Here is a 141,587-nt window from a genome sequence, read left to right as displayed (position 1 = left end):
CCTCTCCGCATTTCCGTGTGTGGCCCCAGCCCCTTGGCCTCCGATGGCGTCAGGGTTCAGCCAGTGGGGGGTGTTTGGACCCTGCTGGGCCTGGGGATTCAGCGTCTGGGCCCTGGGCCATAGCTCTGGTGCATTAACTCCTGCTGCCCTTGTCTCTCCCCTGCAGCCGTGGTGGTGGCGGCCTACGCATGGCTGCCCATCCCCGCCACCTACCGCGGGGACACGGCCGAGCTGCTGTGCAACATCTCGGTGGAGTCGACCCAGGCCGTCCACGTGGCCGTCAGCTGGTGGGTGGAGGTGACGGTGGGGGAGGAGGAGCCCCAGGGCCGGATGGTGGCGTCTGTGAGCCGCGAGGGCGTGGCCGAGCTGGGCCGCCGGGCGTCAGGCGGGGACATGAGTCTGGACAAGGTGGGGCCGCAGTCCCACCGGCTGCGGCTCCATGGGGTGCAGCCGTCCGACGAGGGGAGGTACCACTGCGCCGTCACCTCCTGGGTGCGCTACCCCGACCGCAGCTGGTACAACGCCGGGGCCGTAAAGTCCAACTCCGTCGCCGTGTATCCCTACGCCCGGGGTGAGTCCTGCGTGCACCGCCTCCCCCTAAATCCCCGGGTATCCCTACGCCGTGGGGGAGTTCTGCGTGCACCGCCTCCCCCTAAATCCCCATGTATCCCTACGCCCTGGGTTAGTGCTGCTGTGACACACACACACACACACACACACACACACACACACACACACACACACACACACACACACACACACACACACACACGTTCTGTGTGCTCTGCCTGCCCCACCCCCATTCCGTTTATCCCTACACCACGGGCGAGTGCCGCTTGGCGCTGTCCATTCCCCATGTATCCCTACGCCCGGGGTGAGTGCCGCTGTTCTCCCCCACCCCCGTATGAGCATTGGTGCATGCTCCTCCTCCCCCCGGGTATCCTTGCTGAGTGCTGCCCCACAGTGCGCCATGGATCTGTCCAGCCTGCAATCAGCTCTGTGACAGCAGATGCTGCTGTGGTGCTGGGAGGTGGCTGTGGGCAGGATGGGGCTGGCTTTGTGCCCCGTGCCGGAGGGCGGCCTAGCTAATCCCCCTCCCGCCACCCGGCTTCTCTGCCAGCCCTCCGGCTGATGGCCCCCAGGCCCGGCTGCTTTACGCCCCCTCCAGCGCCAGGTCTGACAGGCCTCTCTGCTCTCCCCTCCAGCCATGGATACCCTGTTCATCCCCCTCATCGTGGGCATCGCCAGCGCCCTCTTCACGGGCATCGCCATCCTCGCCACCATCACCTGCTGCTTTATGAGGCGGCTCCGCAACAGGTGAAGCGCGTAGGAGACCGGCCCCAGGGCGCTGCAGGTGAGTCGGCCTCTGTGCAAGGGGCGTGGGTGGGGGAGGGAACTGTTTTACGCCCCTTCACCCGCCCTCTCCTGCTGGAGGGATGCCACAGAGCAAATCCGGGCTCCTCTCCCCCAAGGGCTTTGTTGTGTGCCCAGGTTTTTCTTGGGCAGCAGATTTACTTCCTCTGGGGCTGGGAGAACTGGCACTGCCATATGGATGAGACGCTGTGCACCCTCTGGAGGGACATGGGTAGTGATGATCCGATGGGAAGTGCTGCATCCGTGATCCTTCTTGGGGCAGCTCTGCTCCATATTGGTGGGGGTTCCTTGATGCCTGACACACAGAAAGACCCCCTTCTCCCCCCCCCAACTTCTGCCCAGCCCTGCCAAACACAGTGTGAAGTCCCAAGGGAGCTCCAATCCAAGCCCCCTTGAGCCAAGCTTTCAGGGGGTGTGAATCAAAAGCAAATAAATGATTTGCATCAAGTGCTGCCCCTGGGGCTGGTCTTGGGTCTGTTGTGTTAGTTTCAGATCACACCACAGGCAATGTTGGAGAAATCGGAGACTAAACAGATTTAGTCTGCGTGTGGATAGGAAGGTGGGTCTGAGTGTCAAAAGCTGGCCCTTAAATTTGTGTGTGTGTCTACCCTCTACTGGATGGATTCAGATCTACTCCACTGTGTGTCATAAGCCCTGTACTGCAAACAGCTAATGGAGATTCTCCTTTAGCTCCAGTGGCAGGGTTCTGGGTTCTGTTTAGAAATTTTCTATCAGAATGCCTTTTTGACGGAAAATGTACTTGCCACAAAACCAAATGTTTCTATGGAAAAACTTTGATTTTGCTGAAACTTTTGGGTTTTTTTCCCCATCATATAAATCTCAACAAAATACTTTGTTTTGGGTCCACTTCCACCTGAATGGAAACATCTTGGTTTGTTGAACTGAACCAAAATGTTTTGTTCTTTCTTCCAAATCAGTTCAACATCAAAGTGCATCTTCCTGTGCTGCCGCAATGCCTCATGGGAGTTGTAGTTCAGCTACAGAGCCCGCCCAGAGGGAAGAATGGGGACACAAGGCACCTGAACTACAACTCCCATGAGGCACCGCGGTGGCATAAGACGATGCCGTTGAATATTGAACTGATCTGAAACAAAATGTTTTGCCATTTCTTTGAACTTCTGTGAAAAACTTCAATATTTTGACGACCTTCTCCTGATTCAGGACCAAACACAGCTGAACTATTAGTATTTCCCAGGGGATGAAATCTTTTTCCCTGCCAGGTCTCATTCTAACCCAGCTGGCCTTGATTCTTTGGGGTTTCCTTGTCCAGCTGCCCCCTGATCCCACCCTCTCTCTCTCTCTCTCTCTGCAGGTGCCTGCTCCATCTTGCTCTCCCACCAGCCTTCACTCAGGCCACTGGGCTCCCTTTTCTCCCCCCGCTTGTGACTTTTGACCTCCCACCTCCCTGGACCGGCTTAGGGAGCATTTCAGCTCCTCGGACTGCACACTGGCTTCCTCCTTCATTTCAGTCATTCCATTTATTTTTTTCTACACTCAACCCAGATCCAGGCAAGCCCCTGGTGGGAGATGGGAGAGACCCTGGGTCCTGCATCAGGGCCAGATGTTGCCATGCCAAGAAGTCGATGCGTCCGTCTGAGACAGCCAGGCTGGAGAGGTCCCTCCCTGGAGGACATGAGGGACAGTGGCACTGCCTCATCTGCTCCTGGACTCGCTGCTTACCCTGTCTCTGTGTCCCAGGGTGGGCGCGTAGGGGCTGCATTTCCCTTGCTGCCAGCATCTCTACATCCTCCACCCCCTCTGTCCGTAACCCCTGTTCTCCCCTCCCCTCTCTCATGTGTTTTGGCTCGGTGAGGGCTGTCCTGTGGATCTAGATATGTGTGGACTCTGCCCCTGCAGTGTGCGCAGAGAAAGGGTGTATCGTTCCCTAGGGGAGGGGCCCAGAGGCATTGTGCTCTGGAGAATCTGAGACTTGATCTACTGGAGACCTCAGAGTCAGTAACGTGCTTGTAGCCTACAACGTGGACAACAGCCTGTTACAGCTGCCAGCTGAGGGAACTCCTCCTCTAGCCGGAGCAGTAGAGCCTTGTGCTTTGAAGATGAAGGTCCTGGGTGCAAAACCCTGCTGATGACCCATGCTGGGGTCATGGTTGGGTGACCTCAGGTGACCTGAGAGAGGGGAGTGGTCTGCCTTTGTGTAAGAGAAGAGGGACTCTAATGCCAAAGGATGGGGGCTCAGACCTTCCCTGGTCCCCCCTCCCCTTTGGGGTTTTAATTGCACCTCAGCTCTTCCTTCAGGAATAGCCGAGTACTCAGTACCAGTGGCTGGGCCTGCCCCCAGAGTGGTCCCTTTGCAGCCAACGGGCCCGATCCTGCCCTATCCCTCATGCTCACTGCACCTGTGCTCTCAGGCTGATCTGATGGCATTTTGCACTGACTGTGAGAAATCCTGGCCCCCCTGAAGTCAATGGAAAACCCCCCATGATCTGCAGTGGGGCCAGGATTCCAGCTGTGGTGGAATCCGACTCAGGTGTTTCTGTTAAAGGGACACACGTAGCAATGGCCACGGAGTCCGGGTTTCTTAAAAAGATCCTAAAACCTCATCGCGGTGGAGATGGGCTAATACAATTGGTGGCAGGTTTTTAATGGCACCTTCCCCCAGGTCCCTGCAAGAGGGAAAGTGCCCAGGCTGGCGAGAGACATGCCAAGCAGAGGCGCTGTGCGGAGGGGGAGAACCGCCGCTGGCGTTGCTTGTTCTCTATCCTCCCGGGTGCTGGGGAGGGGCCTAGAATGCCGGGCTTTAGAAAAAGAGCGATTGGGTTTGATGTTGTGGTTTTAATGTAACAGGCACACGACAGCCGGGATTTTCCAAAGCTGCCTGGAATGTCGCTGTTTAAAACCAGGGCAATCGGCCGTGCGCGTTCCTGACACGGTTTAGAAAAACCTCTGCCCACGTAATGGTCATTCCTGTGGCCGGTCTTGGCACAATGGGGGGTCCCCCCAAATTACCCTATCAGACGAGCACAGAATCGCGTGGGTTGGGGAAATAACACGTTTTTACAGATAAGCACTATATAGAGACAACCACTGTACATAGATGCACAAATTATTAGTCTCTTTTTAGAGAGATAGGATCAGATCCTTATCTGGTGTAAATCAACATAGCTTGGCAGGATCGAATCCTTGCTGTAAAGGGCCGAGCACTCTGGCCCTGGTGCAGCAAAGCCCTTAAGCATCTTCGTAACTTGAAATCGGCCACTTGTTCCATTGAAGTCAATGGGAGCGCTCCTGCGTTTAAAATTAAGCACCCGCTTTGCTCAGTGAGGGTCTCTAACCCCAGCAGAGGATCTGATCCTGTCTATGCACATCACTCTGCAGAGCTCTAGATATATTTAGTAATGACGGGGTGGTGTAAAATCCCTAGAGATCATCCCAAACCTTTATAACCATTTTATGTTGCAGATTCGAGAGGGAAACTGTTTTCCGAAGCTCAGGGTCGATGTGGAATGTTTCTAGAAAGTCTGTTTTATAATTGGATAGTAACCCAGCCTGTGGACAAACTTGGTGTTGCTGGGTGGCACAGGAGGGGTTAATGCCTGATTTTTTTTTCCAGCTGTGGAGAGCACAGTTCAGATTTGGTTTAAGTCACAAAGCCGCAATTCAGCTTGACCGATTGTTCGAGGGAGCTTGGGGAATGGAATGGGGGAGGGGTTAACGGGTCGGGGTTCACGTCTGCAAATCCCAGAGCCGTGCTAGGCCTCTTGCCTTCAGGTTTAGTTACTGATGATTCCTGCAGACCCCAGGTCTCTCCAGTGGATCTAATCCGTTGCCATGGAAATCCTGACTCATTTTTCATTAATGTGATGTGATGTCACAAGGAGGTTCCCGCCCCAGTAAAGAGCATTTCCTTGTATAGTTCCCCAGGGCCTCCCTGTAACTCCACACTGCTGCACAATGGCCTTTTATAGTCGTGGGCTGGACTTCTGGGCACAGGGCTGGACTAGACGGGGCAGTGGGGGGAACCCCCTGGGGGGAAGCCAGGGCCCCCATGGTAGGGTTGCCAACAGTCTAATCACACAAACCCAAACACCCATGTCCTACCTCTTCTCCAAGGCCCCGCCCCACTCACTCCATCCCCCCTCTCTCTGTCACTCGCACGCTCACTTTCACCGGGCTAGGGCACGGACTTGGGGTGCAGGCTTTGGACAGGGGCTGAGGGGTTCGGAGTGTGAGAGGGGGCTCCAGGCTGAGCCTGGGGCAGGGAGTTGGGGTGCACGAGGGGGTGTGGGGTACAAGCTCTGGGAGGGAGTTTGGGTGTTGGTGGGAGGTTGGGGTGCGGGAGGGGGTGTGTCTCAGGGCTGGGGCAGGGGATTGGAGTGCAGGAGCGGGTGAGGGGTACAGGCTCCAGACAGGTGGCACGTACCTTAGGTGGCTCCCGAGTGGCAGCATAGCAGGGCTAACGCAGGCTCCCTTCCTGCCCTGGCCCCACGCCGTTCCCAGACACGGCCGGCCTAAGCCCAGTGAAATGGATCCAACCCTGGCGGTTTCACTCGCGGCCCAAAGTCACTTGCAATTTCCTGGTTTAGTGAGGCTGCCTGTAATACCCTGGGATGCAGAATCCAAAGGAGGGCACTTTGTTGAGTGGTTAAAGCTGGAGACTCCTGGGTTTTATTTCATTTGCCACCACTGCCTCATGGAGTGGCCTGGGGTGAGTGTCAGAAAAGCCCCCTGTGTCTGTGTTTTCCCCCCATTGTCACTGTAAGCTGGGCTGATCAGAACCTGGAAGGGGGATGCTGTGAGGTGGGAGCCATCAGCATCTGTGTTCTGGGCTGCATCAGGCAGTTTTCAGGTGCCGTAGAAAGCCCATCTTGGTGAAGTTCCCTAGCACGTCTCCCCGGCCCCAGCCTCTTCAGGATCCTGGCAGGGCTCGTCCGAGTTGTTGCCCTGGGAAAGGTGCCCCCCTGCTTGCCCCCAACCACAGGCAGAGAGGGGTATCAGGACAGACCTTTAACCCCATCCCCCGTGGGTCTGAGGACTTTCTCCCCCTCTGGATTGAAACGTGACCTGGCATGATAGCGCAATCAGGGCCATCTGGGCTGTGACCCATGTGCCTGTGTGGAGTCCCATAGTGGCAGAGTTTGCCCATGTGGCTCTGACGGTAGGATTGGGGCCATGTTATAGAGGGTTTTGAATCTCCCTCCCCCTCCCTTCATTGTTTGCTTGGGAGGTAGGTTCAGCTTCAAGCCTGATCATGCAGCAGTTTGTAATTTTGTGTGTAGGCAAACAGTGAAACTTTTGTCTTTGAGGAGCAGCCCAGGGTCAAGCCAAAATCTGCCGGCAGAACTTCAGAGCAGGAAAACTTAAAAGGGAAATCCTGTATCGCAAACGGCTGGCTCTGCCGGGGCACTGGGTGAAGCCTCACATGGTAGAAATGGAAAGACTTCAACAATCCAAACAGCAATTCCACTGCGCAGGCAGATTGCGTCCTGCTTGATACATTTCCCTCCATCAGTGACGTTTACGCATGCCAGTTTCACATGTGGTGCTAATCAGTTTCACTTTCAGGTTGTCTCTGGTGCAGCTTTGGGTTGCCAGGGCACTCTGTGTGTGTGGGGGGGGGGGGGTAGGAGAATTGCTAATTGCAGAATTGCATTCCATTCCCCACAAATCAGAAGATTGGCTTAAAAATCATGTCAGTTTAAAAATAATAAAACAATACATTTAGGTCCTTTCTATTTGCATCCTGGTTTGAGCCTTTCAGAGTCACGTTTTCCAGTTTTTCTCCCCGCTTACGACGACTGGAAACAACTTTATTTTCAAAACCAGTCTCAGGTAGGATGGTATCTGCCTCAGGCAAGCTGGGGCTGTAAGCACTAGCTTTTGCAAGGGGGGAGGAGGGGACAGGAGGTTTGATTTGTTTTAAAGACATCTAGGCTTTATGCATAGATTCGAAGGCTGGAAGGGACCATTGTGCTCATCTCCTCTGGCCTCCTGGATAGCACAGGTGTAGAGCCGAGCTTTTAGAAAAACATCCAATCTTGATGTAAAAATTGCCGGTAATGGAGAATGCACCATGACCCTTGGCACATGCATCCGTTTCTTCTCTCGCACCTGTATAAACCTGGCGCCGCTCCAGTGGAGTCACGCCAGCATGAATGAGATTGGGACTGGGCCCCAAAGCAGTTCAGCTCCAGCTACACGGACTAGTTCACAGTGGGTAGGGAAACACTACCGCAGTGACTGGGAGTGTCTTACTCTGGTGCAAGCGACTACACAAGGTGCAAGGTAATGGAGACTGGATAGGATTCAGATCTCCAAATCTCATTTCAGTCCAGTGCTACTTAAACCCCTGGGCACTGCGCCCGCCGAGATCTTCAGGATCATGTTGACGCTGACAGGACTCTTCTACCGACAGATGCAACCTACTCCGAGTGGGAGCCCTGGGGTTGCATTGAATTGCTCCTATAGCAAATCGTATCCCTAAGCTCCTGACCTGTCCGTTCCCAGGACGCTGGCCAAACCCGCTCGGCCATGACGTCGTGCGCATGACTTTGTAACACTCTAGGTTTTCTAATCAGCAACTGACCCTGTCCCAGAGTGCGCAGAGAGATGCCAATGGGACTCGGTGATCCCTGGCTCCCAGCCTCTGCCTTTGGTGATATCACTGAGAGGCCCAGCTCCCTCTGTCTGGGGTCCCTCCCCATGCCTGCTCCCTCTGGTGCACTAGGGAGTGAGCAGCCAGGGTGGGGGCAGTTCGTTTTAGGCTTTTTATTTCTCCTTTGCATGGGGGGGGGGGATTTTATTCTTTTGCCTGGAGCGGGCGGGGTTGTTTCCCCTTGGTTGCCGCACTAACCTGTGTCTCAGCTGGCTTCAACCTCGCTCTGGGAAGCCAGTGAGTGTCGGGTGGGGGCTCGCTCCAAGGGCACTAACCGGCAGCTCCAAGGGGGGGCGATAAAGCGCAAAAGGGGCATGGAGCCCGAGCTACCTCCTCACACCTCTGGCCTAGGCCTGCTGTGGAGGGAGCTCGTATGTTTCTCTGCGGGGGGAGTGGGAGGGTGGGAACTTTCTCCGGCTGTGACTGCAGAGGAGGCTTGTCCCAGCCTGGGGGGGTGGTCTGACTGGGGAGGGTCCTCTGTAATTCCTTCCCTGCTAGCCATGGGGATCATGCCACCCTCTGGGATCATTAGCCCCCCACCCCCTCTGCTGGAAAAGGCCATTGCATCTTCAGAGCTACCAAGAGCATCCCAGGCCCCCACTTCTGATCCTGGAAGCTCTCTGCTCCCGGCTCATCCTGTTGAGCTCTGAGTTGCCCTGGCCCTGAGAAGCTGGAGTCACCCCCTGCAGGGCACTCAGCAAAGAGCAGTGGGGATGGTCGGGGGGTGGAGGATTGATGGGGGGTGGAAGGACCAAACCTGCCCACCCTTGAAAGGCCTAATGTCAAGAAGGGGTTTGGGGCAGCAGGATCTGTGTGCACCGGGTGGGGCAGGGCAGGGGCATGGGAAAAGACAAAGGTAGGGGGAGATGTGTCCCCGGAAAGTGGAGGGGGCCTGCCCTGGAGGAGGAAGAGGAGCTGAATATGGTGGGTAGGTCTGTCCCAGCTCTGTGCTTTCACCCAGTGTGCCAGCAATGGTGGGCAGCAGTAGGGGATGCCTACGTGGATTTGGATGCAGGGTGAAAGGTTGTGCAGGCAGGAGAGGATGGAAACTGGTGCCCACACAGCTGAGGCCTCCCAAGGCCAGCTTGGGGGAATCCCGGCCGGGGAGGGGGGTGATTTTTCCAGGCAGGGATGTGGGGAGGTCGGGATGCAACCTGGACTCTGCTGGTTTGTGTGCACTTTTCTGCAGGCAGGGATGCATTTTGTGCTGCCGCATTGAACAGGCGGCTCCAGGCCCCAGCACACCAAGCGCGTGCTTGGGGTGGCATGCTGCAGGGGGCGCTCTGCCGGTCGCCGGGAGGGCGGCAGACAGGGTGCCTTTGGCGGCATGCCTGCGGAGGGTCCGCTGGTCCCGCGGCTTCGTGGACCTCCTGCAGGCGTGCTGTTGCGGAGGGTCCCGCGGCTTCGGTGGAGTCGCGGGACTAGCGGACCCTCTGCAGGCACACCTGCGGGAGGTCCACTGGAGCCGCGGGACCGGCGACCGGCAAAGCACCCCCCCCCGGCATGCCGCCATGCTTGGGGTGGCGAAATGTCTAGAGCCGCCCCTGCCATTGAAGCTGGATTTTCAAGTCTGGGCCTTGGTGCATTTTAATCATTGGTCAGTTTCCTCCTTGTTATGCCCTGCCCAGCTTTGCTGTCCATACTGGAGAGGCAGCACAGAGAGGGGTGGCAGTGGGCCAGCACCCTGGGCTAGGAGTCACCATGCCCTGGGCTTCTAGGCCTGTCTCTGCCACTGCCTTGCTGTAGGGCCCTGGGTATGTCCCTCTCACAGATATGGACAATGCAGCCCCGAATCCCTCTAGCACAGAGTGCTGCAGCCCCACTCCTATTTCCATCCTGCCCTGCCATGGCCCCTGCAGCAGGGCTGGTGAGGCGGGCAGGGCTGCTGGCAGCAATTCTCAACCTTGGGGAGTGAGTGGTCCCTATGTGCCAACAGCACAGGGCCTGGGGTCCCTCTTAGAGGAAGGTTAGCCTGGCCACCAGTGCCCTGAACTGTGAGCCAGTATGTCTGGGCTTCAGCTCCCATCTCTGCCAGAGGCTTCCTGGGCAACCTCAGGCAGGGGCTGGGATTCCTGCCTCAGTTTCCCCATCTGTATATGGGAATAATAACTAACTCAGAGGCATGGCTGGAGGGTGAATTGGTGCCTGAGACAAAGGCGCTTAGCTGGTGTGGTGATATATGCCTCTAGATCAGAAGTTCTCAAACTGGTCCGCGGCCACCAGTGGCCCGTGAGCTCTATTCAGGTGGTCTGTGGATAGTTCCCTCTAAGGTGCATGTCTGGGTGGCCTCACACAAAAGAATGAAGGGCCACCCACCTAATTAGTGGTGGGCCCTGGTGTCACGGAGTGTCGGGGAGTCAGGGCCCTGCACCCCCCACTTCCTGCGATTCACAGTGACTCTCAGCCAGCCTGTAAAACAGGTTTATTAGACGACAGGAACACAGTCCCAAGCAGGGCTTGTAGATACAACCAGGACCCCTCAGCTAGGTCCCTCTGGGGGTTCCCTGCGTCTTCCCAGCCAGCCCAAAACTGAAACCAAAAGCCCCTCCAGCAGGGTCTCTCCCCCTCCTTCTCTCCACCTCTCCCTTTGTCCAGTTTCCCAGGTAAAGGTGTCAACTCGCCCCACCCCCCTTCCTCGCTCAGGTACCGTCCCTCACCTCAAGTCACCCCCAGCTCTCCCATCCGCCATGCAGACAGTCCCCGTAAAACTAAATGACATTCCCAGGTCAATCCACCCCACTCCCTCCTGCGCCACACCTGGACCCTGGACGTGGCACATATGTAAGGTGAGGTGGTGGCCTTGGGGGGAATAGGGGGTAGGTGGGAGGGAGCAGTGGGGTGAGAAGAGGGGGTGGGAGGAATTTGGGACGTGCAGGGCTGCAGCGGCCAGAGAAAGAGGCGACTTTCCCCACTCCAGGGCTGCCACTGCCGGGGAGAGACGGCCCTTCTTCCCAGCCCCAGCTCAGGGGTGCCGCAGTGGGGTAGAGACCCCTCTATTTCCCAGCCCCAGCTCGGGGGGGCTGCGGCGGGGGAGAGAGGGCACATCCATCGCATTAGAAAGGGAAGACTCCTGATATTAAAATATGAGTTGGGCGTTTTTATTTGTAGAACAAAAAACCATTAATTATTAGGTGTTTTTTTAATATAATGCTTTTATCCGAAGCGCTTTACAATCGTTAGCTCACAGTACAAACATTGGGAGAGATCATTCAGTGATCCGCCGAGACCCTCAGCAATTTTCAAGTGGTCCGCGAAAAAAAAAAGTTTGAGAACCACCTCTCTAGGTGGATGATTTCAGTGTCCCTCGCTGCCTTTGAACCACTCCGGGTGCCCCAGGGACGATCACGCCATGCAAACCGCAGCACCGGCTGGGCCGGAAACCCCTGGAGGTGGAGCGGAGCCTGTCGTCTACTTTGTGTTTCTTTGCATGGCAGCAATGAGTAATTCCACAGCCTGCCTCCATGGGATGCAAATGAAAGGGAATGTGATATTCTCCCTGCCTGGGGTGCGGGGGTAGGTAGGTTGCCCCGGCTGTTGTTACAAGTAAAACCCTAAGCACCAGGCTGGGGCATTGGCTCCTAGGGGGTGCTGTGCTGCAGGGATGGGGGCATTCCCCCCCAGTCGGGGCTGACCCCACTGCCCCAGTGAGGTGGTCGGGAGCTCTGTGCTGCAGGAAGCGGGGCTCAGCAGGGGATGCTCTCCCCTGGCCAGTGTGGTGTTCAGGAGCACTATACTGCAGGGAGCAGGATGTAGGGCCCTCTCCCCATGGACTCCAGGATGGCTGTGTACAGATGTGGTCTCCTCACCTCAAAAAAGATATTCTAGCACTAGAAAAGGTTCAGAAAAGGGCAACTAAAATGATTAGGGGTTTGGAGAGGGTCCCATATAAGGAAAGATTAAAGAGGCTAGGACTCTTCAGCTTGGAAAAGAGAAGACTAAGGGGGGACATGATAGAGGTATATAAAATCATGAGTGATGTTGAGAAAGTGGATAAGGAAAAGTTATTTACTTATTCCCATAATACAAGAACTAGGGGTCACCACATGAAATTAATAGGCAGCAGGTTTAAAACAAATAAAAGGAAGTTCTTCTTCAGTCAACTTGTGGAACTCCTTACCTGAGGAGGTTGTGAAGGCTAGGACTATAACAATGTTTAAAAGGGGACTGGATAAATTCATGGTGGCTAAGTCCATAAATGGCGATTAGCCAGGATGGGTAAGAATGGTGTCCCTAGCCTCTGTTCGTCAGAGGATGGAGATGGATGGCAGGAGAGAGATCACTTGATCATTGCCTGTTAGGTTCACTCCCTCTGGGGCACCTGGCATTGGCCACCGTCGGTAGACAGATACTGGGCTAGATGGACCTTTGGTCTGACCCGGTACGGCCGTTCTTACGTTCTTATGTTCTCCAATGCTCCCACTGCTGCCGGCGGGTGCTGCTCCGGGTTTTGCCTTTTGGCCCTGACGTGGTCCTGATTCACTCTAGGATCCCAGGCGTGGGCAGGGAGGCAGCGCTGGAGGGAGGAGAGCTTTATGGAGCTCGCCAGCAGTGCAGCTTGGCCACCGGCTTGTACGCCTGGGCCCCCACCCAACCAGGTCGCTCCTCTTTCCCCAGTTCCAGTTCTGCTTCCTACATGCCCTGGCATAAGTGACGGCACGAGGTGCCTGGAGCACTGGGCCCGGATGCATCTCCAAATGCCCCAGCGATCAGAGCACCGGCAGTCACACTCGCCTTCCAGTCCCATTCACTTGCCCCCGGCGCAATAGGGCTCCTATGGCCTAGCACTGGTGGGTGCGATGTGTAAGTATCAGCAGCTAGAGGGTTAACCCACTGCAAGCTCTGCCCCTAAGCCTATTGCTGCTGGGGATGGGGCTGGTGTGTCCTGTGCTCCTGCCTCAGCTCAGTGCCGTGGGGCAGTTCCAGTCTCCCTGCCTGTAAGGAGGTACCAGGATTCCTCTGCTGCCCCTGGGATGTTAGCTGCAGCATGGCCCAATTGCGTTGATTTTGGAGCCAGAGCACCATGGCTCCTGGGATCACGGTGTGGAGGGACGGAACTCGTGGCCAGAAGTTTTAGGAGTGGAGTGGGCTTTGCTGCGTCTGCTTTCTCTGTCTGACTGGACGTGGGCCCTAGCGGGCAATTCCCCTCCGAGAGCCGGAGCTGGGGTGCTGCCGGACCGCGGAGAATGAAATTGCAATAGGAGCTTTTGTTGCAGGGAGCGAGTCGTGCATCGAGGGGCGACTATAACGTAAAGAGAGGAGCAAGTGAGTTCTCAGGAGCAGGGCCTGCCTGTGTGTACAGCGCCAGGCACAGCAGGGCCCTGGCCCTTGGTTGGGGCTCCTGGGTGCTACTAATAAATAATAACATGAAGCTCCTCTCACCAGCCTGCTTCTGCCCGATGCTGCTGGACACTTCAGATTCTAACTGGCATTAGCCTCACTTGTCACCTAGGTGTCCCCATCCCGATGGCACCATCCAGCTAATTTTTTACATTAAAAAAACCAACCCAACACTTGAGCATTTTTTTTTCGTGAGCCAAACTGTCCATCTCAGCTCAGATGACTAATCCTACACTAACATCCCGGGGTCTTCATCTCACTAGTGACCCTACAATAATACTGCAATACTTGCCTATGAAACTCAAGGGAATTTTTGGAACACTGCAAGTAACAGCTCCAGCGCACGCAGGCCCTTGTTCCTTGCAGGGTTCCAATGAATCGTTTCATTTCTATAAGCAAGTATTAAAATATCCCAGGATCTTCAGCCCACTGCCCCCTAGCAGCCCTGCAATCGAATGGCAGAGAGTGCTGCCCCACCCCCACGGGCGACCCTACAATAACAAACCCGTGTGTATAACTTGTGCTTAAGCCCAACAATGACAAAGGAGTGTACACAGCTAACTCTCCAGGGTAACCCTTTGTTAACAGAACAGTGCATGGTGCCCGGTGTACAGAGCCCTACAATCACAAACCACTGTTTGCATTGGAAAAATATCTGTGAAGGAAACAGATTTCAGGGTGTGGCTCCCAGGAAGCTACTGTAAACAACACAGAGAGGAAAGGGTTGAACATTCTCAAATGCGGCAGGTGATAGTGCATCTCTCAGGACTCTGGGGTTCTCTGCCCATCTCCACCACTGGCCTTCGGTAGGCCCTTGGGTAAGTCACCTTCTCTCTGTGCTGCAGTCTTCCTGTCTCTAAAATGAAGCTGTGCTTTGAGATCCGTGGCTGGGCAGCCCCGTAGCGCTAAGCAGCGTGACGGAATCTTGGGCAGATGTTTGTTTCAAGTGCAGCGGAAGGGGAGCCACTGTAATGCTGCTCATTTTCTTACGCCTGTCACAGCTCGAGTTTCTGAGTTTGGGGCCGTGTGGTGCCAGGCGCTGGACGGACACAGAGCGAGAGCCAGGAGCTCATGATCTAAACAGATAAGACAGGTGGGAGGAACAGAGATGGGAAGGAACTTGGCCAAGGTCCCACAGCAGGTCACTGGGGTGCTCCAGCTCAGGGCCTGGCCCTATCCTGCCCCCAGCCGCCCTGCTGTCATGTCGCCTGTGCATTTCCTTCGTTAATTTGGCTGCCTCTCTGAGCACAGCTCTTTATTGGGGACTAGCCACCCCCAGGGGACACAGACTTCAAACACCAAAGGATTGTGGGTATGTGCTTTCCTGCCCGCCCCTGCGGCGATGTCTCCAAAGCTCTTCGGCTTCGTTCTCCCGTTTGCGTTCCCCACCCCCCGCCGCCAACTAGGTTTATTTCAAATGTGTTCACTTCCCCTCTTTTTTGGCAGTGAAACTGCAGCTTCTCGGCCAGCTCCCGGCTCTTCAGCTCCCAAGCATGTAAGGTACATTCAGTCCCTATGTGACCTCTCCTCCTTCTGCACCGCATGCGCATCGCAGTGCCAGCCAGAGCCAGCCAGCTGCAAATTGTGTGTAAATGGGACATGCTTGGAAAATGTGAGTCGAGCCTCCTTCCCCCACACCCTCTCCACTTACTGCTCCACAGAAGCGTATAACAGCCTACTACTGCTACCTTTAGTTCAAGTGGCTGTGCTAGTTCAAACCCTGTTGAATTTGTTATGTAAATGCCCCAATCCCTGTTGTGGAAAGGAGCACAGCTTCTCCTCACTTTACCTCCTTCATCAGCAGCCACCCTCCACCCCAGAGGTGGCTGCATTTCTGGGGCGGGGGACTCCATTTGAGGGGGGTAAACACCCAAGAAGAAGAATAATTTGGCACGAAGGGCCACATCTAGGAGTGACGGGGTGGAATGAAGCATGAGAGAATTTAAATTGACTGTTCCCCCCTGGGAAGAGGGGGAGCCCCCTGTTGTGGGACAAGGCCCAGGAGAACACACCAAAGGGTACAATCCTTCCTGCCTTTTCCAGTATGATCGCGCAACCCCTGCACACGGGACCAGCGTCTAATCTCATTGAGCCCCGGGTCAATGCAGACACAGGCCATGGACGTCACGGAAGTGACTGCAGTTTTACACTCCTCTCAGGAGCCACCTAGCGATCCCTGTGGTGCTTTGGAATCCTTCTGTCCGAAAGACGCCGCGGCAGAGTTGTGGAGGAAGGCTCAAGACACAGAATGTGCAAGTTTTGATGGTGTGCAAATGGAACACGCTGGGAAAGTGCGTGTCGAGCCCGCCAGTGACCTGGTCCACATAGATAACAGCCTATTACTGCTGCCAGCAAATGGAGTTCAGCAAATGGGCCCCCGAGTACTGCACTGTTTGAATCTGAGGGTTAGTTTGGGCCCTTTGTAAAAAGAGTATCCATGCGCAGCTCAGAATGGTTATTAGTATTTACTGTCTGTATTTCAGCGATGCCTGCAGGCCCCAGGCAGGATCAGGGCACCATGGCACTAGATGCTGTATGCGTACATACCAAACAGACAGCCTCTGCCTCCAGGAGCTCAGTTTAAGGCTGGAGGAGCTACAGCCATACACTGTACCGGCAAAGTGCTCACACCTTCCACCGGCTGTGACAGGCTGACAATTTCCTGCAGTCTCCGGAATGAACATAAGTTCAATCTTATTGAATTCGGTTAATATCTTTGGGATCCAGGGCCAGCTCCAGGCACCAGCAGAGGAAGCAGGTGCCTGGGGCGGCATATGCTAAGGGGCAGCATTCCGGCCATTCTTGGGGTGGCACAGGCCGGGTGGCTTTTTTGTTTTTTGCTTGGGGCGGCAAAAATGGTAGAGCCGGCCCTGTTGGGATCCATTGTATTAAAAATGCAGTTGTGTGTGTGTGTTATTGTGGAATTGTAGGTACAGTATTGTTTCCATAGGAAGGGTAAATAGATCAGCAGGGAGCGATTAGATGAATTCATGCAGGTTGTAACATCTCCAGAGAAGCCGCCCCCCTGGAGACGGGTCACATATACTCGTTCAAACTGGATTCTCTAGGGACCAACAGCCGGAGAAAGGGTTTTTGGATAAAGAGCCTTCTCCCTGATCCAGCAAACGGAGAGGACCCCAGGGCCACAGAGGGCCCCAGTCCTTTGGGAAGGGCTGGAAGGACAGGGCGTACCAAGGCGCCGTAAGACGGAGCAGTTATTCAGAGCTGAAGCTGCGATGAACTTGTGCCAACAAGAGATGGGTGTCCAAAGGACTCCCACTGCCAGAATCCATGAGGGGTGGGAGGAATCCTGGTGAGCTGATTAGCAGGGGTGGAGGTTCCTTAGTTGTTCTGCATGTTTAGTCTGTAATGCTTTTACCTTGAGACTAAAGCAGGAGTGTCTAGGAAGTGCTGCGGGGTACCTTATAACGGGGTACCAAGGACACCAGGTAATAGTACTGAACAGGCAGGCGGAGAGAGGCCATTTCTCCGAAGAGAAAGCCAGCAGGCACGGCAGGGGACAGTGCAGCTTGGAGGTTAGGGTGACCAGATGTCCCGATTTTATAGGGACAGTGCCAATATTTGGGTTTTTTCCTTATATAGGCTCCTATTACCCCCCCCCACCTTCTGTCCTGATTTTTCACCCTTGGTGTCTGGTCACCCTACTGGAGGTACCCCAGCCAGAAGGGCTCCACCCAGAAAAGCAGCGCCTGAGGAGCTGGCCTCCTGAGAGAGATCGCGGGGCCTTGCTGGGCCACCGAGGGGAAAGACGGGTGCAGTTGCCCTAAGCCAGCCTCCCTGAGTGAAACCAGCTGAACCCGCAAAAGCACGGATGTGCCAGTATAACGGCTTCTGTCGCAGATTGTCCCCATGCCCACAGGGCTGTGCGAACGGTTGCAGGACAGGCCTGGCCTGGGTAAACGCAGGTTGTGAGTCCAGTCTGTCCCTGCAGGTGGCCCGGCGCTATCCCTTGCTGCTGTTACAAGTATCATCACTGTGCACTTTTCATCCATTGATCTCCAAGCTGGTCAGTCTAGTCACCCCTGTTTTACAGATGGAGAAACCGAGGCATAAAGATTTACCCAAGGGCGAAGCTGGAACTAGACCCCAGGTCTCCTGCAGCTCAGCAGGCTCCACTGCCTGCTTTAACAGCACCTCCGTCAGCCAAAGAGGAAACCTGTGTTGCTTTCCAAACGCCACCTGGGCCAAGCGCCGCCGGACGGGCGGGCTGAATGCGGGCAGAGCCGTCGCTGGGGACTCAAACACTGACCTGGACAAATCTCCCGGCACTTGGTGCCTAATGAAAAACTAAATGTCCTATCGCCAAAGCTCAAAACCTCTATAACCCCCTCCCTCAATGTACTCCATTGCCTCCCCCCCAGCCCCCGTGCTGCAGGGATGGGAATTTGCCACTGATCCCTGGCGCTTTGTAATTATTACATTATAATAGCTTCCCAGCCCCTACCCCAGCTGGCCTCCTGCTGCAAGGGATGGATGGGAAATAGGTCAGGGATAATGTTTGTCTGGGGCGGGACACACAAAGCATTAGGGTGGGGGAAGGGAGGACACAAAGGGTCTCTTCTTCTCACTTGGGATTATGTTTATTCCCAGGGTCCTTTAACGACAGCACTTGGGCCCTGTGGGATGATCACTGAAAACAGAGGGAGCTCTTAGTAGTAGCATTAGGGTAGAACCCGGTGGCCCTGTCTGAAACCGGGTCCCCACTGTGCTGGGTGTGCATATAGGAAGAGACGGTCCCTGCCCCAGAGAGCTCACCATCGAAATAAACCAGCCAGACACGGTGTGTGGGGGGGAACTGAGGCACAGAGAAGGGACACGACTTGCCCAAAGTCACTCAGCAGATCAGAGCCTGGCCTAGAGCCCAGGTGGCCTGACTGGCTGTCTCATGTCACAGCTACAAACTGACGTCTATCATCTGTCCTGGCCCCAGCTGGGATCAGAGACGTGCAACGACAGCGACTGTTCCCAGGGCACCTCCAGCCTGCCTGGAAACTCCAGGAGTTGCTCACCAGGGCCCATTCTCTTGATGTTCACTCCCATGCGTGGAGGTGCTTAGAAGTGGGTAGTGGGCGGGCGTGGCGCAGCCAGAGTGGTGCTGGAGCAGCCAGCTGTGGGGATGGCCGGGCTGAGCACCCCACGCCCCAGACAGCTGAATCCCCAGGGAGTGTCCAGACCCAGGCAGCAGGGAAATCCATGTTAAGGGGCCAACCCACATGGGTCACTGAATGGAAGAAAGTGGAGGAAGATTTCAGTGGGCCTCATTCTCCTTTGCCCTGCTCCCCTGATCCTTGTGCCCAATCTTCCATGGCCCTGATCCTCCCTGGCCAGACTGGCACCTTGCACCATCATTTACAGCAGCACAAACCCAAACTGTCGTATTTCACATCCACTTTGCCCTGATGTAAGAGCCACATGGTGACTCCTGGCCAGGGAGTTTGTGGGGTTATCTCACAGCAGCAGGCTGCCGCCTTGCACAGACTGGGCTGTAATTAAGTCCCAACGAGCCATTGTTTGCTGCTGCAGACTGAAGGCCGGGCTCAAATCCCTGCTAGTCTCTGGAGCCAGGCCTCCCTGCGTGCAAATAGCAGAGACAACTCTGTGTGGAGAGGCTTTATTTGAAGCGGCCTGCACCAGCCTGAGCTCAGGAATGTGGTCCCTGTTCCTCGTCATCCCAGGAGATCTGGTTCGTGCAGAGCAAAATCCAGACCCAGGCTGAGGTGGGAAAGAATCCAGCATGGAAACAAAGGGGCTTGCTATTTAATGTGTGTATTTTTAGATCTGGCCACTGCAGACGCGCTACTCGAACTAGACATGTTTAGCCTGCACAGGAGGGGCACATTTTTAACAGGGAGGGGAATTAACCACTGGAGCAGCTCACCACGGGCTAATGGAGTCCCCATCACTTGGAGTCTTTGGTCAAGACTGGTGCTGTTGTGTATTTGGTTGTCATGGTTTTTGTTCCTATGGCAACTGAGTTAGATTATTAGGGGATAGCCCAGCCAGCGTCAGCTGGTCAGGTGCGCTCCGTGTCTGTAAATAAATGGTAGCTTTGTTAGCTGTCTGCTTTCTGGCCTCAAGTGATTTCTTCCTAAACCGGCTGCCCCCAAGGATATAACAAGTGGTAAGGAGGGTGGGATACCGGTGCTGCCCCAGCAACAGAAGGAAGTAGAAGTCAAGGTAAAGAACAAATAAACAAACAAACAAAAACTGCTTATTGGCACTGACTGTGAAAGTGAAACTAAAATCATGGCCACTCTGACCGGGCCACTGGAACCTTTTGATGAGAATATAATGCAGTGGCATGTGTATACTGAGCGTTTTGAACTTTTTGTTATTGCAAATGACATTACAGAAGCAAAGAAGGTGCCAATATTCTTAACTGTTGTAGGGGCTAAAACCTACTCCCTGCTACGCAGCTTACTACACCCTGTTAAGCCAGTGACTAAATCTTACAGTGACATTGTGGAAATCCTGGGGTCCCATTTTTCCCCAAAACCAATGGATTAGCTGAAAGATGTGTGCAGACAATGAAACACGCTTTGAAATCAGCAAGGGGACAACACTCCATTCAAAAGCGTCTGGATACCTTCTTACTTGCCTACAGAAACACACCTCATGCTATGGCCAAGGTATCCCCGGCCTTTCTAATGATGGGACGGCAGCTGCGCACTTGCTTTGATCTGCTGAAACCTTCTGAACCCCGACAAATTGTGCAACGTCAGCAGCAATATCAAGTCATCAGACAGGCACCCAGACCAAAAGACTGAACCTTTAGCTCGGGACAGCCAGTTCTGGCTCGGAATTATACTTCCGGAGCTAAATGGGACCCTGCCATGATCATCACTCAAACAGGACCTGTTTCCTACACAGTCCAGACTGCAGAGAATCTTACCTGGCGGCGACATGTAGATCAGCTGTTGCCAGGTCATGCCAGTCCTCAGGACACATCTGCAGTTGAGTGGTCTGACTTCACCTCTTCTGGTGAGACACCGAATCAAGAATCACCTGTTCCTGACTGTTCTCCTCCATTACTGCTGGCGGCTGAGATACCCCTTTGCCCGGCACGAGCTGATACCACCTCCTCACCTGTTCGTGTTGTGAACCCTGAGCCCATTGTCAGGCCTGAGCCCATGGTTCTTTCGGGTGCAACAACACCAGAAGTTCGCCATAATGCACCTAGAAACAGAAGATCTCCTCAATGGCTGGATCTTTAGCTAGAGCGAACCCACGGTTATGGGGCAAAATAATCCCCAGGGTTTAGCCAGGAATGGAGGCAGTCTACCCTCCTTCTCTAGTCTAGTGTGTGTTTTATTTAGGGGATGTTCTTATTAAGGGGGGAGGAATATGTTGTGTATTTGGTTGTCATGGTTTTTGTTCCTATGGCAACTGAGTTAGATTATGGGATAGCCCAGCCAGCTTTAGCTGGTCAGGTGAGCTCCGTGTCTGTAAATAAATGGTAGCTTTGTTAGCTGTCTGCTCTCTGGCCTCAAGTGATTTCTTCCTAAACCAGCTGCCCCCAAGGAATATAACAGGTGCTTTCCCAGAAGATACACTCTAGCTCATCCACCAGATATGGGCTGGATGCAGGAATCATTGAGTGAGGTTCTCTGGCCTGGGGTTATGCAAGAGGTCAGACTAGATCTCAATGGTCCCTTCTGGCCTGAGCTCTATGAATAATCCCTAGAGAATCATTGATCTGGCAGATTTCTCCTCTTTCTCGGCTTGCAAATTGTCTGTGATCAGTCCCTGATTTCCTACAATTCATTGGTTGTTCCCTGATGGCTCTCACGTCACTAATGGTTGGTTCATTGTTCTTTCAGCACAGTGGTTACAAACATTCCATCTCCAAAGTGCCAGCTGTGTCCATTTTATTTTGACTAGACACTCAGGTCACGTGGTATCATTTCCAAAATCCAATTTCCAGTGCTCTTATGGGACACTAATTAAGTGTGCGTCATGTATACCCCCATCTTCTGGGCCACATAAGAGGATAACAGCCTACCGTTGGTGCTAGTTGATGGAGTTGCTCCATTAGCTCAAGAGTTAGAGGCTCCTCTGGCGCTCTTTGTAATGAAGGTCACGGGATCAGTTCTCTGTGATGCCTCAAGGCGGAGTGGGGTCAGCTGTTGCTCAGCGAACAGTTCAGAACTGGCTCTCTGCAAATGCTCTCTGATGGTTGCTTAAAAACTGCTGGAATATTGATGGGTGGGACTGGAGCACCACTGGGCACTGACATTCCTGAGGACTCAGCACCTGCATCCAGAGCTAGATTGTCAGGAGAGTCATGCACCCAGTATGGTGAGTGCTTGGAAAAATTGGGCCCCTAATGGTCGTTGGCCTGGGCCATGCAGGAGGTAAGACTAGAGGCTGCTATGGTCCTTTCTGGCTTTAAAATCTATGAATCACAGGGAGGAGTGCGTGTGTGTTCAATTAGAGGGAACTGTGTTCTCCTCCCCAGGCACACTGATCCCCATGGGGTCCAGGCTGGAGGGTCTGACTGAAGGAGCAGGGTCGTGTTCAGGCCTGCCCAAAGTCTGTTCCATTGGTTGTTCCACTGCCAGCATCCCAGTGCCCACGTCCTTTAGAAACCAACATCTTTACCTCCCGGGTGACTGTATCCTTCCAGGTGCTGGCACCAGCCACCGGGCAGCTCCCCGCAGTGGGAGCATCAGCCCAGAGCAGGGACATAGGTGTCACAAAGCCACAGCCCTTCCTTTGGGGGGGGGGCAGGGGGCGGCTTGAGGAGTGGTGGGGCACAAGGAAAGCAGGGCAAAGGAACTTTACCTGCTGCCAGACGTAGAGAGTAATTTTGCTTGCTAATTAATTAACTGGCACACGGCACTTCCCCACTGATGGGAAAACAGCCCCTGAGACCAGAGCTGCCCTGGAAAGGTTCCTCTGCTCGCCCAGATCTTGCTCATACTCCACTAGCAGCGCTGCCCTGGGATGCAGAGGAGAGATGCAGTGGATGCTCTGAGGATGCAGGGCAGTGTGGGCCTGGGGGTGGGGTGGGGTGGGGGATGCCCTGTGGTATCAAGCTCAGCAGGACATGCTACTGCTGCCACCAAGAAATAGCCGGGTGCTCGAATCGTGCCTCCAGCAGCCCCAATGTGCAAGGAGTCTGTGGTCTGGCCACGCCCACATGCCAGCAGGCCACACCTCTTTGGAGATGTGAAGCATGATAGCTGGGGCTCTGCTAGCACTGAGCAGGGGTGCTGGGTGGGTATTCTGGCCTGCTCGTGAGTGGGTGTGTGGGAATGCCTGTGCACTGTCTCTCCTAAAACGCCTGCCAGCCTTGCTACAGATACAAACTGAACCCACCACTGAAATGCAGCCAACTCTGGGACAGAGCATGGCAGCAGTTCAGCAGCCACACGGCAGCAGGGTAGGGCCTGAGGGAGAATCCTGCATGCAGCTGAACCTGGAAGAAGGGGTTTAGTCTGACTTGTCCAGAGACCAGGGTTAATCTCTGTGCTCCAGCCACAAATACCCATGGGATTAGTAATGACAAGCGGTCCCAGTCTGTGCTTTCCCTTTTATTCGAGGGGCAGTGAGCACCTCATCAGTGCAACCTAATGAGCCCCCCTCGCCCCTCCCTGCAGTGATGCACCCCCAGCTGAGCCCCCCACACCTTTCCATGAAATGCAGCTCGTCACACCCTGCAGCTGGCAAATTGGAGCCATCAGTCATCATGGAGGAGAAGAGATCTTCACCGCTGGAGTCATAAGCTTCCTGCAACCCCTGAGTTTTCCTTGCAGGTCTCCCAGCCTGGCCCTAGCCAGCTTTGACCCAGCTTTGCTTTGGCGACTCAGGGAACTCCTGGCCCAAACAGGGCACAACTGATCCCTGACAGGAGAATCCTAAGGGCCAATCTTCCCTTGCAGCGCAGCACGATCCCAGCATTCTGGGGTTCTCACGGGGCTGGCCCTGCAGGCTCAGACTCTTGTCTGAAGCTGCAGAAGAGCCCAGCTGGAGCGAGCAGGCAGAGAACACGGCCCCTCGTTTAGCATCAGGCTGAGGGCAGCCTGAGCTGAGTCGCTGTGCTGAGCTCAGCTAGTGATTCCGGGGCCGGCAAGGCAGAATGAAATCCCGCACTGTGCCCATTGTGCCAGCGTTCCCTCTGGTGCAGGGACATCTAGTGGCAGGGCCAGGCAGTGGCTAACGTTCGAGGAAGAAGGGATTTGGGGTGAAAATTGGAACTGGTTGACTTTACTTTTTTTGGTCTGAACAAAGCCATATTCTGAAAGTTTTCCGTAGCCTACAGCAGTTGGGTAGCATCCCTTTACAGAGGCTGGGAATTCTCTAGCGAGCAGCCTGCCTGGCTGCTATTGCAGAAGCCACTGAGCAGCAGTGTATCCATATGCTAGGCCTTGTGTGTTTATATACGGCTAGTAAACACGGTTATTCGGAAGCCAGCTGTGTTCATGTCATCTGAATTCTTATTATTGTGTAAAGAGCAAAGACACAGCGTTTGCAATAGACATTCCCCTCCACTCCACCCCACCCCCAATTTTTCATTTTTTGTTCCACTTTCAGTTTCTGAGCTGATTTTTTTCATCAGCAATGTTCACTATTTGGTCTAATCACCTGGGGGGAGGTTTCCACCCTGCTCTACTCAAACGACATTGGATTCTGAAAATAGAAAGTGTTTCTGGAGTGAAAAGCACCAACTCGGGGAACAAAAACAACCACCAAGAATTTGATTTTTAAAAATCCATCGGAAATTTGAAAGAGGCAAAATTGGTTCAGGTCAGTTCCAAAACCAAGAGGAGGAAAACGCAGTCATGATTTTTTAAATGTCTACAACCTTTTAAGGCTGTTTTGAGCAGCTCAGTCTATTTATTGTTATTATTAAGGACACCACAGTGCTAGGCAATGTAAAAAGCCCGCCCCTGCCCCAAAGCGCTTACAAGCTGATGGTATGGATGCCCGTCCAGATACTCACAGATATTTAGGTGCCTAACTCCCATTGGTCTCAATGGGGGGTAGGCACCTAAATACCTGTGCCTTTGTCAGCAGCCTTTTAATAATCCTTTTGGTGGACAAACTGCTGCTGGAGTAGAATCCTTCCTTTTATATTGAGAATTTGTATAGACGCCTCAATCCAGAGCAGACCACCGCTATGCTAGGATCTGTACGCACACAGAACCAAAAGACAGTCTCTGCCCCTGATGTGTCATAGTGCAGTGGCTGTATCATAGGTATTAAAGCTGGGATCTGCTTCTCTTTCTTCTTCTTCTTCCTTTCTGTCACTTTTCCGGTGGGGGTCACAGTGACAGCATGGAAAGTAGGGAGGACCAGATCTCCTTTTCCTTTGTAACATGTTCCAGCTCCTCCTGGGGGATTCACCAGCATTCCCAGGCCAGCTGGGCGATATCATCCCTCCAGCGTGAACTGCATTGGCCTTGAGGCCTCCGCCCAGTGGGACGTGCCCGGTAGAGTTCCAGTGGAAGCCTCCTAGGGAGGTATCCTTATCAGGTGCCCAAACCACCTCAATTGGTTCCTCTTGATCTGGAGGAGTAGCGGTTCTATTCCGAGGCCCTCCTGAATAGCCGATCTCCTCACCCTATCTCAGCGAGTAAGCCCAGCCACCCTGCAGAGAAACCTCATTTCCGCTGCTTGTACCCGCAATCTTGTCCTTTCTGTCATTACCCAAAGTTCATGACCATAGGTGAGGATGGGGACGTAAAGCGACCTGCAAACTGAGAGTTTTGTCCGAGAACTCAGCTTCCGCTTCACCACCACAGATAGATACAGCACCCACATCACCGCCACACCAATCCGCCGATAGAAGGGGGTGGAGTCAAGTCAGGCCACCTATGTAACCTGGCTTTGCCCAGCCTGAAAATGAGATGGGGACCCATCTTGTGGGCTCACTATCCATGAGGCAAAGGGTAGGGGTTGGGTGCGATGCCAGAATGACCGCAGGAGGGACAGACCATGACAGACTGGCCCTCCACAATGGAAACTAAAGCTGGGATCATTAGTAAAATATTGCAGAGCCTGGGGGGAGTTGGACAAATTTCTGCCACATTTGTCCTGCATGTGAAAAACCCCCACTAAGATTTGTGACATTTTTTCATAGTTTTTCACTGAAATCATCCCCCCTCCAAAATTGTTGTTTTGTTAGTTTCCATCATAAACCTTTTTTGTTTGATTTGTTGTCATGCCGATGCCTTTCTGGAAGACACGCTTTAGCCAAACACAGTTTATAGGGCTCTAATCAGGGGAATCTGGGTGAAATATAATGGCCTGTGATATACAGAAGGTCAGACCAGATGGTCTAATGGCCTCTTCTGGTCTTAAAACTCAGTGTATGGATTATTTCTAATTGTCTCCAAATACATTTATGATTGGCCACTTGGCATCACATGGTATTTTCTAAAAAAAAGCTGGACTGCTCCAGAAATGGAGGGTGTATCTGGAGAAATCACAGTTTTGGATCATGCATGTTATTGGCTTTGGGCAGAAGCAGGGGTTTATCCTAGCATGCTGCACAGAGCAAATTATACCCTACATTGTGCAATATCTGGTCTAACGTTATCCCCACCATATAGATATTCATGACCAAAGTGGCTAGCCAGTACAGATGCAGGGGAACCCAGATCTGATGGTTAAATACACGGACTGCATTGTGAAAAACGATTACTGTCCTTCACCCAGACTGACCCAGAGAGTCCCCATTTTTGGATGGTTTTTTCCCACTTGGCTCACACAGAACAAATCCATTCCAGCAGTGACTCCATTGCTGGATGCTGAGGAAATGGAATTTGGAAGCTTTTTCCAGGGCGTCTCTCTGTCTCATCCCTTCTAATCACTCTTCCAGGCGTGAAGTGTTAAAAGCCAGGTTCCTAGAACCGAGGACTGGAGTGCCTGATGCGAGATCTATGCAGCCTCCCCGCTATCTCTCAAGCACTCTCGGCATCCGAGTGCCTGTAGCTACAGTGCAGATGCTACCGCAGTTCAGTGCCACGTATCTCTCTTGCTCAGATTAAAAGCTCTTCTCTGTGGTGTTACTGGGAACGCTGCACTTAGCCACGCAGGCCCCAAGTCAGTAAAACATTTAAGTGCAGGTTTAAGTGGTTTGCAGAATAGGAGGCTGAGATGTTCCTCTTTTTTTCTCTGGCCATTTTACCAGGAAGATGTTAATTTCTCACTGGTTTGAGGTGCATCCATTTTTGGGTACCCCCCATGGCTCCGGTTTCCATGAGTGCAGCTCGGCAGCCAAGACGACAGCTGGAGCAGGTGTCAGCAGCATCATTGGAATTCAGACCCTGGGTATCTCAAACTGGAGGCGCTCATAACTAGGGACCATTTTTTGACAAAATGAGTCCCATTGCGATGAGACACCTGTTCCCCAAGGCATAGTCTGCTCCTTTGCCTCGCATTGACCCTGGCTCTTGAAATCCGGCATCCCCTTGATTTAATTCCCTTTGTTTTTCAGTACACAGACCAAAAGCCCAGATCCTCAGCTGGGGTGAAGCTCTGTTGAAGTCAGTGGACTCTGGGCTGGGAATTGGCAGAGCTGGTTTCTATTCCTGGCCTTGATGAGTTGTTTCCCCACTTGCTCTTTGTCTTGTCTATTGTGAGCTCTTGTGGGACTGCCTGTCACTAGGAGTGTATGTGTGCAGCACCTTGCACCATGGGTACCTGAGCTCAGGAGTGGTCCTCCAGCACTGCTGTAATATAGCAGATAATGGCGCACCTCTATTTACACCAGTTGAGGATCTGGCCCAAAGCCCTGGAAGGCAGAGGGGAGACGGCATGTCCATTTCAAAACCTTTTTTATTAAAAGAAAGCAAGAGAGACAGCAAGCTCGGGAGCTTTGGGGGTGCTAGTGTGTGTGAGTGCGGGGGAGGGCAGGGCACTGGGGACGCTCTGCAGGTCACCCGACATCATGCTGCCCATAGCCGGTCCTGGTCTTTGCTGCAATTCTCCCTGATTTTCTTTTTATCCGTCTACCCCTCCCATCCACGAGTTTAATCTTTGCATAAATCTCTCAACCTGCTGAGTTACCCGTCACAAAGCCATGTTGACCACAGAGCTTGTCCTCATGGGTCATTTCTCCAGCTCATCTACCTACGTATTCAACTCCTTGACATTCTCCATCTATCTCTCCAGCTATGCAGATACACCAGTGCATAGCCCCCGTCCATCCACCCCATGGTCCGTGCACCCAGACCCTCGCTCCTCCATACACTTATCAAGCTGCTCCGCACTCTTCTGCTTCCATAGTCATCTTTCTGCAAGGCCATTCGTCCAACGCTTCATACCGCACACCTGTAAGCTGAGGACAGCTACTCCTCTTCTGTTGTCCCGTTCACTCATCCGTCTTGTTCTTTGCTCCATCCTTCCATCCCACCCGTTTGCTCCAAAATGACACGCCATCCCATGCTTCTCTACAATTGATGTCACTGCTATAAAAACCCTCCTCCTGCTCCTTCGTGGAGCGGGCCTCGTTCATTTATCTGTACAGCTATAAAATAGACATATGTTTATAAATATCTGATTTATTACCTGCATATTCACCCCTTGCACACAACTCCGCCATAGCTGCAGAGTTGCTACCACTACCCATTTTACCCTGTTTTATAGACCCAAATAACAGGGTACATCTGCCATCCATTTGTCTCCCCATTCACTCTTCTCTCTACCTCCTTCGCCAGCTATCACTCCTTCTTCCGTCCAGCCCTCCTTCCCAAACACCTGTCGCTTCATGAGTCTCCTTCCTCGCATCCTTCTACCATCCCCCAGTCTTCCGTTCTGCGCCCGAACACTTTGTCCTTGGCTGGCTCTGTCTCCCCACCTCTGCACCATCCCATTACACCTTGGACTCACTCTCCGGGTTGGCCAGGCTACCGTTCCTCTCCTTATCCCCTGCTTCTTTCTCTGTCCCTTCCTCCACCTTCTCGTCCAGCCGGCTGGGGATGGACCAGTAGAGGTGGGCGTCCATGCGGGCCGTGGCCTCGGCCATTTCCTTGGCGCTGCAGCTGGGCGTGGGCACCTCAAAGGTCTGGTGAAAGCTGTTGTAGTCCACCTCGTAGAAGCCATCCTCCAAGCTCAGCACTGACATGAAGCGATGTCCCCACAGCACCTCGTCCATCAGGTAGGAGCTCCGGGCCTGGCAGGTCATCCCTAGGGAAACAAGGGCAGCACTGATAAGGCAAAAGGCCCAGTCGGGAGGGCACTTGACTAGGATCCAGAAAACCAGGCTTCTGTTCCCAATACTGAGCTGCTGGACAACCCTGGGCAAGGCACTTCCCCATTCTGTGCCTCAATTTCCCCTACTAACCAGTGTCCATTAGACCGGAAGGGTCCATCTACACTGCAACTAAACACCCATGACTGGCCCATGCCAGATGACTCTGGCTGCAGGGCATTCAGGCTCAGGGACAGTGTGAACAACTACACTGCAATGAATCAGCCCCACAGCCTGAGCCCAAGTCAGCTGGCAGGGGCCAGCCGCAGGTTTTTCATTGTAGCGTAGACATATCCTAAGATGCAGTTAGGCACCTCAATCCCTTTGAAAATCTAGCCCCAAGTTCTTCAGGGCAGGGATCATCTCTCATTGTGTGTCTGTGCAGCCCCTGGCACAAGGGGGCTCTGATCTCATCTGGGGCAGGCACTATCTTATACCCCCTGTCCGCAGCACTCCGCACAACAGGGGCCTGATCTCAGTTGAGGCCTCCACATGTTACCAGAAGATTAATAACAGTCATGCTGGCCATGTTCTCATTGCCTAGGCACTGAGGTTTAAACTGTAGCCCGACTGCTGCCCTGCAAAGGGAAATCACCCAGCAGTGCTGTGTAAGCCGGGTTAATGGATCAGACGAGAAAGGGAGCCAGCCTTGTTGCTGGGTAGACAAGAGATGGGGAAAACAGCAGTGTGCTCACCTCGTCCAGGGTGCTGAGCCTGGTGACTGGCCAAACCCAGGGGGAAGGAAGGCTGACTAAGCCGATCAAAGGGGTGATGAGAGGAGGAGAGCTCTGCCTGAGAGAATGCAGGTGATCCCCTGACTATCTCCCCCAGCCTGAGAGAATGCGGGCGATCCCCTGCCTGTCTCCCCCTGCCTGAGGGGAGCGCGGGTGATCCCCTGCCTGTCTCCCCCTGCCTGAGGGGAGCGCGGGCGACCCCCTGCCTGTCTCCCCCTGCCTGAGGGGAGAACAGGCGACCCCCTGCCAGTCTCCCCCTGCCTGAGGGGAGTGTGGGTGACCCCCTGCCTGTCTCCCTCTGCCTGAGGGGAGCACGGGCGATACTCTGACTGTCTCCCCCTGCCTGAGGGGAGAACAGGCGACCCCCTGCCTGTCTCCCCCTGCACGAGGGGAGAGTGGGTGATCCCCTGCCTGTCTCCCCCTGCCTGAGGGGAGCACAGGCGACTCCCTGCCTGTCTCCCCCTTCCTGAGGGGAGTGCGAGAAATCACCTGACTGTCTCCCACTGCCTGTGTGGAGCGTAGGCGATCCCCTGACTGTCTCCCCCTGCGTGGGGTGTTGCCTATTTTGCCCTGAAAGGCGTTTGCTGAACTATTCTAGCAGAGACAAACTGGACTTAGAAACACCATGGAGGCCCCCTAGGCTGTGGGGACTTTCCACTGCTAGTAACCCCTATTGCTGCAGCAGAGAGGTTGGCCCCCTGGGAGAATCAGTCCCCTCATCACCTCACTGCACTCAAGCACCTTCAGGCCTGCAATGACTCATCAAGGCACATGGGTTCCTCCACATTATGGAGCCCACTAGTGTGGAATAAACTGGACTTATGAATTCAGGGAAATCCACCCTGGGGGTTGTGTTACCTGCAGGTTGCATAGTGTTACTCATGTACCCACTTCAAATCCACTTTCCTCTTCCCTTTACATGCTTTGTCTGTATTTCCCCTTGTAAATAAAGTGTGCCTTGATTGTTGGCCCATCTGTTATGGAGGTGTCAGAAGAATATATGTACGAGGTGTCAGGCTAATCATAGGAGTAAATACTGGGTCAGGGATAGTTGAACCACACTGGGAGGTGAGGTCAGGTTCCTAACTTCTTTAAACAGTCAGGGAGAGGCACCACTAGTTAGCAGCAAAAAGCCCAGAGCATTGAAACCCAAAGCAGAGTGACACCGGGTAAGGTCTCCCTTAGGGCTACAGTGATCCATAAACCTGCTACAATTATAATGACTAGAGACAGAAAGCAAAGCCGAGGACAGTCTAATAATTATTCAGTGCATTGCAGCAGAAGGTGCTAAAGTGAAGCTTCTCCACGAACCCAGCACATAGCACATGGGAACAAAGGTCTGGGTCTCCATCTGCCTGCAACTGGTGGTAGACAGACAGGTTCCTACAGCTGCCTGCTCCTTTATTGAGTCTACTAAGCTTTTGACCACAGTGACATCATGTGGCAGTGAGTTCCACAGGCTAATTGTGCGTTGCAAAGAAAAACATCACCAGTTTCAGTTCTGTTCCCTTGGAGTTGTACTGAGTGCTGCACCCAAGGAATGTTCCTTCTGGTGCTGTCTTTGCCATAGGTGGCCAGGAGAGGTCAAGCCAGCCTCAGAGAATACATGCTGGCTGCTGGGCCAAGAGAAAAGGAGGTGACAATCCTGGGGTGAACAAGGGCCAGGAGGTGGGAAGTGCCCCCATTGTTGTTTACAACGGGCTCAGTTAGCACATGTTGACCGGCAATCAGTGAACTCTGGCTTTGTCTTCACTGCAGTAAAAGGAGAGTTTTTCCATTGCTTTAGCTCTCTTCTGGGAAATCAGGCTGGAGTTTTTGCCATAGTTGAAGGAGGTCACACCTGGCTGGGGGAGCCTATAATGTTGACCCTACCTAGCTATATTGCAATAAAAGCTACAGAGCCTTGTCTCCACTAGGGTTTCACAGTGAGAGAGCTAATTACGTATGTCAGTACGTTAGTTATCTCGCTGAAAGAACACACCAGTTTTGGCAGTGAAGACGTAGCCTTCTTCACACATGGAGTTGATCTGGACTAGTTAATCCACTTTAAATTCACACTCGACCTTATTCCGGGTTAATTTTCATGGGCGTGGAGTCAGAGGGCCCGTGTTCCTTGAAGGGGTTATTGTTGAAGGGACACCAGGGGAACAGGGCACTGGTGGAGTTTGGCTGAAGGCAACTCAGCCACATGGGTACAGCAGTACACAGGATTTAATACATTTCCACGTGTTCACATGAGCCTGCATCCAGCTTCACTCATTGCTAATGAAACACAGATAAACTCTCAGGCCTGGGTTACTCAGTTTTTGTCTCGGTATAAAAATGTTGGTTGGGGGCGTGTGATTTTTTTACCCCTATAGTTATGCTGGTACAACACAGTTAGGCTGTGGCTACAGTAGGAGTGCTGTACTGGTATAGGAACACCAGTATACTATACACACAACACACTTCTGGTGTGGCGGTAACTGTGTCCCGAAGAACAAGCTACAGCAGTAAAAGTTCAGTTTTGCTGGTCCAGCGGCAGCTACGCTACAGACTTCTGCAAGCACCGCTTTGCCGGTTAGGGATCCAGTGCTGGCAGAAGTCTGTAGTGTGAAGTCTGTATGATTGCTCAGAGCTCCAGTATGAAACTGGAGAAAAGCCTGTTTGGGTTAAGTTTAGAGGCGAGAGCAACAAGGGTGATGTCGTGGTGGACGTCTGCTATAGACCACCAGACCAGGAGGATGAGGTAGACGAGACTTTCTTCGGACAACTAACAGAGGTTTCCAGAGCACAGGCCCTGGTTCTCCTGGAGGAATTCAATCACCCTGACATCTGCTGGGAGAGCAATACAGCTGTGCACAGACAATCCAGGAAGTTTTTGGAGAGTTTTGGGGATGACTTCCTGGTGCAAGTGCTGGGGGAACCAACTAGGGGCCGTGCTCCTCTCGACCTGCTGCTTACAAACAGGGAAGAACTGGTAGAGGAAGCAGAAGTGGATGGCAACCTGGGCAGCAGTGACCATGAGATTGTCGAGTTCAGGATCCTGATAGAAGGAAGTAAGGAAAGCAGCAGAATATGAACCCTGGACTTCAGAAAAGCAGACTTTGACTCCCTCAGGGAAATGATGGGCAGGATCCCCTGGGAGGCTAATATGAGGAGGAAAGGAGTCCAGGAGAGCTGGCTGTATTTTAAAGAAGGCTTATTGAGGGCGCAGGAACAAACCATCCTGATGTGCAGAAAGAATAGCAAATATGGCAGGTGACCAGCTTGGCTTAACAGAGAAATCTTCAGTGAGCTTAAACACAAAAAGGAAGCTTACAGTAAGTGAGGACTTGGACAGATGACTAGGGGGGAGTATAAAAATATTGCTCAGGCATGCGGGGTGTAATCAGGAAGGCCAAAGCACAATTGGAGTTGCCGCTAGCAAGGGATGTGAAGGGTAACAAGAAGGGTTTCTACAGGTATGTTAGCAACAAGAAGAAGGTCAGGGAAAGTGTGGGACCCTTTACTGAATGGGGGAGGCAACCTAGTGACAGAGGATGTGGAAAAAGCTGAAGTTCTCAATGCTTGTTTTGCCTCAGTCTTTAGAGACAAGGTCAACTCCCAGACTGCTGCACTGGGCAACACAGAATGCGTCCTAGGGTGCTGAGGGAGTTGGCTAATGTGATTGAAGAGCTATTGGCCATTATCTTTGAAAGCTCGTGGTGATCGGGAGAGGGCCCCGAACGATTGGAAAAAGGCAAATATAGTGCCAATCTTTTAAAAAGGGAAGAAGGAGAATCCGGGGAACTACAAACAGCCTCACCTCAGTCCCTGGAAAAATCATGGAGCAGGTCCTCCAGGAATCCATTTTGAAGCACTTGGAGGAGAGGAAGGTGATCAGGAACAGTCAGCATGGATTCACCAAGGGCAAGTCATGCCTGACCAACCTGATTGCCTTCTATGATGAGATAACTGGCTCTGTAGATATGGGGAAAGAGGTGGACGTGATATATCTTGACTTTATCAAAGCTTTTGATACTGTCTCCCACAGTATTCTTGCCAGCAAGTTAAAAAAGTCTGGATTGGATGAATAAACTATAAGGTGGATAGAAAGCTGGCTAGATTGTCAGGCTCAACAATGGCTCGATGTCTAGTTGGCAGCCGATATCAAGCAGAGTGCCATAGGGGTCTGTCCTGGGCCAGTTTTGTTCAATATCTTCATTAATGATCTGGATGATGGGATGGATTGCACCCTCAGCAAGTTCGTGGATGACACTAAGCTAGGGGGAAAGGTAGATATGCTGGAGGGTAGGGAGAGGGTCCAGAGTGACCTAGACAAATTGGAGGATTGGGCCAAAAGAAATCTTCTAAGGTTCAACAAGGACAAATACAGAGTCCTGCACTTAGGACGGAAGAATCCCAGGCACTGCTACAGGCTGGGGACTGACTGGCTAAGCTGCAGTTCTGCAGAAAAGGGGGATTGCAGTGGACGAAAAGCTCAATATGAGTCAACAGTGTGCCCTTGTTGCCAAGAAGGCTAACGGCTGCATTAGTAGGAGCGTTGCCAGTAGATCGAGGGAAGTGATTATTCCCCTCTATTAAAGCACTGGTGAGGCCACATCTGGAGTATTGCATCTAGTTTTGGGACCCCCACTACAGAAGCGATGTGGACAAATTGGAGACCCCAGCGGAGTGCAACAAAAATGATTAGGGGGCTGGGGCACATGACTTACGAGGAGAGGCTGAGGAAACTGGGGTTATTTAGTCTGCAGAAGAGAAGAATGAGGAGGGATTTGATAGTAGCATTCAACTACCTGAAGGGGGGTTCCAAAGAGGATGGAGCTTGGCTGTTCTCCGTGGTAGCAGATGACAGAACAAGGAGAAATGGTCTCAGGTTGCAGTGCGGGAAGTCTAGGTTGGATATTAGGAAACGCTATTTCACTAGGAGGGTGGTGAAGCACTGGAATGGGTTCCCTAGGGAGGTGGTGGAATCTCCATCCTTAGAGGTTTTTAAGGCCCAGCTTGACAAAGCCCTGGCTGGGATGATTTAGTTGGAAATTGGTCCTGCTTTGAGCAGGTTGAACTAGATGACCTCCTAAGGTCTTTTCCAACACTAATATTCTATGATTCTATGACCTGGACTTAGAGTGGTATAAAGGTGTTTTAAGATCTAAAGATGAAAAGTGCTATATAAAAGCTAGGTATTAATTATTTTACTAGTATAGCATTTTCACCTACTCATGTGGGAATAGCTACCGGAATAAGCACATTTATATTAATATAATGTGCCCACCCTCAGGGGATTGGGCTCCTATCTGCATCTTTGGCACCTAAACACCTTTAAAAGTCCAATCTCTAGATACAGCAATGATGTATGTGGGATAAGAAGTAGGACAGAATAGAATAGAACCCAAACTGCAAGGCCCTGCTGCATTTCAGCTCAACTCCCATAGCAGGACTTAAGTTGCCTGGTTCTAGGACTCATCACAAACATCTGTGTCCTGGAACAAGCACTTGGGGAGAGTCCAGACCAGCCTGTGCAAATGTGTTAATTATCTTGACTTAATTGACAGTCAATTTACTTGAGCTATAACCTCTCCTGTAGAGGGACTTGCCTCCAGGGGGAAAAACTAAGGGGTGAATTTAAATGGGTATAGTTATATCAGTATAACCTTCGTATGGACACTTATCTCAGTATAAGAGGGGTATTTTTTGGTTTAGCATATGTCACTTGGGAAGGGGGTTAAAGGTAAACCAAACAACAACCACTCTTGTACTGGAGTACTTCGTGTCCACATGGCGAGTTACACCAGTATAACTACAGGGGTTTTTAACTGTCCAGGTACAATAATAGTGGTATTATTGATACTGGCTTCCTGTGTAGACAAGCCCCCAACGGGTTTGTGGGGAACCTGGGACTGGGTTTGGGTTTGTAATAAAACCTTTGGGAAGAGAGAAAAGACTTGTCGAATCATCGATTCTAAGCCCAGAAGGGCCTAGTTTGACCTGCTGTATAACTCAGGCTATAGAAGTTCCCTGAATTAATACCTAGTAGAACTAGAGTAAATCTATTACAAAAAAATCAAGTCTTGCTTTAGAAATTGCCAGTGATGGAGAATCCCCCCCAGCCCTTGGTACATTGTTCCAATGGGTAACTACCCTCACTGCTAAACATGTGCACCTAATTTCCTGTCTGAATTTATCTAGTTTCAGCTTCCAACCATTCCATCTTGTTATACCTTTGTCTGCTGGATTGAAGAGCCCGTTATCAAATGTTTAGTCCTCATGTAGGTACTTAGACAGTGATCAAGTCACCCCTTAACCTTCTCTTTGTTAAAATGACTAGACTGAGCTCCTAGAGCCTATGACCACAAGGCAGGTTTTCTAATCCCCGAGTCATCCTCTTGGCTGCTCTCTGAACCCTCTTCAATATATCAACATCCTTCTTGAATTGTGAGCAGCAGAGGTGATAGAATAGAAGGAGAACTAGTGAGAGAAAAGAGAAACAATCGTGAAAGAGTCTGAAAGCAGAATGGGAGAGAAAGTGGAGAAAGATATTGAAAGAGTGAGAGAAAGTGAAATTGATTAAAAAGAGTGAAAAATAAGTGAGAGAAGAGAGTAAATGAGAGGGTGGTAGTGAAAGAGGAGAATGGGCAGGGGGGCTGTTTGGAGCTGGAGGTTATGTTGCTGTGGGCACATCATGTAGTCAGCTAGTTGGCATGGCCCGGCGCTGCCATCCATTCCTCTTACACTCTCATTCACTCCAGCCATCCAGAGGGATTAGCCTTGTATTATCACGATCAATCGAAGCATTAAGCCTCAGCCTGGATAAAAGATACATGGATCCTCATTAATGCTGAAATCCCTCGGAGAGGGAACCTGGCCCCCCCTCTCGGAGGACAGAGCGCAGGCTCCATCGGGATCCACAGAAGAGCTTGATGGGGTACAGACAGGATGTAAGGAGGTGAAATCCCCACTGTGCCAGTGCCCTGAGATGGGGCAGGGGAGGGAGGAGGAAGGGGTACGTGGAAAGAAAAGATGATCAGCTTCCAAAATTAGGGCCAGAGAATCAGTGACACATGACAGCAGGTGACCATGGTTTATGGGCTTTATGCCCACCTCGCTGGGGCACTGCCAGGACCATCCAATCCCAGGAACAACCCCCTGCTTCCCCCCCGCCCCCCCTTACACTGGTTGCAGGGCACATAGGGAGACGGCATCATAGCTCATCATGGAGCAGCAGTGAAGTACCAGTGCCACCTACTGGTGCAAATGTGCCATGCACCTTTTTGTTTATAGCTCCCTTCTGCAACCCCGTCCCCAGCCTAGCTGGTGTTTCCAATGCACTCGTCACCATGGTATCTGGGACCTCTTATATTTGGCACAGAGGCTGCCCTTTGCCTGCAGACACTGCCCACTGGGAAGGGTCAAAATACAGGCTGCTGGTTTGCTTTCAAAGGGCAGATCGGAGCCTGGCCAGAGACGGATAATCCCTGGGAATGAAGAGTTCAGAAAGGATCTAGCCGCTGTGTGTCTGACTGATCTTCCTCCCCTCATTTGATAACCATTAGCAATAATAACTGGAGTGCCCAGCTGGTGAATCATGCACCCACGTGTGAAATTTAAATCCTGTACATATGCAATAGTCACTTCACCCACCAGCAAAATGCAACCACCTCTGAGGCAGGGGCATCATTTCAGAAACATTCGGGGTGGGGCCACGTTGTGTCAGCATATGGAACATGATATGTGCTTATATTGTAGCTGGCAAAGTCAGGGTGGGGAGTGGAAGAGATAATGGAATATCCAGACCTATGAAAAGTTGGGGGGGACCAAGTTTGGGGGAGCAACTGCCCCCTTGCTCCATAGTAACTAACACCCTCACTCTGGGGCGGGAGCGCTGTTTAATGGCTGCAGAACGATGCCATTTGACAGTCATGGGCATCCGCATGGGCATACACAGCTCCATTCATCTGGCTGGATCCCACCAGGGTGCACCACAAAGACAACCCTGTTTCATTGTGCCCCCATGTCAGAGGGCATAGAAGCAGCATAGTCCATAGGACGGAGCAGAGACCTGGGACTCTGAAGATCCAGGTTCTGCTCCTAGCTCTGTACTGTGTGACCTTGCACAAGCTCCTTCTGTGCCTCAGTTTCCCCATCTGTAAATGGGGGGTAATGATGCAACCTGTTTTGAACAGAAACTTCAGGGACAGCTTTGTAGGATCATGATGATGATGATAATGTAATGTCACTGTAACATCCAACACTGGCCACCTGGTCTGCTAGGTGCTGTACGTCCACCTACCAAGAGGCAATCCCTGCCCTGAAGACACTGCAAATAGACAAGATAGACACAGGAGGGGAGGGGACTGAGAGGCACAGGCCTGCACAAGGTCATACGGCAGGTGTGTGGCATAGCTCGGGTCTCCTGATTCCCAGGGCAGGGCAGTGGCCTACCCACTCACCCACACTGCTTCTCTCGCAGCCTACCGCCTTTGTTCCATAAGAGTCCTGCTGCAGCTGTAGCCTTGCCAGAAGGATCACAGGGCTGGAGAAGATGAGGGCTGATCCCCAAGTCAATCCTCCTACGAGGGAGGCACGTAGCTCTCCCCCAGGGGATGCATCTGCTACTGACCTGTTCCTACACTTGCTCAGAGCCAGCCAACAGGCAGAATTATCCACTGGTGGCATGGCCCTGGGTTGCCGTGGTGACGAACGTTGCACTGAAAGGAAGGGTTACATAACTCCCCATGGCCGGGAGAGGAAAAGGTTTAAAAATAAAAGCTGCTGTTCCCATGTCCAGGAGCAAGGGACGAGGGAGAGAGAAGGAACAGGAAGGCCGTGAGCCAAGGGAAGATGGGGCATGGGGAGAATTTTTTCAATGAATCCCCAGGAGGCAGGATCCTGTCCTTAATCATCCCTGTGCTGCCCAGAGCATGGCAGCCAGGCTGGGCTGCTGCTGAGGCCATCGCTTCATCTCCCCTCTGAGCTGAAGTGACACTGGGAAATTTCCACAGAAAGCCTGGGATTTGACACTATAATAATGAGACCTAGTGCAATTCTCTGGGGCTTCTCTGTAGCTTTCAGAGCAGGTCAGGCTCCTTATCCCCCTTTCACAGCTGGGCAAACTGAGGCAGCGTGGTGCTGTGAGCTGCCCAAAGTCACCCAGCCGGCCAGTGACAGAGGCCGAGAGAGTTCCCAGGTCTCCTGAGTCACTGTCCAGTGCTCTATCCACTAGAACACACTGCCTGCCATTTTGGCTGCTTACATCAGTGTTTAGATGGCTGGGGCATGGTCTCTGGGTTAGAGTTTAGAGACCTGGATTCTCTTCGGGCAAATCCCTTCTCGTCACCGTGCCTCAGTTTCCACACCAGTATCCTGGTGAGACTATCACCCCACTGTGTCTGCCTTGTCTAGTCAGACTGTGAGCATTTCCTGACAGGGACTGTATCCAGCGCTTAATTTGTAATGAAAGAAGTTCCAGGGCTCAAGCAATTTTTTTACTTTTCAAACTGACATGGCAAGACCAAAGATGCTGGGGCTCTGAACTGCCAGGCCCAGAGGTGCCGGGGCTCTGAACTGCCAGGCCCAGAGGTGCCGGGGCTCTGAACGGCCAGGCCCAGAGGTGCCGGGGCTCTGAACGGCCAGGCCCAGAGGTGCCGGGGCTCTGAACTGCCAAGCCCAGAGGTGCCGGGGCTCTGAACTGTCAGGCCCAGAGGTGCCGGGGCTCTGAACTGCCAGGCCCAGAGGTGCTGGGGCTCTGAACTGCCAAGCCCAGAGGTGCCGGGGCTCTGAACTGCCAGGCCCAGAGGTGCCGGGGCTCAGCCTGGCACAAATTAAGCACTAACTGGGTCTCATTATGTGTCTGTGAAGCACCTTCCACAATAGGACCCTGATCTTGGTTAGAGTTTGTGCAGCGTCAAACCCAATGTGGCCCCGATCTCAGCCAGGGTCTGTGCTGCACCTGGCACAATGGGCCCCTGATCTCGGCAGGGCTCTATGCCACACTTGGCACAATGGGGACCCTGATCTCAGCTGGGGTCTGTGCAATTCCTGGGGCAATGGGAGCCCTGATCTTAATTGGGTCTGTGCAGTGCCCAGCCCAATTGGGGCGGGAGGCGTGGTCCTGATCTCAGTCAGGGTTTGTCCAGTGCCCAGCACAGTGGGGCCCTGACTTCATTTGGTGCTTCGATGTGCCACTGAAATACAAATCACAATTCGCTACCTACTTCATAGCAGTTCTGGGAGGGTTAACGAATGTCAAAAAAGTGCTTTGACCGTACAACCCCCCTATCAAAATGCAAAGCTCAGCAGATCTCAAACTGTTCCGCAAAGGCCTCCTGGTCTGTGGGCAGATGGCTGGGCACAAGGTAATACTTGCTCCGGATGCTAGATTGCGCCAACAGACAGCTAGAGTAAAACCTGTGCCCGCTCTGTATCTCTCCCAGAATGTCACGTCACTGACATTCACCGAGTGCCCAGGGGCTACTGTCGCTATGGCCCTGCCAAAGGGAAGGTTGCGGCGCTGCCCGGCTATCTGCCGCTGCTTATCTGGCCCCATCATGGCAGACCCTGAGTGCCTCAATGAACGTAGCCTCACATCACCCATGGGGGGCAGCATTACTAGCCCAGCTTTAAAGGGTAGTGCAGGCTAGTGAACAGAGCACTGACCTGGGGCTCAGGAGACCTGAGCTTTAGTCCCATCTCTGCCACTGACCTGCTGCGTGACCTTGGGCAAGTCATCTCCACTCTTGGTGCCTTGGGTTCTCTTCCCACCCTTTGCCTGTCTAGTCTCATCCGGGAACTATTTGGGGGCAGGGACTGCCTCTCGCTATGTGTCTGTGCAGCATCCGGCATGATGGTGTCATGATCTTAGTGGGGCTTCTCGGCACTACCCTACTATAAATAATAATACCCACAGTGTAACAGATGGGGAAACTGAGGTGCAGAAAGGTGATTTTTGAAAGGGACAAGTGATCTGGAGCGGGGGAGTCTGAATTCATGACTGGAGCTGGATTTTCAGTTTGGGGGGGGCTCAGACTCAAAGCCATTAGTCTCAGCTGAAAACGAAGACCCATGTGTCTTTAAGGGTCACCCAGGGAGACTGTGGTAGCCCCTGAAATTGAATCCAGATCCCCCGAGCCCCTGTCCGGTGCCTTAACCACACAGCCACTGCCCTCTTCACTACAGAGCACGTCCTGTTTGATTAAATCCATCAGCAGCCCATGGAATTGGTGCGTAACAACGAAGAGTACAGCTAGCACTGAAAGCAGAGCAGAAAGCCTCAGCACCCTGAGCAGCACAGATTTCATTTACATAAAGGCTCCAGGTCATTAACAGGGAATAAATGATGCATTCCCACCACGAGCTCATGTCAATTGCATGATGGTTTATTGCCTGTGCTTGACATGAAGCTTCAGAATAAAGGAGATTTTTTTTAACCTCTTCAAAGTGATGGTGATTCATTCCCTATTGATTGAATAAAACAAGAATTACTGTTTATTTAATGATCTTCTCTTAGGGTTCCTATTTCTTCCAGCTGCCCTTTTTTTTTCTTTTTCATTTTTAATTAACTAACGGGGAACTCAAATGCATCCAATATATTATTATTTGGATAAAGGTAGCGCCTACAGACCATAACCCAGATCAGGACCCCAGACTGAGATCAGGGCCCCATTGTACCAGGCGTTGCATAGTCCCTACCTGAGAGTGGGGCCTCATTGTGCCAGGCGCTGCACACAGTCCTTCCCCGAGATCAGTGCCCCATTTCGCCAGGCACTGCACAAATATACAGGGATACAGTCCATGCCTGAAAGAGCTCACAGTAAATTCCCATTTTACAGATGGGGAACCTGATGCCCAGTGAGAGGAAGTGACCAACCCAAAAATCACAGAGAGTAAATGGCAGAGCCAGAAGTGAACCCAGATCACGTAGCCCTGAGCCAGTGCCTTGTACCCATGATCTGTGTAAGCATTTTGCCTCTACCTCCGTGGCTTATCAGAGGGTTTTGTACCAGTGGCCTGGATCCCACTTTTAGCACTGCAGCACAGACCTCTCTCTACCTCTTGAGATAAAGGAATAATTCCATTAGCTGTCAGGAGTAGTAGGTTGTTATCCTTTAAGTGGCTCTGTTGCTGCCATTGCTATATGAATGAGATGTGACCAGGAATGAGGCAGGAGGTGAGCTCCAGGGAAGATCAGGAATGAGGCTGACAGAGATGGCAGAGCATCAGACAACCACAAGCTTCTTTGGAGTTGGATTGCAAAGAGGCTACACATGAGGGGAGGAAACCAGACTGCATGGGGAAGAATGCACACTGCCCGCTGTGGATCTAGCCGGGGAATGGCAGGTGAGCTTTCTCAACTCACTGAGGCTAAGAGGCGCTGCCCACCCAGATACAAGACAAGTAGGAGCCGGGTGTCTGGGGAGGGAGTACCTAGAGTGTGGGCTGAGCAATCAGTGTGAGTACCTAGAGTGTGAGCCCAGCCTGGGGAAAAGTCTTGGGCTGGATTCCTGTTGGGAATAAAGGACACCCCCGCCCCTGTAAGTGATGTGTTCTGGGTGCAAGTGGAACAGCCACATGATCACCTCCCAGGTTAAATGCTGCCCAACACCTGGACTGGACCCAGCCTAGGCCTAGGAGGAACTCACTCTGAACCTTGTCCCTAAACTGGGCTGGGAAAGTGTGAACAGGCCCAAAACCTGGACTGGGGTTAGTGTGAGACTGGAAGGGACTCAGTCTAAACATGGTCCCAAAACTGAACAAGAACTAGTGAGAGTCTGGATTAGGCCCAAATCTGGACTAGATCCAGAGCAAGACTGGGGCAGATTCAAGGTAAACCCTGTCCCCAAACCAGCATTAGCCTAGGTTAGGCCCAAGACCCATCCTGGTCCAATATGATCCTGGGGGACCCCAGGCACAACATCTTACCTGTGGCCTCCACCATCCCTTCCAAAATGACGACAATCTCAAACTCGTCCTTCGCCAGCTGCTCCTTGGAGACCTCCCAGAAGGGGCTGTGCTCATTGATCTCGTGGCTGATGATGAGGGGCGAGACCAGGAAGAGGCGGTCATCGCCTGTCTCGAAGCCCACGTTCATGTCTGTCTGGTTGAGAGGGATAAACTCCCCCTCCTGGGTCTGCTTGGACTTGATCAGCTTGGCCCGGATGGAGGCCTCCACAATGTGGGAGCTGCGCAGGTCCCCGACCCGGAACATGAGGCACAGGCGGTCGTCACGCAGTGAGACCACGGCGTGGGAGGAGAAGACGAGGGTCTCAGCCCGCTTGTTGGGCTGGGAGATCTTGACGAACATGCAGCCCACCATGAAGGCGTTGACCATGGAGCCCAGGATGGCCTGCAGAAGCAGGAGGATGATGCCCTCGGGACACTTGTCTGTAATGACCCGGTGACCATAGCCAATGGTGGTCTCTGTCTCGATGGAGAAGAGGAAGGCCGAGACGAACCCATTGAGGTTGTTGACACAGGGTGTCCAAGTGTGGTCCTCCAGGTGGTCCAGGTCACCACGGCAATAGGCAATGAACCACCAGATGAGGCCGAAGAAGAGCCAGGTGATGGCGTAGGCCAGGGTGAAGACCAACAGGCTGAAGCGCCACTTGAGGTCCACCAGGGTGGTGAAGATGTCCGTGAGGTAGCGGTAGGTCTCCCGCACGTTGCCGTGCTGCACGTTGCACTTGCCACCCTTCTCCACGTACCGCTGGCGCCTTTTCTTCTTCTCAGTCTTCTCCCGCTCGTTCTCCCTGCGGAGCCGCGCTGAGGCCTTGGACGGGCGGGAGCAGAGCGGGGGCTTCGCCTCACTCACCGGAGTCTCAGGGATGGTGGAGAAGCCAGAGTTCTCCTTCGCCATCTTAGCACTCTGGAGACTAGCTGCCCCAGCCAAGCTCCTTTGAGTCTGAGGGAGCAAGCAGGACACTGGGGATAAATAGATGCACCCCCACCTTTCCCAGTAAGGACACTTAACCCTTACAGTGCCGAGGACTTACAGACCCACCTCCAGTGCTCCCTCTACCCCCCACTACGGTGTCTCAGCTCTTGATTATCTCCATGGTGACCCCTAACTCCCCTTAACTCCCCAAGCCTGCCCTCAACTCCTGATTGCTCCTCTAGTGCTCCCCAACTCCCCTCAACCCCAGACTCAACCCTGACAGCCCCACAGCAGCTCCCCAACTCCCCTCAACCCTCCAGACCCAACCCCAACTCCTGATTGCTCTCCTGGGTGTTCCCCAACTCTCCTCAACCATCTTAGATCCAACCCCAACTCCTGATTGCCCCACAGCGACCCCCAACTCCCCTCAACCCCACCAGACCCAAGCCCAACTCCTGACTGCCCCCAGCGACCCCCAATTCCCCTCAACCCCCGCCAGACCCAACCCCAACTCCTGATTGCTCTCCTGGGTGTTCCCCAACTCTCCTCAACCATCTTTAGATCCAACCCCAACTCCTGACTGCCCCCCAGCAACCCCCAATTCCCCTCAACCCCCCCAGACCCAAGCCCAACTCCTGACTGCCCCAGCGACCCCCAATTCCCCTCACCCCCCCGACCCAACCCCAACTCCTGACTGCCCCCCAGCAACCCCCAATTCCTCTAACCCCGCCAGGCCTGCCCCCAACTCCAGATTTCTCCTGGTGCCCCCAACTCCCCTCAACCCCAGACCTACCCCCAACCCCTGCTTGCCCCCAGTGACCCCAACTCTGCATAACCACTCTTCCAGGTCCATCCCCAAATCCTGATTGTCTCCATGGTGCCCCCAACTCCCCATAGCCCCCTAAACCCCTCCCAACGTCTGATCTTGCCTTCTATCCCCCACCCAAAATACAGCCCCTCAGAGCCCCAACTTGGCTCCCGCTCCCCTTCCATGGGCCTGGCTTCCTGCCAGCTCCCTTCCCTGAGCTGCCCCCACAATTGCTCTGTGCCACCGCTCCTGTGCTATGGGCTGCCAGGATGGCTCAATGGTGAGGGCCCCAGGCTCTGCCACAGATTGGCTGCCTGGCCTTGGGCAAAGTCTCTGTGCCTCAGTTTCCCCCTTCCCTCTGTGCCGCGGAGGGTGATAGCGCTCATCCTGCTGTGCAGGGTGCTCTGGGGTGGAGGGAGGAGTGAGTAGAGCAGGGACATTAGCAGAGCTGACGCTGCGCAGAGCCTTGATGGGAGGAAAGAAGCCAGTGGCAGTCCCCACCTGCCGCTCCCCAGCGCCCATGGCTGTGCTGGCTAATGTACTGGGGAGCTCCCCAGGGGGTAGCCGGCACTGCAGCAGAGCTGGCATTGTTCAGCAAGCAGACTAGCAGGGGGTGGGGTTCCAGCTTAGGATCCTCTAGCGCTGTCTGGGTGTCTGCAGAGCAGAGGCACACGTCATTTACCCAGTTACCCCACCTCACTTCTGAAGGGAGTAAGACTGGAGCCCTCTCTTCACAGATCAGAGACAGCAGGGCTGGGGCAAGGCTGATCTCCTCTCGGACTGGGGGAGAGCATCTCCAGGGCCCCTGGAGTCCTGCTTCCTGCAGCACCCCCTGCAGAGCTCAGAAGAGGGGGTCATTTATCACAGCAGCTTCTGTGATGTGGATACGGATCAAAATGCAACACTGATGCAAATGTAGGGTGCCGAGCTCTGGGGACTGAACTGAGACCTACAAACTCATTGCACTGAGATCCATGGAGCAGTCATGAGGTGCAGCTGACTTTCAGTCATCAGACAGCACGTAAACCACTGACTGAAGCTGCCTTGGCCTGTGTCCACTAGGCTTAGGCCCAAAATGTAGATATTGTAAAGGGGGGTGGTGAGCTTTAATGAGCTAGATTTTGGGGATCCAGTTTTAGTCACTTCACAGGCAAAACTCCTGTTGAGCTTCAGGGATTAAAAAAAAAAACCTGCATCAGAACTGGATAAAAACTTCAGGGTTTAGCTCAGCACAAACAGAAATGTGAGACCCACAGCACAGCATCTCTGGGCTGGTGTGCCAGAGAACCAGGATGTGAAACTGACCAGAAAGAAAAGCGTGAAACTGACCAGGATGCCTGGAGCTGAGTGACCTGCAGAAAATCAACCAAACATCCACAGCGAACACCTCATTCTTACATTGAGCTTTTCACCAGTAGTTACAAGGCACTTTACAGAAGAGGTCAGTATCATTATCCTCGTTTTACAGATGGGGAAACTGAGTCACGGTGAGGCCAAGTGGCTTGTCCACGGTCACTGAGCAAGCCAGTGACAGAGCCAGGAATAAAGTAAATATCTCCAAAGGGTCTGTCTAGAGCTCTGTCCACTAGCCACACTGGGAGCAAGGCAGGGGGGAATTAAGACCTTTCCGTTTTAATGACTGCAGAGGTCAGTAACACAGTGGTGAGGTTTGGGTCCCTCTGAACTGCTGAACACACTTGCTCCCTGCAACACACCGATCCCCCCACGTTCCTACACAGCATCCCTCCCCTGCGCCTTCCCCCTGCTGCCTGTAGCACAACGGCCCCTCTCCCTGCACTGGGATCAGCAGGGGCTCAGAGGGGAGGGTGCCCCCTACTGTATCACCAGCACCAATTCCTGCAGTTCCTGAGTTTTCCCAGCCGTCTCCCCTCCACACGGTGACAAGGCTGCTTAGCGGGAGACCTACCAAGGCCACAGCTGGAGGGATATTTCCGGGGTCCCATGGGCCTCACTGAAACTCTTCATATGCCTGGGTGGAGGAAGCTGAAGACTGGGGGCAGGGCTGGGCAAAGCCCAAGTAGCTGGGGTACACGGGGGAGGGGATTCTCAGCTGTGCATCCGGGTCTAGAGCCCTGCCCCCCAAATCACAGCTCAGGCACCCTCCCGGTCTCAGTGCCTCATCAGAGAGCTGACCTGCAGCAGGACTCCCTTCAGCCCCCAGGGAGCTGAGAGCAGCGGTGGGAGGGGGTGGGGAGAAGGGAGGATGACAACCTCTCTGCAGGGAGGGAGGCCTGGAGATCTCAGCCCTGTGACAAGGATCCAGGCAACGAGATTGCTGGCACCACTAGGCTGCATGGTTGGAGTGAGCCATGGTCACAACCATCCAGGGGCCACTAGCTGGCTGTAAGTCTGTCCTCCCAGCCCCTCTCTGCTCAGCGTGAGCTCAGGGGTGCTCCTCGCTGGCCATCCTCCGGAGATAGGGCTCCCCTCAGGAGAGGTGCATGCTGAGCAGATGCACCCCCACTTCCCTCCCTGCTAACATCTCTCACCTGACTGCAGCCAATTCAGCCTTGCCTGGACCCAGAGCTCACACCTGGAGCCACCTTGCCCCACTTCTCCTTGCAAGCCTGGCTCAGCGCCCCCGTCTGCACTGCAACAATAGGAGCTAGGGTTGGAACCCTGGTTCCTCATCTCCAAAAGCCCAGGTCCTACTGCTTGAGCTAATGGAGGGCTCCCTGAGACAGCGGCAGCAGCAGCAGTAGTAGACCCTTTATCCTCTTGGGGCAGTGATGAGGGAAGCTGCTGCCTCACGGATGGCAACAGGGCTTCAGGCTGCAGCTTACTGCTCTGTGAGGAGGCGGCTGCTTGGATGGACTCAGAGCCAGCTGAATCTTTGGCCCAGATCCCAACCCCTTTCTATTTTCAGTCAATTCTCACTTGGCCTTGATGCCCCCTGTCCTCGCCCTGGAGAAGTTGACCCATCTCAGTAGGAACCTTGTGCCATTTCCAACCCCCTTTCCATGCCAAAGTGCTTCGGAGACAGAAGCGAACCCAACCTTCGAACTGCTTGGGGTTCAGTCACTGCTACCGGGAAAAGTCTCCTCTCCCTCTCTGAGCTCCAGGGAGCTGCAGGATCCCACCATGCAGAGGGGCAGGGCGGGGGGTGGGACACCTGTCTAGTCTTCAAGTCCCCTGCTGGGGGAGAGCTGCCACGGTGCAGGCTACAAAAGCTACTAGAGCTGGGGGACTGGCTCCTCCACTCCCACGCAGGGCTCCATAGAACACCCCACCAGCCACCCTCCAGGTCCCCACTCTCTGGTGCGACGCAGTGATCAGCCGCACCGCCCGGTCTCTTCAGATGACAGTGAAGTACAGACCCATAAGCCTCGCTGGAGGGCCAGAAGCCCCTCTGCCCCCTGCAGAGCATCCTGACATCCAGCATTCAAGACATGGTTCCCCCAGGGCCGGTCTGGGACCGTGCCCCTGTATGCTGGGCACCGCGCAGGCGAGTTAGTGATGGAGAAGCTGTAAAGGAGCAAATGTCAATCAAATCCTCCAGACTCGAGCGCCAGGGAATCTTTATACACTCGTGGCAACAAAGGACTCGTATCGCTGGCTAGAGGCGGGGAATACTGTGAGTGCCTCGTGGTACTGACCCCCAGCTCCCCAGCTATTCCTGTCCTGACACCCCGACTCCTGCTCTGCTGATGCTCCTAAATCCAGGTTTGCAGAACCCCTGCTGTTCCAGTCTTGGGTTCCCACCAACAGCTTTGCTGGTGCCCCTCAATCCCAACTCAAAGCCTGCCCCCTGCAATCTTAGCCCTAAGCTCCACATACACAGAGCTCTGCCTGTTCCCCTCAATCCTGAGCCCTGACCCCCTCGCTATGCCTGTCCTGGGCTCTCCATCCTGACCTCTGCCCAGGCACCTGATTCACAGCAACACCCCCTGCTGGGAGGGGAAAGGAGATAACCACAGGTTCCCCGGCACGCTCTGCCGTGCAGTGAACTCAGCTCCAGGACATAGCATCTAACATTCATTCCATGCTTTTCATACCTAGGAGAGTCCAGCTGAGGCGGCTGGTGAAGCTTGGCTCAGGGCCTTGTTAATAAATATTGACTTTGCCTATGAAGATAATGGGGCTGTTTGTGCTTCCCCCTGCACATTACTTATCATCCTCCGTTAGTCCTTGGGAGGCCTCTGCCACTGGGCTTTCACAGCATTGATTACATGCAACCAATTCCATTGCAAAAAAAAAAAACCACACTGTGGCCGCTACTGGCCCAGCCTAAATAACACCTGGTAACATTTCTAAAGCAGCTCCAGTCCTGACAAAGCCAGCAGAACTTTGTCCATTAGACACACACACACCGAGAGTTGGTTTAGACGCACTGGGTATCCGCTAGAACAATTTGCCCAGCAGTGACATGCGGCCACCTTTGGGGAGTGCCGCGGAAGCTGCAGAACAGCGCACAGCAACGCTGCCTGAAAGCTGGAGATCTGGCAGCACAAAGGTGACGGGCAACTTCTCCAATTGAAATGGGTATGGTGGGGCAGGAAAGAAGAGTCTGAGGAGGAAAACCATCTGCAAAGCCCTGCGGCAATGAGATCTTTTAGGGGGTGGCCCTGTGAGGCGCTGGGACTTGCAATTCCCACAGAGGTCAGCACCCCTTAGTGTCAGGGTCTGTGTCCCCGTGTAGCCATGGCCCCTCCAGCAGTGAGGCAGCCCAGAGCACTGTGCTGGGTCCTGCTCCTGGCTCGGACACTCACTGGCTCTTGGCCTCGGGCATGTATGTCAGGGCCAGAGTCAGGTCTCATGTGCTACCACCCACTACCACTCTGTGCCTCAGTTTCCCCACTGGTAAAATATTCAACCCTGTGCTAAATGCAGTAGAATTTGCTACCGCTAGGGTGCACACACACACACACACACACACATACACTGACATACAACACACACAATCACAGACACCATACATACCACACAAAACCAAAACACACACATATGAGCAAAACATACACAATCAAAAATATACAGGCACATACAAAGATAGACAAAATGCACCCGCAATAAACACACACACAGCACTCAGGCATGCACATACTCAAACAATAGCACAAACACACACAACATATGTATATATACACACACAAAACATACACACACCCACAAACATACCCAAACACGCACACCCTTACTTGTGAGCATGAATTTTTGAGCACAAACATGCTGTCACTATTTTCACAGGCTTCCATGGGGAAAAGGTTGAGCATCCCAAAATCTCATAAAATAAAGAACTTCAATCAATTTGGGTCTCATGAAATGTGCTGGTGACTGATCTCACACCCATCCCCATGACTCATGCCCCACAGCCCAGCTCTAGCCCCATGATGGGGCTTTCCCTAGGTATGTCTGAGGTTTGCTGTGTTGTATCAATATTATTCAACCCCATGTGTCTTTTTTGGAGGTTGGCGGCTGGGAAGCAGCGTCTGCCAGAGACGCAGCTGGCGATTTTACCCACGGTGGGCTCTGAACCAATGACAGGAGAGATGATAAGATCTTACAGTACATTCAAGTAGCAAAACCCTTCTCTGTACTGTACACAGAGGCAGGGCAGGACCCAGCCCCATGGGAGGGGGATAAGACAGCTGCCAATGCACCAGGGAAATTGACAATTTGGGCACAGAGAAAGACATAAGCCCTTGAGTAAGGACCCTCTTTATACGTCCTTGGGGGGATTAGAACCAGGACCTTTAGCTGTAATGGGGAGGGGGGAATTTCAAAAGCACACAGCACTGGCTTCATGCTGCTCTCTCAGCAATAAGGGGGAGTTTTACTATTAATTTAATGGAGCAAAGCTGGGCCACCGCTGGGCACTTCTGAAAATGCCACCCCAGCTTCATTGCCCCTTGTCGCTTGAGCGAAAGGAGCAACTCCACCAGCTAGTAGCAGTCATGGGCTAGCTACTGGGGAGATGCAAAGAAACGGCCTGGTGAATTTCACTAGCTCCAGATCAGTGCCCTGGTAATCAGGATGCCTGGGGTCTATTCTTGATTCTGTCATTGACTCCCCTTGTGACGTCTTCCCCTCTCTGGTCTTTTAGTTCCACCACCCCTCCTGGGATGATGTAGCAGCCCATGATTTGAGAGTGACAGGCAGGGAGCACCCAGGGTTAGGACTGTGAAGCATGTGCTGGGATTATTAATAATAAGGCTGAGCAGCAGACAGAAGTGGGGTTGTTGATGGCCTACTGGAAACAGCCTTTAGTAGCGTGCCTGGGATTAGTCAGTTTATCTAGCTAGGAGAGAAGGCAGAATGAGTCAACCCGAGTAGGGGGACTCTGAGCTACAAATCCAAGCCCCAATCCTGAGGGGTCCCCCTCAGACCTGACTGCCAGAGCATAGCCTGCTGCTAGCCTACAAAGCCATCGCGCCCTTTGACCTCAGGGAGCTGGGGGATTTTTTCTGCCCAGTACAGGCTCAGTTGGCTTAGCAGGAGCAAAGTCTCCTGGGTAATTAAAGGAAAATGGCAGAGCTGCCCACTGGGGATTCAAACTGCGACAATTTGTTATGAAGGAAAGTCCAGCACAGAGGGGAGAGCACCCGAGGTGCTCGGCATGCCGGGTGCTGGGGGCTCCTTGTGGGAGCTGAGCCTTGGAAAGCCTGACCCCATGGGGCTACCCCACAGTCTCTCTGTGGATTTCAAGGAGCTTTGGACCAGGACCTACATTTCAGGGAGTCATTATTCCTAATTACCCATAAGGAAGCAGCCATGTGGGCACAGGGAACTGCCTGAAAAATTTCCAAACCACATAATACTTAGGTCTTTACATCTGTTGCCCTCAGGGCACTTAGTAAAGAAGGATGGGCTTGTGGTTAAGGGTACACTTCCTAGCTCTGATAGGGACTCCCTGTGTGACCTTGGGAGAGTCACAGGATGGCTTGGTGCCTCAGTTTCCCATCTGTTAAATGGAGACCCTTCCTTTCACCATGCCTTTGTCTCTTTCAGCTACAAGCCCTTTGGGGGAGGAACCATGTCTCACTCTGTGCAGCGCCTGGCACGATGCAGCTCTGATCTCAGTTGGGGACTCTAGGCATTTCAGTGCTATGAAAAAAGTGCCATTGTCCCCATTTCACAGCTGGGAAAAACTGAGGCAGAGAGCAGTCACTTGCCCAAGAACAGCGGGGAATAGAACCCCCCACCAGTGCCTCCCCACGGCTGCCTCAGTGCTCTATTGTTTGAGAAAAGAATCTGGGGTGCTTTAGGGACTGAAGACATAACTACCTGGGTAGTGACAACAACAGACCTCACTTCACCGTGCTGTGGGAGGCTCCTGCCAGCCTAGGCACTTTAGCAGGGTGGGATCTATGCTCCCAGAGCTGGATCCTCCCATGTGGGCTTGTCATTTCACCCCCTCCGTGGCTGGTAGAATCTGACCACCCTCCAGCCATCTTAACCAGCTCAGGGGACTGCCCGGGGTAAGGGTGGTGCAGAATGGCTATCGGGGCTCCTCTGCCACTCCCCCTCCCTGCTATTGGCATAGCAACAGTAATGGGGCATGACTGGGATGCTCCTGCTATCAGCTGTGTGCAGCCAGCACAGATTAGAGCAGCTCCCAGGCTGCTCCAAATCACTGGAGCGATGGACCAGCTGTGCCAGGACCCGGGGAGGGCAGAGAGGAGCTTTACCCCATCACTGCCCACACCCAACCTGCAGCCTGGGCACTTTCCTCCTCATCTTGGCCCCAGGAGCTCTATGCTGCATCATCAGAGTGGGACCTGTAACAGAATATCCCACAGTTGTATCCTGGGCCTGTGAGGGGCAGAGAGCCCTCACCCCCACTGCCTACCCAGGGAGCATTCAGCAAAGGCCACGCATCTCACCCTCAGGTACACAGCTGGCCCTGTTACCCTAGTATCTGGGCATCTCACAAGCTCTAATGTATTTAGCCTCACTACACCCCCCACCCCCACCAGGACATGGCTATCATCCCCATTGCACAGCTGGGAAACTGAGGCACAGAGACTTACCCAAGGCCACACAGGGAGTCTGTGGCAGAGTGGGGACCTGGACCCAGGACGCCCGCAGGCCGGGCTAGCGCCCTCGCTGGTGGGCCCTCCCTCCCCTAGACAGGCCTGGGGCTCTCAGAAAAGCCCTGCTCAGGCTCCTGCGGGCTGATTCAGCTGCAGCTTCCACCTAGAGGGCTGCTGGCCCCATCCCGAGTGACCCCCTCCCCCGCCCAGTCACCGCCCAGCTGGGAGCGATGCAAAGCCATGGCCCCAGGCTGCCCCCGCCCCAGGGTGATCTGACAGATGTGTCCTTGGGCGCCCGCTGCCTGACTGGGGCTGTGGGGGTGGAGAGGGAGATTTTGCCTGGTGCTTCTGCCAGTCCCACTTCCTAGCCCTGAGCGCCCTCCTGGACCCTCTCCCTGAGCCTCCACGGGGGAGGGGGGGGTAAATTCAGCCTCCCCCCCGCCGTGGCTTCCACAGTTGGGCTCCGGATCAGAGCGTCCCCAGATCGCGGGGGCGAGCAGTGCTGACCCTCCCTCGCCCCGTCACTTACCAGCACGGTGGGAACAAAACGCCACCGGGTCCGAGTGCACACACCCCCACCCCAGGTGTAAACGGCAGCGACCGGATCCGGAGTCCGGGTGAGCCCACCCGCTGGGTGACCCTTGAAGTCAGGGCGAGTCGGGACCGGGGGAAAGGAGCGGGCAGCGCGTTTGAGAAATGACCCAGCTCCCCGGACCAGGGCCCGGTGCAAACATCCCCCCTCCCGCAGGGCTGGTCACTCCCACCCCCAACTCAGCCCTGCCCCCGCGCCCCGCCAAGTGTGAGCAGCCCCAGGGGCTAGCGGCGGGATCGGGCCCCTCCTCCCCAGCCAATGCCCGCGCCCGCGCCCCCGGCCGGCGGCGCACGGAGCTGTCCGCCTCCCCGGTGCTGATCACTTACCGCGGCCGGGCGCCCGCAGCCCGCCCATGGTCCGCCGCGCGGCCAGCCGGGGAGCGCCCGGGATCCAGCCGCAGCTGAGCCGGAGCCGTGCGTGTGTCTGGCTGTGCGTGTCTGTGTGTCTGTGTCCTCCCCTTCCCAGGCACCCCCGCTTCCCGGCCGTTGCCACGGCAACCGCGCCGGACCTCCCCGAAAGCTCCGCTCCCCGCAGCCCGGCCCGGGATCTCGGGCCCGCTGGGCCCCCCCGCCCCAGCCCCGGATGCCCGCAGCGCCCCGATCCCGAGCCTGGAGCCGCCCCGCCCCGGGCAGAGCCGCGTCCGAGCCCGGGAGAACGTTCCATAGCCACGGAGCCATAGACTGACAGACGGGCTGCCCGTCCCCGTACACCTGCTCCTCCTCCAGCCAGCCGCCCAGCCATATAGCCCTATACACCTTCTCCATCCATCCAACCATCCATCCATCCCCAGACACCTCCATCCAACCATCCATCCACCTCCTCTATCCATCCATCTGTCCCCATACACCTTCTCCATCCATCCAACCATCCACCTCCTCTATCCATCCACCCATACACCTCCTCTATCCATCCATCTGTCCTCATACACCTTCTCCATCCATCCATCCATCCACCTCCTCTATCCATCCATCTGTCCCCATACACCTTCTCCATCCATCCACCTCCTCAATCCATCCATCTGTCCCCATACACCTTCTCCATCCATACAGCCATCCACCTCCTCTATCCATCCACCCATACACCTCCTCTATCCATCCATCTGTCCTCATATACCTTCTCCATCCATCCATCCATCCATCCCCAGACACCTCCATCCAACCATCCATCCACCTCCTCTATCCATCCATCTGTCCTCATATACCTTCTCCATCCATCCATCCATCCACCTCCTCTATCCATCCATCCATCCACCTCCTCTATCCATCCATCTGTCCTCATATACCTTCTCCATCCATCCATCCATCCATCCCCAGACACCTCCATCCATCCAACCATCCATCCACCTCCTCTATCCATCCATCCATCCATCCCCATACACCTTCTCCATCCATCCATCCACCTCCTCTATCCATCCATCTGTCCCCATACACCTTCTCCATCTATACATCCATCCCCATACACCTCTATCCATCCATCCATACATCCATCCCCATACACCTTCTCCATCCATCCATCCATCCCCATACACCTCTATCCATCCATCCATCCACCTCCTCTATCCATCCATCTGTCCCCATACACCTTCTCCATCCATCCCCATACACCTCCCTCCATCCATCCATCCACCTCCTCTATCCATCCATCCATCCATCCATCCATCCCCATACACCTCCATCCATACATACATACACCTCCTCTATCCATCCATCTGTCCCCATACTCCTTCTCCATTCATCCATAAACCTCCTCTATCCATCCATCTGTCCCCATACACCTCCATCCATCCATCCATACACCTCCTCTATCCATCCATCTGTCCCCATACACCTTCTCCATTCATCCATAAACCTCCTCTATCCATCCATCTGTCCCCATACACCTCCATCCATTCATCCAGATCTCCATCCAACCAGACACCTCCATCCATCCATCCATCCACCTCATCCATCCATCTATACCCATACACCTCCATCCATTCATCCACTCCCCCTGAGGTCCCATCCTCACTCTTCTCGCCGCCACTTCCTCCTCCTCCCCCATGCACCTCCGCCTACCACCCACCGCCAAACAGCTGATCGGGGCCAGCCACAGAACAGCTGATTGGGGGACTGCTGAACAGCTCATGGGCAGGTGGCTGGTGGGTGCTGAGCATCCACTATTTTTTTCCATGGGTGCTCTAGCCCCAGAGCACCCACTGAGTCTGCACCTATGCATCCATCCATCCACATACACCTTCTCTATCCATCCATCCAGTCATCTTCATATACCTTGTCCTCTATCCATCCATCCATGTATCTGTCCCCATACACTGCCTCCAGCCATTCAGCCATCTGTCTGTCCCTATCTATCTATCTATCTATCTATCTATCTATCTATCTATCTATCTATCCCTATACTCCCCATCTCTCTCTCCCTCCCTCAGTCCATTTCTCCCTCTATCAATCTCTCCAGCATCTCTTTCTATCACCTTCCATCTATCCATAATTTCTCTCCTTATATGCCTCCATCCATCACAATTTTCAGTGTCGATCTCTCAAGTTCCTATATGCCTCTTTTTACAAAGTGTAGGGAAGTGTTTCTAAAAAAGATCTTCTGTATCTTCAGTGTGTCTCTCGGTTTCGCTGTGTCTCTGCCTGTCTTTCTACACATGCACACACACACACAAAGACACACACACACACCTCCCCATAGTCCCACTATTTACAAAGCTTTCTCTCCTCTCTATACCCAGTGCATTATCCACACCCTCCTACAGGAGCAGTGACTATTTATAGAACTCTCCCTGTGCTGCTCTCTTCATACAGCATTTGATACACAGCCTCCCACTCCGGCAGCAACTATATATAGAGACAAAGGGAAAATGTTACAGGCTCAGCCTGTTGGGGTCTTTCCAGGGAAGGCTGGGCAGATATTGGCCTTAGCTGGTGGGGTAGAGATTTGCTTCCAGGGTGAGGACAGTGTGATTTGGGGGGTTGGCAAGGGGCAGCCTCTCCCATTGAACTAGCAGTTTGCCAAAGCACATGTGGATTTGCGGGAGCGGGGCAGGGAGCAGAGTTATCTGCCAGCATGGGCTGGGGAAGTCTCTTCCCTTCCACCTGGTGAGAGGAGACGGGTGCACTTCGTGGTCATCCCCAATAGCATCTTCCTTCTGGCCTGGTTTCTATAAATCTCTCCTCCAGGGTGACACTGGGGGCTCCATGAGAGGCAGGCTGGCATGTGCCCAAGTGGAGGGTGTGGGCTGTGCCCGGATCTGAGAGGGAGGGAGGGGTTATCACCCCACACTCGGACATCCTCCAAAACAGAGAGCAAGAGAGCAGTGGGGGTTGATTGGCAGGTGGGGAAGGGCCCTGAGACATCCAAACACCTGAGCCTGGCTTTGCCCCTCCCCCATCTCGCTCTGTTTCTCTACTCCTCTTCCTCTCTCCTTCCTCTGCCCCCATTCTCCTCCCCTCCCCAGGCTCTCTCCACTTGCTCCAAGCTGGACTGGGCTGGGGCGCAGCCCGGCTGAAGCTACCAGGACACTTTTGGGGTCCCCACTCCCCAGATTTCTGGGGATGGGTGAGGCGGTCTCTGGTACCCTGGGGGGGGCGCGGTTTTCATAGCTGAGCCTTTTGGAGCAGATGCCCCGTGCCCGGTGCCATCTCCCTGTCCCTTGTGCATAACAATCCCAGTTATCCCATCACCTGCTGTTTTGTGGTAGGTTGAGTTGAGGGGTCCGTCTTTCCCTGAGCTGCTGGTTCCCTCCCGGGAAGCGGCTGCTGCTCCCCGACCTGTGATCCGAGTGGCAAAGGGGCGCTGCCTGGGTGACAGCCTCTGTCAGGAGAAGGTGAAAAGTCCGGCAGCCATGGCGGACAGGACTGCATGCCTTTGTCCACCTGCTGCTGGGCACTGCTGGATCCTAGATGGATCCGGGCACAGGTTGCCGGGCCTGGCGAATCATCACTGGGGATACGTTAGCAAGACTCAGCCTCCGGCTCTGGAGCCCCATGCAGCACTCAGGGCACTGGCTCTTGTGGAATCTTGGTTAGTTCAAGACAGCTGCCGCTGCTTATGGGGCGAGTCCCACGCTGTGCTCTCAGCTCCTGGGGACTTTACATTGGTTCTTTCTTTGATTTCCCTTCCATTTAAAATAAAAGTAACCCAGCCTGAAGATGCTTGTTTATTGTTTGCCTGGAGCAAGACACACTGCATCTAATGGCACAACACCAGCTCATCCGGAGGTGAAACATTTTAGCTACATCCATGTCATCTCACAGCTTTAACCGGAGCAATAATTCTCTGTATTACTGCAGGGTCATCTGAAACCAGACCCCCATTGTGCCAGGCGCTGCACAGAGTGAGAGATGGTCCCTTCCCCGAAGAGCTCCCGGGCTAAATAAACCAGACAGACCCAGGGTGGGAGAGGAAACAGAGTCCCAAGGTCACCCAGCAGGGAAGTGGTAGAGCTGGGAATCGACCCAGGTATCCTGTGTCCCCACCCAAGGTCCTACCCACTAGAGTGAGCCAATCTGATCAACGTCCCCTTTGTACTGGCAACACAAAGCTCAAGTCAATGGTGAAACTGGCCAAATTTGCCCCTGGTGTCAGGGCAGGAAACTCCAGCCATTTCTATAGGGCTGGGTAGGCTGCAGCCAACTCCATGCTTCTATTTGGCACACAGCGCTTTTCACCCCAACTCTCCGCATGCTTGGCAGGGAAAGGCCAGTATCCTTAGCCAGGGAAAAATGCAGAGGCAGCCAGGGAAGAGCCCAAGGATGATTCAAGCCCTGCCAAGCCTGCCAGCCTGCCTGAGAGCAAGTGATTCAGTCAATGCAGCTGATCGAAAAGAAGGCCGCGGCGTGACTTGCTCATGGGGAGAGGAGATTTCTGGGCGTGGAGGTCTCTTTCACTTAGCAGGCAGAGGCCAAGCAAGGGCCAATGGCTGGCCGCCAGACACACAGACTAGAAATAAGGTGCAGATTTTTACCAGGGAGGGGAATTAACCACTGGAAAAGCTGGCTAAGGACAGTGGTGGATTCCTCATCACCTGGAGTCTCTAACTCAAGGTGGGTGGCTCTTTCCAAGAGATCGGCTGTAGCTCCACTGGATGTGATGGGCTGGGTGCAGGAATCCCTGGGGGAGGTTCTCTGGATGGGGTTATACAGGAGCTCAGTCTAGGGGACCAAAACGGGCCCTTTTGGCCTTACAATCTACAAGTTGTTCCCATTTCATAGATCTCATCTGCTGGGCAGGGATGGTGTCCCTAGCCTCTGTTTGCCAGAAGCTGGGAATGGGCGACAGGGGATGGATCACTTGATGATTGCCTGCTCTGTTCACTCCCTCGGGGGCACCTGGCGCTGGTCGGAAGACAGGATGCTGGGCTAGATGGTCTGACTCAGTATGGCCGTTCTTATGTTCTATGTTCCTTTGGGGAGATTGTGTCAGGGTAACTTGCCCAAGGTCACACAGAGCTTGGAAGAGAACCCAGGTGTCCGGGCTCCCCACCCACTGGGCCACCCTGCTTCCAGCACGTACGAATCTGAATTGAGACATTCCCCTTTGCCCGTCCTTTGCCCAGCGGAGGCAGCTGCCTTCTGTCAGCACAATAATCCAGGCGCCCTGGGGAGAGCAAGAGAGAAAAGAAAGCTCTGCGCACTGCCCAGGGGGCAGCGGGGTGAGCGGCAGAGCCAGCCTCCGGCAGCGGGAGCCGCCCCCCGCCCCGCTGCTCTAATGAGAAGGAGCTTGCTAGCACAGAGCATCACAGGAGACAGGCAGGGAGAGCAGGGGATGAATCCAGCTGCTAAAATAGGCCTGGCCTGGTTAAGGCTGGGTCTATAAATAATCCTTCCCCACTGCCTCGGCACTGGCCCCCGGGGGATGCATTTGGCACAGGCTCCTGCTGGTTTTAGCAGCTTGATTTTCTTGTTGCTGCCTGGCGGGAGGTGCCAGGCGTTGCATAAAGCTGCCGTGTTAAATACAGGAGAGTTCAGAATCCATGTGCCACAAAGGACCTTTCCTGCGGGGGACGGAGGGATGGGATCTGAGGTGTTGGCAGCTCACTCAGAAAAGAAAATGGCTCCAATTAATTGTGCAGCCTCTCGCAGAGGTTGGGTGTGGGGGAAAGTGCCGCCGAGCAAGGGAGGAGTAGGAGCCAGGACTCCTGGGTTCTATTCCCAATGCCTGGAGGTAGTTGGGGTTGGTGGGCTAGAGAAGGGGGGAGTAGGAGTCAGGCCTCCTGGGTCCTGTTCCAGACTCCGGGAAAGGAGTGGAGGCCACTGGTGAGAGTGGTGATGGTGAGGCTGGGAGCCAGGACTCCTGGAGCCTGATTCTCCTCACCTGCTCCTTACAGGTATTACCCATTGGCTTCCCTGGACGTTGTGCCCTGTGAGATGAGAATCATGCCCTTGCATGCTGGCCTCAGCTCTGCCACTGCCTGGCTGTGTGACCTTGGGAGAGTCCCTTCCCTTTTCTCGGGGCTGATTAGACCTGCTCTTTCCACAGCCGTTAAGAATAACCCCCACAGGTCACAGCCTACCTTGCCCAGCCCTCTGCAGGCAGCTCCCTAAAGCCTTTAGCAGTGCTGAGCGGGCACAGGTGACACTGCCCCCCCCCATCCATTGCCATGGGCAATGCAAATCTAAATCAGAGCATGATGCAGGACAGCTTTCAGCTAGGGAATGCAAAGCAATCAGCTGGAAAATGATGGCTGCACAGATGCACCTACCAGGGATGGCGCATGGTCTGGGACATGCAGAACTGCTCTAGGGTCGGGGATTCTGTTCCCTGTTCTGCCACAGCCCTGCTGAATGAAACTGGGGCAAGCGGCTTTTCCGCTTCACCTCCCTCCCTCTGTCTGATAACATGAGAAACTCTCTGGGGCATGGACTGTCTCTCACTACGTGCCATGCCAGGGGGACTTGGGTTCTGCCCCATAACCAGCTCCCAGGTACTATTGCAATACAAATAATAATAGACACACGTACAGCTCCCAGCACAATGGACCGTGATCTTGGATGGGGCCCTTAGCTGACCAAGCATTGTGCAGCCTCGGTGCTCAGCTTGGTGGTGTTTGTGACATGTGAAAGTCATGTCTGATCAATCCCAAAATCTCAGGAAACATTCTAGGCATCCATGGGCGGGACCCTATTGATATTGGGGGAAGTCGGAAAAGCGGAAAAGCTCACATCTACCCCTACTGCCCCCAAACCACCCCCACCCCTTGCCCCACATCCCCTGACCCCCACTGCCCCACTCCCTTCTAAACCCTTCCTCCACACCTGCCCCCACTGCTCAACCTCTCCCCCTCAAACATACCCCCATTTCCCCACCCCCACTCTGACCCCCACCCCCAATGTCGCCAACTACTACCCTCACTGTCCCACACCCATCCCAATCCCCCACACACCAACTCCACTGCCCCATGCATTCCATTCCCACCATCCCATCTCCTCTGCTCTCACAGGACCATTCCCACCAACCCCCCCACACCCAACTCTCTCCTGCCAAGGCTTTCACCCCACCCCTCTCCCATCCCCCACACCCCTCACCAGGACAAACCAGAGCTCGAGGCCCCTGGATCTCCCAGTGGGTTCATCCCCTTACCTGGAGAGCCCCCTATTGTACATGCAGCACAACCGGCTAAGGAGACCTGCTATGGACCCTGTTAAAGCTGCAATTTGTCAGAGGTAAAGATGAATCACCAGGTGCCCTGGATGGCTGCCAATCACTGCTGGGGGGAGAGGAAGTGGCAAAGCCTCAGACTCAGGCAGTGACAGTCCCCCCCTTCATCCCCCCATCTCATTATGCCAGCAGAGCCATGGGCATGTCCGACCCCTGAGGAAGGACACCTGCTTCTCGGCACAGTGCCTGGACCAGTATTTCCAAGACATCCCTGCTGCACTGTTAACCCAGCCCTGGGATTCTCTGCAGCAAGGGGAGCTGGGGGTGGGGCTCATACAGGCAATGCCAGAATGAGTTACATCCCCTCCCGGTGCCCCCTACTGCCCCATGCACCCCACCCTGAGGGCTGCTTCACCCTGCACACCCAGCCGGCTCGAGGCACGGCCACCAGAGCTAGTGGCTAGCTCAGTCTGTGCCCGTTCTGCCATGCTGGCGGGTCCGTACTGGCCATGCTGCTGGAATGGTGCATTCTGGGAAAATCCCTGTGCAGCTCTCCCCTAATGTCTCAGTGGGGGATGGAACATCCAGGGAGATGCCCATGGAGCGACCCCACCGGCACATAGGGCTCTGCATTCGGGGAATTAGAGGATTGGGCCAAAAGAAATCTGATGAGGTTCAACAAGGACAAGTGCAGAGTCCTGCACTTAGGACAGAAGAATCCCATGCACTGCTACAGACTAGAGACCGAGTGGCTAGGGAGCAGTTCTGCAGAAAAGGACCTAGGGGTTACAGTGGCCGAGAAGCTGGATATGAGTCAGCAGTGTGCCCTTGTTGCCAAGAAGGCTAATGGCATTTGGGCTGTATAAGTAGGGGCATTGCCAGCAGATCGAGGGACGTGATCATTCCCCTCTATTTGACATTGGTGAGGCCTCATCTGGAGTACTGTGTCCAGTTTTGGGCCCCACACTACAAGAAGGATGTGGATAAATTGGAGAGAGTCCAGCGGAGGGCAACAAAAATGATGAGGGGGCTGGAGCACATGACTTATGAGGAGAGGCTGAGGGAACTGGGATTGTTTAGTCTGCAGAAGAGAAGAATGAGGGGGGATTTGATAGCTGCTTTCAACTACCTGAAAGGGGGTTCCAAAGAGGAGGGGTCTAGACTGTTCTAGAAGGGAGAATTGCATCAGGAACCAGCAGGGCCGCCCAGAGGGGGGGCAAGTGGGGCAATTGGCCCCGGGCCCCGCAGGGATCCCCACGAGAGTTTTCGGGGCCCCTGGAGCAGGGTCCTTCACTCGCTCCAGGGGCCCCAGAAAACTCTCACGGGTCCCGGGGTCCCAGAGCTTCTTCCACTCCGGGTCGGCGGCGGCAATTCGGTGGGGGGGGGTCCTGCTCCGGGGCGGAAGGACCCCCTGCCACCAAATTACTGCCGAAGACCCGGCACTTCAGCGGCGGGTCCTGCTTCGGCAGTAATTCGGCGGTGGGGGGCCCCCACCACGGGTCTTCGGGGCACTTCGGCGGCAGGTCCTGGAGCGGAAGTACCCCTCGCCACTGAATTACTGCCGAAGCAGGGGCCCCCCGCCGCTGAAGACCCCAAGCCCCCTGAATCCTCTGGGCAGCCCTGGAAACCAGGATTCACTGGACTGCTCCCAGGGTGCAGCAGCCCCTCTCTGGCAATAAGGAAGGAAGGAAATAAGGGTTAGCCAGATAGAATAAGAAACAAATAAAGACAAAATCGAAGCAGCAAAGCAAAAGGCTGAGAATGAAAAAGCAAGAGAGAAGAAAAAACGTGAAAGAAAACAAATGACAAAATAGGACAAAAGAATCCAAAATGAGAGACAAGAAGGAGCGTGAAAAAGGGAGCTAGAATAAGAAAGAAAAAAGAAATAGAAAGAACGAGAGAGAGGAAAAAAGATAAAGACACAAAGAGAAGAAAGAAGGAAAGAAAGCGAGATAGCGAGTAAGAAAGCAGGCAGCCTGATTTAATCTGTCGGGCGCTGAGCTCCCACGGCTCTGAAAGGGACGTTTGTTTCTTGCCATTAAAGCCCCTTTGATTTGGTTTCGAGAAACAGACCCAGCAAATTTCAGTTGGGGAGAAGTCACGATAAAGCCAGCGCTGCGTGAGAGCAAAGGGGCTTTCCACGAGGGGCCCGATCCTGCAGCCCGATCCTGCCCTGCTGAAGCCAACGGTGGGAGGGCTGCAGGGGGACATAGACACAGAGAGAGGCGGAGTGAGATCCACACCTGGCAGAAAGAAGCCGGGCGCAAGCAGAACCGGGACGCCTGCCTGCAGCAGAGGGATGTGTCAGGCCGAGGTCCCACCCTGTGCAGTCACTGCCCGGGAGGTGCCACCAGGGGTCAGCGCAGCTTCAGAGAAAGAAACGGTGTTGAGATCTAGCAAAACTCACTGCACTGCCCAGCCCTCGAATGGGAAGGTCTCAGCGCCTGCTCCTCCTCACAACGGGCGCTGGGCAGGTGTGAAATCCAGGGCACGTTCCGGCCGCCATAACCCTGTTTGCTCTGAGATATGGAGCACAGGAGTCATTGTGCAAACCAGGGCAGGCTTTGCTGGGGCCATAGGCATGCAGAGCCCAGAGGGAGATGCCTTTTATTACACTACACTTCAGGACCAACATACCATGACAGGCCCTGATACAATAGCCAGATAAATCCTCCCACACAAACGCCTCCTGCCCAGCAATGGGCTCCTAAATCAGGCAGTTGCTGTGTCCAGAAGCCTCCCCTCCCCAACACTGATGCCAGGAGTGTCTGGGAGGTTTCCCTCCCCTCTGAACCTAGGATACTGCCCCTCACTCCCAGCTGCAGCAAAAGTGACAGCAGGGTCCCCACCAAAGAACAAGGGGGGCCTGATCTGACAGGTGGCAGGTGTGGGGCCAGGTGGCTTCCTCCCTGGCTGTAGCAGCTGCTGCTCATCCCACTGGTGGAAGCAGCCTGCGGAGTCAGACAGTGTTGCTGCATCATTTACACGCAGGAAAGTCCTTGCTTCCTAGAACAATGGGCTCAGGCTCTCTGCAGACTCAGGCAGCGTCGCAGCGTCGGTTACACTCAGGGCAGCTCCCCGCTCCCGGAGTCATGGGCTCAGGCGGTGTTGCTGCTGCTGTTACACCTGGGCTCTGTTTGGGGGCTTTCCTCCGCAGCCATGAGAGCTGGAAATTCGCTGAGCATCTGACCCCTTGGGAGCTGGGCAGCCCCCGGAGTAGGCTGTGGGGGGGAGGCCACACCTGGGATCACCATGGAGATGGCGCAGCTCATGGAGGAGGTTGGGAGCGGGGTCACCAGTCTGGAGCCTCATACCCCTATAGCATTCCCAGTGCAGCCGCACCCATGAACCACTCCCTAGTGAGCCCCTGGGCAGCGCCAGCCCCATGTCCGATCCTGGCCCGGGGGCAAGTGCCAGCTGGGAAATCCTTCCCCTGAGGGCTGTAGGGTTTGATCCACAGACATCGAAGTGCTGAGCCTTGAAAGGAGAGAGCGGAATCGACCCTCGGTCCCCAGGGGCCGGGCAGGGGGGTGATGGGGCTGGGGGAGGGAGGGAAAGGGATGGCTTTTCTGGCCAGCTCCAAGGGGCGCCAACGAGATGACGGGCTGACGGCCTCCCGCCAGGCATGGGCCCCGGCCAGCTCGGCACACAGAAAGACGGTTTATGTTTCTGGCTTCACATGCTGCAGCAGGAGGGCGATTTCCTCCTTTTCAACCCTCCGGATCAAACTCAAAGCCGCCTCGGGTGAGACCCTCCTGAGTGGGACAAAAAGCATCAAGGCCCAGCCGAGGCCCTTTCTCAAACGCTCAGGCCCTGGGATCAATCCAAGCACTAGGAACAACAGTGGTGTTGTGTCCACCCCGCTAAATTACTGAGAGCTGCTTGTCCGGCTGCGCTCTGGCTCTCCCGCCCATAGGCACTTCGAGTCGGTACCACGTGGCGTTTTCATGAAAAACCCAGACCAGTATCAGATGAACATGGCCCATGTTCAGTGGGTTAAAAGCTGGCTGGCGGCCAGGTCTCAAGATGTAAGTGTAAACGCAGACTCATCATGGAGCAGGTGTGTTTCCAGTGGGGGCCCGCAAGGATCAGTGCTTGGCCCCACGCTAGTGAACGTTTTTATGAATGACCTGGAATAAAACATAAATCCGTCACTGATAAAGTTTGCAGGTGACACAAAGATGGTGGGAGTGGTAGATAATGAAGAGGACAGGTCAGTGACACAGACACAGGTGCCGACTTTCCAAAGTGCCGGGGGGGGGGGGCAGCTCGACCCCTGGCTCTGCCCCGGGCCCCACCCCCACTCCATCCCCCCCCCCAAGGCCCCACCCCTGCCCTGCCTCTTTCCGGCCCCGCTCCATCCCCGCCCCATCTCTTCCCACCCAGTTCCATCCCCTCCCCTGAGCACGCCGCAGCCTCGCTCCTCCCTCCTCCCTCCCAGAGCCTCCTGAACACTGCGAAACAGCTGATTGCGACAGGGGGGAGGCGTGTGGCGGGGGGAGGGTGCTGATCGCTGGGGCCCACTGGCGGCCGGGAGGCGCTCGGGGTGGGTGAGCTGATAGGGGGCTGCCGGTGAGTGCTCAGCACCCATCATTTTTTCCCCTTGGGTGCTCCAGCCCCGGAGCACCAGTGCAGTCAGTGCCTATGGACACAGAGCAATCTGGCTGGCTTGGTAAACTGGGCTCGAGCAAACAATATGCGTTTTAACATGGCTCCATGTAAAGGTACACAGCTAGGAACGAGGAACGGAGGCATAAGGATGGGGACCCTATCCTGGGAAGCAATGACTGAAAAAGATTTGGGGCGTGTGGTGGATAATCCATTGAGCATGAGGGCGACGCTGTGGCCAAAAGATCTAATGTGATCCTGGGAGGCAGAAACAGGGGAATGGGGAGTAGGAGCAGAGAGGTTATTTCGCCTCTGTCTTTGGCACCGGTGTGACCGCGGCCGGAATCCCGTGTCCAGTTCTGGTGCCCACAGTTCCAGGAGGAAGGTGTTAGGTTGGAGAGGGGTCAGGGAAGAGCCACGCGAATGATGGAAGGATGAGAAAACCTGCCTGAGAGCGATGGACACTTGGAGCTCAATCTATTTAGCTTAACAAAGAGAAGGTTGAGGGGTGGCTGGAAGTACCTACATAGGGAACAAACACTGGCTGACGGTGACGGGCTCTTCAGTCTAGCAGGCAAGGGTGGGACAAGATCAAAGCGCTGGAAGCTGAACCGAGACAGATTCAGGCTGGAAATCAGGCGTGTAGTTTTCAGGGCCGGCTCCAGGCACCAGCTAAGGAAGCAGGTGCTTGGGGCGGCCATCACAAAGGAGAGGCACTCCGGCTGCTATTGGGGCGGCACGTCTGGGTCTTCGGCGGGAATTCGGCGGCGGGTGCCTCAGTACCTCTCTTCCTCTTTGAGCTGCTGCCGAAGTGCCGCCGCCGAAGAGGAAGAGAGGGAGCGAAGGACCCGCCGCCAAACTGCCACCGAACAATGGAGCAGCGCGATTGAGCTGCCGCCGAAGAGCCGCCGATCGGCTTTTTTTCCCCCCTACTGCTTGGGGCAGCAGAAAACCTGGAGCCGGCCCTGGTAGTTTAACAGTGAGGGGAATGCCCCCACTGGAACAATGTCCCAAGGGCGGTGGGGGATTCTCCACCACTGGCCATTTGTCAATCAAGATGGGCTGTTTCTCTAACAGATCTACTCCAGTTCAACCCAGAATTAATTCAGGGAAGTCCTAAGTCTGCTCGGGATCCAGACCCGAACCGGACCCAAGCTCACTCGACCCGAACCCAAGATCTCGATCCAAACCTACAAGATCTCTATCAAGCGTTCTTAAAACTACAATGCCCACCTGGGGAAATGAGGAAACAGATTGACAGAGCGAGACGGGTACCCAGAAATCACCTACTACAGGACAGGCCCAACAAGGAAAATAACAGAACACCACTGGCCATCACATACAGCCCCCAGCTAAAACTTCTCCAACACATCATCAACGATCTACAACCAATCCTGGAAAACGATCCCCCACTCTCACAGACCTTGGGAGGCAGGCCAGTCCTCACTTACAGACAGCCCCCCAACCTGAAGCAAATATTCACCAGCAACCACACACCACACCACAGAAACACCAACCCAGGAACCAATCCCTGTAGCAAACCTCGTTGCCTACTCTGTCCCCATATCTACTCTAGCGACACCATCAGAGGACCCAACCACATCAGCCACACCATCCAGGGCTCGTTCACCTGCACATCTACCAATGTGATATATGCCATCATGTGCCAGCAATGCCCCTCTGCCGTGTACTCTGGCCATACCGGACAGTCCCTATGTAAAAGAATAAATGGACGCAAATCGGACATCAGGAATGGTAACATACAAAAGCCAGTAGGTGAACACTTCAACCTCCCTGGACTTTCTATAACAGATTTAAAAGTCACTATTCTTGAACAAAGAAACCCTTCAGAAACAGACTTCAAAGGGAAACAGCAGAACAAAAATTCATTTGCAAATTTAACACCATTAATTTGGGCTTGAATAGGGACTGGGAGTGGCTGGCTCATTACAGAAGCAGCTTTGCCTCTCCTGGAACTGACACCTCCTCATCTATTATTGGGAGTGAATTACATCCACCCTGACTGTATCGGCCCTGTCAACACTGGTTCTCCTCTTGGGAGGTAACTCCCTTCCCATCATGTGTCATTATATAATGCAGGGGTTCTCAAACTGGGGGTTGGGACCCCGCAGGGGGTCACGAGGTTATTACATGGGGACTCGTGAGCTGGCATCCTCCACCCAAACCCCGCTTTGCTTCCAGCATTTATAATGGTGTTAAATACGTAAAAAAGTGTTTTGAATTTCTAAGGGGGGGGGTCGCACACACGGCCTTGCGATGTGAAAGGGGTCACCAGTACAAACCACTGATATAATGCCTGCATCTGTAACTTTCACTCCATGTGGCTGAAGAAGTGGAGTTTTTACCCACCAAAGCTTATTGCCAAATAAACGTGTTAGTCTTTAAGGTGCCACCGGACTCCTTGCTGATTTTCTGACCTGACTCTTCCTTCCATAGCTGAGTTAGTGCCACCTCCTCCTGCCATGGGTGGAGATGGGGGTGGGGTGTCATAGGGCAGATTCCCCCTCCCGCCCCCAAAACTGGATACATCACAGAGGCAACGCTTGGTGGGATACCCAGATTTCTCCCTTCTATTTGGCCCTGCTTCCTTCGTGTGGAGGAACATTGGGGGGGGGCGAGCGGTGACGTCAGGCGCTCCGTGCGTCCGGGTCAGTTAGATCTATCCCTGTTATTAATGGTATTATGCCCCTTGCACACACACACACACACACACACACACACACACACACACACACACACACACACACACACACACCCACCAAATAGAGATGCCTCCTGCCAGTGGTGTCGTCTCTTCTCCTCCTGCCCGTGGCATGGCAGAAGCTGCATGCACTGGTGGCTGTGTACCCTGGCTGCACTGTGTGCAGGGGAGGCGCAGAGACAACTCAGCACGCCCAGTGCAGCGCGGGAGGGGCAGCTGGCAGGAGCAGGGCATGGGGCCCCAGGGGCAGGAGCCAACCCCAGCCTGAGAAGATCCGGCTGACCCAGAGTCGGCATTTATTGTCTGGTCTCGTCAGGTTCGGGCCGGGTTGCAGGGCTCTGCTCTGGCCTGTGTTAGCCAGGAGATGAGATGAGATGATCCCAGTGGTCCCCTCTGGTACTAGAATCAAGGAATATTTTCTCGCACATGGCTGTCCGTCCGTCAGCTGGAATAATAACAGTGCCCGTCTCTCTGGGGCCATGAGGCCCAATGATTGGGGCACTGGACCGGGGTCTATTCCCATCACAGGGAGAGTTACTTCCCTGTCCCCTGCCTATGTTCAGCCTGTGGGCTCCCTGACACTCACTATGTCTTTGCACAGTGGGGCCCAGAACTGGACAGTGACGACAATCAGGATCTACCACCTTCTGCTCAAAGTGCCTCACCGACATCACTGAGTTAACCCTCGCGGCTCCACTGGGGAGTTGGTCGCAGCACCTGTGTTTGTAATGATGAGGACACTGAGGCACGGGGCGGAAGGGACAAATCGGCGGCAGATCCGTGTGTGTGGCAGCTGTACCCGGCTGTTCTTTGTGTCTCACAGGCCTGGCCAGAGAGATGCAGCCACAGAGGAAGAGGCACAAACCGTTGTGGGTTTGTTATTTCTCTGGGCGGTAGAGGAGGCACCTGCCTGACAGCTGTGGCAATTGGCAGGCGCTCGCTGTTTATATGGGTGTGGGGGGACATGAGGATTCAGTCAAGCCTTGGCCTCTTTCCCCAGATTTCCCCAAGCAGCCCATTAGCAAACACGGACTCCATTCAATGAACAAACCCCATTTGTGCCATTCATCTCCGTCCCAGCGTGTGGCGCTGCCCCCGCCTCGGCCGGCACAGCCTGACTGGTGCATCAGAGCTGAGGCGCTGTCGGGATTTGTGCCTAGTGGAGACAACCGGTCAGTTTCTATCTAACTACTCACCTGGCCTCCTCCCTGGGGTACCCAAGCACCTCACCATCTTTAAGGTGCCCCTCGACAGCCCCCACCCCGTGGGACAGAGCAATCCCCCCATGGAACACAGGGGCAAAGTGACTGGACCAAGGCCACACAGAGAGCTTGCAGGAGAGGAGGGAATTGACCCTACGTCTCTAGGAACCCTGGCTACAGCCTCAACCACCACATGTAGATTTCACAGCTCAGATTCTGCTCTTCTCAGCACAACCCCATTGACCTCAGTCCCGCAGGCGGTCAGGATTTAGCTCATGCTCCTGCCTCGGTGAGAGGACTCCCAGGACCATGGGCGTGGGGCAGGGCCTGCACTGTACCCTGCACTGGAGATTGCTCTGGCTCCATCCCTCTTGAGCCAGCCGTCACTGCACCTGCCCCAGGCTATGCCTGCCGCGAGGCATTGAAAAATTAGGGGTAAATGAAAACTCCCTTAAGCACTTCATGCAAGCAGCGGGGGATGGGAATAGAACCAGCCACCTGACATAGTACGAATGAGCATCACTCTTGACAGCTGCATAACACTACACGAGCATCACTCTGCCAGCAAGGAAATGCAGCTGCCTCTGGGGTGGAACAGCCAGGGCCAGTGCAACCATTTAGGTGACCTAAGCGGTCGCCTAAGGCTCTAGGATTTGTGGGGTGGCATTTTCTTCGGCAGCGACCGCGGCGGCCGGATCTTCAGCCGACCCTGTCACCGCCAGCATTTAGGCGGAGGGAGCTGGGGCAGGGGAGCACAGGGAGGGCCGCCTGCAGCAAGTAAGGGGGGGCAGCGGCACGCAGGGGAACTCCCCGCCCCAGATCACCCCTGCCCTGCCTCCTCCCTGAGCACGCCGTGGCTGCTTCACTTCTCCCGCCTCCCAGGCTTGCGGTGCCTAAGCTGGGAGGTGGGAGAAGTGAAGTAGCCACGGCGTGCTCGGGGAGGAGGTGGAGCAGGGGTGAGCTGGGGTGTGGGGGGGTGCCTCAGGGCGGAAGGTGGGGGGTGGGAAGCTGTCACAAGCGGGGGCGCCTCAGGGCGGAGGGGGGGAGCTGCCGGGGCGGGGAGGACGCAAGGTGGAAGTTTCGCCTAGTGCCGAAACATCCTTGCACCGGCCCTGGGAACAGGCCAGCTGCTTAAAAGCTACACAGCAACATTGCACAATAGTTGGGGGAAAGAGAGGATCCTGTATCCCAGAGAACTGGCGGGAAGGTGCCCAGGAAAGGGTGCCATCTGAGCAGACAAAGCTAAGGTGTGAGACATTTGTCCTCTTTTCCTTCGGTGAAAAATGGCCCCTTCTTTCTGTTGTACCGTCGCTTTTCTGACAGGGACTCCTGCTTTTTAGGCCATCTCCTCCCGTCTCTTTCACTGAAAAGGACTCGGGTTTCAGGGTTGGCTCATCCAAAGGGTCCCAGACGGACGCGTCTCTGAAAGCACCTCCTGCAATCCCACTGGGCCCACGGGCAAATGGATGGAGAAGCTGCGTCCAGCCCAAAGTCACTCGATACGCCGGGTCGTCTAGCTCTTATCTGCACTCGGAGCTGTGCTATAACGGTCACTTGTTTAAAGCAAGCGTGGCTGGCGGCTGCGGTAGTGTGGCCTAGTGGTTAGAACGGCCGGCTGCTCGTGCCGGAGCTTGTAGTGGCTTGATTCTGTTCCCACATCCACCACTGACCTGCTGCAGCGTGTGACTGTGGGCAAGCGCTGAGCGGTGATTGTTGCCCCAGGACTAAGGCAATCCCAGGAACTGCTCCTTCTGAGACACGCTGCAAGTCTCATAGACGATTAGGGGAGGTGGCTAAAGTGAGGCTCCTCCCGCCATGCTTAGACACCCCGATTGTCAGCATCTGCAGGTCCCATGGCCCGAGCTGCGGGAGCTCGACTCCGTTGAAAAGGATCATTATTACAGGCGGTACGGCAGCACCCCCGTCGAAGCCCTGTTCTGCTGGGTGTTGCACAGCTGCCCGGAGAGAAACAGTCGCAGTCGACACGGAAGTGACAGCTGAAGGGTTACTGGGCCCTCTGTACAAAGGGGGGAGCTGCGGGGCGAAATGACTTGCCCAAGGAGAGCTAGACATGGAAGCCAGAGCTCTAGATCCCCAGTTGAGCCCTTAACCATGAGGCTACCACCTGCCGGACGTGTGGTCACTTTTATGTGTCTACCTGTAGGCAGCCAGGGTTGACCCTGTTGGCCTGGCTGCCTTGCCCCAGCGCTGACCCGCGGGGGAGGCTAGCCCTGATCCCTAAGCCCTTTCCATTTCTGTCCTAGCGACTCCAGCTGGTTAAAAGCCCCGTGTCCGGCTCTTCTGTGCAGGCAATAAATTCTCAGGTCACTGGAATCCTGCGGGAACCAGTTCCCGGGCACAGAGAAGCCCTTATCTAGCACGTTGAGCAGGGCAGCTGTTGCCTAAAGGCGAATGCGTCCGCACGCCCCACCCCCCGTTACAAATGGCACAGGGGGGAGCCGCGGGTGGCAGGCGGGCGTGGGAACCTCCCTTTAGCAGGAAGGCTGGGCGTGGGGCCCGCAACTCGGCAGAGGTGGGCTCAGTTCCGCCCCCGCATGACCTTGGTAAGTCACCTAGTCCGGCTGCACCCAGGTCGCTGTTTAACACGCCCTGTCTATCCCAGGGCCGCCCAGAGGATTCAGGGGGCCTGGGGTCTTCGGCGGCCGGGGGCCCCTGCCGCCAAATTGCCGCTGAAGACCCAGCACTTAGGCGGCGGGTTCCAGGACGGAAGGACCCCCCTCCCCGCCGAGGGGTCTTCGGGGCACTTCAGCGGCGGGTCCCGGAGCGGAAAGACCCCCCCCCGCCGCCGCCAAATTGCTGCTGAAGACCCAGAGCGGAGGAAGCTCTGGGGGCCCAGGCCTCACGAGAGTTTTCCGGGGCCCCCAAAGCGAGTGAAGGACCCTTCTCCAGGGGCCCCAAAAAACTCTCGTGGGGGCCTGGGGCAAATTGCCCCACTTGCCCCCCCCGGGCAGCCCTGGTCTATCCCTCCTGCTTTGTCTGTCTTGTCCAGGTCGATGGGTAGCTCTGGGCGGCTGCACTGCCTCTCCCTGTGGCCCCAGCCTCAGCTGAGGCGGCTAGGAGCTACTGTAATAAAACCAGGTGAGGTGGATGCCTCCTGGGGATGCTGCTTTCTGCAGTGTGTAAGCTTGGAACCCTCCCCTTTAAGGAGCCGGGATGTGGGGTGATAAAAGGCACAGGGATAGGCTCCCAGGACAACTCCTTTAAGATCCCTGCACTGGCAAGCGTGGGGCCTGTGCAACAAGCAGGTGGGACATGAACCATGTGCTACTGGGCCTGGGACATGAGCCCTCAGCTCCTGCCTTGCCACGGTGCTCTGCTCTCGTGCAGAGCCCGGGTAGCGACGAGATTCCCCTTCTCTTTCGTGTCCGGTGCCGGGTCCCTGACCCCCAGCGGAGCCCTCACTCCTGTGGCTGAAAAGGAAACTGGTTTGGAAAACGTCTTCGCTTCTCTTTCCAGCCCTTTCCAGCCACCCTCGCTCTCACCCCTGCGACCCTGTCTGGGAGCTGGCACTTGTTCCTCACACCCAGGGGCAAATGATTCTCCACCAACAGGGCCTGGGCCTCGTCCTCGCATGGAGATGACTCAGTGCCCCAGCATGCTACTAGGGGGCGCTGCTGGGGATACTTTTCAGCTGAGTTATAAATCGAGGGCTCAGGCATTTTCCGTCTCTGAAGATCCCAGTGTATTTTCCTCCAAAGAAACAAGAGTGTTACCCTGTAACAAACCCTGACAGGCCCAAGAGGACACAGAATTCTTCGCCTCCTGTCCTGAACTGCTGTGTGGTGCTGCTGCACACTTTTAAACAGCTGCTGCCTGTCACCTTTGAGGTGGCAGCATTTCAGTGGTGGATGAAGTGATCCCTTGAGATATAGTGAACAACTGAGAGCAAAACATTTGTAGCCATCCAAATGAAAGACTATAGTTATTGCTGCCTGGCTGCAACCATGCTAAGTTCCTTTCCTGAGCAAGGGATGCTTGACCAGTGCGGACAAGGCTAGAAACCAGGTGGTAACAGGTGCCTTGAACTTATATTTCATTAACCCATTTTGCTCCTTTCAGGGTTAGGTGAAAACTGAGTGGTCCGGCTGGAAGTGACTGGGCTAAGGTCGCTCAGCTAGAATCATAGAATCTCAGGGTTGGAAGGGACCTCAGGAGGTCATCTAGTCCAACTCCCTGCTCAAAGCAGGACCAAACCCAACTAAATCATCCCAGCCAGGGCTTTGTCAAGCCTGACCTTAAAAACCTCTAAGGAAGGAGACTCCACCACCTCCCTAGGTAACCCATTCCAGTTCACCACAACCCTACTAGTGAAAAAGTTTTTCCTAATATCCAACCTAAACCTCCCCCTCTGCAACTTGAGACCATTACTCCTTGTTCTGTCATCTTCTACCACTGAGAACAGTCTAGATCCATCCTCTTTGGAACCCCCTTTCAGGTAGTTGAAAGTAGCTATCAAATCCCCCCTCATTCTTCTCTTCTGCAGGCTAAACAATCCCAGTTCCCTCAGCCTCTCCTCATAAGTCATGTGCTCCAGCCCCCTAATCATTTTTGTTGCCCTCCGCTGGACTCTCTCCAATTTATCCACATCCTTCTTGTAGTGTGGGGCCCAAAACTGGACACAGTACTCCAAATGAGGCCTCACCAGTGCTGAATAGAGGGGAATGATCACGTCCCTCGATCTGCTGGAAATGCCCCTACTTATACAACCCAAAATGCCATTAGCCTTCTTGGCAACAAGGGCACACTGTTGACTCATATTCAGCTTTTCGTCCACCATAACCCCTAGGTCCTTTTCTGCAGAACTGCTGCCCAGCCATTCGGTCCTTAGTCTGTAGCAGTGCATGGGATTCTTCCGTCCTAAGTGCAGGACTCTGCACTTGTCCTTGTTGAACCTCATCAGGTTTCTTTTGGCCCAGTCCTCTAATTTGTCTGTATCCTATCCCTACCCTCCAGCGTATCTACCACTCCTCCCAGTTTAGTGTCATCTGCAAACTTGCTAAGGGTGCAGTCCACACCATCCTCCAGATCATTAATGAAGATATTGAACAAAACCGGCCCCAGCACCGACCCTTGGGGCACTCCACTTGATACCGGCTGCCAACTAGACATGGAACCATTGATCACTACCCGTTGAGCCCGACCATCTAGCCAGTTTTCTATCCACCTTACCGTCCATTCATCCAGCCCATACTTCTTTAACTTGCTGGCAAGAATACTGTGGGAGACTGTATCAAAAGCTTTGCTAAAGTCCAGAAATAGCACATCCACTGCTTTCCCCTCATCCACAGAGCCGGTTATCTCATCATAGAAGGCAATTAGGTTAGTCAGGCATGACTTGCCCTTGGTGAATCCATGCTGACTGTTCCTGATCACTTTCCCCTCCTTTAAGTGATTCAGAATTGATTCCTTGAGGACCTGTTCCATGATTTTTCCAGGGACTGAGGTGAGACTGACTGGCCTGTAGTTCCCTGGATCTTCCTTCTTCCCATTTTTAAAGATGGGCACTACATTAGCTTTTTTCCAGTCATCAGGGACCTCCCTCGATCGCCATGATTTTTCAAAGATAATGGCCAATGGCTCTGCAATCTCATCGGCCAACTCCTTTAGCACCCTCGGATGCAGTGCATCCGGCCCCATGGACTTGTGCTCATCCAGCTTTTCTAAATAGTCCCGAACTACTTCTTTCTCCACAGAGAGCTGGTCACCGCCTCCCCATACCGTGCTGCAGAGTGCAGCTGTCTGGGAGCTGACCTTGTCTGTGAAGACAGAGGCAAAAAAAGCATTTAGTACACTAGCTTTCTCCACATCCTCTGTCACTAGGTTCCCTCCCTCATTCAGCAAGGGGCCTACACTTTCCTTGACTTTCTTCTTGTTGCTAACATACCTAAAGAAACCCTTCTTGTTACTCCTAACATCTCCGGCTAGCTGCAACTCCAAGTGTGATTTGGCCTTCCTAATTTCACTCCTGCATGCCTGAGCAATACTTTTATACTCCTCCCTGGTTATTTGTCCAATCTTCCACTTCTTGTAAGCTGTTTTTTTGTGTTTAAGACAAGCAAGGATTTCACTGTTAAGCCAAGCTGGTCGCCTGCCATATTTACTTTTCTTCCTACACATCGGGATGGTTTGTTTCTGCAACCTCAATAAGGATTCTTTAAAATACAGCCAGCTTTCCTCGACTCCTTTCCCCGTCATGTTATTCTCCCAGGGGACCTTGCCCATCAGTTCCCTGAGGTAGTCTGTAGCAGAGCCAGGATGGGAAAGCTGATTTCCCGCATCCCGGCTGAGGGTGAGAGCCACAGAACCAGCCTCCTCTTACCACAGGATTTGGGAGACCTAGTGTAGACAAGACGCTGGTGGCTGCCTGCATCTTTCCTATCATGTGGCCACATGCTGTTAAAGTGGCACAACCCCCGGGTGTGGGTGCAGTGATACCGGTGCAAATGTCTTTATGCTGCCATGGCTATTCCTGAGCTTGAAGGAGAATAAGCTTATCCCAGTACAAGGCACCTTTATACCAGTAGAACGGCAGCCATGCTAGGGGCTGCACTGGCATAACTATCTTGGTAAAAAGTCACACCCAGCCTGTCTATCCCAGGGCAAACAGTGTCTGTAGGGCCGGGCTAGGGGCCAGACCCAGGAAAGTGCCCCCTTCTTGCAATCTGGCTCCTCAATTTTTCCTCTGCTCGGCTGAGTTATCTGAGTGTCCTCACTCCCATGGAGTCACACCGTACCCTGCGCCCCGCCCACGGGCCTGGAGACAAAGGGAGGTTAGAGAAGGGAAGGAGAAGGAGGAAGGAGACACAAACAGCAGGTGGAGGGAGCCAAGGGCCCTGTTCCTGTTTCAAGGCCAATTGTGTTCTTCGGTTCCCGTCCAGAGGGGCCGGGGCAGCACCCACAGTTCAGGAATGAGGAAAACCACAAACCACACAGCCCAGCTCTGCCGGAGGGGCTGGCATCCCAGCTGCAGCTCCAGGGGCCTCGCAGGGTTAATTAATACAGCATAAGATTAAAACCCAGGGCCTGCTCCACTGCTTATACCAGCAATACCTGGGGACAATTGGCACCGTAGGGTCCTGTCTTTACCTGGGAAACTGCATTGCACTGGGCTAATAGAGTCTGCCCTGGGTGGGTGGTAGGGGATTCGGCTAGGTATTGTGGCTGGGGGTGGGGGGCAGTGATAGGGGAAGAGACCACACAGAAACTGAGAACAGACTGAAGGAAGGAGCAGCTGCAAATGTGGGGCTGGCCCTTAGGGTGACCAGATGAGAGGAAGAAAATATCGGGACATATGGGGGGAGGGGAGGGATATTTCTATGAAATATCGGGAAATTGCATCCTGACCAAAGATCGGTCGGGATGCGGGACAAACGCCTAAATATCGGGATGGTCCCGATTTTATTGGGACGTCTGGTCACTCTACCGGCCCTGGAAGAAACCTCCAGAGAGGTTTTTCGGGCGGGGTGCAGGCTGATAAGGGCATTCTTGGTGCTGGGAGCAAACGACGCTGGTTCCTGCTATTTGATTCCCTCTGTGTTCAGAGGCACAGGGCTCACTACGTTCTTTGCAAATACACAAAACGGCATTAGGGGGCTTGTCTACCCTCATGTGACCACATGTCCCATTTTTAAAGGGACAGTCCCATGTTTGCAGACTTTTTCTTACATAGGCGCCTATTACTCCCCACCCCTGCCCCATTTTTTCCCCAGTTGCTATCTGGTAACCCTACCCCTAAAATGCAGCAGCAGTGCTGCTGTCAGTGACGACGCTTGTCTACGTTGACGGGAGGGTTTCTCCTGTCGCCACAGGAATTCCGCCTCCCCGAGAGGCGGTAGCTAGGTGGACGGGAGAATTCTCCAGTTGACGTAGCGCTGTCTGCCCTGGGTGTAGGGCAGTTTAACTGTGTCACTCAGGGGGGTGTAGACCAGGCCAGAAACATACCTGACTGCCCCAATTTCTGCTCCCAGCTGGACCGTCCCCCAAACCGTGACTAGCCACTCAGGGCAAAAAGGGGTAGCAGTAAAAATATTTAGTCAGTGGAGCAGGGACTCATAGACTCATAGACTCAAGGTCAGAAAGGACCATTATGATCATCTACTCTGACCTCCTGCACAATGCAGGCCACAGAATCTCACCCACCCACTCCTGTAACAAACCCCTAACCTGTGTCTGAGTTACTGAAGTCCTCAAATCGTGGTTTAAAGACCTCAAGGTGCAGAGAATCCTCCAGCAAGTGACCTGTGCCCCATGCTGCAGAGGAAGGTGAAAAACCTCCAGGGCCTCTGCCAATCAGACCTGGAGAAAAATTCCCCCCAACCCCAAATATGGCGATCAGTCAGTTACTGATGCAGCATGGGCAAGACTCACAGCCAGCACCCAGGGAAAGAATTCTCTTAGTAAACTTCCCAACCCAGCTAACATCCCATCACAGACCACTGGGCATGTTATTTACTAATCATAAATCATCAAAAAATTGCCAAAATTAATTATTAGCCATCACCATCATACCATCCTCCTTAAACTTATTCTTTTTGCCAGATATGTCTTTTTTGCCCCCCCCCCCCTCCTTGGAAGGGGCAGGACCACTTCACTCCTCTGATGGTTAGAAACCTTCGTCTAATTTCAAGTCTAAACTTCCTAGTGTCCGGTTTATATCCATTTGTTCTTGTGTCCGCATTGGTACTAAGTCTCCTACCCGAGCACTGTAACCACTAGGCTGCAGAATCGTTCTCTCGGCCGCTTGCTGGACAAATGACTGTTTAATGGTTACAGGCAGTGGAATAGCTTCACCAGGAGAGCCCGAGAGAGATCCCCTAGGTCAGAGCCCTCAGCTGTACTGCAGGAGAGCGGAGCTCAGATACCGACTCCACACCAGCTAGCGCGAGGCCATGCCAGGCCAGTCTTCCCCAGCCCAAACGAGTGCTAACGGCTGGGGCACGTGGCGTAGCCAGGCAGAGGCATCTTGTCATCCTCCAGCCATTCGATGAATGGTGCTTCGGTCCTTTAAAAAAAACACCCAACTTTTTCTGGCTGAACCTTTGGCAAATGGGCGTTGTGGTGAATTTACTGTTTGCCCAGCTCTGGTGGGCATAGGTGGCAGGTTATATACCTTTGTGGTGCTGAGGCACCAGGAATATTTAGGGATAGGGGCCCTGCTCCACTAATATTTGGAGCTGCGTCTCTCCCCCGGCCCTGCCTGGATTGGCCCCCCCGCCGCATCCCTGCCTGAAAGAAAGTGGCATGTGTCTCTCCCATGCCTGCTTGTGCTGCCGGTGTAACTGCTGTCTGCTGCCCCAGGGTCCTAGCACCCCCCTTTCACTAATGGCAAGGCAAGCTGCCCTTACCCTGCCCTTCCGCTCTAGCCCTGAGCCTCTCCAACGCCCCAAACCCCTCAGCCCCAGCCAGATCCCTCAGCCAGCCAGAACCCTCATCCCCCCGCACCCTAATCCTCTGCCCGAGCCCTGAGCTCCCTCCTGCATCATGAACCCCTCATCCTCAGCCCCACAGCCCTCACCCCTGCACTCCCTCCTATCCTCAAACTCCCTCCCAGAGTGTGCACCCCTCCCCCTTCCCACACCCCCACACCCAAACTCCTTCCCAGAGCCTGCACCCCCTCCCTCTGCACCCCTTCCCACCCCCAAACTCCCTCCCAGAGCCTGCACCCCTCACACCTCCTACACCCCCAGCCCCAGCCCAGAGTCTTCACCCAAACTCCATCCCAAAGCCTGCACCCCTCACCCCCTCCTGCAAACCCACCCTCTGCCCCAGCCCAGAGCCTGCACCCAGCACCCAAACTCCATTCCAAAGCCTGCACCCTGCACCCCTCATGCACCCTAATCCTCAGCCCAGGACCTGCACCCCAGACCTCCTCCCCCCAATCCAAACCCTCTCCCAGAGCCTTAGGCAGGTAGGGGCGGAGTTTGGGGGGCGGGTTCTGGGCACCACCAAAATTTCTACAAACTTGCCACCCATGCTGGTGGGGACAGAAGGTGCAGGGCAATAGCAAATCGGGCCCATAGGGGGGGTGCATTACCCCCACTGAATGTGAGCGGGGGCAGAATCCTGCTATTAAAGGATCTATCCCTACGAGGGGTGCCAGTCCCTCAGCAGAGCGGAGCTGCATGAATTGCGGTTTTCCTCATTCCTGCAGCTGTTGCTCTCTGTTTTCCTTAATTGTCATTGTACCAGGAACCTAAGTACTTAATTATTCTTGAAACAGGAACGGGCCCCTTGGCTGCCTGCTCTCTTCTCCTTCCTTCTCTGGGTTTCATTACTCTTTCTCCAGCTCTTTTCTATCCTCCCTTTGCCCCCGCAGCCCATCCTGAGCGTCTTTCTCAATTCCACCTCATGTCACTTTCCCATGGGTTTGCAGGCTGCCTCGCACCCATGGCCTTGAGCACCATTTCCACCTCCAGCGCCGGCTTTCACTGAGCGAGAGGGCAGTCAGTCATCAGACCAAGTAGTAGAGGTACAAAATCCTCTTCAGAGCCAGGCTCATCCTGTGCCTAAGGAATGGTGCTGGGACTCAAAAGACTGGGTTCTGATCCCAGCTCTGCTACTGCCCTGCTGTGTGTGCTCATGTGCCTCAGTCTTCCCATCTGTAAAATGGGGGCAGCATATGCTACTTGCTTGGAGCTCCCTGGCTACAAAGGGTTATGTAGGAGCTGGGCAGTGCTGTGCGGGCCCACAGTGGATGTAGATGTCCCTGGCCTGGTCTGAGCTAAATAAACAAGACGTTGAAGGAAGGTGTTTTATCCCAGCACTACAGCAGAGGCCCAAAGAGATGCCAGATGTACCTAGACACAGTTTATTTGTGCCGATTTAATTTTGTCTCCAGCTGTACACACTAAAACGATCCAGGTGCCTTTACACCAGTCTAACTACGTCCTCACAGGATGGTGGTGATCTAACTACACCGGTTGCTAAACTGACAGGTTTGCCTCAGGTCACACAGCGAGTCGGTAGCAAAGCAGGGAGTCCAGCCCAGCTCCCCCCTAACTGCCAGCCCATGTGCTACAGCCAGACACCCTGCCCCCCCTCTCCGAACCTGAGCTGAAATATGGCCACAGACGTGATCAGGGCAACAGCCCGATAACATCATTGAAATAAACGTCTGACGCGAGTCTCCCTGCAGAAGCGTTAAGCTCATGCTCCTGTAAAGCTGGCCAGGAATATGGTGCAAAGATCCAATAAGGAGGCAGCGTGGCCCGGTGGGTAAGCATTAGGCTGGTGCTCCAGATACCTGGCTTCTATTCCCAGAGCTGCTGTCCAACCTCCAGCTAGATGCGTTCCCGTCCCACCCGCTGTGCGTCGGGTTTATTTAGACTGGAAGCTCTTTGGGGCAGGGAGTGTTCCTCAGTATGTTTGTGCAGCGTGACAGGCCCTCAGTTGTAGGATCCAATGTACCAGAAATAACAGCAATCCCGTGTCTGGGCCTTTGCATCTTTCTTCCTACAAGGAAACACGCTGCTGCTACAGCCCAGCCTTTTTGTAACTGCTCAGAAGCCAGAGCGAGATGGTGCGCTCAGCTACTGTGACCCGAGCTGGCCTCTTGGTAGCTCTTCCCCTCCCCGCTCCCTTTGAATTTGCTCCAGTGTTTTGCAACAGGTCACCTGGACTCCCCGCACCAGACAGCCAAGAGAAACGCCAGAGAAATTTCCTGAATCATTATTTCCAATTAATCGTCATTTAATTAGCCCACGATGGGATCCCATTCAGCAAAGATCAATTTGTTCACAGGCTTCCAATTCATTAACAATTACTTTGGAGCTGACTGACTCGCCCAAGAGAGCAGTGTGACTACAGGCGTGTCTACACGACAGCCGCTACAGCACACAGCTACGGCGCTGCAGCTGTACAGAGCCGTAGCATAGAAACTTACTACAGCAACAGAAGGGGGTTTCCCATTGATGCAGGTAATCCATCTCCCTGATTCTTCCACTGACCTAGGTGGGTCTAACTATGGCACTCAGAGGTGGGAATTTTTCCCATCCCTGAGCGATGTAGCTAGGTCAATCCAAATGTTAACTGTAGACCAGACCTGAGAGTCAGGACTCCTGGGTTCTTTTCCTGGCTCTGCCACTGACTCGTCAGGTGACTTTAGGCAAGTCACTGCCCGCTCTGTGCCTCAGTTTCCCTATCTGTACAATGAGAGTAATAATACCTGCCTCACAGGAGGGCTTGCAGGGGTTAATGAGTGAGTGCTTGTCATGTGCGTTGAGCTCCTCAGATGTAAGGGGCTAAGTCAGTACATGTAGACAAGAGCATGGGTTTTTCTGGCTACTGTTGTGGTGTATTGAAAACTGTGTTAAAATTATGATCGGTCACTTTAAATCCTGAGGGAAGGAGCTCCGGAGGGAATCAAGCATGTGATTGGAGTCGGTCAGCATCCAGACAGCATAGAGGAAGGGGGCAGCATGGGTGGGGGGTACCATAGGAGGCCAAGCCTCCCCTAACCCAGGCAATGGTCCTACCCATATTCTGCTGGGAGACCTGCCCTCACTCCCCCTCTTTCCTGAAGCCAGTGGGGACTCAGCTCCAGCCGATGGCCAGGACTGCTCAGGCCAGCCTGGGGATCTGACTGGCACTGGGGCTGGCCAGCGGCCCAGTGCTCTGGGGGTCGGGCCGGCTGGCTGCTCAGGGGTCTTCCAGCCACCGGCAGGCCAGGGCTCTGGTGGTGAAGGGGGCCCTCAGGTGGAAGCTACAGGGCCAGCAGGCCAACCCCCCCAAAAGGGGGCTTCACCCGCCGCCCATGGGGAGCAGCCTGTTTGTGATCGGTCTGAATTCTAAGCAATAAAGTTGTGTTACGTTGCCAACTTCCTGCAAGCTACGCCGTGAAACGTAACACCTGCTTCCCACGGCTGGCTGGGAACCCCAGCTGGGTTTTAAGCCCCAGCTCTGACCTGTTATTCAATCGTCTGAGAAGGGCTAGCAGACCTTGGGAGGTAGAAAGCAGGGGGCAAAGCAGTTCTACTGCACCCATAGATAGGTGCCATTCATACCATCTTCTCTGCGTGGTACCGGACACGCTCACACAACCAAACGGGTTATGGGCCAAAGTCACCTTTCCCCCAAGCTTTGCCTTTACAGTGTTACCAAGCACGACACCCGCTGCGGCAGGCCGACACCGTCTCCTGATGTTGCCAGAAGCTCCAGCTGGAGGCAGCGCCTCCTCTGTATTGCACTTTGCCGAGGGAAAGAAGCACTCGGCTGTAAGCCCAGCAGCCCCGAGGTTTAATCCACACCCTGGGCCAGTCGCAGCCCACGTTCCTGTCTTGGGGATAACTCCCCAGGTCTCAGACAGAGCAGTGGCTCTTCTTCCGCTGCCTTTTGGTAGAAATGCGCCAAACTGTTTGCCAGAAGCTGGGAATGGGCGATGGGGGGTGGATCACTGGCTGATTCCCTGTTCTGTTCATTCCCTCTGAAGCACCTGCCTTGGCCATTGTCGGGAGACAGGACACTGGGCTGGATGGACCTTCGGTCCAACCCAGTCTGGCCGTTCTTATGTTCTTAAACCGGGTGCTGCTGCAGCTCACTCCCTAGCAGCTAGAGGTTTGTGACTCTGCTTCAGCTGCTACACTAAGAGATTTGGTACTTTGCGTCCAGTAGCAGCAGCTCCTGCTTGGCCAGGCAGCAGTCCCAGGTTCAGGGGGCCACTGGGCGGTGGCGCTGTCTGGCCCGTAATCTGCACCCGGAGCCAGGAAGCAAAACCAAGAATCTCCACACTTGCTGCCCAACAAACGCTTGTGTAATGAGCTGGCAGAGTGAGAGCTTTGCCTCCCTGTCTGGGCTGGTCCACATTCACGCTAACCGCACGCTTCCCCTGGTGCCGATTACTCCCACGGGGGATGAGTGCTGTGCTGTGGATTGGGTGGTTCTGGGTTCAGACCGGGTGATGGCAAGAAACGGTGCTTGTATGGTTAACTGTTGGTGTCAGATCCCTGGAATCATTGTGGGAATGGCCCTTCTAATCTCTGTATGCCGGTGAATGGGAACTGTCTCTTTAAGAACAGGATGGGGCATGTGACTGGTTTGGAGGTTTTCCCTGGGTGAGAGTGGGGCTCCCTGCCCATGGCGGGGGGGCAGCCCAGGAAAGAGCAGGACTTGATTTAACCAGGGAATCTTTAACCAAGTTCCTCCCACCCCCACCCCAAGCACAAATTCAGAGCAGGGCCCCCTCGCTATCCAAGTGCTGATCAGAACTCCCAGCCCCCTGACTGATTCGGAGTGAGAGTCTTTGGCCTGGGTAATCCAGGGGTCAGACTCGCGGGTCCCAATGGCTTAGGCGCCAGCTCCGTGGGTGCTCCAGGGCTCAAGTACCCATGGGAAAAAGGGCTGGTGCTCAGCACCCACCAGCCACAGCTGTCCTGCGAGGCCACCGATCAGCTGTTTGGCGGCTGGGGGAGGCACTTGGGAGAGGGCGGAGAGCAGGCAGGGGGCCTCGGGGAAGGGGTTGGAGCAGGGCAGGAAGAGGCAGAGGGAGGGCGGGGCCTCAGGAGAGGAGGCGGGGCAGGGGCGGGGCCTCAGGGCGGAGCAGAGGTGAAGCACTCCAGGGAAAAATAAAACTCAGCGCCTATGCAGAATGGACCCTGCTGACCTTAAACCCCCATGGACCTCGCTCCCCTCCCCGGGGGCCGTCATTTACCCCAGTGCCAGGTGAGTGCGAGATGGTACCAGGTCAGAACGGCAGGGCCTGATCCTTAGTTCCACTAACGCCGCTCTGGCAGCGTAAAGGGGGCCTCCGTTGCCATCCCACAATCTTTCCAGATTCCACGACTTTATCACACGTCTTGCAATACTGGATGTTTTACGTAAAGCCCCAGCTCCTGGAGTCAAGGCATGATGGGAGAATCTCAGCTGTGTCTGGTTTTTTTTTCTTTTTCTTTTTTTAAAGTAAGTCTCTAGCCCTGCTGGCTGCAGAAAAGAGCCGGAGACCATGACCCTGGAGGCTCAGAAACCAGAGACCCAATGGATCGAACCCAACGTATTCTTTTTTAAAAAATGAATAAATACAAATCTCAAGCCAATCTCATGATTCTGGCGTGTTTGGGGCTGTCACGGTGGATCGTACTCACCTTAAGGCCCCTCTGTGCTTCCAGAGCGATGCCAAGGTGTACATAAGATGCAGGCGGGTGGCGTTTTGGATCACCGCGCCCTGGTATAAACAGCTGTGCAAGGTGCCAGGGCAGGGGAGAGCCAGGCCCTGTGAATGATTCCCAGCCCGTCCTGCCCACCTTCCCTCCACGCCCGCCGTCCGGAACCTGCCTCCAGTCTGGGGATGCTCACCCAGGTGGCTGCCTGGGTGTAACTGACCTGGTGCTAAGCCCCAAGGTGACACCCCGCATTATGCCGGTGCAGCACCGCTCTGCAGGGCCTTGCTACTGCGTTAACTGACACCGGTGCGAACAGACGGGGCCTGGCCCTGGGACTTGCTACGCCTGGCTTCCTGCGCCCTTTAAATCCACAAAGATCTCTGGGGACTGGTGAAATCCTGCACTGTTCTCCATCCCCCCCTCTCCCTGGGAGCGGTAATGTGACCCTATCTGAGTGAGGGATTGATTTCCACCTCATTAACTTTCCTCTCAAACTTTCACTCTCCATCCTCCCTCTCCCGCCCCTTGCCTCCCACCTTTCACTGCCAGTTCTTTTTCTTTCTTTCTTTCTTTCCCTTTTTCTTTCACACTCCCCAGCTCCTCCCACCCCCCGGGCCCCTCCAATCGGTGTCAGCCCCATCCTTCCGCGATAGGGCCCTCGGGGCTGTCAATCAACTCCCTTAGCCGCCCCCTCCTTTTAAAAAATAATCCTTTCATTCAATTGAACTTGGACAAAGTTTTGTAAGAGGGGAAGAAAAAAAAAAGGAGGCATGAAATAGATGGGAGACCAGGGCTTTTCAGAGCCTCTTATCTGATTGTGGAAACAGCACTTAAGAGCCCTTGCCCCCGCGCCACTGCAGCTGAACCTTGGCACTTCAGGGCACCAACTTTACCCGGCTCGGCTCGCAGCGTGAGAAAGTTTTGCACACCACCGCTCCGATCGGGCGAAGGGGGATCGGGTTGTTTTCATCTCAGGTTCCACCACCCGTCCAGCCAACGTGGACCCAGCCTGCGAACTGTCCCTCTTCCTCGGGGCTCAAGGTAAGGGCAGGATCTGTTCCTAACTGGGGTGAAGACGGAGCAGGGGATGGTTCTGCGTTGCGCTCTGATTTGATGGCCGGGACTCTTCATGGGTGCTGCTGCTCAGCTGGTGTTACCCTGCCTCTCGCCCTAACCCTGCACAGAAATCTCCTAAACGGACTTGGATGCCAGTCAGATGCCAAGATGATGGTAGGCAGAGAGAGAGAAAGAGACGGGCTGATTCTGATTGTGCTTGTGCTGGTTTTACACTGAGGTGCATTTCCGTGGGATCTATCCTGCTTTATACTGGGGTAAATGAGAGCAGGATCAGGGCCAGAGAGAGAGGGAGGCGTAAAGGGATGTAAGAGAGAATATAGCAAAACCTGTAGAGAGAATCAAACTTTTCTCTGACGTGCAGGCAAAGAGTGGAAAGTCCCTCATTCACGACAAAAATCTCCTGCAAATCAATATCTCTTTGGGATCCCACCAGACAGCCCTCCCTGACTGCCCTCTGCCAGCCTGGCACTCCGTGCCGCTGGAACGGGATCCGTCCCCGGCCCGTATGGCCGACCCCAGCGTGGCCTCCTTGTCGGGCTGGGATTCCTTTCGCAGCAGGGAGCGGGCGCTGATTGATAAGTAGGTGCCACCGCAGCCGGTGGGGGGTGGAATCCGGTCCTGCCGCTCGGAATTCGCAGAACCCGCCACCTGGAGCCTGCTCGGCATCTGCCCACATGGGAGCCCCAAAGCAGGCACCCTGGGCTCCCCCCATCACCTCCTCCACTCGCAGCCCCTTCCCCTCTCTTTGCACCTGACGCGGGCCCAGCAGCTGGAGACAGGCAGCTAGAAAACCGCTGCCCTCATTACCCAGCCCTGCCTGCGTCGCGATGGCTACCGCCTGCCCTCGCCCCTCCGTGTGATGGAGTAACAAGCGCAGGGTTGGATCCGTGGGTCGTTAATGATGCCGTTAAATTTCCTCCAGGCTGCCAACAATTGGCTCGATCCAGTTGGGTAACGGCACAATTATTAGGGGACCCCAGCCAAGAGCAGGGGCTCCCTCGGGCGCTGCAGAGTCACCTCATGAGAGAGGGACCCCAACACGCTCACAACCCACTGGCAGAGGAGAGATTATTTTCCCCCCTTGACAGCTGATGGGGAGAGATTAAGGAAAGGGCCCAAGGCTGTCCTGGGAACCTGTGGCAAAGCCGGGAACTGAACCCAGCTCTCTAGACTCCCTGCTCGGCCCTTATGCTACACAAGCATCCATCGTCTCCTTGTTCAGGGAGAAGCCCACCCCCCTGTAAAGGCCCCACCTCCCCGAGGCATGATACGCTGTTATGTGCCCAGGCGATCCGAATTGCTCAGAAACAGGTGCCCAGCTGCTGACTGCCCATCCTGCCTGGGCTGCAAAGGTGGAGAGGGGGCAGAAAAGGGCCGTGCAAACCATTTGGAAACGCCTTCTTGTGAGAGCCGTACAGAGCGCCGGTTGTTAGCTGATCAAAGAGAAGGTGGAGAGGTGACGTGATGACACTGTAGGACTGCTTCCCGGGGAGAGAATAATGGGTGCTAATGGGCTCTTTGATTGAGGAGAGAAAGGCCGACTCAGAGCCAGTGGCTGACGGACAAATACCTGTTAGAAATTAGGCCCAAATTTCTAACCGGGAGGGTGGTTCGGCCTTGGGACGAACTCCAACAGAAGTGGGGATGCTGCGTCTCTTGATATCTTCAAACCAAGCCTGGCTGCCTTTCTGGAGGAGATGCTTTAGCCAGACACAAGTTACTGGGCAAAATGCAGGAGGAATTGGGTGAAAGTTCCTGGCCTGTGATATGCTGGGGGCCAGACTAGATGATCTAATGGTCCCTTCCGGCTTTAAATTCTACGTATCTACCACCCCATCATGCTGGGAGGCGTTATACAGACATGCCAGCCCCACCATGCTCATTTCTGCTGCAGCGCGAATGGTTTCTCTTGAGATAACCACCCAGGTGAAAGGTGGTTTATAAGCTCACATTGGGCCTTTATTGTGGACCCCTGCAGGGTCTGCTTCCTGGCTCCAAAGCCCTGGATGGGGTGAGGCAGTTCCAGCGCCTTGATTGTTGTATTAGCACTGGGTGAGAAGTGCAGCACCAGGTCTGGGAATGCCCCTCCAGGGTCCTAGCTACTCTTTGCGTCCTCTGGTTCCTATGTGCTAGTCATTCATGCCAGTGGGATTTTGTTTGAACCCAGGGCTGGGGACTGGGTACCCTAGTCACAGATGCCTGTATTCCCCTGTGAAACAGGGGTAGGTGTGAGCAAATCAGAGAATCCCCTGATCATTATTCTGCCAGGAGTCTTCAGTCCCAGAAGGAGGAAGGATGGTCAGTGGTTCAGGCACTAAGTGATAACTCAGGTTTCCTCTGGATCCCTCCGTGAGCCTGGGCCAGTTAATTCTCAACAACTGGGGCCAGATTTTTAGATGCAGCACGGTGGGTGCTAAACGCATGCAAGGAGCTGTTGCTGACTCTGGTGATTTTATCCCAAGTCTCACGTTTACTCGCTGCTTTTCTTCAAGCCCCAGCTCCTGGAGTCAGGTGATGACACGAGCCTCTCAGCTGTTATTCAGTATTAAAGTTTCTAGCTCTCACGGTTGGGGAGAAGAGCTGAACATTGCAGCCCCGAAAGGCTTACAACCCAGAAGGCAAAGAAACAGAAACCCCCAATGTATTATTATTATTATTTTATTCTCACAATTTTTAAGCCAATCTAGTGATTGGGGCAGGAGGCAGCTCATGATTTTTAAAGGCTTAGTGTTGACAAGATTGTAGTTGGGAGGGTGCTGCTGAGCTCTTGAGAATCTGCTCCTCCATCCCTGTGTAAAAGGGGAATGACAATAACTAATTACCAATAATTAGTCATTAATAACCATTCCCCTACCTCATGGGCAGCTTGTGAGGAATAATCCTTAAACACTTGCCAGATGCCAAGACAGGGTGAAATTATCTGGTGAAGCCCTCATCATGGCCTTGGGCCCCATGGTGCTAGGTGCTGTACAAACCCAAAACAAAAAGACAGTCCCTGCCCCAAGGAGCTCCCAACCTAACTATAAGACAAGAGACAAGAAATGGGTAGAGAAAGTGAGAGACTGGAGGCTATAGACTCCTAGCCACATCCAATCAGGTAGCACAAGCAACATCATGTACTCAATGCACATCTAGTCAATAATTGGAGGGAAATTTACCCCCATATGCCCATAGACTGACCTTTCTTTGCATAAGCCGGGCAACGAGCACTTGTGAATCAAAGCATAAAAAAATCTGCATCTGTTTGGGGTTCATTTGCAGGCAGGAAAAAAACAAGAGGGAAACTCTGGGGTAAACGATTGACAACACATAGGCAAACCTGCTGGGAGAGTCCTTCTGCCTGTCGTAGGACGCGTTAGCAGAGCGCGGGGCATAAACCCAGCTCTGCCCACGCTGCCCCCTGCCCCGAAGAGCTGAAAATCTCAGGGGCTGATCCCATGACGTCTTACACGCTGGAGTAACGAGTCACACTCAGGACCAGAAATAACAGGGTGTCAAGCAGACAAGAAAGAGACACACAGACTGGCTTCCAGACTTTTCCATGGCAGGACTCCTCCAGTACTCCCCTCCCCCCCGCTGCACTCAGCTGGGATCTAGCAGCGACACCCCTCCCGTTTAGCAATTTGTGATGGGGAGGCTGGTCATGACCTCTGACACCTGCTCCCTTCCCCCAGGCCGTGACACCCGCTTGAGAAGTCCTGCAGTGGTGGAGATTGTTAGTGGGGAGAAGGCAAGAGGGTGGGCCGCACAGCGTTAAATAAAAGAAAATGGGCAGGATGTGGTGGTGCAGGGGGAGATGCAAAGACAAGCGAGAAAGGGCGTTTGTGATACAGGTGAGTGATGGGAGGGAGCGTCGGAGCCTGCTCCGACTGAGAGAGAATGCAGAGGAGAGGGCTCTTGCACCGACACAGTTCATACCCCATAACCATACAGGAGCAGCTCTCAATCGTATCTATCTATCCCCATACACCCCCTCTATCTATCTATCCATCTATCTGTTGCACTTGAGCACCTCACAGATACTTAAAAAATCTTCTTTCTTTCCAAGGCTGTACAAAAGCTTGTGTTATATTGGGTGCTGTGTGAGTGGGTGGGTGTTCTGTGGTGGAGGGGTTTGTTGCTTGAGTGTGTGTAAAACATATCAAGGGAAAGTGCAGTTGAAGAAACCGGTTTGCCTGTAGTCCTGAGCAGAGTAAGGCCTGCGGCCTCTTCTTTCCAGTGGCCATGAGTTCCACAGTCTCACTCTAGCCCCTATGACCATTCTGCTTCCTGCACTTATGAGCCCTCTCCTCCCCCTCCCCCTCCCCCTCCCCTCCCTGCCCCCCTGTTGCTTCCTGACTCCATTGTACCATAGCTGTCATGGCAGGTCCTGGTTGTGAGCTGGGGTGTATTCTCACTGGTCCCACAAAGGGCTGTGAAGAGCAGGACAGATTCAGCTGGACCCTGGGAGCTGGTGCAGAGAGGGCAGACCTGGCAGGACATGGTGCTGAGCAGAGGTGCTGAACCAGGGCATGTGGCCTCCTGGCCACCTCTAATAGCTGGTGGCCCGGCTCTGTGCTGGCTCCGAGCGGATCGTTGCTCTGGGCATCCTGTGTCTCTGTGTCCTTTGGGTTTTCACTGCCTTCCTCGTGCCACTGGGCTGAGCTTTTCTTGCTTCCCATGTCTGACAGCATCCCCACCCCCAGCACCTCTTAGCCCTTGCAGCCCTTTGTCTGCAAAACCATCCCCAATAAGTGTGGCAGCAAGGATGCAGGTGGAAGCAGCACACAGAGAACGGACGGGGAGTGCAGGGCAGCTCTTATGGGTGTGAGCTGGCTCCGAACAGACAGAAAGGAGCTCACTTTCTGTGCCTCAGTTTGCCCATCTGTATAGTGGGGATAATGGCCCTGTGTTGACTCCCAGGGGGGCTGTGAGGGGGAATACAGGAACGATTATGAGGTGCCCAGACACTAGGGTGATGTGGGCCAGATAAGTATCATAGCCAGCCAGACAAATTACTTGCATAGCTGCATATATGGACTTGGCAGAGGCAAACACAGCCACTGCCTTGAAGAGTGTAGAGTGTAGACCGGGCAGGACGGGTGTGTGGGAAGGGCATGGGGTTATGGATGGGGAAGAAGTGGTTATTATGGTCATTAGATTTGGCCCTTAGAATCCCTAGCCCTCCGAGTGCTTCATGATACACATGGGGAAACTGAGGCCCAAAGCAGGGTGGGCCTTGCTCACATTCTCACAAGAAGGGAGTGGAACAACTCCCCAGTTTCCCCAGTCCTGGCCCTGTGCCCCTACCCCCCAGAGCACACTGGCAAGCTGGGCGGGGGTTCGGGGGGGGCGGGGGCTGACAGACAGTGCCAAGCCAAGAATGGAAGACAGGAGGGGAGAGGATTAGGAGGCGCATCAATATCTCGGGGCAGGGTGGGCAGAGGAAGTGAGACCAGAGATGTTGATGGTGGTGAGATCACACAGGGCCCGATGGGTGAGGATGAGGTGCTTGAGCCAGCTGGGATTTAAGGCAAACAGCCAACGTAGAAGGGAACGGGACAGAGACACCAGCAAGGAGCAATCAGTGACCAAGGGGCAGGCAGAGCCTTCAGCAGCCGCCAGCTGGGATGGGGAGCAAAGGGCCACTCTCCTGAGGAAGAAGCCGGATGGCGCGGCAGGGTGTGGGCTATAGGATGAACGGGCAGGCTGAGGGATTAGGAGGCCCGGTAATTCAGTAAAGGCCTCATCTGTTTGCCCCTCCCTCCCCACCACGTGTGGCACAGCCCCCCGCCTGCAGGGCCCACTTTGGCACATCTCTCGTGAACCAACCGCACGATTGCCAAGGAGGCCAAGGGGTGTGGGTAGCCCTGACTGGGAAGCCCAGCTTGAGGGGGCCTCAGGCCCGACCCTCCCTTGCCCTGCCCCTCAGCACGACAGCCGGCATCCTCTCCCAGGGCAGCAGCAAACACGGGATTGCAGGACGCACCACTGCAATTTCCTAAAAGGCCAGACCCACTCAGCACCGGCAGCTCCCCTGGCGATCCCTGAGGGGTTTATCTGACAGCCGACCCACCGGAACTTAGCAGAATGCAACCCACCAACCAGAGACCTGTACCTAGCTCAAAAGACAGTCCTTGAAACCTGTGTAGACTCTCCTAGTGATGAAACCTACAGAAATTACCCAGGGCCTGGTGTAATGCAGTGTTGTCGTAGCTGTGTCGGTCCCGGGATATTAGAGACACCAGGTGGGTGAGAAAATGTCTTTTATTGGACCGGCTTCTGTTGGGTGAGGGAGACAAGCTACTCAAAGCTCTTCTTCAGTGCTCGATAGAAATTACTCTTCAGATCACACTCACACCATTATAAAGTGGATGTCTGAGAGTGTCTGAGCCCATTTTGCGCTATCTCGGCAGGGGTGTGAAAGGCTGGCCGCAGGGCAGGGCGATGGAGAACCTGGCCTTGGAGATTTCAAGGCAGACGTGTCTAAAACAGCCTCTAGCACTGAATGGAGCATTTTTTTCTCCCTGCTGTAGAATTTCTCAAGTCAGTTTGAGAATTCTGCAGAAATTACAGGGACCTTCCCTAGGACTGTTCCTGGAGGGAAGCGCGTGGTTTAGAAAAGTGTCTGTTCAGTCGGACTTTTTGTATTTGCTCAGGATCTCGGCGCTACATTTGTAAAGTATATGAACTCAAGGAAGACCTTTAGCAGAAAGGAAAGCTGCCATTGTAGTTAAGGCACTAGTCTGGGACTCAGGGAATCCATGTTTAATTCTCAGCCCCCGCCTGAGCTAAGTCACATGGTCACCCCGTGCCTCAGTTTCCCTTCTGTGAAATGGGTGTAATACCCCTTCCTGGCTTGTCTATTTCGATCATGAACTCAGAGTGGCTCTTAGCATTTTCCATCCCTTTGCATGGGTACAAATCGGGGCAGGACTGTTAGCTCCATGGGAGAAGGGTTGAGTTCTGCCAATGTCCCAAAACCAAGCGTTTCTGATAAAGAGCCAAACTTTCATGCGTTTATCTGGGAAAAAATCCCTAGTTGTTTTGAGGTCGGCTCTTTCTGAGATTGCCTCCAAGGCTCCCACGTTGCAGTGTGGAATGAGTCCTAGTTGTGTTTCACACCCCCTCCATGTGGGTGTAGATGGGGACATCAGCTGCAGGGCAACAGAGAGTGAACAAGGGACAGTGACTCTTCCCTGCCTCGCTGGACAGCACCCGTACCTGAATGTTTCCAAAGGCTTCCACAGCATTGGCAACAGGGGCTGGTCACAGCTGATAAGACCCATTCTGATCATCTCGTCCGACTTCCTGCAGAGCACGGGCCAGAGAACCTCCCTCAGGGATTCCTACAGCCCGACGCTAACAACTGATGCAGAAATTGCTGGGTGAGGTTCTATGGCCAGAGAGAGAGAGGTGGGTGTGTACAGGGATAGAGAGAGAGGGGTGGATGGGGCTGGGTAGATAGACAGATGGGGTTGGATAGCTAGAGAGACAGATGGGTGTGTATGGGGATAGATAGATAGATAGATAGATAGATAGATAGATAGATAGATAGATAGATAGATAGATAGATAGATAGATAGATAGGGTTGTATGGTGATAGACAGGTAGATCCCACTCTTCAGAAGATTTCCATGACAGTTCAGCCTAAATTTCTCTTTGCTGACTTTCCTCCCAATGCTTCTGGCTGTAATTGCTGGGACCGCACCTACCACTTCCTCCCCTCCATGGTGTTTCCCCCTTGCGGCCCCACTTTACTCCCCAAACAGATCCCCAGTGTGGCGTAGGGTCACCTCCAGCGGGGCGCCCTCTTTGCATTGCCAGGGCAGCGGTGTGTGTGTTAGGACATGGGGTTTGAGACGGCGCTGTCTCTAATATGCAGCTCACCTGCCCAAGGATTAGGAGTGGATTAGGGTCAGATCATGTTCTCTGGTCTGAGAGGAGTCGAAACCAAACCAAGAGCATAAATCAGCAGCCCCTGCTTCCAGCGACGGAGCGTGACAGCCTCTGAAAATAAACCAGCCAGGGGAAACGGATGCCTGTGTAACCCAGTGGGGAGAATGTGTGACAGCCAGGTCCCCCTCCGGGCCGATCTACAGAGCATATAAATTGTTACAGCCGCAAGCTGCAGCAGATTGGCTCTTTGGTTCAAGTTATAGCAACTCCTGCTTTTAGTCCTTGGCTCCCCACTTCAGTCCCTGGGGGGCCAGCCGAGTTGGCAGCTGGCGCATGCACTTAGGCTGCATTTTCACGGGCTCAGCGCCTGTTCAAGAATCAGAGGTTTAAAAGTGCCTGATCCCCACCAACTCCCGCTGTGAGGCTGAGGCCATCAAACGAATTGCACGCCGGCCGCGTGGGGGGATGTGGCCTGAACATTTGACCCCATTTGTGTTCTCCTTGCTTTGCAACGCCTTGGGTGTCCCGTTTGTGAGTGCACAGGCCAGAAACCCGGGCTCTTGAGGTCGGTCCCTGGTTCTCTCAGGGTGTGTCCTGGGAAAAGTTACTTCCCCTTCTCTGTGCCTTAGTTTTCCTCTTTGTAAAATAAGAAGCGCCTGGGTCATGGGAGGAGGCAGCTACGAATCGTAATAAACAAGCGTCTGTGGTTTGACATCCGCAGGCAGGTGGTGACATAGAAGAGAGTAAAAGTATTACTGGGATTGATTAGGCGCCCGTATTGTGCTAGAAATCAGTGCCTCTTACCGTCTCAAACGCCTGAAAACAATCCAAGCAAAGGGCTGGAATTAGGTTAGCCGATTCTGTCACGTAAATGGAGCTGATTGGCGATTCGTGGCCCAACTACACCGTCTCCAAGCAAACAGATGAATAAGCAAAGAGCAGGAAGCTAAAATACCGATTTACGTAAATATATTTTAGCCTATTATATCAAGGAGCATGCTAGTCGCTATGGGGATTTTCCATGTACAAAGAGCAATCGGGATGGATGACTGCCATTCTGGCTGACATACCAAAGATTGAACTGGGAATCTCTGGAGCTCAAAGCAAGAAATACCACACCTCCTGGAGTCATGTGATTAGGTGGCAATCTCAGTTTTCATTTAAACCCCCCCAGTATGTTTCCAGTTCTCCTGATTGGGGCTAAAAGCTGGAAACTGTGTTTCCCTCCCCCCGAGAAGAAGTGTATTCTGCTTAGTTTGTGTGTGTGTTTACAGTAGAAATTCAGGTCTTGTTTACCTGGTCAGTGTTACACAGGAGGTCAGACAAGATGATCACATTCAGGGGCGGCTCCAGGCCCCAGCACGCCAAGCGCGTGCTTGGGGCGGCATGCCACGGGAGGCGCTCTGCCGGTCGCCGCGAGGGCGGCAGGCAGGCTGCCTTCGGCGGCATGCCTGCGGAGGGTCCTCTGGTCCCGCAGCTTCAGTGGACCTCCCGCAGGCATGCCTGCGGAGGGTCCGCTGGTCCCACGGCTCCACCGATGTCTAGAGCCGCCCCGGATCACATTGGTCCCCATCTGAACTTAGAAGCTACAAATCAGTGACAACGAAGCGACCTCTGAAAGACCTCGTGGAGAGCTGAGGAATCATTAGGCTCCTCTGAGAGGCCGGGCAATGAAACCCACCCCACAGTGTGGGAGAGTTGTTTGGAGTGTTGTCCTAGCGCTATTTGTTCATTAAGAAACAATTAGGAGTGGGGGTTGCTTACGGACTTACTCAGCTCTGCAGATAGATAGAGCCCCACCAGCTGCCTCTCTGAGACCTCCAGCAAAACCAGGGATGATTGGGCTTCCCATTGCGCTAGGCGCCGTACGAACACACAATAAAAGACAGACAAAGCTCCAGTCACAGGTTGGGCTTGCAGCTTGGGTAGACAAACTCACATTAGCTGTAATCTATTAGCTCGGGTGCAGGAGCAGTGAAACCATGGCAGCGACCTAGGATTCCCGGAGGGCTTATACAGCCACGTTGGGGCCCATGCTGCCGCAGCGTTCCTGCTCTGGATCCCTCGCTCGCTCCATTTAAGCTAGCTCGGGTGTGTCCACATGAGCTGCAGCCGCACCCCGTGACTGCAGGGTAGACATACCCCTCCTGGCAAGGAGAATCTGAACCCTGATGCGTTATCATCCCCGTTTTCAGAAAGGTCGGGTGACTCCGGTACAGCCAGGCTGGGGCAGTTGCAGGGGGTCCCTGCAATAGAGGGGGCTGTGAGGGTGACACCCAGGGAGCTATGGGGTGGATGAAGGGATGCAAGGAGCCCCTGGCCTGTGCAGTGAAGGAATCCCCAACATGTGCCCCCTGCTAGTTAGTCAACAGCCACTAAAGAGTGTTTGTCTACACTGGAGACATCGCTCAGGCCAGGTCTACACTAAAAAGTCACGTTGTCCCAGCAACATCGCTCAGGGGTGTGAAAAATCCCCCCCGCCCCCGAGTGACATAGTTAAGCCAGCCTAACCCCCAGTGTAGACAGCACCAGGCGGATGGAAGAATTCTTCCATCAACCTAATGACTGCCCCTTGGGGAGGCAGATTAACCACAGTGATGGGAGAACCCCTCTCTCTCACCAACAGAGGTGGGTCCAGTAAAAGCTATTACCTCCCCCACCCCGTCTCCCTAACATCCGGGAACCGACTCGGCTGCAACTACGCTGCATCCATCAGCTGGGTCATTTGAAACCGGCCTGGGGAAGGAATGATTCCACGCTGGCCTGGATGACTGCACAGGTCTGTCTTGTCTCTGGTTCTGTGGGTCCCTCAGCCTCAGAAAGGATGTTCCAGTCCCAGGCTTCCTCCCCGGGGGTTTCTGGAGATGCCACGTGTCTATGGGCATCTTGAAAGAGGGTTTCAATTCCTCGATTATCCCCATTCTGCCTTAAGGCGTTTCAGGCCTCAGTGACTCCTCATCCAGGGTCGTTTACTCTGGCTCTGCTGGGTTGGGGAGCCAGGCTTTTTTGTTGCACAAAACGAGTTTCACCCGATCTCCATTCTCCCCAGCTGAGCTCTGTGACAGGGTGGGAGTAGCCTCACTCCCTAAATTTCCCTGCAGGGGCCTGACAGGGGAGATACTGATTAAGGACGGGATGATTGACCAGTTAACAGAGGGATTCAGCTCATCAGCTGGGGGAAGCGCAGGCAGGGCAAAGACACCCAGGATCTCAAAGCAGTGGGATTTCTCCCCCACCTCTTGCCCTGCACCTAGTGGGTAGATAGAAGCTTGGGGAAAGCCTTCTCGGGGGACACACACCCCTTATAAGACACTGTGAATAAAGCACAGGGTGTTGAACCTCCCAAGGAGCGTGTGAGGACTGTTTGTGGTCATTAGTGCTCCGCTTTCTGGTCTCTGGGGGTTCGGCACACAGCGGGGGAGGGGGGGCACACAATGGTCTGGTCCTGATTTTAATGCTACTAAGCAGTGTGGTGAGGAACTGATGGAGCCCACCCTGAGGCAGCATTGAGGTCTGTGCTGGGTGCCACAGACGCAAGGTCAGGCTTGACAAAGCCCTGGCAGGGAAGATTTAGTTGAGGACTGGTCCTGCTTTGGGCAGGGGGTTGGACTAGATGACCTCCTGGAGTCCCTTCCAACCCTGATATTCTATGATTCTATGAATGTGAACTTTCAAGCAGGACATTGACATGATTTAGTTGGTGTTGGTCCTGCTTTGGGCAGGGGGTTGGACTAGATACCTCCCGAGGTCCATTCCAACCCGGATATTCTATGAAATGGCAGAGAGTTAAGAGAAGACCCACAGGAATGATACCAGAGTTGGAAAACCTGCCTCATAATAGAGGCTCCAGGAGCTCAATCTATTTAGTTCAACGAAGAGAAGGTTAAGGGGGGAATTGATCATGGTCTGTATGTACCTTGGAGCAGAAATTTGATTATGGGCTCTTCAGTCCAGCAGACAAAGGGGAACAAGATCTAATGGCTGGAAGATGAAGACAGGCAAATTCAGGCTGAAAATAAGGTGTGAGTTTTTAGCAGTGTGGGTCATTCACCATTGGAACAATGTACCAAAGGCTGTGGGGGATTCTCCATCCTTGGCAATTTTTCAGTCAATATGGGATGTTTTTCTAAAAGATCTTCTCCAGTTCAACCTGGAATTAATTCAGGAACATCCTATGGCCTGTGACATGCAGGAGGTCAGACTGGGTGATCACCTTCTGGCCTTAGAAGCCATGAATCCATAAACCCTGTTCCAGACTCAGTCTTGCCAATCTTGCACCTCATAGACTCAGACTTCATGGCCAGAAGAGACCATTGTGATCATCTAGTCTGATCCCCCGCACATCTGAGGCTGCAGAACCTCACCCACTCCTGAAATAGACCCCTAACCTCCGGCTGTGTGACTGAAGACTTCAAATCATGATTGAAAGACTCCAAGTTACAGAGAATCCATTTGCTCTAGTTTAAACCACCAAATAGCCCATGCCCCATGCTGCAGAGGAAGGCAACCCCCCCCCCCGCCCCGAGTCTCTGCCAATCTGAGCAGGAGAAATATTCCTTCCTGACCCCAAATATGGCAATCAGTTAGACCCTGAGCATGTGGGCAAGACCCACCGCAAAGACACCTGGGAAAGAATTCTCTGTAGTAACTCAGAGCCCTCCCCATCTAGTGTCCCTTCACCGGCCGTTGGAGATATTTGCTGCTCGCAGTCGCAGATCGGCTACATGTCACCGTAGGCAGCATCATCACACCATCCCCTCCATAACTGTATCAAGCTCAGCCTTGAAGCCAGGTAGATTTTTTTGTTCCCATTACTCCCCTTGGGAGGCTGTTCCAGAACCTCACTCCTCTGACAGTTAGAAACCTTCACCTAATTTCAAGTCAAAACATGATGGTGGCCAGCTTATATCCATTTGTTCTTGTGTCCACATTGGTGCTTAACCTAAATACTGTAACTCCTCTTCCTCCCAGGTGTTTAGCCCTCTGATGTATTTATAGAGAGCAATCATTTCTCCCCTTGGCCTTTGTTTGGTTAGGCTAAACAAGCCAAGCTCTGAGAGTCTCCCCTCATAAGGTAGGTTTTCCATTCCTCAGATCATCCTAGTAGCCCTTCTCTGCCCCGTTCCAGTTTGAATTAATCTTTCTTAAACATGGGAGACCAAAATTGCGCACAGTATTCCAAATAAGATCTCACCAGCGCCTTGTATAATGGTACTAACGCTTCCCTGTCTCTACTGGAAATACCTCACCTGATGCATCCTAGATCTGCATTAGCCTTTTTTCACAGCTGCATCACATTAGCAGCTCATAGTCATCCTGTGATCAACCAATACACCCAGGTCTTTCTCCTCTTCTGTCACTTCCAACTGATAAGTCCCCAGCTTATAGCAAAAATTCTTGTTGTTAGTCCCTATGTGCATGACCTCACACTTGGTACTATTAAATTTCATCCCATTTCTATTACTCCAGTTTTCAAAGTCATCCAGATCTTCTTGTACGACATGATAGAGGTATATAAAATCATGAGTGATGTTGAGAAAGTGGATAAGGAAAAGTTATTTACTTATTCCCATAATACAAGAACTAGGGGTCACCAAATGAAATTAATAGGCAGCAGGTTTAAAACAAATAAAAGGAAGTTCTTCTTCACGCAGCGCACAGTCAACTTGTGGAACTCCTTACCTGAGGAGGTTGTGAAGGCTAGGACTATAACAATGTTTAAAAGGGGACTGGATAAATTCATGGTGGCTAAGTCCATAAATGGCTATTAGCCAGGATGGGTAAGAATGGTGTCCCTAGCCTCTATTCGTCAGAGGATGGAGATGGATGGCAGGAGAGAGATCACTTGATCATTGCCTGTTAGGTTCACTCCCTCAGGGGCACCTGGCATTGGCCACTGTCAGTAGACAGATACTGGGCTAGATGGACCTTTGGTCTGACCCGGTACGGCCTTTCTTATGTTCTTATGTTCTTATTCCGGTCCTCCTCCGTATTGGCAATGCCTCCCAACTTTGTGTGTCATCCACAACTTTTACTAGCGCACTCCCACTTTTCATGAAAACGCCATTAATACAAATGTTAAATAGGATTGATCCCAAGACCGATCCCTGAGGAAGTCCACTAGTAACCCCCCTCCAGCCTGACAGTTCACCTTTTAGTATGGCACATTATTATCTCCCTTTTGGCCAGTTCCTTATCCACCTTTCAATTCTCATATTAATTCCCATCTTCCCAAATAATTTCCCTGTGGAACTATATCCAATGCCTTACTGAAATCCAGGGAGATCAGATCTACTGCATTTCCTTTGTCTAAAAAAACCAGTGCTCTTCTCAAAGAGAGAGATCAGGCTGGTCTGGGATGATCTACCTTCTGTACACCCTGAAGGCAGTGTCACTCAGGAGAAAATTCCACATCAGGAGGGAATAAGGAAACACTTGGTGGCAGTTTGGGTGTCGATTGTTTGAAGCTACTCTGGGTGTTGAGTTGATTTGAGGTAGCCCAGGCAGAGACAGGTCACGTGGGCAGAAGCTGGTGAGGAAGTCAATGGCCCGTGGTCAGTACAATTTGTCTCATGGTTTCTCTGGTCCTTCCAGGGAAGTACCACACATGTAGCATGGAAGAGCTCAGCTCAGGGTCATGGAGCAAGTCAGTGGCAGAGACAGGCAAAGACCCAGGTGTCCTTTCCCCATTCACCAGTGCTCACGTCATCAGCCCATGCACACCCCGAGGAGATACCTTTGCAGAGAAAATACTAGCTGCAACGCGGGAGAAGAAGGGGATTTTTCTGCTGCGGGCGTCCTTGAAAACACAAGTGGCCATTTAAAATCCCAGTGCAAAACTCAGCCCCGTTTGCTGTGGGCCAGGCCAGGCCAGGCAGGGGGGCTCTGCCATCTTTCTCTTTTCGCAACGAAAGCGCGTTTGCTTTCTGACAGCTTTGTGCTCCGTGGAGCTGGCGAACAAAAGAGAAACTGAAAAGTAGCCTGGCCTCGCCTGCTGTCATCCATTTCCCCTCGTTCGTTCTCCCCAATTCCTTCCCTCGCTCACCTCTGCGTGACACAGGGCGGCAGAGAGCAATGGAGGGGGAGACAGAGTGATGCGAGAGGAGGCAGCTAACTTGTCCCTGTGCATACTAATGAAGTCCCCATTGTCAAAGCTCCTTTGTGTGGCTGGAAGCTCATTCAGCCCCTCTCCTACAGGGCACACAATGGAGCCACTGTCTGGCCTGTTCCCCCCACAAACAGTCAGATGCTTTCACAACCTCCCTCCACCTCCCTCCCCGGAGCCCGGACCAGTCCCTGCCTGCAGCTTCCTGATTTATTAGCCCTGAGATCTCCAAAGCCCACAGAGGCTTTGGGGTCTGATTGTCCTTGCCCCACTGGACAGCTCGTGGGAGAGCTGGGGGGCAGGTTTGGGGGCCCAGCATGGTGCTCGGAGGGGCCTTGGAGCCAGAGCTGCGGGGAAGCTGGCGTGGAGTTAGGAGTCACAGCGCCCAGCTGGCAAAGGGCTCTCCCTGCTGGGGCTGGCACGCCAGGAGATGGAAACTAGCAGCCGGGAATCGGTCCCAAGCTGGGCACTAGCAGCAGGACCCTGGGGGGGCGGGTGCTGGGAAGGACCCGGGGTAGCAGTGGCAGAAGCGAGTGCTGGTGGAGGTGCTGGGGATGGGCAATCTGGCCTTACCAGCTGGCGGACTCCTGCCCCCTGTGCCCCGCTCTGCTGCCCGCCCGCTTCCCGCCAGGCCCTTGTGTGCTTGCGGATTCCGTGCACGTCACGTTCTGTCACCTCAGCCCGGGAGGAGCCCCTGCTGCCCGCTGAGCTGCCGCTCCCAGCCCAGCCACACAGGAGCCCAGCCAGGCTGGGGCCAGGACTGGGAGCACAACGCAACAGGAGTGCTTAAAACGTGCATCGCTCACCTGCCCCCCGGCCCCCACAGCTTCCCCCCTATGGCTCCTACCCCCCCACACATACACACACACCCTCCCACCACACACACACACACCCCTCCCACCACACACACACAGCTCCCACTACACACACACACCCTCCCACCCCTCCCACCACACACACATACACACACCCTCCCACCACACACACACACACACACACACACACACACACACCCCTCCCACCACACACACACACACACACCTCCCATCATACACACACACCCCTCCCACCACACACACACATACACACACACACATCCCTCCCACCACACACACTGTAGCCCAGTGGGCTAGCTTGCCTTTCTTATATTCAGCTTTGCATTATATTCAGCAGTAATGCAAGGAACGTACCGGCCTGTATCCTGGTAAACATTAGCTTTAGCAAGTTGGCACAAGCAGGGCCAGCTCCAGACCGCAGCGCGCCAAGCGCGCGCTTGGGGTGGCATGACACCGGGAGGGCGGCAGGCGGCTCCGGTGGACCTCCCGCAGGCATGCGGAGGGTCTGCTGGTCCGCGGCTCTGGTGGACCTCCCGCAGACGTGCCTGCGGAGGGTCCGCTGGTCCCGCAGCTCCGGTAGACGTCCCGCAGGCATGCCTGCGGCTGCTCCACCAGAGCCGTGGGACCAGCGGACCCTCCGCAGGCATGTCTGCGGGAGGTCCACTGGAGCCGCGGGACCAGCGACCGCCAGAGCGCCCCCCGCGGCGTGCCGCCCTGCTTGGGGCAGCGAAATTACTAGAGCCGCCCCTGGGCACAAGGCTTGAGATTTATCAACTTTGCACAGATAAACGGCCCAACGGGAAACCCCGCGTACTGGGAAGCTGGAAATAAAATGTTTAAGGGGAAGTTTTAACCACAGGGACATTATTCAGCCACAAAAGTGTTATGGCAAGAAACTGACGTACATCACACGTACATCAGATACCTCCCCAGATACCTAACCACAGAAGGGCCATAGTAACAAATATATATATAATAATAAGTTAAAATCATTGAGAACCTAGAAAAGAAAGACAGCCCAAAATTAGTAAGGTCAGAATATACAAATAAGGAAAAGGGGGAAATCCCCTACTAAATATGCATCAAACACGGTAATGTCAGCATAACATATTATAAACGTTGCATCCCAGCCTGGGGCGGGAGGAAAAGGAAACGGGGTCTTTGGGAGAAGCCAAAATGATGCCCACTGGTAATGCTGGGGAAGGCGATGGTGAGGAGGAAGGTGCTGGCTAACATTTCAGGTTTTCCTACAAGGGATGGGGTGAGTAGATGGCCGTGCAGCTGTGCGTTCTGTCATCTCTCTTTTCAGAGTAGCAGCCCTGTTAGTCTGTATCAGCAAAAACAACGAGGAGTCCTTGTGGCACCTTAGAGACTAACAAATGTATTTGGGCATAAGCTTTCATGGGCTAGAACCCACTTCATCTGATGCATGCAGTGGAAAATACAGTAGGAGATACACATACACAGCACATGAAAAGATGGGAGTTGCCTTACCAAGTCGGGGGTCAGTGCTAACGAGCCAATTCAATTAACAGTAGAATACCAAGGGAGGAAAAATCACTTTTGTAGTGTCAGCAAAAACAACGAGGAGTCCTTGTGGCACCTTTGAGACTACCAAATTTATTTGGGCATAAGTGATTTTTCCTTTGTTAGTCTCTAAGTTAGTGCCACGAGGACTCCTTGTTGTTTCTGTCGTCTCTCTATCTACCTTATTGAGCTGGGGTGTTTGTGACTGTGCTAAAACTATATTTGTAAATATAAAACTATATCTGTAAATATAAAAGAGTTCCCCTACTATGAGTGTGGCCAATGTGCACATGGGGGTTCCCAGCTATACCATAATTTAAATAATACTGGGCCTGATCTTGGAACAAGAACCTGCCAACCCTCAAAGTAATAACTGGGAATGCTTAAGTAATGGATATAACTAGTACATAATCTAAAGGTCGGGCAACAACACACACACACACACACACACACACACACACAGAGGTCCCACCATATACACCACACAACTCCCACCACATACCGAGCTCCCACCACACACACACACAACACTCCGCTCTCACCATACACACACACACAGCTCCAACCACGCAACAGAGCTCCCATCACACACACCATCCAGCTCTCACCACACAAACCACTACATGCACCCCAGTAGCTACACACACCACACACTGCTCTCACCACACACACACCCCTACTCAGACCACACACCCCCCAGTGGCTACACACACCACACACTGCTCTCACCACACACACCCCTACTCAGACCACACACACCCCAGTGGCTACACACCTCACACTGCTCATGCTCTGCACACACCACGCTGTTCACGCCTTGCACACAATGCTGGGTTGAGGATTTTGGGTGTATGGTGGGAGCAGTCACTCCCCACACACAAAATCCTCACACCCAGCATTCTACACACATACAAAACCCTGACACCACATGCCCCGCACACCCCATGACCTTTACACAATCCTCATATATACACCTAACAGCTCCATGCACTACACGCCTCTCCCACATTCATCCCTCTTTCCCCCCACCAATCTCCCGCTCCATCACACAAAGCTGGCCCACCACCCTCTCCACCGCACTCCACCAAGGGCTCTCCTGCCATACACCCCAGGTCCATCCCCCAGAGGCTGCCTCGCTCCCTTTGGATGCTCCAGTATCTGCTCCCCTGCTGCAGCCTGGCTGGCTGGCTCTCAGGTACAGTACGTCTCGACTCCTCCATGGGCACCCGCTGTGCCCTTCGTGCCCTGACTCCGGCCCCTGATGGCCGAACACAGGTTTTGACAAGCTGGTTCTTGTTGCCGATACCAGAATGTTGCCCTGGAGGCAGAAACATGTTTTCGACCTGGTCGTTTTAATCATCGCTCGGGTTACAGTTTAACCATGCTCCCCCGCAGGCTAGGAAGACTGTGTGTCACCGGCACAAACATTCAGCCAGAGCTCGCTGCTTACACACCAGAGTAGCACTTACCCCGCCGGTACCTCTCCACGGGGGCCAAGAGCTCACGAGGATCACTTCACAGGCCAGGGCTTAAATTCTCATAGAGTATTTCCCAGAGGCCCCTGCCTCCCAACGCACTGTGAAAACTCCTGGGGGCGGATTTTGAAAATCTGGTTGAATTTAAGCCCTGGCCCGCGAGACAGTCCCTGGCCCAAAGAGCTCCTGATCTGAACAAAGACTGGGAGGAGAAGCAGAGAGGAAAAGTGGTTTTGCCCAAGGTCACACGGCAGATTTGTAGCAGAGCTGGGAATAGAACCCAGGAGTCCCGAGTCTCATCCCAGCACGCTAAAACCCCGAGGTGCTGGAAAGCACCCCCACCCCCACATGTGAGAGAAAAACCTTATAAGATATGTATACACTGCACATCAAGTCCGAGCTCTGAGTTGGGTTTGAGCCCAACCCCCTCACCCTTCACACCCAAATCAGTGACTTGGGTCAACAGGCACTCAGGATCCAGGCCCTTGTAGGCAGGTGGGTCAGAGTCCAAATCCAGCCGTGACTCAGGTCATTTTGCAGTGTGGACGCAGCTCAAGCCACAGACCTGAGTCAGAAGGCCTCTGAAGTGCCATATGGATGCATTAGCACAGTGGTCAGATGCAGGTACATCAACTGTAGGCCCAGGTTTACAATGCAATGTGCATGCACAAGGGTGGTCTTAGAAACTGCGTGTCCACAAGCTCGGGTCCCACTGGATTTACAATGCGGTGTAGACGGACCCATAGTGGGCCACTGTTCCTTAATACAAATCACCTCCTTTGCTTGTAGAGCTGCTTGCAAAGCTGTACGAGGCAGTGTACTGGGACTATGATGTAGCCGGGCCAATGCTGACAATGTTCAAGGAGTTACAGGGATACCAGAGATCGGTTCTTACAGCTGATCTGCAAAGGAGAGAAAAAAAATTGGAGGTTTGTGCCTTTATTTGCTTCTCCATGATGACTAATGAGGGTGAGAAGAGGTTGGGACAGGTTTTTTTTCCTGCTTGTTCTTACATCATAAATCTCTGCAATATCCAGGCTTATCTCCACTGCAAAACTTGTTAGCGGTCTCAGAGATGTGGCTTGTGAGCTTCCTCCCACCTTTAAGTGAAGGGGTTGAATCTTTAACAGAGTCATCTGCTCGCCCATGTGTTTACTCGGCAGTGGAGTTAAATAGTTGCTAACAAAAACAAAGGATTTTAAAACACTGATGGAAAATTGCTTCCCCTCTGGACTGGTCAGGAGGGTGAGTGAGGTCATAATTTCACTGGGTCTTTAGTCACCCGTTGGGCCAGAGTATGTACAAAGATTGGATTTCTAATGCGAAAAAACAGTAGGAAAAAAATCTCTCTGTGACATTCACCAGGGTACAATCTGGACAGCTGAATAGCTGGGTCCTCTCAACCCTCCAACCTTTTCCTTTTACACTGCTTTGCTGTGAGAACAACCACTATTCACCTGGTCACACACATGCAAAATCACTCCCACCTGAAAGATACAAGTGCTTTAGTCAGTCACTCCTGAGTTCTGCTGCAGGGCGGCACCAGCGAATTCACAAACATGCTAGCCTCCCCAGCCCGGGAGCTCCAGGAGGGCGGATGGTGGGTGGCCACAGCCCCAGCCGTGGCCAGCACTGGGGGACTGGATCCGCATACAGAGCGGGAAGCAAGAGCAGGGGGCTGGTGGTAGAGCGTGGAGGGGCCCACGCATGGCTGTTTGGGGACGCACAGATTCCCCCAGCCTATGGTACCCACCGCCCATGCCTGGATCACTCCATTCAGGTCTGTTCAGAACAGGGGTCTGGAACGAACCTCACCCAGCATCTTTGGGAGAAAGGGGGGGATTGTCTGTCACACCAGCGAGCCAAGGGGTTACATTTTCCGTGCCACCCCTGTAAGGGTTCGGTAAGAGGCACAGTCCCATATGGGGAAGGCATCCTCCGGTGCGGGCGATCAGGCCAATACCAATTTCTTTCTCCAGGCCGCCTGGCAGCGCTGCGCCTTCACACGTCAGGGCTGTGGCAGCTCTCTAGGTGTTGCAGCCGGACGTAGGCACTCGCTATGCCAGCAGCGTGAGTCTCCCATGCCCCAAATCTCTGTTGTCGATTTACAGTTGGGTATAATGGGTGTAAAAACACGACCAAAGCCACGGTACTCTGCTGTCACCGGCATTTGGCAGGCTGCCTACACCGACAGGGCCAGTCTATGCGGGATTCGGGCTTTTGTTACAGCTGAGTGGAGAGGAGGGGTTACCCAACGGCTCGGACGCTAACCCGGGATTTGGGAGACTCTTTGTATGACCTTGGGCAAGTCCCTTAGTCTCTCTGTACCTTGGCGCCCCATCTGGATAACAGCCCTGTGGCAGCACCTAGAGGCCACCAGTCGAGGCCCTGTTGTGCCAGGTGCTGCACACACGTATAAGGAGACTTCCAAGCAGCTGAGACTTCAGATGCGGAGCACCGAAGAACAGTGAGGCAGCTGGAGTTGTCTCATAATCAGGGGTGACAGCACAGCCATTGTCGGTCAGCCCAGATGATCCTCCTGGCCTTGCAGGTAGAGCGGAGCTGGGGTGATGCCTGGATCCCCTGTATGAAATGGAAGGTGCCGTGGGGCTAGAGCAGGAAGGGTGAAAGGAGAAGGGACTTGGGCTCCCGCTCCAAAGCTGCCGTGTTGCAAAAGAAAGCAAGCTCGGGTCACTGGGCTGGTGGTGAATCTCCTGCCACTGGGAGCAGAGCCGATCAAACGTCAGGCAGAACAGATCCACTGAATGACCTATTGCTGCTAGTGAGGGGACGATTTATCCGGCAAATAGTTCTTCCACCAGCAGCTGATCAAATCCCTCCCGAAGGGGCGGCTTCTCCACCTTTCCACGTCTTCACGTCCAGGCTCGCTGTCCTTTTGGAAGATGCATTTGTCAAACATTCAGGGGGCAGCATTTTGTGCGCTTCCCACGGGGCACGCGGGAGCTCCCGGTTCCACTCCCATCGCGCCGCCGAAGAAGGACCCTCCGCCGAAATGCCGCAGGCAACAGCGGCAGTCATTGAACTGCTCAATTGCCTACCGCTGTTTTCCGCGGCACGTCGGCAGAAGGTCCTTCTTCGGCGGCGTGACGGGAGCGGAACCGGAAGCTCCCGTGCCCCCAGTGGGGAGCGCACAAAATGCCGCCCCCCGAATCCTGGCAGCCTAGGCGACTGCCTAGGGTCGCCTAATGGAAGCGCCAGCCCTACTAATATCTAACCTAGATCTCCCTTGCTACAGATGAAGCCCATTACTTCTCGTCCTGCTTTCAATGGACCTGGAGAACAATTGATCCCCGTCCTCTCTTTATAACAACCCTTAACATCTCTGAAGACTGTTCTCAGGTCTCCCCTCAGTCGTCTTCTCTCCATACTAAACATACCCAGCTTTTTTATCCTTTCCTGAGAGGTCAGGTTTTCTAAACCGTTTATCATCTTTGCTGCTCTCCTCTGGATTCTCTCCAATTTTGCCAGACTTTCCTAAAGTGCGGTGCCGAGAATAGGACACAGTATCCAGATGAGATCTCACCAGGGCTGAGTGGAGCAGGACAGTTACCTCCCGTTTCTTACATACGACGCTCCTGTTATTACACCCCAGAGTGACGTTAGCCTTGTTCGCGGCTGCATCCCGTTGTTGACTCTTTTCAGTTTGTGATCCACTCCAGCCCCTGGATGTTTTCCTGCCACCTCGCCAGTGATTCCCCAGTTTCGCAGCTGTGCACTGGGTTTTTTTCCTTCCTCAGTGCAGTACTTTGCACCTGTCGTTGTTGAATTTCACCCTGGTTGATTTCAGAGCAATTCTTTAATTTGTCACGGTCATTTTGAATCCTAGTCCTGTCCTCCAAACTCCTAGCAACCCCTCCCAGCTTGGTGTCCTCTGCAAATTTGATTAGCTTCACTCGATCGTGCAGACAATAATCTGCCTTCCTATCCAGGTGGGTCTGCCCCATCCCTGACCATTATACACATGACAGTAACGATGTTTTTACTGGAGAGGAACCGACACCGGGGCATGATCCCCTCCCAGGTGGGTTGAGAGAAATGGGGAGTCCCAGGATATCACCTTCACAGGGGCCTCGCCCCCTCCCATTTCACCCCAGTTACAAACATTTTGGTGGCCCTGAACCAAACTGCGGGAGACTGACCGAGCTCAGTCACTTCAGAGGCCTCCGTGCCACGGCTAATGACCCAGTTTACTGGGCTGGCTTTACATCTGGACTGTGCCACCCCTTGTGAACCCTACTCAGAGGGGGCAGTGCAGCCGCTCTGCCACTCCTTAGCAGGGTGCAGGGGGCACCATCCTCTGACTCCAGCTGGCTCCTTGCCCACTCCCCCTCTTCCGCCCCTGACTACAGGTCAGGCCCAGAGGCTATCGCTCCCACCTGCCTCCCATTAGTAACAATTTGCACTTCCACAGACTTGCACAATTTGCACTTCCTAGGGCCAGGGTCACCCAGAAGGGGGGGGACAAGAGGGTCAATTTGCCCCAGGCCCCGGGCCCTGCAGGGGCCCCCATGAGAGTTTTTCAGGGCCCCTGGAGCGGGCTCCTTCACTTGCTCTGGGGGGCCTGGAAATCTCTTGCGGGGCCGGGCCCCGGAGCTTCTTCCACTCCCGGTCTTCACCGGCGGGGGGTCCTTCCGCTCTGGGGTGGAAGGACACCCCGCCGGCGAATTACCGCCGAAGCGGGACCCGCCACTGAAGTGCTGCCTGATCTTCGGCGGTAATTTGGCGGCAGGGGGCGGCTCTTCCATTCCGGGACCCGCTGCTGAAGTGCCCCGAAGACCCAATTACTGCTGAAGACCGGACTGCACTTCGGCAGCAGGTCCCGCTTCGGTGGTAATTCGCTGGCGGGGAGGCCCCCGCCGCGGGTCTTCAGGGCACTTCGGCGGCGGGTCCCGGAACGGAAGGGCCCCCCGCCGCCAAAGACCCCAGGCCCCCAGAATCCTCTGGGCGGCCCTGACTAGGGCAGGACCTCATGGCATTTTGTAGAGGTTAATAACAGGGGATGTAGATTTGTACCACAAGGCACATCAGCTTCATCGTGTTCACGTGGGAATCAGTTCATGTGGGAAACCAAGGCGCAGAGAGGGGAAGTCACTTCCCTAAGGGACCTGACCACTAGCCCACACCGCTTCCCAAAGCCAGCACTCTGGATCCTGACTGGCCTCCCTCCTGCTCTAACCACCAGGGCTTCCCAGAGGTGTGACTAGAGTCCTGGAGTGCCTTACACTACGCACTACAGCATACTCCCTTCCCAGAACCAGGAATAGAACCCAGAGTCCTGATTCCCAGCCCCCCGCTTTACCCCACTCCCCTGCCTGATCCTTTCCAAGCTAGGCACAGAGACAGCTCCCTTCAAACAAGGCCCCGGTGATCTCATTTCAGACCCCAATTTCCCTCTGCCCCACACCAGCCTGCTTCTCTCCCTGCTTGTGCCGCTCTGTAAATTATTGACACCACTAATGCAAATTGCTGGCATGAGGTTAGAGCAAATATTCTAAGCACAGCTGTTGTGTGCTGGATCCCCTGTAGTCTGCCTGGGGACTGAATAGGACTGGGGCTACCCCTAAGGGTCTCCATGACCTATGGGAAGTGACTCGGTGGGTCTCAGTCCAGCTCCATCACCCCCCTATTATTATAGTAGCATGTAGAGGCTCTAATGGAGATCAAGGCTGGCCACTGCTCAAACACAAAGTGAGAGGCAGTCTCTGCCCCAGCTCACATCTGGCCCCTGTTGTGCTGGGCGCTGCACAGACACAGACAGTCCCTGCCCAATGAGCTCACAGGCTAACCAGACAAAAGGCAGGAGGGGAAATGGGCATAGGGAAGCAAAGGGATTTGCCCAAGGTCACCCAGGACTCAGTGGCAGAGTGGAGAATACAGTTTGGCCAGCCCTGAGCCCTTGCAAATCATGGTCCGTGCCCAAAAGATCGAGAGTTTTTTTAAATTATAAATGCTGTTTCTTTGTCTCCTGGTTTCTGACCCCTCAGGGGGCACCTGGGTCCCATTCTCAAGCTTTTCCCTGCAAGCAAGATAGCTAGAACCAGCCTTCTGTTTTTAAATGGAAGCTGAGACTCTCACATCTTCCCATGACTCCGGGAGCTGGGGATTTAAGAAATAAAATGATCCCTGGAGGGGGCAGCTCCAGGCACAGAACCCACTGCTCTCTAGAGCCCTCCCCACTGGGCCCTCCAAGGGCAGATGCTTGTCTCACACCTTGTCGAGCAGCTGGGAGTGCTGGAAGCTTTGGGAATGTGTGCATGCTGCCATCACCCTTACTGACCTGGCTGGGCAGCCTGAGCTGGGAGGCCGAGGACTGACCCAACTCCCTTCTCACCCCCTGCCCATTGGCGGTGGGGAGCGCATGAGAAAAGGGGAGCTCTCGCTACCCGTGACTGTGCTGGCTGTGGGACTGAGGCCTTCCCCTTGCAAAGGTGGAGGGGGCTGCGGCTCAGACACTAGGTTCAGTGAGGTGCATTAAATGTCAGCTGGCAGCAGAGTCTGTATCTACGCCTCGCGCCCCCACCCCCAATGGCCATCCTTGCCTTGAGGCTCTACTGGCCATAGGGTTGCCACCCATCTGGGTATTACCCAGACAGTGCGGGTTTTGGCTTCTGTGTCTGGGTGCTATTTAGGGTTGCCAGGTGCCCAGTTTTCAACCAAACCAAAAGTCCGGTTACTGCGAGGCAGGGGAAGGCACCAGGTCACTAACCCATGCCAGCCCCTGCTCAGCCGAGGCTGCCTTCTACCTGCAGGCAGGCTCCTTGAGATGACCCAGTGAGTGATAGGGGGTGGGGAGGAGAGGAGAAAGCAACAGGGGCGGGGCCTCAGGGGAGGAGGTGGAGCAGGGTGTGGCCTTGGGGGAAAGAGGTGGGTCGGGGGCGGGGCTTTGGGGGTCCGGATACCAGCAATTAGAAAGGTGGCCACCCTAACTGTCCATCACCTTCCACCAACAGTCCTCTGCCCATGAAGCTCTCCATTGCTCAGCCCCTTTGGGCATTCAGGAACAGGGCTACCTTTGGTCCCTTCATGTCCCCCAGCCACCTGTCTAGCAGCAATCCAAGTCCCTTCCCCAAGCCCATTTTCCCTCCCCCTGCCCAACTCTCCCGCTTTAGGACTCTGGGAAAAGAGAAAATAACCTTTGGCCTCATCTACAATCTCATACAGTCTGGCCCTTTTTCCTTGGTACAAGCATTCCCATCATGCTGGCCAGTCCCGCCCACTGGGCCGCATGCCAGTGCATTCTGGGATAATCCGTGTGACTATCCCACTCTGCAGAGGATTGTGGATGCTTTCCACATGTCACAATGCATTCTGGGATGTCTTCCTGCAAAAAGAACTGGGAGATTGGAGGACTGACTTCCCGTCCTTCTTCCTAGCTTGGTGTGCAGCAGGGTATCCCAGAACACACAGCCCTCCATCCTGCTGGTGCTGCTCCGCCATCCCCGAGGCACTATGGGAGAGCGGTGAGGATTTTTCCCATGATGCACCGCTCAGGCAGCATGATCAGTGTGGGCATGCAAAGACAGGCGAGACGGCGTTGTCTCATGCCAAAACATGCCCTGCACAGCCAACACAATAGTGTCTTGAAGTTGGAGGCGAGTATCATCAAATGAAACATGAGGACGAAAGAAGGGAGGCCTTTCCACCGATTGTACATGGATGTAAAATGTGTGTGTCGCACCCCCATCTGGTGGCTTGTCCACGCAGAGGATAACAACCTACTACTTCAGCATCCAGCATCCTCTTTGGGCAGGGACTGTCTTTTTGTTCCATGTTCGTACAGCACCCAACATAACAGGGTCCTGAGCCATAACGGAGGCTCTTTGATCCTATGATCATGCAAATAATAAACATCAATGATGTTGCAGCTGCCAGTTAAGGAGGTCGCCCCTTTAGCTCTGTGTTTACCGCTGAAGGGCCCAGATTAAACCCTGCCCCTAGCAGCAAGTCATAACCCTAGCAACGGTATTTCAAGTTCTCCTTTCAGGCAGGTACCGGTACACAGGTCAACCATGGCACGAACCGGGCATGGTGCCAGCCCTTTTGCAAACCCCATCAGCACCTGTAGGCCCCAGCGTCCAATCTACAGTCACCCAGAGCTCCTGGAGCGGAAGACACAGACTTGCTGCTTGGCTGCTCGTTGCATAATAGCTCCTGTGCTTATTTCCAGGCAGTTACGGGGGCCTGGTGTTGTCCACTGCCCACGCTGGTGCATCTCGAAGGCGGTCAGCTGCAATTAGCACCTTGTTAGGCAGGCTGCGTGCCTGGCTCCCGAAGCCACAGTCAGGGCTGTTTTCCCCAGGAGCAGCTCCAGGTAGAATTCCCAGCATAGCAACAGTGTATTTCAATAGCAGCCCTGCGTGCCAATCCCTGGCTGGCTGCTCACCTTCCCATCACAGCCTCCAGCATAGACACTGCCCCAGTGTCCGCTGCCCCATTGCCCCAGTGGCTGCAGGAGGGGAGGGGACCCAGATCTGCCTATGGGTCTTACGCAGCCCCAAGCATAGCCTCTGAGCGCCTCACAAGCTTCAGTCCTGCCTCCCGCCCCCATGATAGAGGGCAGTGCTATTCTCTTCACTGGACAGAGTCCATCTGCACCGGCGGTGTAATTTCCAGCGAGGGCGGGCATCCCTGCGCTAGGTCCGGGCAAGCTGGTGTGCTAAGAACAGAAGTGTAGCCACGGCATGACGGGCGGGTGGGATGGGCTTAAAAAAAAAAAAACATTTTCAAAAAAGTCAACATGTCCCATCTTGATTTTTCATTTTGAAATGGTGTTTTGCTTTCAGATCTGGCTATTTAAATACACACGCTGAAAAATACCCCAAAACAGCTGAATGAAACAAAAAGAAAAACTCAAAAAAAGTTTGGTTTCGAGTCAACCCAAAATGTTTTGATCGATTCAAAAATGTTTTTTTTCGATTTGATGCAAATTTTTGAAAAAAACTGGTTTGGCTTCAAATTGAATTGGATTTTTTTTCCCCCAGAACTTTTGCTTTGGCCCCGGAACTCAAAAATTCATTATTCACTCAGCTGTAGTCAAGTCTCATTAACTCCGTTCAAAAGCAGGAGAAACTGAGGCACGGACTGAGTGCCGCAAAGCAGCAAGGGAGGTGGTGGCAGCGCTAGGTTCAGCGCTTTAAGGGCTGGTTCTGAATGAGGATCATTTAAATTCCCTTTGCAGGGGTGATTGCATGAGGGGCAGGGCGATGGCACTCGAGGCCCTAGCCTGGGGGCTACACCCCCAGCCCACCCCTCCACCTGCTAAAAATGACAAGGGAGAGCTCTTGGCCGCCGGCTTACAGAATTATTAAAGTGCTACCGTGGCAGTGCAGCTGTGCCGATGCAGTGTTTTAAGTGTAGACATACCCTTCATCTGGCTCCTGTTCATATCTCCGGGCTTGTCTACGCTCAGGCCCAGTCTGCACTACGGAGTTCGGTTAACACAAGGCAGCTTACTATGGAAGTGTGTCCATGCTACAATTTTGCTCCTGCCCCAGCCTACGCTGACTTAACGCCACGGCCCCGAGCGGCGTAGAGTCCTGGTTGATGTAGTTAGGTCGGTGCAAATGCTGCATTGCCTGCGTCTACTGTTACTGGCTTCCAGATGCCATCCCACAATGCCCCACACTGGCAGTACAACTGCTCCTGGTGAGGACGCACACTGCTGGCACAAGGCGCTGGAATTGCTGTGGTAATTCCCAATTAAGTTAGGTCAACTTAGAATCTCACGGTTGGAAGGGACCTCAGGAGGGCATCTAGCCCAGCCCCCTGCTTAAAGCAGGACCAATCCCCAGACAGATTTTTGCCCCAGATCCCTAGGTGGCCCCCTCAAGGATTGAACTCACAACCCTGGGCTTAGCAGGCCAATGCTCAAACCAATTTTGCAGTGTAGACGTGACCTAAGTGACTTGCCCAGGTTATGCAAGGAAGCTGTAGTAAAGCAGGGACTTGACCTGGGTGACACGGTCCTCTACTTCCAAAGGCTAGGCTGGCGGACAGTCATCTCCAGAGGGAAGGGGGCCGGGAGCACCCTGGCTTGAGACTTTTAAAACTGCACCTGGTACATGCTCTGCTCACAGACTTTTCGTCCCAGGATCGCTACGCAGGGTTATTTTTTAACTTTACAGTTATACCAGTTCACCCCCTAGTGTGTTATCCTGGTACACACTGGTGTGTTATACTGATAAGTATGTTATACTGGTACACACTGGTGTGTTATATTGGTACATAAAGGTACCTTGTACCAGTACAGTTTATTCCCCATTGCACTCTGAAGTCGCTATAGCAGGATAAGCACCTTTCTACTGATACGACAGTGCCCCTCTTACGCTATGTCTGCACTTTAAAATGCCACAGCACTATAATGTAGGCATGACCTATGCTGACCAGAGGGGTTCTCCCCTGGGTGTCACCACCTCCCCGAGAGGCAGTGGCTAGGTCATAGAATATCAGGGACCTCAGGAGATCACCTAGTCCAACCCCCAGCTCAAAGCAGGACCCATCCCCAGACAGATTTTTGCCCAGATCCCTAAATGGCCCCCTCAAGGATTGAGCTCACAAGCCTGGGTTTAGCAGGCCAATGCTCAAACCACTGAGCTATCCCTCCCGCCAAATTCTTCCAGCGATCTAGCGCTGTCTATGCCGGGGACTTAGGTTGGCTTAACTATATTGCTCAGGGATGTGGCTTTTTCACCCCCCCAAGTGACACAGCTGAGTCCGTCTAATTTTATGGCATCAACCAGCCCTTAGACCAGCACAGTTAAATCAGTACAACTTGTGTGTGTAGACAAGGCCTTAAGGAATGATTCTGCCCTGCCCAGGGAAGGGATGGGGTTGGGGAGGAGGGCTGGGAGTCCACCAGGCCTTTTTCCAGCTCTCGTTTCCATGAACCTGGCTTTTTGTTAGGATTTCGTGACACTTTTTATTAAGCCAAAGTTACAATAAAACTTGAACGTCCTACACCCTAGGTTACTTATTCAGGATCAAGTTAATATTCAAAGAACCTGGCTAGATTCTGGTTTGCTGGCTAGGGAGCCCTTCTCCTCCAACAACGCTCGACAGGGTGACCAAATTTCTAAATACCTATCGTCTCTTTGGAGCTTCTCTTGTGCCTGTACTTGGGGTGAAAGCTTTTCCGTTACAAAGGCTGTCCATGTTTTACTGTGCCCCAGTTCCATAGGAGTGTCACATCTTTCCAACCCAGAGTCTAGCTGCTAACAATAAAAAACAAGAAATTAATGTGTTGTTCTGTTTACAATGCAGATCCTTCCCTGGATCATTAAATAAGCAGGTCAGGAGATGGCGAGGAAGTCGGTATTTTGTCATAAGATCAATCTCTCCTCTCGAAACCATCTAATGCCTCTGTTCCCCTTTCCTCACAACCTCCCCCCCACCCCCGCAACCAAACACCTTCCTAGTAGCAAAACTAACTGAAGTCAAATGCCATGTAGATGGTAATAAATAAAAATGTTCTTCATGAGCATGTGTTTAAGAGGCAGCTCTGTGTGCAGCTCAGTAACAATCAAAGAAACAGGCCTGCAATTTAGTGGAACAATGGACCATTAAGATAGTGGGGGATTTCTTTGAATGCTGACATTTTCCACACTGCTACACCAAATCAGTGCCTCAAGACTGAACAAACAGCCTGTGATCACGTCACCCCTGTTATGGCCTTTATTAGTCCATGTACTGGAACCACAGGCAACTGAAACAGCCCCGCCGTCCGAGCCCCACAAGCGGGAGTCGCCTGGCACAGGCCAGCCGCAGGTTGCTGTGGAAACACACCCAGAGGGACTCGCCAAGGGACGCTTTGCTGGCGTTGGGCACTGAACCTAGCTCTCCCTAACCCGAAGGGCCGGCGCCCTTCCTCGCGAGCGTCTCTACAATCCTGCTTCCAGCCTCAGTCCTGCAAACATCGTCTTTTTCTCCCCTATGCTTCGGAGGCCATCATGGCCGTTCCCTGGCCCCTCCCAGCCCCCAGAACAATCGGAGAGGGGCCCCTACTGCTCGGCGCCCACACTCACCGTTTGTGACTCGAAAAGCTCCGAGGCCCTTCCAGAAAATTGCTTGGAGAAGGTCCCGGGAGTGAGGTTACATGGAACCAGATCTGCCGGCTATTCACTGCGGAGGCAGATGGTCAGCTCAGATTTTGCACCGTGTATTTTTGGCTGAATGATGGTGGGCAGAGTGGGGCTGCTGCCTGGGGAGGGGAACCCAGTTCCTGCCGTTCCAGCTCCAACCAAGGGCACCTGTGGGGCTGAAGTGTTACCTGAAGTGTGCGGGGGAGAGGGCTCAGCCAAGCCTCTAGCTTGTTCTCTAGAGTCGCCGCATCCACTTAAAGAAAGAACAAGCCACGTGTCTAACTGCTGTGGCAAAGAAGGACCCCTGGAAAATGGGATCTGAGTGTAACTGGTGCACAGGCACCTGCCTGAGCTTGCAGAGAGCCTGAAACAATCCCTCCAAGGTGAGAGCTACCCCAGGAATCTCCATGGACAGTGTTAACTATTTCACTGCACTCCGTGTGAGAAACCATTGGGGAGACCGTTGTGTGTTTGCTGAGCGGGAGGGGCGGGGGAATGTAGCCATGGGAAGGGACTGAAGATGTCTAGGCCTTCAACAGCACATGGCAGGGCACAGGGGGTAACAGCTGGTTTCATTTTCCTGAAGTGGGGGCCAACTTCCAAAGGTCAGAGTAATGCTGCTTTAGGTGAGCAGTTACTGTTGGGAGCGCCCGGCTAATCCAGTCCCCGCCTCTCCCAGCAGGGGGCACTGTGGGAAGCAGGGCAGAAGCGCTGGCTGTGGGGGGAGCGCCCGGCTAATCCAGCTCTAGCGTCTCCCAGCAGGGGGTGCTGTGAGGAGCGGGGCAGGAGCGCTGGCTGCGGGGGAGCGCCCGGCTAATCCAGTCCCCTCCTCTCCCAGCAGGGGGCGCTGTGAGGAGTGGGGCAGGAGCACTGGCTGTGGGGGGAGTGCCTGGCTAATCCAGTCCTGGCGTCTCCCAGCAGGGGGCGCTGTGGGGAGCGGGGCAGGAGCGCTGGCTGCAGGGGAGCACCCGGCTATTCCAGTCCTGGCCTCTCCCAGCAGGGGGCGCTGTGGGGAGCGGGGCAGGAGCGCTGGCTGTGGGTAGCGCCGGGCTAATCCAGTCCCGGCCTCTCCCAGGAGCAGCTCTGTTGGCCAATAGTATAAAGTGCCCAGCTGGTGGCGAGCCCAGGGCCACTCCTGTCATATGATTTGCAGCCGCTATTTTAACAAGGGACTTCTACACAAACAGCCACCCTTGTGCCACAACAAGCCCTGTGTCCCAGAGGTGTGTGGGCAGCAGCGGGTGTGTTTGTGTTGCTTCCTCTCTGGATCCCCCCATCCCCTAGCGCACAACCTCCTAAGTAGGGGGATGTGGCCAGGGGAAAGGGGATGCAGCTAGAACTCCTGGTTCTCTGGCTGGTCTTGGCTGCTGGAATGGCCCCTTGGGGCCGTAGAGGTTAGAGCAGCGCATGCTGCAGCAGGACCGGGGAAAAACTTTAAACTTGCTCTGCAGCCCTGGGGCTCTGTGCTGGGCACAGCTTTGGTGGACCTAAGACTCAGGGCCAGAGGGGAGGGTGAGAGCATAGCACAGGGAGCTGGGTGTAGCGGGGGAAGGATGGTATAGTGGTTAGGGGCATGGGGCTGCCTGCAATGGGGGAACCCTGTGTTCAAGTCCTTCCTGTGGGGGTGACTTTGGATAAGTTTATTTTCTCTGTGCCACGTCCTCCCAGTCTATAAAACCGCGCCGATACTTTGCTAGCTCGTTAGGTGCTGGGCAGATGACTGTGGGATCACATAACTACTGTGACTCGTGTACTGCCCTCGCCAAGCGTTCAAACACCAGGAGCAGGCGCCGTCAGAAATTCTGAGGCTGTGTTAAAATTCAGGGGGTGATAATAATGGGATCTTCAGGGCTCACGTTTTCCAGCTTCTCTGTTCAACCTGGAGACACATAATCCCCTGGCTCCAGGAGCTGGTGCTGGAAAGAAAAACAGCAAATATCGCGGGTCTCGCAATAAGACCACAACGACACTGGAAGAGGGAGCTTGGGAGGAGGCCCGGGGGAGGAAGATTTTTAAAAAATAAAATCGCTCCCTGTGAGCACAATCTGATCCACTTGGAAGGCCAAAAATAAAGGCCGTCTGCTTGTCAGCATCCTTTTTCTTGGTGAGGGGGTGGGCAAGATGTCAGGCAGGATGAAAGGCACCAGTGACTGGGAATGTGCACTGCAGAATATTAACACAGGGCTTCCCCGGAGCATGGCCAGCTGATCAATGCTCCAGCCTCTCTCTTTCTTAGATGGCCACATGCACCGGTAATTTGAGGGGACCCTCAAAGGAAAGCGACGCCGTCCTTTGAGGAGAGTTTAACAAGGGGAAGCACGGCCATTTTGATGACTCAGCCAAAGATGGAGCCAAGTCTGAGAAAAGGGACCCAAAATGCCACCTCGTGTCCCCCACCCTCAGATCCATCTCAGCTCTGCGCCCCGTCTGAATTATAACGAAGGGAGATTTATCCTCACACCACGGCCAGCCCTGGCACTTGGCACCACTCCTCCTGCCCAGGCCTGAGGAGAGGAGCCCGGTGGTGCCAACCGCAGGCATATTATGGGCATGGAAAGTTCTGCCCTCCTTCCAGCAGCCGGAGAGATGGACAGGCGCACAAAGCCTGTGTGGAGCGAGACGGGCAAGCAGGCGAATGGGGTGAATGCACAGAAAGACACTTCCTGGCCCTTCTTCCCCCCAACACCACGCTGTCCCCATCCTTCCCCCAGCCACCGGAAAGGCCAATGAAACGAGAAAGGGCGGCGCAGGGGCCGTGTGACTCCGGGGGGAGAGGGGGACGAGCCGAGCTCTTTGCTTCCAGGACAAGTTTCCAAACATTGACGTGAAGATGAAAAGGGCCTTTCTTGTTCCCTCCCGGCTTGTTTTCTGTTTGCAGGGAAGGAGATCTGGGCTGGGGGAAGCAAAGGCGGGGGGGAGCCTGGCCGTGACTCAGTCAGAAACACACATCGCTTTCTTCCCCGGCGGGTTTTGTCTGTGTCTGGTTCCATTTATCTCCCAGGCCGGGGATTAGCGAGGGGAGAGAAAGCCCAGCTTCTGGGGCCTTATGTAAGATAGCAGGGCCCCCTCACCTCCTTGCGCAGCAGTGCAGCCTTCCTGCCCCCCTCTCCCTTCACACATTTGCATCCCATCCCGCCCCAGTCTCTGGAGTGGAAAGGCTTGATCCTTCGGTGCAGCCCTCCAGCCACACCAAGGCAAGTGGGGGGCAGATGAGAGCATGAGGTTGGAGTCACACTCAAGCAAGTACCCCCATTTCTATGGGGACAATGAGGGGGGAGTGGCTTCTAGTCAAGTAACAGGGGTAGGTCTGTTATATTTAGACTGAGTAGAGCAGGAGATAGACCCAGACCCAGAGGGAGCTGATAAAGACTCAGCTATCTGCTCTGGTGGCAGGTGTACTATTCAGGCAGCAAAACTGCAAAAAACAGGAAAATGGGGCTTTTCACTGGGTTGGGGGAATACGCCAACATTGAAAGGGACAGGACATCACATTCCTCCACCCTACCAAATATACATACATTCTTATGCTTTACATGGCTATCATAAAAAAACTAACAAAAAGTTATGGGTGGACCGAGGGATTATTCTGCCCTGGAATAGCAATATATTAAACAAACAATTTATAAGTGCAGGCATACCCCTGGTTGTTGCGCTGTCTGGGGACAACGTGGTGATGGTGGTCTGGCAGTATCCTGAACAACAGGCACAGTCAGTGGTAAGCAATCAACTGACTTTGGTATGGAATCAACTGAAGCTGGTACCAAAGTTTCTCCCAACAAGTCACCAAAATTAGGAGTTGTAATGGAAGGAGGTTCGATTGGAGGAGCAGAAAGTCCTACTGGAACATCCTCAGACACCAGTACTTACTGAGACTGCAATTGGTCCATATGTCGTTTCCATAAAATACTGTTGGATGGTTTCACCACAAATAAAACTGGACCCATGCATTCTACAAGTTCTCCAGGTATCCACTTCACTCCACTGCCATAGATGCGAGTCAAGACTAAGTCTCCTACCTGAAAAGAATGATGACGCGTCTCACCTCGTTGATCAATTTGCAGAGCTTGGGATTTGGCTACGCATGAGAGGCAACATCAGGGCGAAGCCATTCCCAACAGCTCTGCAAAGATGGCTTCAAGAAAAGGAGTTGCAGGTGACTTCAGGGTAGTAGCATGTGGTGTGTTCCTGCAGCAAACATGAAATTGTCCAATGTCTGCTGAGGATTCAAAATAGACTTGTTAGCTTTTAAGACGTGCTTGAGTGTCTGTACAAAGCGTTCCACTAGTCCTTCTGTAGCAGGGTGGATGGAACAGAGCATACCTCCGAAATTCTTCAGAGCAGAACTGAGGTCCATTGTCCAACTGTAACAACAAACCAAATTGGCTAAACAAGGTTTGAAGATTCCCAGTGGTCTTGGTCGCTGTAGTAGAAGTCATTCTGAAAACTTCTGGCCATTTCCAATGGGCATCGTCTACAACCAAGACCATACAACTTTCTAATGGCCCAGCGAAGTCCATGTGAATATGTGTCCATGGAGCCTGAGGCCACAACCATGGGTGTATCTGAGCTGGGCCAGGATCCTGCTGAATTTGCTGGCACGTAATACAGCATTTTGCCTTCCTCTCAATATCATCATCATTCACTGGTCAACAGACATGACTCCAGACTATTGCCTTCCTCCGTACAATGCCCAAATGACCTTTGTGAAGAGCTTCCATAATCTGAGACTGAAGTGATTTCAAAATGATCACTCACTTTCCTTATAAGATGCCACCATGATTCAAAGATAATCCATGTTGATGTGACACGCAGTGTGTAAACTGAGGATTCTTTTGATCCTTGTGGTACCATTCCCTTCACAAGAGAAAGAACAGCATCCTCAGCGGGTTCTTTAACGATGGGCAACCTATCCATCAAACTGAGATAGAACACTTTGTCCGAGTTTCTTTGCATTGACAGGAGCTTGAGCATGGTAGGTGCGACAGCCAAATTGAATAGTATGGGAATGAACTGAAAGTAGTAATGCCCATCACTGCATACGAGCAGCAACTAATGATGGAATTCCACATTTCAGTCCAAAATTGAAGGTAACAGGTGATGATCCATCAGCAAGGTGAAATGTCCACCATGGAGATAGGCATGGAATTTCCAAATTACAAAGGTAATGCTGAGAGCTTCTTGCTCTATTTGCACATAGTTCTTCTCAGGCCTGGCGAGTGTTTGTGACTCAAAGGCAATTGGTTTCTCCATGCCATTAGGGAAAATGTGCATGGAAAGAATTGCACCCACTTCATTTGATGAAGCTTCACAATCCAGCTGCAATGGTAGCAAAACATGAGAGTGCATAAAAAAATAATAATTGGAGGTATACCTATCTCCTAGAATGGGTCATTGAGTCTAACCCCCTGCTTTCACTAGCAGGACCAAGTACTGATTTTTGTTCCAGATCCTTAAGTGGCCCCCTCAAGGATTGGACTTACAACCCTGGGTTTAGCAGGCCGATGCTCAAACTACTGAGCTATCCCTCCCCCTTGTCAATAGTTTCTTTGCTTCCTTAAATGCATACTTACATTCTTCAGTCCATTTCCATTTTGTCTTTACTTGTAACAGTTCATGTAGAGGCGCCAATACTGTCACCAGACTAAGCAGAAATTTACTGTATTAGTTAAGCAGTCCTAGCAAAGACCCATCACCGTCAACAAGGTTGAAACTCGTTGTCTGTCTGGAATGGGGTCTGTGACAAAGTTCCTCCTCTACCTTGGTGGCTCCTGCGCTTATTGGCAGATTTGCTCACCTCAGTGATCTTCCCCACAGTCTGGATCAACCCCTCCTGTGTCTGATCAGGAGTTGGGAGGGGGAACCCGGGCCCGCCCTCACCTCCGGGTTCCAGCCCAGGGCCCTGTGGATTGCAGCTGTCAAGAGTGCCTCCTGGAACAGCTGCAGGACAGCTACAGCTCCCTGGGCTACTTCCCCATGGCCTCCTCCAAACACCTTCTTTCTCCTCACCACAGGACCTTCCTCCTGGTGTCTGATAACGCTTGTACTCCTCAGTCCTCCAGCAGCACACCCTCACTCTCAGCTCCTTGTGCCTCTTGCTCCCAGCTCCTCACACGCACTTCCTCTCCTCTGGCTCCCCCTTGCCTGACTGGAGTGAGCTCCTTTTTAAACCCAGGTGCCCTGATTAGCCTGCCTTGATTGGCTGCAGGTGATCTAATCAGCCTGTCTGCCTTAATTGGTTCTAGCAGGTTCCTGATTATTCTAGTGCAGCCCCTGCTCTGGTCACTCAGGGAACAGAAAACTACTCATCCAGTGACCAGTATATTTGCACTTTACCAGACTCCTGTACCCCACTGGCCTGGGTCTGTCACAGGTCACAAGTTACAAATTACGCAAAACACTCAAGGAACGCGACTCATGAGCTGCAATTGTCATCAACTTCACCAACGCTGTCCAGAAAAGTTGCCATTTTCTCTCCTCTGCTATTGGACTTCCCAGCTCCTGGATGTCCCTTGCCCCAAAGAAACCGTCTTTTTTTGGCCCTGCAGAATCTGCACTTGACCTGCTTCTTCTGGCTCTGACATCACCGCAGGCTGCAGAATTCTTCCTTCAGCTGTGCTTGGACTCCCTCTGCTAGCTGTAGACCCTCAGTGCAGGCTGAGCTGTTTCGCTTTCTCTGCCTGCTTGCACGAGGGCAACCAAAGGGCTGCTTCCTGACCCCTCACTGTTAGGTTTGCAGGAGCTCCAGGTAGCAGCTGGTTCCGTTGTTCTATTGTTAATTGCCAGTTCCTCCTCACCAGCTGGCTGGTTCTCACTGTCCCAGCGGCAAAAGCAGGACCTTGTGCCTGTAGGTGAAGATTCCCCCTCTTTTCATAGTATTATTAGCGTACGTTTTCCTCCTCTTGTTCAGGCAGAGGCAGCACTGGGCGCTCGTGGGCTAGGAATCTTTCATCGCCAAATGCTATATTTGGACCCAGCCGAGAAGGGCTTAGACACAGGCCCAAAAGGAGCTGGTGGAGAGACCCAGCTGTCTGCTCTGGTGGTAACTTCATTGTTCAGGCAGCAAAACCAAAAACAACATGAAACTGAGGCTTTTCACTGGAGTGGAGGGAAGTATTCAAACATTGACAGGGACAGGCCATGACGAGGTCGATGGCAGTAAAAGGGCCAGTGGCACTGGGGTCCCACGGGATTGTGGGATGCCATCGAAGACGCAGCCGCCCTCAGTTGCTGTGTAGGCTTTCAGCTACACTGCAGAGAGGTGGGGTTAGCAGCTCTGGAGGGAAGCGCTCTCAAGGTCTGTGCAGCAGGGGTGTCCCCAGAAATTTGTCACGTGATACGCACAACTGACCCTCCCTTGTATCCACGGCTTCCCACCACCTCCTCCCCGCTGGTTCCCCCAGGTGGGCAGTCACCATGGCTCCCTGGACTTGTAGCTGGTCTTGAGGCTGGCACTGAGAGCTCCTACTTTAACCACTGCCCTCCCCAAGCAGGGAATAGAACCCAGGAGTCCTGACTCCTAGCCCCCTCCTTTAACCACTAGCTGTGGGATACAGGAGGCAACAGGGGGGCAGAGCTCCTGGGTTCTGTTCCCAGCGCTGGGATTTTACCTGTTGGGTTAAAGCAGGGGAGCTGCAGCCGAGAGGCCTGGGTTCTGTTCTATTCTGGGATGGGAATAGGTTTTGTGTGTGCACTTAAGTGAGTTACTTCGCTTCTCCGTGCCTCAGTTTCCCCTTCTGTAAAACTGTGGGTGCTGATGCTGCCCGTTTTGGCAAAATGCTTTGAGGTCAATAGCTGAGACGTGAACATGTGTCCGGCAGCCTGGTAAGTAGCTGGTGATGGCACCAGGCGAGGGGAATAGGCCTGTAGTTTTGCATTTCACAGCCAGATATTTCCTCTCGCTAATTACGTCTGCCCTCTGCCTTCAATCATTACCCCCAACCCTGAGGATCCCAAAGCACTTTAGAGACACCTGTCAGCCACACAGCAGCCCTGGGAAACTGGTCTCCTGTGGTGCCAATGGGGAAAGCAAGGCCCAGGGTGGTTACAGTAGCAGAGCCAGGAACAGAACCCAAGCATCCTGCCTCCCGGTCCCAGGCTTTAGCTGCAAGATCAGCTGGGAACTCCTCTCCAGTAAATTCTGGAGATGCCTTTGTGCCTGGCCTACTCTTCCATTCCAGTGACTGGAGCTGTCATCCCCGGTTACTCCTCAGCCGTGCGGTGAGACAGGATTTTAGCGTGCGAGGCGTTCTGGGTGACAGGCCGGTGCACCTGCGGGGGATTCGTGCTCCCGCATTCTCATGGCCTGTCTCCTCCACTGAGGAAAAGTGACAGTAATGAAAGAAGAGAGGAAGGGTGGGGAGAGGAGCACTCTTGGGGTGAAGGAGCCTAGGCTGCCTGTCCTGGCGAGAGGAGGCGTGATCTAGTTAGGGCATCTTGCAAGCCGGTGCTTTATGGGTCCTGGTATCGGAGGGTCCCAGAGCATGTGACAAACAAAGGCACCCAAGGCTCCCTGGGGAGGAGGGTAACTAGCGAGTGACTGATGCGGCCCATCAGACACACCCGCCCCCCTGCCGAAAGGGGCACGGAGATGACAGGAGGGATGGAGAGGGCGAGAGAGGGGTGTGTATGGGGATAGTTAGAGGGACAGATAGATAGATGGGGGCGGTGTCTGGGGATGGATCGACAGGTTTTTACAGGCTGCTAATACGGCTGGATTTCGCACCGCGCTGCATGCAGATCCTAGCCACGCCCTTCTCCCAGCGGGGAAAGGAATGGCCAGGCCTGGGCAGTGGGCATATGAGGGAGAGGGAGGCTGCTGGGGCTGGTTGCAGGAGATGCAGAGGAGAAGGAGCGTGTGCCCCCAGCAGAGAGGCTGTAGGGAAGCACTGGGAGCAGGCTGGAGCAGCCAGGAAGAGCAGGAGAGAGATAAGGTCTATGGGTCCACAAGCAAATCGGTGGCAGGGCTGGTTTAAGATCAGGGGGTCTTTATAGCTGTTTCATGGTCCCCGGGGGTGAAACGAGTCTGTCGGGTCTCAGTCTGGTTCCTAGTGGGCGAATGTCTCCCCCACAAAAATCATCTTCCCAAGCGGCAGCCAGGTTTGCTCCCTCAGCAGGGACAGCAAGAGCCGAGCAGGTCAGAGGGACTGAGCTCCCGCTTCAGCCCTGGGGCAGGTCTCTCCAGCTCATGGTCAAGGCTCACTGGTGGAGGGGGGCAGCTGCTGCTGTTGGGGCAGATATTGTCACCACTCTGCTGGCAGGTCAGTGTCCCATAGGAGGACTGAGCAGGGCTGCAGAGACTGAGGACTTTTGAATGTAACTCATTTATTTACACTATATGCACCAGCGTCCCAGATAGCAGGCAGGCAACCCTCTTCTCAGGCGTCTCGGCCCAGGCACCCACGGCCGGTTCCCAGGGTGTAGCTCTGCCCCTAGACCTGACTGTAGTTAGAGAGATTCCACCAAATTGCCCTATTGCTTGCAACAGCCCCCCCCAGAATTCAGCATCACCCCGAACTACCACCACTCCTATGACTGTGAAAGAGCGCCACCTGGTGACCCCTGCCAAAACAACATCAATCTCATTAAAACCAGGGCCTAGATCAGAGCAGTGGAATGGAGCAAATGCTGTACTGGAGTCTGATTCTCCATTACCCTGCACCTGCGCACCTCAGGGTGGTGTTTACACCAGTGCAATGCAGGGGTAAATCAGAATGGCAGCGATCTGCACTGCTTGCACGAGGGCAACCAAAGGGCTGCTTCCTGACCCCTCACTGTTAGGTTTGCAGGCAGGAGCTCCAGCAGCTGGCTGGTTTTTTTTTTGTTGTTAATTGCCAGTTCCTCACCAGCTGGTCTGGGTGGTCACTGCGGCACAGTAATGTCATCATGTAAACGATGACAGTGATGGAGAGAAAGGCCCACTAGCTTTCAGGATGCCCCTAGGAGAGATCCTGGGAACTGCAGGCTGCTGGACCTTCAGTACCGATACATTGGTTGGAACAATAATTAAAGAGACATGACGCAGAATCCAAAATAGTTCACAGGCTGAAAAGCCAATGGGAAATTTTGTGATCACCGCCCCTGATTGGCTCAAAACTGCACACAGCTAATGTGTGCTAGTACATCCTACGTTATCTTTGGTTCTCCACTCTCCTCCCTGCCCCCTGCAAACCTCTCTCCAGCCACTTCCTTGCTATGCCCACCTGTTTTGCCTTGTCTTAGACTGTAAACTTCTTGGAGTGTTACTATGTGTATGTACCAAAATATTCCAGTTTTCATTGAAATTTTTTTTTCAATAAGTTTTCCATGGCTGAAATCTGAAAAAAATTGCAGGGTGGTTTTGTTTTGTTTGTTTTCTGCTTTTCAATGAAAATCTGGAATTTTCATAGGGGAAAAAAAAACTCCTCTGCCAACCAAGCTGTAGTTTCAAAGCTGATTTAGTTTAAGCCCCTTGTGTGGACGCCGTTAAATCAGTCTGAGTGGCTTATCGCGATCCAGAAACTTGGGTTTGAACTGGCAATTTAGGGATGAAAGGTTCAGTGGGCCAAATTAAAGCCCTGGTGTAACCCCCTGAGTTCTACAGAAGGATAGTAGGGATGGAATTGCCTCGTATCACATCACATCCATCCTGTTTTATGGGTCACGTCCACTGATCACCCAGGTCGTGTTGTTCACATGGAACCCAGTGATCATGTCAATTACAAGCCATCACGTGGATTTCCGTGGCTGGCAGAACCTCTGCCTAGTCCACAAAACTGGACACAGGCGAGTTAGAGTTTTGCCAAGCAACTCTCCCGACCAGCAGGAAATGAACATTGATGTGGATTAGCGGGGGTGGGGGTGAGAGAAAAAAGCAAAACATTTTCTTTTCACTGCAAATTTCCGTGCCAGCAAAATGGCATTGAGCCCTGGCTGGGAATCTGTCAGCTCTTCCCCGCCAAACAGCTGCTTTTCCTGCAAAGAAGCCTCCCTGACAAACTTCCACTGGGGTGGGGGAAATTCAGAGCGGGCCGAATTCAGCATGGAAAAAGGCAGGGCCTGGGTTTTGTGCTGGACTCACCGATATGGGGGAAATGATTGTAAAGCTGCAGACTTTTGCTTGAGAATGCTCACCGCGTAGCTTGGTTACCACTTAAACTGCTAGCGCTTAAGTAGCGAATAAGCCCTGTGAGTCCAGGTAACTCTGGGTGCACACTTGCTATCTGGTCACACTAATCCCAACAGAAACGGCTGCCAAATGACCCTCTCCTGATACTCCTGGGGGCTGTTTAATCACCGTGCAAGTCCTTTTGGCTCAGGGCCCGATCCACAGCAAGCTGAAGTCAGTGGAAAGACTCAAATTGACTTGAAAGAGCTTAGGATCAGCTCCGTAGCCTGTTCAGTCATAGCACCCGTTAGGGGGCTCCCTAAGGGTAGGCAGCCTTGTTTGACAACCTGGGAATTGGACTGGGGTCACCTGAAACAGGCAGCCACTCTCAGCCATGTGAAAAAGGTTCCTCCATCAGGGTCAGGGCCGGTGCTTATGCAGCTCCAGGAGTCAGGGTTCCTGGCCATCTGCTGACTGCGGTGTGCACATGTACGAGTTAGAAACTAGCCGCCCCGGTGGGACTCAAACCCTGAGAGGGGTCCGCTGGCTGGGAGGGGCTCGTCTGACCGCATAATGCACTGGGGGTGCTATTGCATCGGTTCCCTGCTGACAGCGGTGCGGTGTGTGATGCGTAACCAGGGTGGGGGAGAGAGCCGAGAAGTGGGACTGCCCTGTGCATTTCTGGTGGCGCCAGCCCCACCCTAAGAGGCAGGATGGGCCAGTGGTTAGAGAGCTGGCCGGTGGCCTGGGCTCAGTTCCCTGCTCTGCCACAGAACTCCTGGATGACCTGGGGCAAGTCACTCCAGGCTTGACCCACAAGGATATTTAGGTGCCTACCTCCCACTGGAGACTCTGGGGATCACAGCACTGCCGTGCCGGCTACATACTAGACGGAGGTAGGATCAGAGACACCCTCCCCTGCTGGCCTGGTCTGCAGCCAGCGTTATCCCACTACAGGTGTTGTGCTGTGACTAAGGTGAGCAGGGGTCAGATCATGGGTCACATGATTCTTTTCTCTCCCCCTTACTGTAAAAGCTGCCCCATCACCCTCCTTCGCATCCTAACTCCCTGAGCTTCCCCTCCCGTTCACCACTGTGTACTGCACGTCCTGCTCTATCTTATCCCTGGGAATTAGCGGCAAAAGGAGAGCTCAGCAGCTGGCGAACATAATCTCGCGGAGACTTGAGATACAGAACCAGGGCAAAGCCTTCCTTAAGCCTGTCTAAGCTGGAGGAGGGATAGCTCAGCGGTTTGAGCATTGGCCTCCTAACCCAGGGTTGTGAATTCAATCCTTGAGGGGGCCATTTAGGGATCTGGGGCTAAATAAATAAATGGAGATTGGTCCTGCCTTGAGCAGGGGGTTGAACTAAATGACCTCCTGAGGTCCCTTCCAAGCCTGATGGCCTATGAAAGGGGGCTCAGACTAAAGTCTCAGGGCAGCTACTGAGATCCCCTGAATAGGGGGCTAGGCTGGGAATCAGGAGACCTAAGATAAATCACCTCCTATCCCGCACCTTGTCTGAAATGCTTTGGGGCAGGGACTGTCTCTGTGTCTGTACAACACCACCAACACATCAGCTAAAGTGGGGTAGGAAATCCATGTCCAGCAAGAGCTTTTGCAGCCACTGCTGTGTGGGTTAATCACTATCATGCCAAAGATCTATTTATCCCTGGTGGTTATTGATCTTTCTACACTGCCTAGTTAACCAATCAGAACAAATCCATGTACAGTATCAAGCCCCCTGTGCTCTGGCCAGGGGTGGGGTTAGAGTGACACTTTCTTGTGAAAGTGGGGAAAGGAGGTTTGGAGTATCTATTATTATTGAAGGGACGGGGACATTAGAATGACCTGGTTTTTCCCCAGCCCTTTGTGAATTCACAGCATTTAAGGTACCATTAGATCATCCCCTGTGATTGCCTGTATACCACAGTCCTTACGTTTCACCCGTTACCCCTGAGCTGAGCCCAGGAATTGGTGTTTGGCTCAGGAACAGCTTCCAGAAAGGCAGCCAGGCTTGACCTGAAGACCAAGAGATGGAGACCCCAGCACTGCTCTTGTTCCAGAGCTTTGTTACCCACAGTTAAAAACCATGTGCCTTATTTCTAATTTGAATTTGTCTGGTGTCAGTTTATTGGCTTTTCATATGCCCTGCTAGGGAAAGAGCCTTTAAGCCTTTAAGTACCTGAGATTTTTCTCCCTGTGAATATCAGGGTTGGAAGGGACCCCAGGAGGCTGAAGCAGGCCCAATCCCCAGACAGATTTTTATCCCAGTTCCCTAAATGGCCCCCTCAAGAATTAAACTCACAATCCTGGGTTTATTAGGCCAACGCTCAAACCACTGAGCTATCCCCTCCCCCCAGATATGCAGTAATCAAGTGGCCTCTCAGGCTTCTTTTTGACAAGCTAAACAGGCGGCACTCTAAGTCCCTGCTCAGAAAGAGGCCAAAGTAACTTACCATCAAAGCATCTGGTGACCTCATGCCTCCCTTGTTGCTAGCATGCTGGAGCAGAACTGATAGGAGTGACAAATGAAACATGTAGCGGGGAAGACTAGGAATTAAATGGTAGAGGAAGGCTGGTCCTGGGGTCTGTCACAGGGTCCACTCACCACAGCGGCACCTCCTGCTGGCTGTCACGGGGATTAGCTCTGCCACCCCATGTCCCCTCTCCTGGTGTTGCCTCTTCCGTTGTCATCTCCGCCTGCAGACCCGCCTCAATCCAAGTGCTACAGCGTCCTCTTCATGACTCGGCCCTCCAGTCATGCCACCATCAGTATCTCCCCCTTTCCTGTGTGTGCAGGGGGGGAATTAGTATTGTTGTCCAAATCCTGTCACTTCCCCAGGGGTAGGGAAGGGGTACCCAGGCCCACCCGTTACTCTGGGTCCCAGCCCAGGGACCCTGTGCATAGCAGCCTGCTTCTGAGCCTCTTTAACTTCTGTCTGTGCTGCTTCAATACCCTGGGCCACTTCCACCAGTCCCCAACATCTTCTTCACCCTCTTCTCGGGGCATTCAGCCCACTAGTCCCAGTAGCCAGCCAGGAGCTCCCTCATGCTCCCCCGGTCTCTGCTAGCAGCTGCTCTGTCCAAGGTACTGCTAATCCTCTCATGGATCCCTTGCTCATTCCCTGAGTGCCCAGCAGCCACTGACCGTCTCTGGCCCTGCAGCTCCTTTTATGTGAGCCCTCCTGGGCCCTGATTGGCTGTTCCATGCGGCCTCCCTCCAATTGGCTGCTTCTTGCGCAGCCTCCCTAGGCTGCTTGGAGGACTCACCTCCACTGCTCCTTTCTGGGACAGGGTGTGGCAGGCCCATGAGGCCTCCATTAACCCCTTCCACTCTGGTGTGGGTGAATACCCCATCACAGGATCAAAGCCCTGACCTAAACTAGCCCTTGGACGACAGCGGTTCTGTTTCCTTCTCTACCATACAGTCTCCGTGTGGCCTTGGGCAACTTATTTAGGCCCAGAGTCTCAAAGATACTTATGGCACCTACCTCAATGCGAGTTAGACTTCTGTATTTCTTTGGGGATCTGACCCTTAATCTCTCTGCCTCAGTTCCTTGTCTGTAAAAGAGGGAGTGGGGGAAAGTAAAGTTTCCTTTTCCCCTACCCATCATCTGTTTAGACTCTGAGCTCTGTGGGAACCAGGCCTCTCACACACTACGTGTTTGTGCAGCACCTGGCCCCATGGGACCCCGATCTCAGCTGGAGCCTCTCAGGGCCACTGTTGTACAAATAAATAAGAATAGGCCTAGCGTCAAAAAGGCCAATCTCTAAGGTTTGAAAGGATCTGATGCATTGGCTTTGGGGTCCTTTTCCAGGTCTCTAGAGAGTCTTCAGGCTGAAAAAAATACAATCTGAGGACTTTTGAGGACCAGTTTAGCAGCCTGGGGAAGTTCCTTGGGGTAAGATTAGAATCATAACTGTAACATCCTCTCCTAGTAATGACACCTGCCCTGATCCCAGGACACACCCTCAGCCTGTGAGCGCTCAAGGATCTAGGGAGTCGGTCACATATGGGTCATTTCCAAATAAGATCAGGCCCCTTGCTTAATTCCAACTCAGGCTAGAGCCCAGTGGTCTCAGGGATTCACATGCTACTGTACAGAACTGCCTGGATGTGTGTCATAGGCCCTCTACTGCTAACGACTAATGGAGATGCCCATTAGCTCAGGTTGCACGGGCATGTACTGGTAGAGAAGGAGATTCACATCTGGCTTCCTTCCCATTTTGAAAGGGATGATCAGCCACTTCCATCCCTCCCCAGCTGCAACCCCTACATCCTTTCCCGGACTAGGAAGCCATGTGTCAGGCAGGAGTAGGCTGTGTGTGGCTGGGGGCGGCGGGGAGGTAGGAGAATGGGGAAAGTCCACTGCACATAGGCCCACCCCCCTCCTGCACCAGACTGTGGAAAAATTAACTCCACCTGAGGATACTTTGCAGCTCCACACCCTTAACCTGTGGAACCCGCTCAACACACACACCTTGAGGATGGTCCTATTGGCAAAACAGGGGAAGGCTTCAGTGATAGATAGATAGATAGATAGATAGATAGATAGATAGATAGATAGATAGATAGATAGATAGATAGATAGATAGATAAGGTGTTTGGGGATAGATAGAGATCAAAAGAGATGGGTGTATGAAGAGAGAGAGGTATAAATGACAATCGTTCAGTAACTAGATAGATTCGTATGACAAGAGACAGACAGTGTCTGCGGGTTCGTCTACACTGCAATAAAAGCCCCACAGCGTCACATCTCAGAGCAGGGTCAAATGACTTGGGTTTGTGGGGCTATAAATAGACGCTGGGGCTGGAGCCTGGGTTCTGGGACCCTCCTGCCCCCAGCCAGGTTTCAGATCCCAGGCTCCTGCCCCAGCCCAAACATCTCCGCTGTTGTTTTTAGCCCGACAAGCCTGAGTCAATTGACCCAGGCTCCGAGACTCGGTGTGGCGGGTGTTTCTTTGCAGTGTAGACGGACCCTTTGGGTGAAATGCTGGCCCCAGTGAAGTCAGCAGGAGTTTTACCATTGACTTCAACGGACCAGGATTTCCCCTCTTTGTCAGGTAGGTAGCTGGATTGTTTGGTCGGCAGATTAGATCCAATGCGCCTGAAAGAGACGCTGACTTTCTGCTTCGCCCACCGGCCTTGTAGAATTACAGTCATGGCCCATCTGCTTCCAATTACAGCATTTAACAGCTGACAATGCATTTGAGGAGATCACATCCATGCCTGGGTATTTAATCCCTGGGTCACTCCCCATTTGAAAAGCTGGCACATTTGGTTTCATGACACGACCCAGTGGGAACGAAAGGGGTCTGCGCATTGAGTTTATCAGGGTAAGTCACTTCAGTTCTAGCAAATCTACAAAGAACTGGTAGGGTTGTTTAAGAAAAAGAAGGAGGCTTGGATTCTCGTTGCGCTAGGAGCTGTACAGACTGTCCCTGCCCAGAAGCGGTGTAGAATCTAAAAGATAATGTATCACTAAGTAATTTTGTTATTAAAACTAATAGAATCCTGCCCCCTCATGGTTAATTTGCAATTTTCTCTTGCAGGCTTCTCCAGTATTTGGAGTGTGCGGGGGAGAAAGGCTGATAAGTGAGCCCAGGAATCAGAAGGGCTAATAAACACTCCGGTGTCCCTGGTGGAGATAGAGGCAGGATCTCAATCACAAAAATCCCACGGTGATCATTGAATGAAACATTTAACATTCCTAGAGGTAACAGCGAATAGAAACCCCCCCTCGTCTCCCTCCCGTCCAGTTGACTAAAGTGGCAAACATTCATTAGCTTTAATAATAAATTACTTAGTAATACATTATCCAACCCAGCAATCCGTGTACAGGCTGACTGTCTGTCTGTCTGTCTGTCTCATCCAGCTGCTGTCCACGCTCAGTCCCAACGGCCCTCGTTTGAGTCTGATCTCAGCCCATCCTGAGGTGGCTCCTAACCATGTCCCATCCCTTGTGCCCTCTCTTCCAGATGACTTCTGCCACTAAGGTGTATTACAGCCAGACCACCCAGACCGACAGCCGCCCCCTCATCGGCTCCGGCCTGCGCAAGCGGCGCGTGATGACCAAGGACGGCCGGAGCAACGTGCGGATGGAGCACATCGCTGACAAGCGGTTCCTCTATCTCAAGGACCTGTGGACCACCTTCATTGACATGCAGTGGCGCTACAAGCTGCTGCTCTTCTCCGCCACCTTTGCCGGCACCTGGTTCATCTTCGGGGTGATCTGGTACCTGGTGGCCTTGTTGCATGGGGACCTACTGGAGTTCGACCCCCCGGCCAACCACACCCCGTGTGTCATGCAGGTACACACGCTGACTGGAGCGTTCCTCTTTTCCCTGGAGTCCCAGACCACCATTGGCTATGGCTTCCGCTACATCAGCGAGGAATGCCCCTTGGCCATTGTGCTGCTCATCAGCCAGCTGGTTCTCACCACCATCATGGAGATCTTCATCACCGGCACTTTCCTGGCCAAGATCGCCCGTCCCAAGAAGAGGGCTGAGACCATCAAGTTCAGCCAGAACGCGGTGGTGGCCCAACACAACGGCAAGACCTGCCTGATGGTCCGAGTGGCCAACATGCGCAAGAGCCTGTTAATTGGCTGCCAGGTGACCGGCAAGCTGCTCAACACCTACCTCACCAAGGAAGGGGACTGCGTCCGGCTCAACCAGGTCAATGTGGATTTCCAGGTGGACACGTCTTCCGACAGCCCCTTCCTCATCCTACCCCTCACCTTCTACCACGTGGTGGACGACTCCAGTCCCTTGCGGGACACAGCCCTGCGCACGGGCGAAGGAGACTTCGAGCTGGTGGTGATCCTCAGCGGCACAGTGGAGTCGACCAGCGCCACCTGCCAGGTGCGCACCTCGTACCTGCCTGAGGAGATCCTGTGGGGCTACGAGTTCAGCCCGGTCATCTCCCTCTCGGCCAGCGGCAAGTACGTGGCCGACTTCAGCCTGTTTGACCAGGTGGTCAAGGTGTCGCCCTTGTGCTGCGTCCACGAGACAGTGCGGTTCGGGGACCCCGAGAAGCTGAAGCTGGAAGAGACCTTCCGGGAGAAATCAGAGCGCGAGGGCAGCCCCCTGAGCGTCCGCATCAGCAATGTCTGATCCTGCCCATCCAACACTGAGCTCCAAGGAGAATCACTTCAGCCTTTCCGTTTAGCTGGTTGTTTCCCCTGATCTCTCTCTCTCTCTCTCTTTCTTCGCCTCTCCTTCCTTCTTTCATTCATTTCCCCCCTTTCCTTCCATGTCTCACGGGGCAACTCCAGTGCATCCACCGGAGGGTGGCAGCTTTAGTTCCCCCAGAGGTGCCACCCCTGCTCTCGCTAGTTCCGGGAGCCCTGGGGCCCAAGGGAGCAGCTGGGATGCAACTCTTCCTTCCCCCTCGCCAAAGCGTTTTCCAATCCCTCCTTTTCAGTAGCGTGGTGATGGCAACATGACTGTCTGGGAGCACCAGGGCCTCCTGGGGGACAGCTGGTCACCAGCCAGGAGGACTGCATCCTCCCACCACAGAACACTGATTCTGTAGGGTGTGTGTGTGGGGGTAACTCTGCCTTCGAACGGACCCCGTCCTCGCCACGCCGGCGCAAGCCTAATGCCCAGCTAACCTGCCAGAAAAAGACAGAGACAGCGCCAGGTGGCTCCAAAAGAAGCTGGCACCTCCCTCCCCTGCCCAGGACCTAGGAACATAGCAATGGCCACACTGGATCCAACCAAGGACCCATCTAGCCCACTAGCCTGTCTCCGACAGTGGCCAGCACCAGCGTCCTCAGAGGCTGAAACTCTGTAGCAATGGAATAAGCTGGTCGGGGGGAAGTTTTCTCCTGACCTCCGCTGGCCCTGAAGCAGATGGAAGAGTAAGGAGCTTTGGAAGGGGCTCGCCACCCAACTCTGGATCTTCTTGTTACACAGAAAAAGGCCCAGTCCTTTTGCAAATCCTGCTAAGCTCCTGGCCTCTCTGACCTTTGTGGCCGTGAGTTCCACCGGCTCACTGTGGGAAAAAAAACATTTCTGTTTAAATTTGCTGGGGGGAGATTGGGGGTAGGATTTTGCCAACAGAAACAATGGATCTCTGAGACCCCTCCCCCCAAACTGTCTCCTTGGGAATGAAGAGAGGGCAGCAAGAGGCTTTGAAAAGAGAAATGGTCCCAGCTCAAAACACCTTCTGCTGTCCACGGGCCTTCATGTGGTCCATGTGCTGGTCTATTTTCCTGGGATGTTGTGCACACAGTGTAGGGCCATGACGGGAGATTCAGCCCCTTTGCCTGCTTCTCAGCTGGACCCAGGGCTGGCAGAGCCACACACAGACCCCAGAGCCAGCAATTAGAGAGACTGCACACTGGCTCTGTGTCTCTGCTGCTCACCACCCCGGACCTCTCTGGGGATTTTCATCGCACCTGAGGGAAGCTGCACTTCAACCGGGACCGGGCGCAGTTTTTGCATCATCAGCTTGGGTTGGCTCTTGTCCGCACAATGGTTATAACACTAAGAAATCTGGCTTGGATTTCACTGCGGTTATCACCATGCTGCAGGCTTGGGAATGCCCGGGGGTAGGCGCTCCCGGCCACTGCTGCCTGCGCTCAAGGAGAATCCTCATCAACGCTTAGCAATACAGGGCCTATGATGGGTGGTGAAGCAGTTCTGATTCCATCCAGAAGAGAGCAGCAGTGACAGACACACCAACCAGTACGAATCCCCCGCATTCAAGCCGGAAACCAGCAATACCCCAGTGAAGTTAAAATGAAGGTGGACCCTTACCTCTTCTTTGTACCCGAGCCCCAGGTACAGGCATGCAGCTTAGACCCAGCCTGACCTCCACTGTCCCAAACAGACCTGCTGTGATCTCGTTCTTTATTACTGTAAATTACTGACATCAGAAATGCTGAATCCAGAAGCTGAGGCTATGGGAACCCTGATCCGTGTTAATGAAATGTTTGCTCCCACTTCATCCCAGGCTCTCTGATCTGCCGGCTCTCACATCCGATCTTTGTCCTGCATTTCAAGGATCAGTGGTTCACAGCCAGGTTGTGGAAGTCTGGGGACGGAGTGGGGACATTATACACTGATCTGCAGTCCTGTGTCTGTGTTTTGGGTGCCATTTGAAATTGATTTTGTTCCTGCCACATGGTCCCCGTAACAGTTTGCTCGTGGATCAGTTTCTTTCATTTAAGGGTTTTGGAGGGGTTTTTTTTATGATAGTTTTAAAAAGAAAAAAACTTCATCAAATATACACTGACAAACATACACAGTGGAGAAGCGCTAGATTGACCAGGATAGATCTTCTAACTTTTTAAAAGGCAGAGGACTATTCAAGGAACTAAGTGTTGGCTGATTTGTTCTCTGCTATGTGAAAACGAAGTGAAACAATGTTTAATTCTCCGTCTCCCTAGAGTCATGGTATCGTGTAAAAATGCAGACAGACTAGTTTAGTTTATTAACTGGAGTGATGGTAATAGCTTCCACAGAGAGTTCTTTTTAATGAGTTAAGAGTTATTTTTTAAACAAAAAACAAAGCTTAATATTTACACAGCAGCCAGTAACAGTTCAGAGCTAATTTGACATTGCTTTTAACACGGCACACATTGTGCTTTACAAAATCCCTAGTGAATAACTGCCACAGAGGCACTTTCCAAAGCTGAATATCAGAGTTGTTCTGCTATTTCCCATTGCAAAATACCAGCAAAGATTTGATCACATGATGGAAACGTCCCACAGAAAACACCACAGTCTGATAGATTATCCCTGCTATGATCTCTGGGTTGGTTCAAAAAACCCACAGGCAGGCTCAGATTATTTTAGGGTGACCAGATGTCACAATTTTATAGGGACAGTCCCAATTTTGGGGTCTTTTTCTTATATAGACTCCTATTACACCTATACCTCCTGTCCTGATTTTTCACATTTGCTGTCTGGTCACCCTAGATTATCTATTAAATTCTAAAGAACCCTATAATTTCTCTCTCTCCCTGTTCTGTTTCTAGAGCTCAGTGTTAGCTTCATCCCCACAAAACCATACAGAATTTTTCCCATAAGGGATATTAAAGTGCAATTATTATGCCCTGAACTAGCTGCCAGTCAGTTTCAGCGCTGATATTCCCGGAATGCAGAAAAAAATTGTTTGTTTGTTTACAACCATGTAACATACGAATGTCAGTTTCACATCCATTCCTACCCCTTTAGGCTATGAGGATAATTACAACACGCCTGAGATATTGCCAGGCCAGGGGACTGGAGAGAGCATCTCCTGATGGAGCAGGGAGGGGGCTGGACTGTGATTAAGGCTACAACTTTGCCATGCAAATTTTTAGTTAATTCCATGGTGGAAATGGGGGGGAAAAGACCCATAGTCATGGAAGAGCCACGACTTGGTTGCGGGGGCATTGAGAACGAGCCTGGCCTGCATTCACTCCAGAACAGCGGCTCTTGTCCCTGGGGGCAGGGGCTGACTCCCAGTTCCGGGCGGTCGCAGCGCTACTCAGGTTTGGTGCATCCACCTCTCCAGACACACCATACTTGAGTGGCGGAGCGACCGTGTGATCCACGTCGCCATGCCCAGAGCGGGGAGGCAGGCTGCCTCTGCAGGGGTCACGGACCTTATTCAAATTCACACCTCCCATGAACACCGCGATGAGTATAAAGGGAGATTCTTTTTGGAGGATGCAGGACATAGACAGATCCTGTGGTTCTCTCTGGCTCTTCAGTTCTCAGCCTATGTCAGGGTCTCTCTGAATTCTGGTCTGAGCTCTTCAGCCCTGGAAGGGAACGCTGGCTAGATACAGGCAACCACGCACATCCTCCTGCTGCAATACTAGCTCACCCTGTAGCATCACAGCAGAGCTGGGATCACAGATGCTGCTGAATGACACAGCTCCATGTCCAGCCTCAGTCCAGCACAAAGAGCTTTTATTATTAGCATTACGTTAGCATCTATCGGCCCCATCTGCTCCGTGCTGTACATACCCAGAGTGAGAGACAGTCCCTGCCCCAAGAGCCAGCAAGCTACATAGACAAAGAAAGGAAAAGCAACGGGGTCAAGGCCAGTAGCGGAGCCAGAGAGAGACGTCAGGTCTGCTGTGGCCTAGGCTGGTGCCTTTAAATATCACTGGCCACGCTCCCCGTCCGCGGTGCTGCCTTCCAGCAGGCCTGCTCCTGCCCCTGCTTCGGGAGGCGGGAGCTTTGCCCTACGCCGCAGCGGGCAACCCAGAGTTCAGGCACATTCCACACACAATTAACTGCTCTGAAGACAGTGCCATGGGCTCCTATGTAGTGGAGCCGGTGCCCCACCTGGGAGCAAAGGTTTCTGTTGCAATCAGCAATACGGCCTTCATTGTGATTGGCAATCAGCTTCCTTTTCCAGCTTCAGCCCGCGACGCAGGGGGCCCCTCCGGGCTCAATTCCACCTTCACCTGGGTTCTTTCCCAGCACTGTCGCCTTGATGTAAACCCAACTGCTTCCCTTCATTTTCCCAGCCGGCCTGATAACAAAGGTCATTAATGGCCTGTCTCTCCCCTGCAACAGGGGACAGGGCACTGCCATCAGGCCAGCTGGCATCTGAGCGCTTTCTTTCATCCAACGGCCCCAAGAGCTCCGCCAGTTTTACAGAACAATTACAAACTGAGAGCATTTCACTCACAGTGAAATGCAGCCACCTCTGGGCCGACACTCGGCGGCTGTTGAACAGCTGCATGGCCACGCTGTCAAGCCGTTTAAGGCAGGAAGTGAAGAAGGATTTTTTTATCCAGTTATGGGGGGGGGAATTTAGGTTGGCCAAATGTCATTACCCAAGGTGGGATCTGGCCAAAATGCTGAGGCTGATGCACCTATTAGTGCAACACGTGCCATGGGATTTTAAATCATTATTCTGTACTGCGGTAGTCATGGAGCAGGACCCCATCAAGCTAAGCACTGTTCAAACACAGGACAAAGAGATGATCTCTGCCCCAAGGCGCTGACAGTCTAAGCAAATGATTACACACAATTGGGACCTCACTGTTATCTCTCGTCTGCCAAATCAAACACTGGGTCAGGCTCTCAGATGCTATAAAGCAGGTGTAGCGCCACCCAGGCAGAGCCGGCCAGTCTGCACCAGCTGCGTGTCTGGCCCACGGTCTGTCGGGGGATGAAAATAGAATTGTTTGGAAAAGAAATGGCGAGCATCACAAATTCATCATTGTGTCTGAAGACAGGCTGCAATTAAGCTCCAAACTCCTCTCCCCACCTCCAGCTTTTTCCTGAGTTAGAATCTGAAGGCTCTTTACTTTGTGGTGCTGAAACTTTGGTTGCTGGCTGGGAGGAGAATCCTTGGATCACTTCATTTCGAATGTTAGAGCTTCCTGGATTCTAGCATCTGGAGCCTTGTAGCACTTCCTGGGTTCTACAGTTCCAAGTCTTGCAGAATGTTAAGGGTTACGTTCCATTTAGGAGAAAGAAAAAGAATTTTTTTAAAAGCTCTTTCATGTTTAAAGAATTTTCATGGGATTTTTTAACAGGTTGACAGTTACATTTAATAACTATAAAAAATTTCTGTGGAGAAATAGTCCCCTGGGTAGGAAAGCAGATGTCACGGGGTGGGGGAGAGAACAGGCAAAAGTAGAAGAGGGAAGAGGCGTTTGAAAAAGAACATTATAAAACCTTCATGAGTTTTAGAAAAGTTGCCCCAAACGTGTCTGTATTCTCTCGCCTACCTCTCAGTCCTGGCTGCTGTGTATGGGTGACTTGAGAGAGTCAAAACAGGCCTTTTCTACTTCACAAACCAGGTCACACCGTGCGGCATAAAATCGAGGCCTTGACTTCGTGTGGTCATTAAAACAATGGCTTACCCTTCTCTAGCATATTTCTTCCAAGGATCTCAAACATTCTATAACGAAGTCTGACAACTGTCCTGTGAGGCAGGCAAGGGAAAACATCACCAACCACAGAAATGCAGCCACCTCTGGAGTGGAACACGGCAGCTAGCACAACAGCACTGTATAACAGCTTTGCATATAAAGTAAAGAAGAATACTGTAACTTTTGGCCATGATACGGGGGTATGCCCAGAGTTCAGGTTTGATCAGGATACCAGAGTTACTCTTAGGAAGAGCACCATGAGATTTTTCACGACAAGATTTGGTCAGGAGGACATCAGTTTCACCTGTACAGGCTGGCGCACACTACAAATACTCCAACACCTCCAGCCTCACAGTACCTCTAGCCCCACGCTGGGGCCTTCTTTCCATTCCTATCCAAAGGGAAAAGCACATGCCACGTAATGGCAAATGCCACTCCAGCAAGCTATCTGCAGAGCTCCCTCCTGAGTAGGACGTATGATCCACCTGGCATCTTCAACACCAAAGGCATAGCCACACCCTAGTCAGTTAAAGGTGTCACTGCCTTAACTGCTAGTATGAGCAGGCTCAGTGTATATTTATATGGACCAGTCATGGGAGGGGACCATGACACACTTAGCCAGAGGGCTAGATCCAGGCCAAACCAGCTGTAATCCTGGGCCTGATTTTCAGTCTCGTTAAATCCTCTTTACACTGTGTGTGTGTGTGTGTGTGTGTGTGTGTGTGTGTGTGTGTGTGTGTGTGTGTGTGTGTGTGTGTGTGTGTGTGTGTGTGTGTGTGTGTGTGTGTGTGTGTGTGAGAGAGGGTGTAGTCGTAATCTGCAGCCCCTCTGTGCTGCCAGAGCAGTGCAAATGTGCCAGATAGCATAACTGAGCGAATCCGGCCCAGATAAATTACACGAGGTTACAACAAACAGAGAGGGCCTGATTCCTCATTGCCCAGCCTCTCACGCAGTCACTAACCCCTGGGCAAAGGGGATGTGGCACTAGCCAATCAGAAATAAGAGCATTTTATGCCCACTTTGGCCCTGGTGTAAAGGGTGGCAGCACATTGGAGAATCTGGCCCACAGGTGCCATATGAAGATACATTTACGCCCCCCTCCCCCAGCCCATAACTCCCCAAAGTGCCTTTCTGGTATAAACGTTTGAGGCGTCCGATTACGAAACCTGCAGATGAGCCTTGCCAGAGGAACCTGTGTCACACATGGTCAGATCCTACCGAATTTCCTATCTCTCATAGCCCCCTTTGAGAGACCCAATCGCCCTGCCCCTGGCATGGCCTTGGCATTCTAGGTCTTGTGCCAACAAGTGAAGCCGACAGCTCCTTGAAAGGTGGAGCCACTGGGTTTAGGCTTCACGTGTGGATTTTTGCAGCATTGATATTTTAAAGATGTATTAGAGGCTGAGATGAAGGTAGATAAGAGGTAGATAAGACCAAGAGTTCCCAACGCGTGTGATTTTATCGTGATTCTCATGATAGCTGGTGCTTTTCTTAATGCCCCAGCTCCCGGAGTCCTGGGATAATATAGGCATCTCAGCTTTTGTTTTGTTTTGTTTAGAGGACGTTTTCTAGCCCCGGTGGGTGGAGGGGATAGCAGGTCAACGTCGCCCGACTGCATCCCTAGAGGCTCAGTGGCCAGAAGGCAAATAGAAAGGACTCAACTTTTACTGCTTTCTTCAAAGTCAATCTCATGAGTTGTAAGCCAACTTCACGATTTTAGGGACCTGCCTCAGGATTCCTGAATGCTCGGGGCTAGCAATGCTGCATCCCTCCTGGTTCTCAATGGCCAACACTGCTCAGCTGCACCCTTAGGGCCAGAGTCTCATTTACACTAAGGCCCCTTGGCACCCCCTCTGGCTGCCGAAAAGAGTCTGAAAGTGGC

The 141,587-nt window shown here is 53.6% G+C and overlaps 3 protein-coding genes across 7 annotated transcripts in view; 2 read left to right on the top strand and 1 right to left on the bottom strand.

The window, feature by feature from the left end:
- IGSF8 (immunoglobulin superfamily member 8) overlaps positions 1-5,527 on the top strand; it is a 19,135-nt gene extending 13,608 nt beyond the window's left edge. For 2 of the 3 annotated variants that reach the window (XM_039513512.1, XM_039513510.1), the window contains 3 exons: positions 167-571; positions 1,206-1,354; positions 2,708-5,527. In XM_039513512.1, the coding sequence (XP_039369446.1) occupies positions 167-571; positions 1,206-1,321 (521 nt within the window). In that variant the 3' untranslated portion in view covers positions 1,322-1,354; positions 2,708-5,527. The remainder of the gene's footprint in view (positions 1-166; positions 572-1,205; positions 1,355-2,707) is intronic. The other variant, XM_039513511.1, reaches the window with a different exon arrangement.
- Positions 5,528-27,198: 21,671 nt separating this feature from the next.
- KCNJ9 (potassium inwardly rectifying channel subfamily J member 9) lies at positions 27,199-52,921 on the bottom strand. Its single transcript, XM_039512815.1, has 4 exons — positions 52,872-52,921; positions 42,200-43,178; positions 28,205-28,501; positions 27,199-27,842 (listed from the first exon to the last, which is right to left on the bottom strand). Exons 2-4 carry the CDS (start codon positions 43,131-43,133, stop codon positions 27,784-27,786), a joined length of 1,290 nt encoding a protein of 429 aa, XP_039368749.1. The 5' UTR covers positions 43,134-43,178; positions 52,872-52,921; the 3' UTR covers positions 27,199-27,783.
- A 31,643-nt stretch (positions 52,922-84,564) lies between these two features.
- KCNJ10 (potassium inwardly rectifying channel subfamily J member 10) lies at positions 84,565-134,823 on the top strand. Of its 3 annotated transcripts, none has more exons than XM_039512251.1 (3): positions 84,565-84,830; positions 132,423-132,551; positions 132,849-134,823. In XM_039512251.1, the coding sequence occupies exon 3, from the start codon at positions 132,849-132,851 to the stop codon at positions 133,983-133,985; it is 1,137 nt and encodes a 378-aa protein (XP_039368185.1). In that variant the 5' UTR covers positions 84,565-84,830; positions 132,423-132,551; the 3' UTR covers positions 133,986-134,823. The 3 variants fall into 3 exon arrangements, with proteins under 3 accessions (XP_039368185.1, XP_039368184.1, XP_039368186.1); XM_039512250.1 differs by having other exon boundaries at positions 132,423-132,586; XM_039512252.1 differs by lacking the exon at positions 132,423-132,551.
- The last annotated feature ends 6,764 nt before the right edge of the window (positions 134,824-141,587 follow it).

Source organism: Mauremys reevesii, linkage group 24, assembly GCF_016161935.1.
Source record: "Mauremys reevesii isolate NIE-2019 linkage group 24, ASM1616193v1, whole genome shotgun sequence".
NCBI lineage: Eukaryota > Metazoa > Chordata > Testudines > Geoemydidae > Mauremys > Mauremys reevesii.
Note: the sequence above shows the minus strand (reverse complement) of the source record. Positions and strands in the feature narration are given on the sequence as shown.

What these genes read in the sequence shown, in the direction of transcription:
- KCNJ9 (XM_039512815.1), bottom strand. Translation starts at nt 43,133, where the DNA reads ATGGCGAAGGAGAACTCTGGCTTCTCCACCATCCCTGAGACTCCGGTG. An exon ending in AGGGATGGTGGAGGCCACAG is followed by an intron (nt 28,502 to 42,199) that starts GTAAGATGTTGT and finishes TTGTTTCCCTAG; the next exon opens with GGATGACCTGCCAGGCCCGG. An exon ending in TAGCCTGGCCAACCCGGAGA is followed by an intron (nt 27,843 to 28,204) that starts GTGAGTCCAAGG and finishes TCTATTTTATAG; the next exon opens with CTGTACAGATAAATGAACGA.
- KCNJ10 (XM_039512250.1), top strand. Translation starts at nt 132,563, where the DNA reads ATGAAACATTTAACATTCCTAGAG. An exon ending in AACATTTAACATTCCTAGAG is followed by an intron (nt 132,587 to 132,848) that starts GTAACAGCGAAT and finishes CCTCTCTTCCAG; the next exon opens with ATGACTTCTGCCACTAAGGT.